Genomic DNA, 144,179 nt, shown 5'->3' on the forward strand with positions numbered 1-144,179 from the left:
GACGAGCTGAATGGCTGCCAGAATGCTCCCGTGCTGCCTTCGGCATGGGATTGGCCGCTGCCACCCAGCAGCAGCAAAAGTGCAGTGTTTTGGAAGCAGCAGCTGCAACCCAGTGCCGTTAAGGCATCTCCCAAGTGATCTCCATGGCCTAATCTCCTGAGTTGCAGTCCAACACTCTAACCACCACACTGGCTTTTCAGTATGATCCATGATAGCTCCTTAGCAAGGTACGCTACAGAGAACAACAAAGGACTTGGTTCACACCCAGAAGTTCTTCTCTGGAGCAAGCAGGTCTTTCACAGAGGTCCTGTTGACATGAACCAGGGAGCACCTCCCCAAAGGGGTTAGGAATACCATACCAGTAGTACCATCAAGACCGTTCACCAGCCATTTCAATGACACAATCTCTAAAAATATATATCTAATTTAATTGTTACAGTAAAAACGGAAGTGGGTTGTAAATGGAATAATTCACAAGGATTACAAATAATAGACTGGTCAAAACAAATTTGGAACACACTCTCTATAGAAAAACTGACACATCTGTTTAGGTTTCGGGAAGGCAGAGAAAGTGCATTCAAACCCAGAAATTTTATGTTAAATTGGAACATAATTTCTGGAGTGAGTTTTTTCTGGAAAATATATAGATTGAAAATAAAATTTGTAATAACTCCAGATTGTTGGGTATGTGCCATTTGTAACTTTTGCTCATATTAACGTATTTTTTTCTTTCAGATATTTTATAGATAAGCAGTTTACAATGGAATACATATATAATGTACATATGGTATACATATACATATTTAACAAAAGGTTTTTTAAAAAATTTAAGTCCACACTCCGGACCCCTCGGCATTGGAATCTCTCTCTCCAGGACAGCAGAACATTTCCGTGTACTTGGTAAATCAAAGTCTCTCTTTGTGTAATCATGGCTCAGTAAGATTTGACCAAGTAAGTAGCAATAATATATTGCAAAATTGATTGAGTCAGTTAAAGTTGAATTTCCGCCCTGAAAGAACAGAAGTCTTTCTTTACAACATTTTTGCAATGACACTTCTGGCCACTAGGTGGAGACCAGTTTCCACATATCAGCTGCAAAACCTCGCCTGCTTAATTCAGCGGCCACAAATGCTGGACTACAAGTCCCATCATTCCCAGCCAGTATGTGTTGTAGCCTGACACTTCTGGAGAGCACCATGTTTCAGCAAGGCTGTTTTAATCCCACCCACTGTTCTGGAAACTCTAATGTTCTCAAATTTTATACCCAAACTTTTTGATATAAAAAAGTTTTCATCAGTGAGGGTCAGAGTAGCCTGTGTGCACCTTATTTCCCTTTCACAGGTTCCCTTCTGCTTTTTTGGTCCTCTCCCCTATCATCACCACCACCACCCTCTGTCCATTATTCCCTTCCTTCGTGTAATTGCTTCCCCTGTGACATTTAATCCACCCTATTTTGTATGCAAGTACAGTGTATTGACCACAGGGCCGGCCCTATCATTAGGCAAAAAGAGGCAGCTGCCTCAGGTGGCAAGGTCTGTGCGTGTGCTGGGGAGGAGCAGGGAGTGATGGCAAAATGTTGGAGGCAGAGCTGTGTATGTAAATAGCATGCCCTGAGCCCCTGAACCTAGCTGGCTGCCCTCACATTCAGTGGGGAATGCAGTCTCGTCACTAGAGCTGAAGTAAGGTTCAGTAAAATAAAGTTTTGTATATCGATTTTTAATATTCAACGTTGTAATCTTTGTAAACCGCCCAGAGAGCTTTGGCTATGGGGCGGAATAATAATAATAATAATAATAATAATAATAATAATAATAATAATAATAATAATAATAATAATAATACTACAAGGATCCCAAGATCCATTAATCAGAGCGAGGTGCAAAAGACATATCCTTAGAAGAACAGAGTGCCTCTGAGCCTAGGAATTTTTTGGTACCAGAACTGAACCGAGTCCTGAGTCCTTTCACTCACAATTCCATTCCTGGTTAACCCAAGCTTCTTTCATTTCAGCAGCCTAATTTTGGTGGGGAAAAGTTAACCCAAAATCGGCAACAACAAAAGCTGGATTAGGTAACATATAAAACTATGACCCTGTTCAGACGACACGCTAAGCCGTGGGGATTAAGCATTTTGACCTAAACATTATGGCTTAGCATGTTGTGTGAACCATTCCTAACGATGGTGGCTATATAACCATGGTTTAAATATGCTCACTAACCAGTAGTGGTGTAACCATGGCTTAGTTTGTTGTCTGAACAGACCCTGTGGAAATGGTGCAGATTTTCAGGATTGCCTGTTTTGCATGTTGTTTATTAATAGCCAGAACAAAATGAACTGAACATGTGAGCGATCCCTGTTGTAATAGAAAGTATTATGGGGCGCCCGGTCTTGAATGGGCAATTATGACCCAATAGCTGTATAAAAGACCAGCTAGAATTAGTTTGTTGTTGATATTGATCAACATAGATGCCTAAATATTTGTCCTTTTGTTGAGGGTGTGTCTATGGGGAACACTTGTACTTCAACATTTCACTATACACCATGCCTTCCCATCTATGTGTGATTTAAACAACCCGGACACCGAATGATGGAAAACTCTCTCACATTCATGTCTAGATTTTCTCTGGGAGTAAAGGGGTGCCTTGCTCTGGCTAGGAAGCTGGCATGGAAGTAAGCAGAGCAACGCATATTCTTTCCTGCCGTTTGTGCTACTCAATGGCACATGATTCAATAACCTGGCTGAAGCTAAGCAGGCCGAGGCCTGTCCAATGCTTGGATAGGAGACCACCTACAAACTCTCCTTGGCTGCTTTTGAGTTCCACAGAAGAAAGGCAGAGTGTAAGCGTAATAAAACAAATAAATAAGACATGTGCAAACACACCACGATTAAGGAGCATTTCCTCTTTTTAGAAAAGACACTGGAAACAGAAGCTGTGTGTGAACGCAACCTCCATTGAGCACTTGCTGCATTAATTGGCAAGGTTGAAAAGCCACCGTCCACTTTGCTAGAGCGGGGTCATATTAAACATTACGACTGCGTACGTGGCATTTGCAGAGCTCTACACTTCATTAAGTAGCAACAATGGCTTAGATGAAGCAGCATCCGGGGGGGGGGGCAGTCTGCCCCAGATCAAGGTTGCCATCAAGCAATAAGACTTTTTGGCTGTCCTTTTTGCTATGCTCTTTTTGGCAGAACTCAATTAGCCAAGCCTTTTGTTCAGAAAACCTTTTAAGAAAACAAAAAAAATCAGAGGAAAACTTTTTTCCTTGTACAGAGGGAAACGTTCCAAAAAGCCCCATAATCCAATCCCTTTTCTTATAGAGACCCATTTGAGAGAATGCTCAGCAGCGATTGGTCAGGTCTTGTATTTGCAGCAGAGAAGCAAAAGGAGCACTGATGGATACGTCCAAGTACCTGTGCTAACCCAGAGGCCTAGATATCACTCACCCGGCCAGCAAGGTCAGTGGCAAGAACTATAGGGCCCGGCCCTGGTCTTCCTTTTGCAGCCTTGCCTGCCTTTAATGGGTCTGGAGAAAAGGGAGATGGAAGAAGAAAGCAAAGCTTTGTTAAGTACATAAACACACACAAACCTATAAACACAAATGCTGGGGATGAAACTATCACAAGGCCTTGGAACTTAGTTCAAAACAGCCGCATGTAAGGCTGTTAGCAGCATTGTGTTTGCGTTGCAGAATGCTCTGTATGAGAAAGGGTCCCGTTATTCCACTTGACGTCTGATAAAAGCCTCTTCAGTTGACTGAAGAACTATGACCGCAAGATGGGGTGGGTTTTTTGCTCATACTTTTCAGCCCTGGATCACAACAAACTCCAGCGCCATCCAAGGGAACCAAAGCATTGAGGGGTTGTGGGGTGTCCTTTGGTCTTTAGTTGTCAAAAGGGAGAACTAGCTCAAGAGCTCTGTGTTAATCTGGCTCAAGTGTTCTGTGTTAAAGATTCTCCAGTGATTTCTCACATTTTAATTTAGATAGTTGACGGTTTTTGCACGCTTTGCTATAAAATAAACTCAACGTGATGTATGATGAAAATGAGTGCAACTGATTATTAAGTAGAAATTGGTGTCTTTCACTCTTTATTTATTGGGGGTTGTTGCTTCAGCTAGAGACTGGGGCTCTCAAACCCCCGAGGATTTGAATGGTGTTGTTTTTAAAGGGACCAAGATTTGGCATTTCACTTTCTGGAAATATCAGCTTTCCATTGTCAGAAGAGCAAGTTGCTATCCAGGCCTACTGCAATAGTCTTGAAAGGTGCCTTGGGACATTCTCAGAGGCAACTGAAGATCGGCAATGTCCGGGGATCAAGGCTTCAGAACAAAATGATATGTGAAGAAAGGAAAACTGTAAAGGGCTGTAATGCCTCGTAGGTACCATCACGACAAATTTCACAACGAAATCCCCCAAATGGCCACATGCGCGAGTGAAACCAGATACCATTGTCTAAGATTGTAAAGCCTGTATTTTATGAGACGTTCACATAAATGCCACTTTAAATCATGAATCATGAAATGTCCTTTCAAGTAAAAAAAAGCTTTCTATAGCCAGAAATGAGGAAGTGACAGCATACACGTTACCATTCCACAGCTAGTGAAACAGGCTCTCCCGATACTTTGCTACTACAGGATGATTCTGGATTACTGACAGATCAAAGTATTAAAATGCCACACATACACACAATCCCTGCCACAGCACAACTGCTGCTACCCAAACACACAGAAAGGACTCCAGGCAAGGGTGATTGTGCAGTGCTACCAGTGTGTTTTCCAACACCATCACATCACCGTGATGAACCAATACGATTTCTCCAATACAAAATATTATAAGAATATTGTACGCGTCACATCTCAACAGGCTGCACTACTACTTTTTCCAGAAAAACACTGTATGCCTCTTTTTAGATCGGAGGCTCAGAATCTCAAGGTCGTACTGCTTTAGTCAACATTATAGAAAATATATATATATATGGAGTCACATTTTGAATTGAGCAAGGGCTTTGGAAACCAGCCACATTGGCTGTGCCTGCTGACTCACTCCTGGGCAAGCCGAGACACCAGTAAAGGACTCTTTAACACCTTTGTCTGCAGTGCCAGTAGCAATAGAGGAGTTGATGGAGGCCTTTGCCTTAGGATGCGTTTCAGGCATTTGCTCACACAGCAGCTTCTCCCTTTATGCCAGGGTTGGGGCCATCCCGAGGGCTGGATGCCCCCCTCCATTTAATCTGCCCCACAGGCTTTTCCAGGGAGTTTTGACCCACTCCCCACCATCCAGGGATGAACCTAATAGGATGCTGCTACTGGAAGATGCTGAGCACCTTTTCCAGTATGGGTGTCCCATCCTTCCTCCCCATCTTTCCTGCTCCAGCAGATGTATTCCCTGATAGAAGGAGCAGGTACGTGTCTTTACCTGCCTCCCTTTCCAAAGATGGTTCTAGCACTTTTTCCTGTTACACGGTGGAATCCAAACTCAGTAGCCAGAGCTTCAGGAGATGTTAATGCTCCAGCGCGATCTTCCTAGGCATTACAATGTTTTTATTTATGTATTTATAGTACAATTAAAACCTTCAATGCAATTAATAAATACTTGTGTGTGCCCCCAATTGCCCCCCCTATGGATCAATGACCTGTACTTTATGCTGCCTTCTTAATCCCTTTCCCTTGGTGCCATGTCTTTTAGATTGCAGGCCCGAGGGAAGGGACCGTCTTTGTTTTTCATCTTTGTAAACAGCTTCGGGAGCCTTTTTGGAGCTGAAGAGCTGGGTAAAAATGCTTAAAATAAATAAATGGGAGCGAGCAGCTGAGGAGCATTAAGTGAGAGCTCTGCTAAAGCCTCTGTTGCTGTTCACACCAGGGAGGAGAGAGGGGTTAAAGAGCCCTTTGCCTGGGGGGTCAGGGATGCATCAGGTGCTTAAGGAATGGTGGAGCACAATGGGAAGCCCCTAGGGGCCAGGTCAACAGTTAGCAACTTGCGTTCACATCCACATGGACTCTGAGCCTTGCCACACACTGAGAGAACAATCACACCATTAGTTACTGAGCAGATTCATTTGCTAGTTTCCTATTTACTGGCTTTAAGTCTTCACTGCCCCCATCTTTCCTGTTCCTGCGCCCCCTCCCCTCCCCTCCCCTCCTCTCCCCCCCCACCCCACACACTTCAAAGTGCATTTACTTTTAAAGTAAGAGTCTTAAAAGAACTTTTGGCTGATATTCCCCTCAGCCTAGCCAAGCTGAGTTTGACCCTGCTTCCCCCCCGCCCCCCGCTCCGTCTTCAAGATGTAGCTGATGCTCTTCTCGATTCCAATGCTGCGGCGAGAGGCTCAGGCAATGGTTTCTAGGGACGAGAGAAGAACCCTGAGGCAAAACAATGGCTTTTTCTCGAGCGAGTCTTAAGAATAACATTCAGCAGCTTATAAGGCTCCTGGGATCTTCTGTGGGGGGAGGCCTTCCTCGATCCAGAGGGAAGGGGACGGGCCGCCGTGCACCATGCGCCGGTGAATGCGCCGCAACCGCAGCAGGTAAAGCAGGATGGAGAGCAGGACGACGAAGAAGCAGGCAAAGAACAAGTAATGGTTGTAAACGAACGAGAAGCTGTGCCAGTGGGCGTGATTGCCTCGGAAGGTCTCCAGCTGGATGTCTCTGTGGAGAGAGAATCACAGAATAATAGAGTTCGAAGGGGCCAGTAAGGCCATGCAGTCCAACCCCTGTGGGTCTCCAAAGTTATGACGAAGCAAGCCCATAGCATCCGACACATGCGGGTCCCTCTGCCCACCTTCTCCTACTCCTCAGCCAAGCGGTAAGAGCTAGCGGAAGAAAGCTGAGAGGGTGACTGGGTTTGGAGAAATAATAATAATAATAATAATAATAATAATAATAATAATAATAATAATAATTTCTTACCCGCCTCTCCATTTGGATCGAGGCGGGGAAGAACAATAAGTATAAATACATAAAATTGATGAAAAACATAGTACACATTATTAAAACATCCTAAAATTCCACTGGGTAGGCCTGCTGGAAGAGATCAGTCTTAATAGCTTTCTTAAAATCCGGAAGACCGTTAAATTGACGAATCTCTCCCAGCAGGTCATTCCACAATCTGGGAGCAACAGAAGAAACGGTCCTCTGGGTAATAGTTGTCAGCCTTGTTTTTGTTGGCTGGAGTAAATTCTTCCCAGAGGACCTGAGTGTGTGGGGCGGATTATATGGGAGAAGGCGATCCCGCAGGTAGCCTGGACCCAAACCATGTAGGGCTTTAAAGGTGATAACCAACACTTTATACTTTGCCCGGAAACTAATTGGCAGCCAGTGAAGAGATTTTAAAACTGGTGTGATGTGGAAACAAACCTCCCCCATATCCCCAAACGTCAGAACCTTTTAAGGCTAATCACGACTTTAGGGAGGCAACAGAGCTTCTTTCTTACTTCCAGAACTGTTAACACCAATCTTCTCGGGCCTGTTTGCATGTGCAGCAACTAAGGGTCAAAGACTGCTGCCCTTAACAGGTCTGGAAGCGGCAGATCAATAATGAGTATGGGCTCTCAGCGATGAGCAACAAGCAGCATTTGCCAACCCACTCACAGCTACAGCTTCCGTTCCCATTGCGTGGTGGGTATCTCGCTAGTTTGATATAATGCCCAGGAAGCAAGACAGATGCAAAGCTTTCTGGGAAAAAATTATCCCCTGAAAGGTAGATGCCATTTGAACTTCACGGCTTTCTTTGAACAGCACGTCACAGTTGATGTGAAGAAAAGCCAAGCCATACCTCAAAGGCAAAAACCGTGTTCGATAGAGGATGGCCCCTAACGTCCACTGCACTTCTTTATCGTAGACCTGCAGTGCAGTTTTTAAGTTGCCATAGTTCACGGGAAAAGAGAAGCCATTGTGAAACACTTCATACATCCAGGCCGACTTAAAGCACTGATACCTACACAGAAGAAACATAAACAATACGTCCAATTTGTGATGTTATTTGCACAGTAGCAGAATTCTAAGACATAAAGAGCACAAAACAAGTTAAGAATAAACTAAATTCCACTGGCCCTTATGCACTTAATTGCAGACTCAAAGTCCCACTGTTTCTATGAGGACTTACGCAGATATTCACTGGATTAGGTCCAAAGGAATTAGCGCTTACTCGGAAAGGTTTATTAAGTTCTGCTGTGACAATGAGCGTCCTGCTTCAGAGGGCTTGAATGTTAAACTAAGAAAGGTGAAAGATGTGGGATGGAAGCATAGTTTCCCCCCCTGCTACAATTGGTTCTCCTCATGTTATTTCTTTGGTAAGTAATACAATAGTATTGGGCATTTCAGGAACAGAAGCACTTCATCAGAATTAGCACGCTGGGTATGAAAGTTCAAGTTCTTATCAGTGCTATGCTGAAAATTTTGATTCTTCTATTTTCAGCATTTGGTGTGGGAAAAATGAAAACTCTGGTGAAAGAGGCTGTAGGCAGGCATTGAGGGGTCTTCTTTCTATTTTGTGTGTGTGTGTGTTTTATAAAACACTCCCAGTACTTTCAGGATCCCAGGAGTTCTTCCTGAATGCCTATTGGAGAGGCTGAGATCACATGGTCTCCAAAAGGCATTCAGGAAGAACTGTCAGGCTCTTCCAAGTGCTGGGGGTGTTTTTTTAAAAAGTAAAAAAAATAGAAGAAGACCAACGATTGGCTACACTTCTAATGGTATGTGGAAACCCTGTCCCCCTCCCCAAGGAGAAAATTCTCCAAAATTCTCCCCCTCCCCGTAAAGGAAACAGAAAAAACAATGCCTCTTTTGCACGGAGAGAAAAAGTTCCCCAAAACAAGGGGCAGGGTCCAGCACAGCACTAGTTCTTATCACTTGCCATAACTACTAAGAGCCAATCACTTTCTGGGACATTAAGACATGAGTTATACACTCATCCTCAGAACACCACTGTCCTCCTGAGATGGAGGGACCTCACTTTCCGTCCCTCCACCAAACTGTTAACTCCTTGCACAAAATGGGAATGGCTATGGTCTCAGTAAGCATATGAACTGAGAAAATTACTTGTGTAATTAGAGTTTGGGCCTTCTCTTACTCTAGCAAGGTTGCCTGAGCAGATTCAACCAGACGGGAACATCAACACTTACTTCAATCGATGGAGGTCCGCATGTGGGGCATAAAGACCTCGATCAAAACGTTCACGTAGAACAGACCACTTTGTTGCACAATAATCCTAAAAAAGAAACACAAAGGATGTTCAATATCAATATCTAAGTATTACCTTATAACATTACTTTACCATACAAACCTTTCAAGCTAAGGAATGCATTAACCAGAGAACCAGACTGGTATGATTTACAGGGCATCCAACTTGCACTGGGGAGACCCAGGTTCAAGTTCCCTCTCAGCCAAGAAGTCACCATGGGCTGGACATCAGGAAAAACCTCCTGCTGCAGCAGTATGACAATGGAACCAATTGCCCAGAGAGGTAGCGGGCTCTGCCACACTAGAGGCATTCAAGAGGCAGGTATACTTTAATGTGGATTCCTGCACTGAGCAGAGGATTGGATTTGGTGGCCTCACCATCACCCAGCCTAGTCTACCTTATAGGGTTGATGAAAGGATAAAATGGAATGGTGGGGAAATACGTATGGAGGGTGAGATAAAAATAAGTATTAACTATAATTATTTAGCAATTTAACATGCAAATTGCTTTGCTATCTATACAGTTCCAATAACCATGCTACACTGCTCACCACTACCTATAGCAGACTTTCACATTTCCTTAAATATGTGGAAGCAAAGTTAGGATAGTAACTGAAGTCATATAGTACTCTCTAGAACCTGGGGTCATCCCATGAAGCTTGATTGGTGGGAGATTCAGGACAGATAAAAGAAAGTACTTTTTCATACAGCGCATAGTTAAACTGTGGATTTTATTATCACAAGATGTAGTGATGGCCACCAACAGGGATGGCTTTAAAAGGGGTTGGATAAATTCCTGGAGGAGAAGGCTATCAATGACTACTAGTCCAGATGGCTAGGTGCTACCTCTCGGATCGGCAGCAGTAAGCCTATATATACCAGTTGTGGAAAACATGAATGGTAGGGTGCTGTTGTCCTGCCTGTGTCCTGCTTGTGGTTCCCTGGTCAACAGCTGGTTGCCCACTGTGTCAACAGAGTGCTGGACTAGATGGACCTTTGGTCTGATCCAGCAGGGCTCTTCTTATGCTCTTAGCATATGTGTGCACAAAGCTCAAGATAATGAATGTGCAGGGAGGAGAAATATTTTAAAAGGGCAATGAATTTTCCACATTCCTATTTTACCAACAGGAAAGTAAGGTTGGCAAACAGTATCATATGCCAGGTCATTTAACTAACCCAGGACCAAACAAGGATTTCAACTGAGGCTACCTAGAATCAAGTCTAAGACTCCTCCCCACCAATCACAATCCAAATTGCTGGATATGTAACTATTTATTCTTTTCATAACATTTTTGTACTGCCTCTCTTCCAAGGAGTTCAGGGCCAAGTACAAGGATCAGTCCTGCCAGTTTTATTTTCGCAACAACCTTTTGAGGTAGGTTACTCAGGGAGAAAGTAACTTGCCCAAGGTCACTAGTATGCGTGGAACTGAGCCTGGGTCTGTTAGACTGATTAATAGAGCAGTACCCCATACAAAAAGCAGAGTGAGCTTTTACCTTTGCAGCTTTAATAAATTTAGCAGCATTGTAGTCTCCTCCCATCCTTAACACATCCTCAGTACAGTAGAAGAACTCAGAGAAGCCGTAGAATTCGCTGTTCTCAAAGTGCACAGGAGGCTGATAAATGCCGTTCAGGGATGTCTGTGTTTCATTTGTTTTATTCATGAAAGACTGAATAACATCACGACACAGGTGAAAATCTCCTGTCCCTCGAAGATACATCTTCTGCCCATTCTGCTGGATTTCATCCTCAACGTCTAAAGGCAGGCAAGGGTCTAAATAGGGGGTATCAGAAGTCATACCAGTCTGTTTGCCTAGAAGCCTGCAAGCAAGATTGAGCAAAGTTATACTTTTAAAAAGCCCTATTAAAAACAATTTGCTAAGTGATGTTGATGGAGCTGTGAGGGGTGTGTGTTTGTGTGTGTGTGTGAGAGAGGAAATTTGCAAAAATATTCACCCACGCTTCTGCCAGTCCTTCTGAGCAGGAATGTTGGTGGGACAATTCTGTTATCCTGAGTAGAAGTTCGATCCCGGATCCAACCCAGAGATTCAAAAGTTACCCCTGTGTTTTTTAATGTGTGAAATAGTCTTGGAAAGGTGTAATAAACTGAATTTTGCGGCATAGATTCATTTAGATATAGTCCTTCCCATCATACTATGATGGAATCTCAACTATTTGTCATTCTAGGAATAAATGGCAATTTGCTGGTCTTCCTCATTTGTCAAGGTGGGACAGAGTGAGGAATTAGATATGTTAAATAAAGCTTTCATTAATTGGTCAGTGAAATTAGCCTTTAGTCAAGGGGACAACTGCTTTCAGTTTTTTTTCCCTTAGGATATTTTGATTTTGGTTTGTTGCTGTAATGTGGAATGAAAAAGAAAGATGTCATAGATTGCTTTTCTTTTTAACAATGACAGGCAGCTTTTGGTTGCTAAAGATGTTTCTTCTTTATCATATCTCCATTAATTGCTCAGTTCAGACAACACGTTTCTCATTGGTAGTTGTAGAACTCCACAGTGGAGTTTTTACGCCACCATTGAGAATGTGTTGTCTGGGAGGAAAACTCCATGAATGGTGGATTTTTTTTTGGGGGGGGGGGAACACGCCACACAGAATATCCACATTGTGTAGAGGAGAATTCCTGCACAACCATTGTGCTGCATGCTGCGTGGAAGGCTCCGTGGAGTTCTCCTTTGCGTTGACTTTGCCCACTGGCTTCAGAGTTCCCTGGCAAGAGCGGCAAAAGGAGCAAGTGCCGCTCTAGGAGAGCAGCTGGAATTTTTTTGTAGCAATGGCTGATGGGATACCATCAGGAGGATCGGGGGAGAAGAGGGAGGAGGAACTGTCAATCAACTCCATGGTAGCCCACAGTCATACAATGGTGGAGTTAGAACATGTGTGGGTACTACCCCCTAAGAACTCATCTGCTGAGTGGAGTTTTCACACTGAGTTGACTAACATGTTGTCTGAACTGAGCTAATACCTAAAAAAAAAATCACTTATATTAAGTAATTTGTTAAAAGGCAGGTGGTTAATCTGTTCAGCCCTAGAAATAGGCATACCACTTACTGAAAAGATACGACTAGCCAGAGGAACAAGACAAGGATGTCCGCTCTCGCCGGTCCTTTTTGTAATGGTTATGGAAGTTTTGGCGAAGGCACTAAGGGAGGATAAAGAATTAGAAGGAATTGGAGAGGTAAGGGAGATAAAGCTAAACATGTTTGCGGATGATACTTTATTGACCATTAAGAATCCATTAAGAAAATTAGAAAGAATTAAATATCAGTTGAGGGAATTTGAGGAAATTACAGGGTTAAAAATAAATTGGTCTAAATCAGAGATGATGTTGTTTAACTATACTAAGAAGGAAGAAAAGGATTGGGAATTTAAGGGGATGGAATTGAAAGTTAAGAATGAGATTAAATACTTGGGAATTAAAATTACAAAAAATCTAGAGAATTTAGAAAGGGAAAATTTAACGAGGTTAAAGAAGGAGGTATTAGAGAAATTGGAGAAATATAAAAGATTAAATTTATCTTGGTTTGGGAGAATAGCTTTGATAAAAATGAAGATACTAGCTAAAATTAATTTCGTATTTAGGATGCTACCTATAAAAATATCAGAAACCGAGATAAAAAGTTGGCAAAATATTATTAATAAATATTGTAATGGAGAAAAGAGAGCAAGAGTGAATAAAAATAATTGGTACCTAAGCCAAAAAAAGGGGGGAATGGGTCTCCCAAACATAAAATTATACTACGTAGCAAATAGATTAAGACATGTTGTAGAAGCAATTATGGGAGTAGGAGATTTATACTGGATGGAAGAAAAAATCATAAGTAAGGTAGAGATGAATCTGGAGAATGTTTTTTTTAAAGATGGAGGAAGAAAATGGGTTGGAAGTATAGATAATCCACTCCTGAGGACTCAATGGGAAATTTGGAGCAAATTTAAAGGGAAGCTGCTTCCGAGCAACTCTCCCTTAGCACCGATAATAATGTTAAAGAATTTCCCAGAGGATCTAAAGGGTAGATTATGTAAAATATTAAAAGAGAAAAATAAAATAAAATTAAAGGATTGGGTAAGAGATATTAAAACAAGAGAAGATATGGAAAATTTGTTAAAGGAGAAGAAGCTATCTTGGCTAGAATATGGTCAATTAGAACAATGGAATAAAAAGTGGATTAAAGATAATAGAATGTGCAGAAAGATGACGAGGTTTGAAGAATTAGTAGTAAGTAAGGAGAAAGGAAAAGGAGGTAGTATAGTTTCAAAAGGATTAATGAGTGAAATATATAAAATATTGTTAGAGAAGGAGTTTAGAGAGAATACAGAGAAAGTGATTTGGGAATCAGATTTGAAGATACAAATAGGGCGACAGAGCTGGGAGGGACTATGGAAACAAAGAGTGTTGAGAAGTTTATCAGTAAGAATAAAGGAGAATTATTTTAAAATTTTATGGAGGTGGTACCTAACCCCGGTTAGATTGAACAAGATAAGTGATCAACATTCAGCAAATTGTTGGAGAGGATGTGGGGAAAAAGGAACGTATTTACATATGTGGTGGCAATGCAAATATGTACAAAGATTATGGAAGATGGTGTTCTCAGAAATTGAAGAAATAGTGGGAATGAAAATAGAACAAACACCAAAAATAGCATTGCTGTCACTATTTGAAGATATAAAGTGTGGAAAAGGAACTATAGAGCTGATATCGAGTTTGTTGGTTGCAGCACGATTGATGATAGCTAGGAACTGGAAGATCCAAGGGGAATATTCTATTGAGGAGTGGTATAAAGTAGTATGGGATATAGCCATTAATGATAAACTGACATGTAATATTAAGTGGAGAAAAGGCGTAACTAAAATAAATGAGTTCGAAGGAATTTGGAAACAGTTCCTAGTGTTCGTGTTTACTAAGGGAAATGGGAAACCACCATCAGAAGAAACGATTAGATTTTGGACTCAAGAATGATCCCGAGGTGGGGGGTGCACTTTTATGTTAAGAATGAAAATGTTGTAGTGTGATAAGGCATATGTAATAGTTTTTGATATTTGTACTCAACAATTATTCAATATGTATGAAGCAGATATTTGATGTATTTCTTTTTCTTATTGTGTTTGTTTCAATTATATTTTGGAAATGTTCATTTATGTTTATATAGTGTTGAAAATGAATAAAAATTATTAAAAAAAAAAAAAAAAGAAATAGGCATACCAGGATTGCAGTTGATTTTTTTTTCTATTTTAGATCCCTTTATGGATAAGAAGGTAACTAAATATGAATAAAATCAGTCTAAAGCAATCTTCACCAAGATGGCGCCCTCCAGATATTTTGGACTACATGTCCCAGCATTCCTGACCACTGGCCACACTAGCTAGGGCTGAGAGGAGTTGAAGTCCAAAACATCTTGAGGGCTCCAGATTGAAGAAGGCTGATCTAAAGGAAAAGTAGGTAAGATAGGGCCACTTTTAGCCCCTTCTCGCATTGGCAGGATTTGAGGTCCGAAATGTATGTTTGATATAGGTTCGCTTTTAACAAATTTCACTGCTCATACAAACACAGATGTCAGGACTCTCCTTGTAATTTAAAAGGAAGTCTCAAAATCTGAACCAGCCCTCTGTGTACATATAAAGGATCCTCTGTACTAACCCCGAGGGAAACCATCTGCATTAAATGAATCTGTGTAAACGTACGCCTCCCACCCCCACAGTTTGAAGCCTGAGAAGTCAACCATGCTTGTAAATTCAGGTATCCCCCAAGTTACCATTAGCCAACTATATCAAAGTGGGATCTTGCAGTTAAAACTGCATTTTAAAGATGGAAACCTAACCATCACCTTTTTAAACTCATGCCTGTTTCGCAGGGCTAGATTTACTCTTGGGTGTCTAAAGAGGGCAAGCATTTGGAACTGCAAGTCAAGTCAATCATAGCACGTTACCTGTTTCTAAATGCTGTGTTGGCAAATATGCTGTCTGCATATCTCTGCCGGGCAGCATTCCCACCAAAGCCAAGAAAAGTTGCCACGTAGACTCGGTACACGTGTTCAGTTTGGTGAGCGTCACATCCCAAATTAAATTCTGCAAGTAGGTTCTTGGCCACCTCCTCCTGCAGGCCGCCAAACCAGAGGAAAAGAGGCATGAATATTTAGCTCTGCCCTATTTTTTTTAAAATCTCTCAAGCTTCTTAATATAGAGGAGTAACTTCAGCTTTGTGGCTCTTAAGCCTTCTTAAAGAATTCTTTGTACTTTATATCTGAGCACTAAAGGAAGTTAACATCAAAGTGTTGCTAATAGACCAGGCCTGGGCAGCTCATGACCCAAAGTGAAATCAGCCCAACATCATGGTGTAACTCTTGCCTCTTCCTTTTCTCTCTTCCCTTAATCAATCAATTATTAATCCACTTATATACCATCTTTTAGGGCAAAGTTTCCCTTCCATGGTGGTGTGCAAAATACAACAATAGTAAAACGTAAGAGTATAAAGATATCCAGTTAAAACACAGGCCATGAAACCCCTTAAAAACTGAACAGTAATAACTAACACATCCACAGCAATTAACAGCAGTTAGTAAAAAGCAACAGTGATTAAGAAAAAGGAAACTACCCCCCCCCCCAAGCTTCTTCTTAAGTTTCCAAATGTGGGAGCACACATATTTGGGGGCAGGGGAGGTCGAGAATAGCAGGAAACCAAAGAGGTCCTGTTCCTGGTTCTGTCAACCTAATATTTCTTATTGCTGGGCCAGTTACCTGGGCTAATGGCTGATCTTAAGAGCCTGGGCCAGCTCTTAATGATGCAGGCAGTGCTTCAGATAATCTGGTCTCAAACTGCTCAGGGTTTTCAAGGTCAAAAGCAGCTCTTTAAAATAGGTCTGTAAATAAACATGTAGCTGGTGTGATCTCTGCAGAATTGGTGGTGTGAACTGAATGCACGCCCACTACCAGTTTCTGAGCCATTGTTAAAGGCACTCTGAGTTTGTAGTGCAATCTCCTGGGGGCAAGGACCCACTTTTTCCATTAACTAGAAGATAATGGTTTCTTTTTTTTGAGAAACTAATAGAAGCATGTCTTACAGAAAGCCGCTGTGAGCAGGGCTTAGCTCAGCAAACTAAACCATGGCTTTGCTGTACGTTTGAGATCTTAACCAGGGTTAGGGAACAAACTATGGTTAGTGCTAATCATGGTCAAGTATCATGTTTGCACTGTGTCTCAAAAGGTACCACAGAGGGAAAGATGATGTGAACAATAAACAAAAGAAAGCTTGGAAGAAGAGGCGCTGGTCATAGGAAACCAAATTGCAAATTGCCAAATTGCATAGGAAAGGGAGAATTCTGAATTCTTTCTGAAAACAAGAAGTAAACATTTGCAGATTCACACACTCATATTCATGTAAAGACGTAGGTCTAGTGAGTCACTGCCTTCCTCTTTGAAACCAGCTTCCTGTTAAATGCAATATGTATTTGAGCTCTGTCATTTACACTGGGCTAGTTTGGACAAGACAACAGTCCTTTTCCCCTTGAGGTCCAACATTATGAATATGGAACACCAAAATAGGCTGCCCTGGCTTCTTGTGACATCCAAACCAAACAGAGGAGGGTTATTTGAGGATCAAATATAAGAATATAATATAAGAACCTAAGAAGAGTCATACTGAGTCAGACCAAGGGTCCATCTAGTCCAGCATTCTGTTCACACAGTGGCCAACCAGCTGCCCGCAGAAAACACACAATCAGGACATGAGTGCAACAGACTATAGGTTAAGTTAAAATTGTTTAATAATCCTCCCCAGCCAAGTTCAGATGGCACAACAAGCCCTAGAACTCCCAGTTGGGGGGTTGCATATTCAGGATTGCAGATGGCACACACCACAGTCCCTTGAGGGCTAATTAACTCAGAATGGGCTGTCATGACGTCCAAACCAGGTCATTGTATCATTTAAAATGCAAACTAGGCAGAGGAAATATCAGTGTGACTTAAGAAATGCAAAGCATCTGCAATGCTAACCATATGGAATTAAAAAACCCTTTTCCTACTTAATGCTATTTTTTATGAGTCAGTCTTGCAAAAGCAAATAATACCCACAATCTATACAAAAGTGCAAATCTTGTGTGTCACAATTTAAATAGCAACATTCTAAATGAGGGTTAAATGGGAAGAGAAACGAAGGCTGTGTACCATAATTAAAGAACAACAACAAACCACACATAATGAAATGCAGAATATACGTGGATTGCTTGGCTGATGGAACACACCCACATTCCACCTCTTCTCTTGCCTTGGGGTGAAGGTATCACGCAATGAAGCACAGGACTCATAACACGCAAAAGAAAAAAAGCATCAATGGATATGGGTTAAAACAGGGAAAACAAAACAAAAGGAAAAGAAGGAAAGTTGTACAGATAATAACCTGCTGTGAAGAGGCAAAGCTTACAGTTTTAGGCACTTCGTACGCTATCTGAGTTGACACACCACCCATGTCAAGTATACCCACAGTCCTCTTTCGAACAATTGACTCCTTGATTTCACTGCCAGGAATATGCACCTCCACTACTGGATCATCCTCTGAAAGACAAATTGTGAAGGCAGCACTGTTGAGAACCACTTGTACCCTCTGAACTTTAAACATCTGTACTACTATAGCAGCCTAGAAAGCACCAATGATACCCCTCCAATGTTGTTCCCTACCTCGATCAGGATGGAGAGGTGGGAAATAATTGTATTATGATGACGATGATGTCAAAAGTTTGCTAGACTGCACAGGTAGAATCTATCCTGGCGTATCAATTTTTAAGTGGGGGACGGGACGCACACACTGGCTGTGTTCAGAAGACACCTTAAACCACAGCTTTAACCATGGTGAATAAAGCTTCTTGCCTTAGTCACTGTGGTTAAAGCCATGGTTTAAGGTGTCTTCTGAACACAGTCACTATAAACAAGCTCTGATCCAGCATAAGAGTGCTGATAAGGTGGCTAAGGGTTGGTTAATAATCCTCCCCAGCCAAGTTCAGATGGCACAACAAGCCCTAGGTGTTGGTTGTTTTATGATGGTTTTAATTTTTGTGAACCGCCCAGAGAGCTTCGGCTATTGGGCGGTATAAAAATGTAATAAATAAATAAATAAATAAGGGGAAAGTCAGACTGTGGAGACAAAAAGTGCTATTTATTTTAGTAATAAAAAATGAACTGGAAATAAAACAGTGTTTTATTCTAAGTAGGCATATTTAGAATACTTTGTACAGGTCTGGTCTGCCTTATCTCAAAAAGGACATCACAGAGCTGGTAGGGTTCCATAAAAAAAAGCAATGAAAAGTGGAATCCTATGCCTGTTTAGACAGAAAGAGAGTTGTACAACTTCCAGCATGCTGGGAGTTGTAGGACATCTTTTCTGCCTAAACATGCATAGGATTGTGCACTAAAATGAATAAGCACTTGGCTTCTTCACTGAACTACTGACGTCTATTCTCTAATACAGACACTTCATACTTATTGACCACAATCCACCAAACAGAAATAACAAGAGAGTTTCGTTTGTTTGAATAAGGCCAGTGCAGGATGGAATTTATACACCAGCCACATCAAGCAGATTACTAGCACTTTTACTAGTAGTTGCTATATGCAGCATTAATTGTGATTAAGATACTTACCATCTTCAGTATGCTCAAATCGTCCAAGGACAAAGTTGATGCCAATCCATGCATATACTCCTAGATAAAATTTAACAAAACATGTGTAAGTATTTTAATATTATTGGGCTACATCTTTTAGAAAACCAAACCGAACAGCATTGCAACATTGTTGTACTAAAAAAAGAAGAAGCCAAACGATATATTTTCTTGAAACTGCTATGTAGGTGAAACTACTCACACATTTTATCAAGCTGTGAGCAGGGCTGTGCCTTGGTGGGTAGAGGGGTGTGTGTGTGTGTGTGACGGTTGCTATGCGATTTGGAAACCAGAGAGATAACTGTGCCAGATTGTGTGGAAGCCTTAATGTGTACAGCTACATGCATGAGGGTGCCCTCTCTGCAGATGTTTAGATGGTGCATGTGTCACTGGAGGTGGGACTCATCAGTGTGTCCTATTTCTTGCTCAGGAGCTGATAGAACGTGTGAACAAGTTCATCTGCAAAGGGCTGAATTGCTATTTTAATCCAGACATGCTGTTACTTAAGTATGTGGTTGAACTAGAGAAACAGTTCCTCTTCGGCCAATAAGATGCATCAGACAAGAAAATACCCTAATGTTGATTTTGCAAAAGTGGTGGTGGGGGAAATCTCTTAAAGTGCTCTATTCAGCAATTCCAAATGCTACCACCAGAGTGTGCTCTTGCAGCTAGAGCCAACTGACTGCTATAAGAGAAGGAAAAAAGTGGAAAGGTAGAAGTAAAGCCGCAAGATTAGGAGGCCTAAAAGAAACAAGGGTTAGAAGCAAGGTAGCAGGTGCAGAGGAGAGCGGGTCACAGAAGGGCAATGAGCCATAGATATGGAAAGCAGAGACAAGAGACAAATAAAGTAAATAAATAAATAAGGTACCACTACTTGGGCTGCATGTATGAGTGCAGAGAATAAAGTGGGACAGACAGACACATGGGGGAAATCAAAATTAAGGATGCTTCAGTAAGAAGCATGGGTGAGTTGCCAGGAGAGCATTTCATGCAATTCAATTATATTTGAGAATAGTTTTAGGTCATGTGAGTGGTTATTGCAAGACTTTTTATAATCTGCATTAAATCAGATAAATCTTTGATGTGATGGAGCACACCTGAGTTTTATAGACAATTCCCTTTTTGAATCCCTACATGGCACTATATTGCAGCTGTTTGCACAAGGACAGCCTCTCCTCCTCAGTTCATTTGCCTTCCCAAAGTGATTCTAATTAAAAACTGAGCAACTGCTGTACCATGCATAAACCTCCTTAATTCCTAGTCTCATCTTCTTTTACATAAGATTCATTTTGCAAACCCACCATCACTACCAAAACCCATTCCCCATAGCATCACTCTATTTCTGGAAATAAAAAAATAACTGAATGTGAAACAAAATTCTTAAAACACTTCTACAACAACTGCCACATATCACAAATCCACTTATCATCCAAAATTCATGCAGGTGTAGACTAATGCTATGTGAGAAGTAGACTTTGATTTTCCGTTTTTCACCTTCCTCTCTGAATATAATCATGTTTTGGGAAATAGATCACAGGCTCCACTTTTCAGATTTCTGAATTAGTTTTGCGGCTCTATTGGGAGGCACATTTTCTGATGTGTAATCTGTTACCATTCCCAAGTTAATAACATCGCCTCTTTATCTTCATTTATAATTAGTTGATTGTACTGGAGCACATCTGAATGTGAAACAAAGGGAATATAGTACTGCAAGGTGCTCCTGTCTGAAGTATTCCCATAAGACAAATTGTCCATTTTTGTTCTTTATAAAATTGGAATGACCTGGAGACTTTTGTTCTAGATATTAAAGAAAACTAGTTGTAAGCCAGGGTGCAAAACACATAGGAACCCTAGAAAGGGACGCATCTCTCGTGTGCTGTGGTCCATATCATCTCCTACAATTCTGTTTATTGTAGTAGCTGGTCGTCTGTCACCAACGAGGGACCTGCTCCCTGGACAAACTTTCCATCAATCTCACTACTGCAGTTCCAAATTGTGTTTTTCAACATCATAACCTTACCTTCTTGTTTTCCTGAAATAACCTCAGCGTGTGAGTCCGAAAACAAAAAATCAAAATGCACGGGGATATCAGTAAGCAGGTCTTCTAGGATGGCCTTTTGCTGGCTGCAACATTCCAAACAGTAGAAGTGTAAGTTAAGACTCCCATTGCAATCAATTCTATCTATCAGGGGTGGGCAACCTTTTGGGAGGAGAGGGGTCACATTCTCTCATGACAAAGGGTTCAGAGGCCACATACTGGTGGTGCAAAACTGGGTCTCTCTACACTTCATTCATTTATTACGCAATCATTTGCTGTTCCATTCTTGTTCTATCATACTCATGCACACATAACCCCTGTCAACTCAAGAGAAATCAAGCACCATCTTCTCCCTCCCTCCCATTCTCTTTTACACCCATACATAGACATGCACACCCATCCGTCTAACCCCATTCCCACACTTCACTTCGATCCAGACCCTCTCATTCATAGCTAAACCCATATTCACAATTCCCTCCCCGTTCACCTGCATTCTCCTATCATCACACTTACCTTCCATTCACGCTTCCTTCCATGCTGGATTGGGATGAAGAGGCGTCTCTTTTTCTCAGCCCAGCAGTGGGGGAAAAGAGATCACCCTGTTTTGCCACTAGCAGCTCGTTTTCCTTGCTTGCTGGGTCAGGAAGCAGCAGCTTCCCCTTCTCCTGGACTGGCAGGCAAGGAAAAGCAGTGGGGAGGGATAGGCGGAGGATTTGGTGAGGGGGATGGCCGAGGCACCTGCTGTAAGCTGCACTGAAGGCCTACAAGGGCCACATGCATCCTGCAGAGTTCCAAATTGTGTGCTATATTAAACAACAATAGAAATAAAGCACAAGTCACCTCTCTGGCAGGATTCTCATCCCTGCTGTACAGAGAATATACAGAGGCGTTTCTTTGTGTTTTGCACGGGGTATATGTTCCGCAGCAAAGCTCAGAAGTGGGAAAATGTAGTCACTGACTTTATCAGGAGAGGTAGCAAATTCTGAAATGCCTGGGGAACAACAGAGAAAGAAATTAGAAACTGCGACAGCTGAAGATAGAAAGGTAATTTTAAAGACACACTGTTTATTTTATAGCAGGGATGAGGAACCCCTGGCCCACAGGCCAAATGTGGACCGCCAGGTCATCGGCCTGTGGGGGCCTTCCACAAAGGCCCTCCCCCTGATATGGAAGAGGGAGTGGGAGAGCAACTGACTGCTCAGTCGCTTCTCACTCAGCCAGTGCTTCAAGGAGCCAGCAAACTGCCAAGGCTGGAGTTCAGCTGGTTCTTGGAAGAGATGGCTGACTGCACTTCTCTCCCCTGTCACCTCCCAAGGACAAGTGGGAGCAAAGCTGTTTGCTCACTAGGCTGGCACTTCCAAGACCTTGGTGAGTTCTGAACACAGGGCTCAGCCAGTTCCTGGAAATGCTGGCCAAGTGCACTTTACTCCACTTCACCAGCTCCCCCCGCATCCCTGAGGTCATCTGTCCCACAGGGTGGGAATATCTGGGGGCAATCCATTCCCCTTCAATCAATCCAGTTCCCCATGCTTGCTCTACAGAGTTAAAAACTGCATAGTACAATTGTTTCCCCCCAAATTTCCTGGGTAACATTCAACATGGCAATCCAATCAAGGAAAAAAAATACAGCCTGAGCAAAATAATCTACTAGCTAGTATAACTCATGCAGCCACAATTTTACTACCAAAGTGAGTATTTGTTGTTGTTGGGTTTTTCCCCCTTTCTTTTTGAAGACAGTGCATTGCCTAAAGAAACACATGACTTAAATTTTATCTACTGAAATAAAGGTGGGGAACCTGGGACATTCCTCATATTTTGGATTACCAAAAATATGCCAGCACAGCCAATGGTCAGAGATGATGGAAGTTGTACAACATCTACATCGGGGTTCTATGAGGGGCTACCCTTGAAGACTATGTGGAAGCTTCAATTGGTGCAAAATGAGGCAGACTGCTAACTGGTGCATAGTAGTGTGAACACATCACTGCGATACAAGATCTGCACTGGTCAGTGATTGTTTTCTGGAGCCACCTGTTTCAGTGTGAACCACATTGGTTATTAATATCAGTAAGGCCAGATCTACACCAAGAGGATATTACACTTTGAAAACGTTTTGAAAACTGTCTACGGAGTGTGTCCTTGGCTCCAACAGTTGTCACTACTGTTATAAACCATTTTAAAGCAGTAGTGTAGATCCTGACTAAGAGATACCTTTTGAAGCAGGGAAGGGTTTTCTCCTGCATTGCTCCCAAACTCTGAAATGCACTCTCTTTGGAGTTACGACTAGTCCCCACTCATTATCCATTCAGGAAGGTAGTTAAGTCACATCTTTTTAAGTTGGCTTTTTAAACTGTTATCTGGCTTTATAAGGTTGGTTTTAGCATTTTACTGTGTTCTTATTTAATTGTTTTATCTTCTGAATTTTGTAAACCACCTTGGTGGCTTCAGAAAGGAAATACAACAACAACAACAACAACAACAACAACAACAACAACAACTTCTGGAGGACCACAGGTTAAACAATTGTGACGTAAGAAATTGAGACAAGGCAAATGTAAATAGTGAACTGTCAATGTTAGTTGAAGTGAATACCAAGTAGGTCCCTGCCCCAAGGAACTTCTATAACTGCTAAATAGGTCCCTGCCCCAAGGAGCCTGTCCAGTCTCTGCACAGGCCAACCAACACAGGATTTCAGGCTACAAGAAAGCTGCTTTCTGTTCTCAAGTAACAGCAGCAAGCAGAGCTATTTCCAAGAATGAGCTGGAAGAAGTTACACTGAAATTACTTATGGTGGCTTCAGCATTTTTTAACTATGAAAATCTTTATTTAAAAACTGGAACAATATCATCTCATGCTTCTGTGAAAGTCAGTTTTATTAACAAAGCTAAATTAGATGCCCAAAGTCTCTCGGCTACCATCCTAAACACACTTAACTCAGGCATCAACAAAATAAAGTGGAACCAACTTGCCATAAATATGGAAGAACTGCCTGCCATCCCAAGTACGAAGGAAGAAACACAGTCAAAATGAACCCACTGCATTTTTATCAATTACCACCACTACCTTTCCTTTTAAGATGGGTTGCCAACTAGCTAAAAAAAACATTCATTGCTTTTCTCCTCAATACCTGGTTTAATCTTCATAACAACTGGATTTCTGGCTTTGTCCCTCATTTGTTTGATGTCCAGCAAATCATGTGGATTGCCCTTGTGTCTTGGCCACCAGTACACAAAGATCCTAGATCCACTGCTACCGCAGTCCACCATAATCCCATAGCTCAGGCTGGGATCGTCGGTATTTGTGGCTTCTGTATCTGTTACTCGAGCGAAATACCTGGAAAACAGGAACAATGTTGCTTGGGAGCAAGTTTCATTGAACTCGGCAGGACAGACTATAGAGTAAACAAGCGTAAAATCAAACTGCAAATCCCATTCAATTTAAAGGAATGCAGAAGCACATTTGAAGCATACATTTAACCCATGATTGTTGTTTTTCAGCCATGAAAAAGCACCATTGGTACATATTATTTTGTTCTACAGGCAGGTTCTTACCTGTGCAGCTTTTTGTCCCCATATTTGAGAGCAGAAATGTACAGCAAGAAAAGTCCAGCAGCAAGTAGCCCAATGACAATTATCTGCCGTAATGTGGTGTTCATGAACCGAGGACACCCCACTGGGGAAATGCTGAAGTGCCAGGAAGCAGGAAACAGGCAAGAGAAGTTGATCCTGAAATTACAGAACAGCCCCATCTGAAATGCTGTCTTGTAAGAATAGATCAACATACCAAGGATGCAGTCGCAAGACCCTGAATGATTAGGAAACCATACATAGGGCTGTGAGGAATGCAAGACCCCTAGATAAGAGAGAGAAACAGGAAGACAGGAGATTGTGGGAACAGAGAAGAAGTGGTGACATGGAAGTGTTTGTAATGTGGACTTAGAAATTTCAGCTTCCTCAGTGTGGACTTTTAAAATACTGCCACATTCAAGAGTTGGTGTTGTGTAATATACAAGAGTGAATGCTGCAAGCCTAGAATCCCGTATTTCAAATGTCATGTCAGCCTCAACTTCCAGGTCTGAAACATGGAGATGATTGCACTGACCGACCTTACAGGGTTTTTAAGGATTACTGAGGTAATTAGGGATGGAATGTTTAGTCAAGGACTTAGATGAAACCAGTTAAACAATCTTAATGGATTAAAAAGTTTTAAATTGATTAAAAACAGACTTTAATTAAAAAAAATACAAGTACTTATGAAAATTGAATATGGGAACTGCTAACTTAGGAGATGCATTCCCTTTATTAGAGCTTTAATCAGCTGACAAATGTAGAGATAGTATATGTGAAGTGATTACAAAAAAGCACTTACATATAGCAGTTACATATTATTCCTCAACACCATTTACCCACTTTTCTGAACTATACTCCAGTATTCTATTAGAATATTTAGACCCCATTTAAGACCCTTTCTTTATGTCACAATCTGTTATGTTTTGAAACACAACCTTCCAGCATAAGCGATGCAAATCAGCACCTTTGGTATTTATACTTTGTTATCTATTCTTGTATAGCTCAGCACTCCGCTATAACAGTTTACAGGTGTAAACTTGTTAAGAATGCAAGATATTTCTCTCCCCAAATCATGCAAGTGTTGATAAAAACAGCAGAGGAAGCATAAAAATTCAGGCTACTGAGACTCAAAACTAAGTAAGGTTTAATGTCTATTTGATGCCCACTAAGTGCTCGGGTTATTATATTTACTAGTCAATATCCAGATACTCACCTACCCATTTTGGGACATTTTGATCCAAGACAGGGAGGCTACAAAAACAGCTAGTCTTCCATGGTCAGCCAGATGTCAAGAGATTCATAAAGCACAAGTACCAGCCCCAGAGCCAACAGTACAAATAGGAACTGAAAAGGAAAGATTGCAATGGCATTAAAAAGGTAGCACCCTCACTCAGACCTGACAACATTTGATGTGCACAAAAAACAAATTATTAGCTGTCACATCTGTATCATCCCCTCTTCTTCCAAGGAGTGCAAGGTGGCGTGCATAGGGTTACCCTATTTTATCCCCCAAAGAATCTTGTGAGGTAGTCTAGGTTGAGAGATATGACTAACCCAAAGCCTCTCACATCCAAGTTCATACAACTCTGTCCACTACACCATACAATTCTCCAGTGTGCCTTCTGAAGGGTGTGCCGATGTGAAACACACATTTCCAAGGTAGTCAAGTTCATACTTGAAGTGCACAGCACCTTCACTCAGAGCCCCAATCATAAATTGCTAGCGCTAACATAAACTACACCTACTGAAGCTGGTGAAGCAATGTTCTCTGTGTTGCTACACACCGAAATTCACCACAAGAGAGAGCTTGGGTAAACCCTCCTACATTTGGCACCAGCTTCTCCTTCCAGCACCTGAACCTGCTGCTCATCAGTTGTTCATCAGGTAGTAAGAGAAGGAAAGAATGGCTTCCACCCCCCACCCAATATTCTTCCATTCGCACAGGTCTGTCTCCTTTGCTCGCATTTGTCTCTTCACTCTCAGCCTCTAGCTTTGCTATTTCTCTCCACCTAACCCCCTTTTGTGGCTATTTCTCTCTTCCCATTCCTAGCCTACTGCTCGCTCGCTGTCCCACTCACCCCTTTATCTTCCTGCTTCTCTCCATTCCCAGTCTCTAGCTTTATGATTTCTCTCCTCTCCCACCTCTTTATCTTAATGTTTCTTCCCCTCCCAACCTCTAGCCTCACTATTTCTCTCCTCCAACAACACCTCCTTTGACTAGCCAGGCCTTCACAGAAGCCACTATGGGTGTAGTCATGTCCTTCACGGGACCACTCTCAGGTGATGCTCACAGCAGTTTTTCAAATTCCCAAATGCACCCACAGGTCCAGAAAGGTTGGGGACCCTGGGACTACTCTGACTGATAGCAGTTGCAAAGGTCCCACATAGAGGTCTTTTCCAGACCTTTTAACTAGTGATGCCAGAGACCTTCTGCATGCATAGCATGTGTTCTGCCACTGAAATATAGCCTCTCCCTATTGCTTTCATGCTGGCAAGCATTTTGCTAGTAATAGAAGTAGTTTACAAATTCTTACATAACATTTCATGAATTTATAAGTATTGATACAGACTCTCTTATCTGCAGACACACTGTTTCTCCTTAATAATGAATGGTTTGAAATGCACTGGGAATTTTGGAATTGCCTCAATAAAACTCTGTGGCTTTTAAAATCTGCATGAAACCACAATATAAAGAAGCTACAATTACTTACCTTTGAAAAATAGTGACCTTTGGGCAGAACATGCCTGCTGTTTAATGCACATTGCACTCTTTAATAGTTCCATGAAGAAAATCTGGAACAGCTAAATCATGTAGGAACTAAATGAAGAATACAGGAAGGAATAAGAGTTTACTTTAAACAGATTTTGATAAAAAATAACATTCACTAAACTTAAAGGCCCTATGTAACCCTGAAAAGGTGATTATTGTTGTTGTGCTAACAATATAATACTCTATTGCCAGACTACGTTACACGAAACAGTATAATGAAACAGAAAGGCTTGATAAGGCTTAGAACGATAAGAAAATATGCATAAATGGTTAATTTATTCTGACCCTGGGTGCAAGAGAAAAGGTATCAGGTCTTTATTTTAGATCTGCATGTTGGGATATACAAGAGCTCCCACATTTTAAGACCATAAGAACTGCCTTGCCTGGATCAGATCAAAGTCTAGATCTAGTCCAAAATAGTTTCCAACAGCCTCTAGAACTTCTGGAAGCCTATATATTGGAATGGGGAGCACATGCCATCATAGGGAACTATATTCTGACTTTTCTTTTTGGGGTGGTGGTAATATTTATTTGCTTTTTTCAGTATTTAAAAATTGCAAACCACCTTGGGTACCTTGGCAGAAAGGTGGTGCAGAAGTGTATTAAGTAAATAACTAGGTAGATGGAAGTTTTTTTTTTTGTACAGAGCAACATTCCACCTACAATCTGAAGTGGTGCAGCCCAGTATAGTCCAGTCAAAGATTACCACCTCAGTGTGAACTAGGCCACAGTACCTGACATTTCCTACTCTATCAACTCAAGATGCTTATAATTAGTCCATTCAGGAATTAAACCCTAATGTATGTCAAAAAAAAGTGTTGCAACTTTCAACAACAACAACAAAACCCACTTGTATTTCAACAACTTACATCATCAACCTCTTTCTTTAGGTAGTTTTAGGAACGCATGGCAATATGTCAAAACTAGTGCCATTAGAAAAGCCTAGGGAAGGGGGACTATTTTAGAGAAATGTTGAAGTCCCATTGAGTATGCCATGCTCTAGTGTGAAAGTTACCAATCTACATACTTATAGGAATGGAACTGGTGGTTTGGACAAGGTGCATAGAACAATTCCTCCTTCCCCTTATGTATTTGAAAGTATGTGTGTGCCTGCAACTGGATATGAGTGCAGAATGCCTCCTACTCATGATTCAAAACAGCTGTGCAAAACAGTTCCTATAGCAAATGGGGGCTAAGTCCAGCATATGGTCATTCCAGCATAAACAAACCTCAAAATTGACTAGGTCTTATCCAGCACTCCCAGAAAAACATTTTAAGTTGTATGAACTTATCCTGTGTGACAGGAAGAGGCGACCCTCACAGAGCCACAGAAAATGGAGCCACATGCTTTAATGAAGTCCCACCAGAAGCATGGGCTGACGTCCAACGTCTATGGTTTATTTTCCCCTTTATTTGATTCCCTTCTCCCATGGTCCACCAATAAGCAGTGAGGCAGGGTGTCGGATGCTTGGAAGCCTCCGAGATCAGGAGTTTCTGTCTAGCAGGCAGCAGTCCCCTGGGATTGTGCCTTAAGAGAATCAAAAGCGCCTTGCAAGGTCACACCATTTCACTTCATTTCTTACACTTCTATACCGCCCAATAGCTGAAGCTGTCTGGGCAGCTTACAAATATTAAAAGCCATTAAAATGCATTATATATAGTGTAAAAACTATTTACATACAAAGATATAAACAGACAATACAGATGTTCAACAATAAGAAAAGGGTGCACCCACTCCAGGATTCTCTGCAAAAAGCCAAGAAACCATAGTGGCAATATACGGAGTTGGACCAATGGGCAGCCAAGTCAGCATTCTCCATTCTGACAGAGAACTCTCCCATCACCTACCCTGGACCCCTTTAACTGGAGATGCCAGGGATCAAACGTGGCATCTTCTTCATGTAAAGGTCCAGGGATTTATTTATGTCCTTTCTAGACCACCCCAATAGCCGAAACTTTCTAGGTGGTGCACAAGAATTAGAAGCATAAAATACATCAAATACATCACAAAATACAACATAAAATGTAAAAGCTTAAAACTACAGTATAAAAGTATAAACCGAAATAAAACCTAGCAGCAATGCAGGGATTTAATAAAATACAAGAACAGATTTAAAACAACAGAACTAAATGTCTTTAAATGCCTGGGGAGGAAAAAAAAATCTTCACCTGGGGCTGGCAAGAGTATTGCATAGGCGCCAGGCAAGCCTCTTAGGGAAGGTCATTCCACAACCAGGGTGCCACAGCAGAAAAGGCCCTCTTCTTGATATGACTCCAAGGGGTTGGCCGGTCTTCCACCCCCACCCCCCAAAGTATTTCCTCACTCCCTCATTTGCTCCCTCAGCCTTTCAGTCACAATATATTCCCTTCTTTACTTCAAGGGCGCAGTTTTGTCATGAACCAACCAGAGAGCTTTGGCTATTGAGCGCTTGAGATATGTAAGAAATAAATAAATAAAATATTATGGCCTTACAGAACATGGATTAAATCCTAGCCTTTGGGACTCCTTCATGCAACCCTTGCCCACTAGTTTTCTTCTGGAGCCACCCGCTATCATGGCTCTGCACCCAAACCAGCAAACTTTGGGGCAGGGTGGATAAAAATCAATGATTTTTAATAATAATAATAATAATAATAAAAAGATTTTTTAAAAAAAATTAATTGATTTTTTAATAAAATGCTTTTTGAGGAAAAATCCATCTAAAGATACTTTTCTATTTAAGATACATTATAGTGCAAAGGTTATTCATCATGAAATAAGGATTAGTTTTTAATTATGTAGCATGAGGCTGTTTAAATATTTTTGGTAAATGAATTCCATTAATCCATTCACAATGTCATGCTCTTCCAGAGGTTTCTGTAAGATTATTTTTCTCCTTCCAATAAAGTACAGCATTAAAGTTGTCCAAATATGAATTATTATTATTATTAATATAGCACCATCAGTGTACATGTGAATGATTAAGCTATTAAACTGGAGATAGTTCACCTCGCAATAATTTCATAATTATCTATCTATGACGATGTGTTTCTAATAGTATAACCAAATCAGTATTTTTTATATATATATAACTGTAAAACTAATCTGAAAAGTTGCTATTCTAAAAATGAAACCTTCATCTGGTTGTAAATATTAAGATTATACCAGCAAGAATGAGTCTTCGGTTACTCTTTGTGTAAAATATAGCGAGGAAGAGTGCACTTCTTTTTGTGGGGGGGGGGGGGGAAGTCACATGATTAAATCGAGTCTTTCTGAGTAGTGATTTAAATCAAATTCACCCTGCTTTGCGGGGGCCACCAGAAATTGGCCAGCAGGGAACCACCACCTACGTTCGGCCCAGAATGTCGCCGGCCGCCTGCCTCACACAAAGCTCTTCGTCCCCCTCTGACAGGGCAGGGGCTGCAGTGACGGGTCCGGCCTTCGAGCACAGCAGAGACGGACACCGCTCTCGCCTCACGAGAGGCCGGGGGATGCCCATTGGGCACCCAGGAAGCCCAGCAGCCGCCCCAGCACGAACCCACCCGCCCTGCCGTTACCTCATCCTTCTTCTTTCCGGCTTCGCCGGGCCGCTCACCGGCCGCCCGGCACAGAGCGACACCTCAGCCATCGTCCACTTCCGGGTCCCGGCCGAGCGCACACCGGAAGTGACGCAAATGAGTGACCCTCCAACGCAGCAGGAGGAGGCGTCGCCCTTGGGGGGGGTAGGAGGAGGCTGACCTTGAAGTATAGAGGTACAAAAAAAGGTTAGAGTCACACACACTCACAGCCATCGCAGTACTTTAGACTACTAACGGTCTAAAAACAGTAAAGAGAAGGCAGGCTCTGGATAAAGATACAACGACATAGAGCACCGCTACAGGGATGTCTAGGCCCTGTGCTGGCTTTACCGGGAGTTCTGCGCGTGCGTAAGAGCGCGCGTGCGCACGCTACTCTACCGGTTTTCTATCTCTATGGGCCTGATTCCGCCGGCTTTAAACACGCTGGCTCCAGGGGCGGGAGAACCAGGGCGTGGGGGAGGATAGAGGGTGAGGTGCGGAGGCAGGCCTTGCTTTATACTACCCAGCCCGTCTTGGGATCAGAATAGTAGTATTTATATGCATTTTGGGAGAGTGGCTAAGCTGAGGTGGAGGAGGGCAGTAAATGCACCTTCTGGCGCAGGGCATCATGGGAGTCTGGCTTGGCACGTGGCGCAGAAGATGATGGGACATTTGGCTTGGCAAGAAAGTCAGCAAGAGGCTGGCCAGAGGACATCTAGCACGTGGCATCATGGAAAGAATAAATGTTGGTGGGGTGGAGGATGCAGGTTGGCCATGATGAGCAGCGGCAGGACAGATCTAGGAGGGGCAGTTGGAGAGGATGGGAGAAGGCCCTGGCCTGACTAGTCTGTTGTGTCATAGTTTGAAGCAAGGTGTAATAATGGGGTAGGACCATCACTACAGATAAATATGATGGGGGATGACAGGCTGACATGTACACCAGTTGCTGGGGAATATGGGTGGGAGGGTGTTATTGCACTTGCTTGGGGGGTACCTGGTCAACAGCTGGTTGGCCACTGTGTGAACAGAATACTGCACTAGATGAACACTTGGACTGATCCAGCAGGGCTCTTCTTATGAGCAGCAGGACATACCTGTGGCAGTTAGGAAATTCAATGAGCATGAAGCCTTGTCTCATGGGAAATTTGTCTTGCTGGGATGAGCTTGAGGTCTTGTCTCATGGGAAGTTTGTCTTGGTGGAAGGAGGTTGTGCAGACTTCTATTGTTACTTTCTACTGTTAGTTTTTCCCTACCCTGTGCCTGCTTACCCTTCCCTGTACCTGTTTGCATTCTCTTCCCCTCCTTATTGTTTTACTATGATTTTATTAGATTGTAAGCCTATGCGGCAGGGTCTTGCTATTTACTGTTTTACTCTGTACAGCACCATGTACATTGATGGTGCTATATAAATAAATAATAATAATAATAATAATAATAACAGGGCATCACTAGGTGGAGTGATTATGGGGTGAGAGGACGAGAGCAGTTGTTGGCCCAGGTGAGCCTCTGCTAGCGTGGGCACATGTCCTCTTTTTACAAAGGACACTCCTGCCAGAGAACTGTCCTCTATTTTTAAGGGGTCCTCTGTTCGATGGATTGTCCAGCTCAAGTCTGCTTTGAAGAGAGAATCAGAGGCAGTCTGCCTATGTACACCAGTTGCTGGGGAACATGGGTGGGACGGTGCTGTTGTGCTCATGTCCTGCTTGTGGGTTTTCCGTCAACAGCTTGTTGGCCACTGTGAGAACAGAATGCTGGACTAGATGGGCCCTTATTCTGATCCATTGTGGCTCTTCTTATGTTCTTAATCATAAGAATGGAGAACAATAGTGACCTTGAAGTTGCCTATCAACGGCATCTGGACTGCAGACTGAGTAAGGCACACAGGTCATGGCGAGATGTACTGTACTTCTGTTTATTATAATTATTTCTAAATTTGTTCTAAAGATCAACACACCATAGGAATCTGGAATGTAAGATCTATGAGCCAGGGCAAATTGGATGTGGTTATTGGTGAGATGTCAAGATTAAATACTTTGGCCACATAATGAGAAGACAGGATACCCTGGAAAAGATGCTGATGCTAGGGAAAGTGGATGGGCAAAAGGAAGAGGGCCGACCAAGGGCAAGATGGAGGGATGATATTCTGGAGGTGACAGACTTGACCTTGGGGAAGCTGGGGGTGGCGACAGCCGACAGAAAGCTCTGGCGTGGGCTGGTCCATGAAGTCACGAAGAGTCAGAAACGACTGAATGAATAAACAAAAATATAAATTAGCATATTCAAATTTTATGCATAAATAGGTGTCCCTTTTTGTTTTTGTTGATGCATGTCCTCTTTTTCTTTTGGTTATTCATAAGTAGTCACCGTGGCAGCAGGACATACCTAGGGCATGGCATCGGTGAAAACTTGAAAGGGCATGTTTTCAACTCCATTTTAAATACCACAACTGTGGGGACCAATTCCACATCCCTTGGGAGGGAGTTCCAGAATGTAGGGGCCACTATTGAAAAGATCCTGTCCCTGGTGCCTACCAAATTAAGGACACAATCGTATGCATGTTTAGACAAATACAAGTTTTACTGGCTGGGGAATTCTGGGAATTATAGAATGTTTTCTCTCTCTCTAAATATGCATATGATTACACTCTAACTGAATTTAAAGGTGGTCCATCTAATATGGCCTCCAATGCTGGTTTCAGTGGGTCTTAAGTGGAGATATGACTTCAGCCTTAAGAACCTATCAGATGCTACAGCTTGTGCAGAGTGTGGTACTTCAACAGGAGCACCTTACATCAGTAATGGTGCCCGCCCCCTCCCCATAGCTTCCCAAAACTGTTCAAAGTGTTGGGCGAGCAAATTCAGTAATAAAAAAGTAGGATATTTCCCTAAAACACGTTGTATACTCTGAACAAAATGAACACACAAAGTGTTGGTATTTCAATTGTGTGCTTTTGACTGGTTTGGTGCAGCCTATGTTTGTTTTGGCTTTTGAGATAGGAAGGAATCAACATGCTAGTTAAATAAGGTGAGATTCCACATATTTTTGAAGAAGGGGGAAAAAAGGGGGCACCTGGACTTGAACCAGGGACCTCTTGATCTGCAGTCAAATGCTCTACCACTGAGCTATACCCCCAGCTTATATGTTAGCTGAAAGTAGAAGAACTAGTTGTAATTGTTGGTTCTTTCATCATTTCCCTTCCAACTTCTTGCGCTAATAATTATATTGGTTGCTGTATCTGTCACATTACTTGCCACGTTGGGAAACTATAATTATATTTAATGCCTCTTAAGCCTTTGACTATGCAGACATCTTAGTATAAGGCAACCTCTCATGTTTGTGAATGTTCTTTGCCTTGAGCTTTTAGGATGGAGTTGCAGAGTGTTTGCTAAGTGTGTTACAAGTCAAGTCCAATAGTGTCACACTAAATAAGCACCACAGTACATATGCCGTCCCACCACATTCAATCCTGTGAGGTGATTTTGCCTCCAGTCTAAGGAGCTGAGCAGCAGAATGAAACTTGCTCTCACCTTATCCACCATGTGTAGGGTGACCGTACGAAAAGGAGGACCGGGCTCCTGTATCTTTAACAGTTGTATTGAAAAGGGGATTTCAGCAGGTGTCGTTTGTATGCACACATGCAGCATTGGGTGGCATTCTCTCTTCACAACAGTTAAAGTTGCAGGAGCCCTGCTTAGAGTGACCAGATACAATAGAGGGCAAGGCCACGGGGAAGAAATAGTCCCCCCCCCCGTTTGTTTTTTAATATAGAAAAAAAATGGAAATTTTAGAAAAATAAGCAATACTTTTTGTTAGTGCTCTTTTCAGAACTGAAGTCATTTTATTGCTTTAAGACAGTGTTTCCCAACCTGGTGCCCTCCAGATATTTTGGATTTCAGCTACCATCAGCCTCAGACAGCACGGTTAATGGGCATGGATGCTGGGCACAGTAGTCCAAAACATCTGGAGGGCACCAGGTTGGGGAGGGATGCTTTAGGAACATAAAGCAACTTTTCTTCCGGGCCATCACATCTCTAGGTAGGATGCCTGAGCAGGAACACCCCTGCCAGGAGGTAAGGGTACCCTGCAACCTTTCCTTCCAGGTCTCCCACTTGTTCTCATTGAATCCAGAAATATGCTCAGAAAGTGGACGCTCAGAAATAATGTTCGGACAGGCTGAGCAACAGGAAATGAGCTTTGTTGACCCAGGTTGACCTGCGTAAGAGAGACTCCCTAAAGTGTTGCAAAGGAGGTTGCAGAAGTACCAGGGTGTCGTATTTTAGAAAGATTGTGGGGGAAACAGGGAGGTCATGGTGTCAAGCTCTTGTCCCGGGAAGGTGAGATGCAGCTGAACACACAAATCCCAGGCAGTCATTTACAAGAGGAAGAGCCAAAGAGTTTGAATGACAGGATCATCGCTATAAGGGCACCCATGACACTTGCAGTGTGTGGGAACTGTCAGCAATGGAGTGTTTTAACAGATGCTTTAGGAGATGTTTAGAGGCGTGTAGGGATGCTTTCCTGTAGCACCTTCTCACTTGTCAGACTTTCTCCATCCCTGCAGCAGAATTACTTTAGAGTTCTGGCTGGTTCTGACTGAAATCCCAGAGTGAGTTCACTGCCCCACTGACACAAGAGCCACCAGCCTCCACTGGCATGCATGGGTTCTATTGAACGGTATACGTAGTTAAAAATACTTGAGCCCCTTACAATGCTCCATATGGAATATTGCTGGCCTTACTAAATGGCTTCTCCCTCTCTGTAGAATGAGCAGCGGTCATGCCATCATGCAAGACGTCCCGAGGCTTTTGAGCCATGCACGTTGCCGCAACAATCGGAAGAATTAGTAATTGATTTTCATCTCATTCTGCCCCATGAGTGCAGAGTGGCCTACAGCAGTCCTCCCCCTCCCCCCCCCAATGTTAATAGTTCTGGATTCACAATCTAAGGAAATCAAACTGTTTGGTGAATAAAGCAGGCCAAATACAATTAACATGACACAAAACAGAAAATTATAAGGCGGAACTGTGGTTCAGTGGTATATCACATGCTTTGCATGTGGAAGGTGTCAGTTTGGATCCCTGGCATTTCCGGGTTGGACTGGAAACATTTCTGCCTGAAAACCTGGTGAGCTGCTGCCAGTCAGTGTCAACAATTCCTGGGCTAGCTGGCCCAATGATGTGACTCAGTTTAAGGCAGCTTCCTATGTTCTTAAGGGCATGACCCTATGCACATTTAGATGGGGGGGGGAAATCCTACAACTCCCAGCATGCCCAGCCAGCTTAAACTGAGTCACATCATTGGGCCATCTAGCCCAGGATTTAATTTTATTTATTTATTTTCATTTATATACCGCCCCATAGCCGAAGCTCTCTGGACGGTTTACAAATTGTTGCGGGACTAGCAGTACCTCACCATTATAGCCTTATCCTGCCTTTTTTAAGCCATCCAAGTTGGTGGCCACATCACTAGACCTTGTGGTAGCAAATTTCGTCATTTACACGGTAAGAACATAAGAGCCACGCTGGATCAAACCAAGGGTCCATCTAGTCCAGCATGTTGTTCACACAGTGGCCAACCAGCTGTCAACCAGGGACCCACAAGCAGGACAAGGGTGCAACAGCACCTTCCCACCCATGTGAGATGCAAAAAGGTAGACTGCTTCGGATACTGGAGGTTGCACTTAGCTATCAGGACTAGTAGCCACTGATACCATTCTCTTCCAGGACATTATCCAACCCCCTTTTAATGCCATCCAAATTGGTCGCCATCACCACATCTGGTAGTGAATTCCATAGTTTAACTATGCGCTATGTGAAGAAATCCTTTTATCTGTACTGAATCTCCCACTAATCAGCTTCGTGGGATGACCCTGGGTTCTAGTATTATGCAAGAGGGAGAAAATTGTCTCCCTATCCACACCATGCATAATTTTGTACACCTCTATCATGTCTCCCCTTAGCCTCTTCCCCCACCCCCCACAAGCTGAACAATCCCAGCTGTTGTAACCTTCCCTCATAGGGGGGATGTGCTGTGCGAATACTTCCCTTTATCAGTCCTGAATCTCTCACCGTTCAGCTTCATCAGATGACCCTGAGTTCTACTAGTAGGAGAGAGAGGGAGAAAACCTTTTCCCTCTCCAATTTTTCCATAGATAATTTTCTACAGCTCTTGTCAGACCCTCCTTCACCACCCTTTTTTCTTCTTAGGGTGCCTTCTCCTGTCAGAGGTCAGCTATCATTAAAGCTTTTTTTTTTGCTTTTGATGCCACTTCTCTTAAAAATTGTATAGAAGTACAGCTATATCATTCCCTGAAGTTCTTTAGCTATGATGTTTGTCTTCTTCCCTTCAATTCTCCCTTGCATAATAAGCTGGAGAATGGTGTATTTTTCTCCTCGAATAATATGACCGAGATACTGCAATTTTTCTTCTTTTGATGGTATTTATTAATTTTGTTGGTTTGTTTACCCTACGTAGTATGGCCTCATTTGTTATTCGGTCAGTGCATGGTATCCACATTTCAAAAGATTTGATTTTGTTCAAATTGTTTTCTCTGCCCTTACTTGCTTTTTTTCTAAGCGAAAAGGCCCCAAATGTTGTAACCTTTCCTCATAGGGGAATTGCTTCATCTCATTGATTATTTTGGTTGCCCTTTTTGATTCTACAATAACCGTTTTGAGGTGCGGCGATCAAAACTGTACACAGTATTCCAAGCATGGTTGCACTATAAATCTGTGAAAATTTGGTAAGTTTATCTTTAGCCCCTGATGGAGAGGATAATAATAAATTTATCATCTCTAAGAAAAAGAAGCTAACCTCTTGTAAACTTTCATGACTTGCATTGGATCATTTCTATTTATTTCAATAGCAGGACCTCCCTATCCCAATTCTTTCTGGCACTCTGTAGTGTCGTGGGTGGTCCTATTCTCAGCAATCCCACGGGGTCTTGTCTGTCTGCCAGAGGCTCGTGTTTCATTCCGACCCCCAGAGATACATTTTGATGAATTAACCTGCTAGCAGGTACTGTGAGTCTGTGAAACAGATATAGGCACAGTCTGGTCATCATCCTTGTAAATGTTTGCTGGAAACAAAGAAGCGCCAAAAAAGTCATTTTTCAAGAACAATTTGATATATTGCTTTGTTTCCTTTTATTCCATTTTGTCTTTCCTTGCACTGTCATGTATCTCCATTTGAAATGATGCGGTGGGCACGAAGCTAATCTTTGCTTTTGCTATTGCGAAGGCAAACCTTAAACCAGAAGGGCTGTGTTTTATGAGGCATGACGGTGGAGAGTTAAATTGGGTTGGGGAGGCAGGAGGAATCAGCTGAGAAATAGGGTTATCAGCTGACCAGAAAGCAGGAGTTGGTGGAAGCCAGCCTGGGCTGCTCTTTAACAACAGCTAGATCTGCAGAAATCAGCCATGGATTCGGCACATGTATGGACGTTGCATGTTCAATATGGTGCAACACCCATACAATTTTTAATTGTGTTTTAAAGTATTTGATTTATGATTGTTTTAAACACATTTTATGCAAGATTGTAAGATTCCTTGAGTGCTATTTTTTCTTGATAGAATGTTGGGGTACAAATAAAATAAATAAATGTGTCGCTTTTCTACGCCTTCAGTTATACTGTAAATTAATTGGGCCGTGTGGTTCTGAAAACACTCAGCCCACAACTGATTTCAGAAACAGGGGAGGTGTAACAAATCCAATCACACCCCTGCCCCCACCTTTTTCTTAACAAAGGGCATAGTCAGCTTAGATACCTAAATTTGCACCCCTTATAGGGTGACCATATGGAAAGGAGGACAGGGCTCCTGTATCTTTAACAGTTGCATAGAAAAGGAAATTTCAGCAGTTGTCATTGGTATGCATGCAGCACCTGGTGAAATTCCCTCTTCATCACACCATTTAAAGCTGCAAGAGCCCTGCCCTCTTTTGTATCTGGTCATGCTAGTATTGAATGCAGTTCTATTGAATGCAGTGATGAAACAAAATCGGCTGTAGGACTTTTTCTCCCTACCAGCGAAAAGCTGTAGGTTTGTGAAGGTCACTTCCTGATCTATAAATCAGGGAGCTTCTCTAAAATGCTACACCCACCTTTCACTTTTAAACTTGTGTACTGTTTTATGTACTAAAGCTTGTATGGCTTCCTGGCTGAAAGCTTAGGAACTGATCCTAACCAAGCCATTATGCAAAAATAATGCAAAAGAATAGTAAACATTTTCTACATCCCTTTCAGTTGTGCAGATGTAATCATTCCAACAACCCTGTAAGGCAGCATTATCTCAACCACCCCATGCCCATGTTGCAGAGGCTGAGAGAAGAAGACTGGCCAAGCGCCTTTGAGCGAGTTCATGGCAGAGGCGAAATGTGAACCAGGGACTTCCTGATTTGTACCTCAGTCTCTTAGGGTGAAAATTTTATGTACGTTGACTCAGAAGTAAACCCCACTGTGTTCAATAGGGCTTACTTCCAGGTAAGCGTGAATGAGATTGTGGCTTTATGTCAGCCTTATTATTATTTATTTATTTAGCACCAACAATGTACTTGGTGCTGTACAAAATATACAAATAAAACAGCAGTACCCTGCCTAGGGGCTTACAACCTAAAATCACATTAAATTCCCCAACCACCTTCCAGATGTGTGTTGGGCTGCAATTCCCAGCATCCCCATCCATCATGCTGGACTGTGGGAAGCTAGGAGCTGTAGTCAAACACAGCCGAAAAGCGCTAGTTGGGAAAGGCTGCCTTAGCTACTATGCTGCATTAGGTGTAAAGCAAAAAGCTGGCATTGACTCATTTTTGCCACTACGGGGCAGTGGAACCCTAAACACAGATGTACTTCTCTTCATGCTGAGTCATGCTCATTGAGCATAAGGACATAAGAGCACTGCTGGATCAGATCAAGGGTCCATCTTGTCCAGCACTCTTCACACAGTGGACAACCAGCTGTCGACCACAAACCCACAAGCAGGACATGGGTGCAATAGCACCCTCCTGCCCATGATCCCCAGCAGCTGGTATATATAGGCTTATTCCCTCTGATATTGAAAGTGGCACATGGTTTTCAGGACTAGTAGCCATTGATAGCCTTCTCCTCCAGGAATGTATCCATTCCAACCCCCCTTTAAAGCCATCCAAATTGGTGGCCATCACTACATCTTGTGGTAGTGAGTTCCATAGTTTAACTATGTGCTGTGTGAAAAAGGACTTCCTTTTATTTGTCCTGGATCTCTCACCAATCAGCTTCATGGGATGACCCTGGGTTCTAGTATTTTGAAAGGGAGAAAAATGTCTTCCTATCCACATTCTCCACACCATGCCTAATTTTGTACAGCTCTATCATGTCTCCCCTTGGCCTCCCTTTTTTCAAGCTGAACAATCCCAGCTCTTGTAACCTTCCCCCATAGTGAGATGCTCCAGCTTATTGACCATCTTAGTTGCCTTTTCCTGCACTTTTTACATCTGTACAATATCCTTTCTTAGGTGGGGTGACCAGAACTGTACACAGCATCCTAAGGGTGGTTGCACCATAGATTTGTATAAAGGCAGTATGACACTGGCAGTTTTATTCTCAATCCCTGTTTGTGAGAGACAGAACACACTCCTCATCTTCATTTGAAAAGTGAATCATGTGCATAACCTCCTTTGCTCACACTCATCCCTTGTTAGCTTTGCTTCTCTTTTTCCTTCCCCTCCCTTCGCCGCCTTCCCCACTGTCAACATTGAGATGACAGGCTCTTTGATGCTTGACGGCCAGCTTTTGACGGCGGTCAGGTGTGCGTTTGCACAGCTGAGGCTCGGGCGCCAACAACGCGCATTCCCAGAGATGACTGACTTGCCAAGGTTAATGGATATCTTACATCTCGTTTGGACTGCTGTAATGCGCTCTACTTGGGGCTGCCTTTGAAACCTGCTGACCTGGGCTGTTTACAGGCAGCACATGACTGCCTTGGTACAACAGCTTCACTGGCTACCGGTTTGTTTCCAGGCATGATTCAAAGTGCTGATTATGAACTATAAGGGCTTGGGACCAGGCTGCCTGAAAGACACATTCTCGCATACGAGATTTTCCAGGGAGGCCATTCTCATTGTCTCACCACCATTGCAGGCACCTTTGGTAGGGCCTTCCCTGTGGTGACTCCCTGCATCTGGAACTTCTTCCTGAGGGAGACTAGGTTGGCCCCTTCTCTGTTTTCCATCCCCTGGTGGGTAAAGACATCTTTGTTTAGACAGGCCTTTGGCAAGCTGATGTGTGGCTGGAAAGATATTTTTTTTATTGGTTGGTGCTGTTTTTTCTTTCTTTCACTCTTGTGTTTGTAATTGTGCTTTGATCTATTTGTTTTTATGTTTTAATCTGGATTTTATTGCTAGTTGGCTTGAGTTGCATTTTTTGGCAGAAAGAAGGGATATAAATAAAATTATATCAATTGTTGTTTGTTTCCTCTTCCCAGTAACCCTTGACAGAGTCTCAGATACAAAGGCTGGCTCTTTGATTTGTAGCATGCAGACCTCCCAGGATTTTTTATTTTTTTTATTTTTAAGACTCTAAAACAATAAAATAAAAATGGAAGTCCTTAGGGAGCCTGGCGGGCACCAACAAAGGTGTGGGATGTGCTTTTGACCGTGGGGTATGTGTGTGTGGTGTGTGTCTTGCCTAGAAAGTATGTGTGCATGTGTGTCAAACAGTATGCGTTGCCTGTTTTGTTTTGTTTTTGCTATTGTGGCAGGCAATGGCCACCATGGCAGCCATTTTGTGTAAGTGTCCACAACACTCAGAATTCCAAATGTGCCCACCAATCCAAAAAGGTTGGAGACCCTTGCTCTGACTAATAGGGATACTACCAAGAGGGGTTGTACAGTGACTTATTTGGGATGAACGTTGCAATTTACTAGCTCTCTTTACACATATTGTACCTAGCACCAGGACAGGCACTTTGCTCCTATGGGCATATACAAAGGGATTGATTCTCAGATCTTGAAAGTGCGGAAAGCAACATCAATGCCTACACGGAGACTCAGCTGCCAATTTGCAATGGAATCTTGTCTTTTGGAATGCGTCAAAAGGTGATTTACGATGCCGTGGGTTAATATCTATTCTCTCTCCTCCCCCTGGAACAAACTTGTTCTGTTGCATCCTGGTTTCTTTGTTTTTCAATCGGAATGTCCAGGAGCGGCATTGGAATATTTAAAGGAGGCTTGAAATAGTTTATCTGATAAGCTCTTTGTTTTATTCTGGCATTGCTGATTTCTGGTTGAGATGCACTTTCTGTCTCATGTGCTTGGAAAGGATCTTTTAATCAGGTGGGCTGAGGATGCTTTGGAATTAACACTACCAGGGCTTGTTGCATGGTCTCTTAAATTCCTGCTTAGCCTTGAACTTCACACATTTGTAAATAGATATATTTATCACAGAACCACCCGTAAATCTCCACTGTTTTCTTTTGCCAAAGGACAGCCCCACAACAAAAGCTACCTTGAACTTCTCGACAATCAGAGAAAGAGGAGGAAAACAGTATTTTTTGTACTAGCATACAGTCCAATCCTATACTCAGGATTAAGTTGTATTGAATTCAGTGGAACTATTCCCCAGTGAGTATGCTTAGGTTGAAACCTGAGGGTGAAGACAGACATAATGTCAGGACCGGCCCAAACATAAGGCGAAGCAAGGCAACTGCTTCAGGTGGCAAATACCAGGGAGGGGGCGTAGAAACAACAGTGCCCTGTGCTGTTCCGCCTCAGCTGCTGTCCACTCCTCTCTGTTGGAGGATAGTGCTGTGTATGCCACATGGGCCTGTTCTAGCCACAGAACAGGCCTGTGTGGCATCCATAGCTCTGTTCTCAGCAGTGGTGTTCAAATAAGATTCAACTGCCAGGCAAGTTGGCTTCTGTACATCAAATACGGAGGGGGCACCATTTTGTCCCTCACCACAGGCAGAAATATGTCTTGGGCTGTCCCTGTATAATGTTTACTGAAGTTGCAGTAGGTTCTTTATCCGTGGTGTAATCCTGGCTCTCTTGCAGGTTTGCAGTTTAGATGACATACATACCAACAAATTGAACACGGGTTCAGGTATTCATTTTCTTCTTCCCATCACCCTTAAGGCAGGCTGGAATGCTGTAATTTTTTGTTTGTTTGTTTAAACGCTAAATGTATTTTTTATCCACTGAAAGCTAGGATTAACAATAAACCATACTACGGTATTTTACTGAACCGTGCCCTTTTCAAACAAAATTAAATCCTCAACACACACACAGAAGTCTTCTCCAATTTTGATGGTGTTCAAAGGGGCACCTGGGCTGGATGTACACTACAGCTTTAAAACGTTTTATAACAATAGTGACAACTGGGGCTCAAGACACAGAGCTCCATCAGATGAGCGTTTTATTGCACGCTCGTAACTGGGCACTCACAGATTTTTGCAGGTCCCTTTCATGACGTCATCTGCCTCTACACCTCCTTCTAGCCTTCTTTACAACACAAAAAAACACCCCAGTAAATAAATATATTTATTACCCGCCTCTCCCTCTGGATTGAGGTGGGGAACAACACTAAATACAATATAATACATAAAATCAGTTAAAAGAGCATATAAAACCAATACCATATTAAAATAAAAATCAGAGCATCTTAAAATTCTTAGGTTTAAAATATATGCTGTATTTTATCTTGTGAATTGTTGTGAACTGCTTAGAAAGCTTAGGCTATTGGGCAGTATAGAAATTAAATTAATAATGATATGAGGATAATCATGATGGACTATTTAAAAACACACAGATGACTTCTACATGAGTCATTTATAATGTGCTCGTCATTTCTCAATCACAGTTGTTTATAGGTTCTTTAGACAATGCTGTGTCCCTCTAGTTTTGTTTCTGTTTGTAAGCAGCACTATCTGGAAGTTTTTTGAGTGGGGAAAATAGGGTATTATTTCTGAAAGTGAAAGAAAACATGGTTTCCACTTGTGTAATTGTGCTATTCTGCTATATCACGGTGCCACCTAGAGGTTATGTAGCAGAAGAGCAGGAAAGGAAACACTTCTCATGTACTGCTCAGATGTCAATTCTATGACACAACTGAAAGTAGATGCAATGGATTAACAGCCCTTTAGAGAAAAGCCCACAATACATTTACCCACCCACCCCCGCAATGCCTTCAAATCATCTGGAATGAGGACATACATGAATCTGACTAAGCAAAATTCATTCCCTTTACATGGAAAGAAAGTGACTATAAACATCATAAAGGAAGAATAAATGTTCATAAAGGAGCAAAAAGCACAGGGCAGTTAAACTAATTGCGAGCAAATGCAGACACATGCATTTAGACATGTCTTGACATAGGGGTGTTGAAATTGTTACACAAGAGATCAAAGCAGATGTTTTTCTAATTGAATATATTCTACAGAATACAATAAAAGGTCATAGCGTTTAAATTACTCCAACATGTGCACGCGCGCGCACACACACACTGTATTCTATAGACCTGATCATTCTTGATTCTCTTCTTTATCTTGGGGACGGAGTAAGTGAGCACCTGCTTTGGGTGCAAAAGCTCCCAGATTCAAGCATCAGCATCTCCAAGTAGAACTGGGAAAGTCACCTTAGAGAAAGACCAAGGTTGGACAGAAGGTACATTGCAGTGGATTGGCATTGGGTCTCTGGCTCCCAGCTGTTTAACAATAATAACAATCTGAATTTATCCCCATCTGAATGAGGCTGCTTAAATGAAGAAAGCTTGTGGGAAGCAGGGGAGCTTCCAAACAGAGGGATTCCAGCACTACCAATCAAGAGATGCTGACTGGGTTCGCACAACACACAAAGCCTCACTCAGTGGTTGTGGGGGGGCTGTTTGTTGAATTGTGGGTTCGTGTGTTGTCTGAACCCAGGACAGTTTTCTCAGGGTGGCTTAATTAACCATGTAGTGTGGGTTATTTTTCTCGAATGAGCCACCTTGAGAACCCATGGTTTGTTCTTGGATTGTTCAGGGTGGCTAACAAGCCACACTGCATGGTTAACAGCCCACCCTGAGGATACTGTCCTGATTTAGAAAACATGGTAACCCACGATTGAACAAACCCATGGTTCAACAACCACCCACATTCATTCACTGAGGCCTAATCTACACCAAGCAGGATATTACACTACGAAAGCGGTATATAAAAGGCAGGAGCCACACAACTGCTTTATAGCAGTATTGAAGTGCACTGACAACTGTTGGGGCCCATTGACACATACTATATACCACTTTCATACCGCTACATCCTGCTTGGTGTGGCTCCTGCCTTTTATATACCGCTTTCATACCACTTTCATAGTGCAATATCCTGCTTGGTGTAGATTAGGCCAGAATGTGAGTTAGTGTGTTGTATGAACAACCCCTCTGTGCAGCATTTCCATCTGAAATTTCCCACCCCACCCATATGATGTTCACATGTTACTTACCTAGGAACAGGTGGGCTCACACAATAAAAGCCTCATCTGGAAACACCCTCTGTTCCTGACCATAAGTTGGCTATTCTCAATCAAAGGAACATGAAGGGAGAATCCAGTGTTAAATTGTTTAATTAACACTTATCAAAAATTCAATTCGATTATCTGTGGCTTGAATCAAGATCACGGTTTTTTTAAATTATCACTTGATAGGCATTAATTAACTTACTAGTGCCAGGATGTTTTAGAATCACTACTTTGTGAATCCTCAGTGTAATTATTTGACATAAGCTTTAATGTAATTATCAGGGTCTAAATGTCTTGCATTTCATTCCCCACTGACTTCACTTCTCTCTGTGTGTGTTGGCGCTCACGCCACAGGACTCTGCTGTTTCAACTGGTACAGACTAACATGGTTACTGTTCTGGAATTCCACGATATCTGCATCCATTGCCACAGTAGAAGTTGCTTCTTCCTGAGTCACTATGATTTGCTAATAGGAAGTCTGTTTTGGAGATCAGGCTAATGATTATGGTTCTTTAGCAGCAGAGAGAGAAAGCTATTGTCTCCACCCACTTCACTAGGTAATATGAGATGCCTATTTCCTAGGAATGAATTGACACAGTGCTCTCTTTCTCAGCAAACACCCCCATATTGTTTTGAGTCCCTCCGCTCCATCCTGTATTTCTCAAGCAGTGAGAAATTCTGGGTAGACTTCACTGGTTCAATTTTCTTTAGAGGCAAGAGCACCGGGCAATTTATGGGGTCTTCATTCTCAGACGTATTGTTAGGGCCACGATTTTTCTTTAACAAAGGTGTGTCTAATTTGGTTAATTGTTGGAGGTATCATACAGTTAATGCTTCTTTGTTTCGGAAATGCGCAATAGTTGCCTCCTTTTAGGAGTAGGGTGACCATATGAAAAGGAGGACAGGGCTCCAGTATCTTTAACAGTTGTATTGAAAAGGGAATTTCAGCAGGTGTCATTTGTATATATGGGATACCTGGTGAAATTTCCTTGTCATCACAACAGTTAAAGTTGCAGGTGCCCTGCCCTCTTTTAAATCTGGTCATTCAAGTATAGCTCCTGCAGCTTTAACAGTTGTGACGAAGAGGGAATTTCACCAGGTTCTCCATATATACAAATGAAACCTGATGAAATTCCCTTTTCTATGCAACTGCTAAAGATACAGGAGCCCTGTCCTCCTTTTCATATGGTCACCCTTTTTAGGAGGAAGTCATCAGACGCATAAACCTTGCATTGGAAAGAGCTTCAGTGTTTTCTGATATACATGCTCCCTTAAATTACGTACCTACCCTTTGGAATGTAACTCATGGTCAGCGTCAATGGATTTTTTGCACCCTCTTGACTGCTAAAAGAAAGATACTACAATATTGGAAAGATAAAAGCAATGGATTGAAGGGCTACATTTGAAAGAGTGGTATATAGGTCCCATTCACAAATGGACTTATATTTGGATATTTGGTCTGCCTTTACTGAAGTTTATGTGTAATTTACTCCTTCCCCCCTTTTTTTTAGAATGTTGTAATATTTGAAACTGAGCCCTATGTAGTTGCATCTTTTTTGTTTTGCTAAAACTTACAACAAAAATTGATTAAAAAGAGAGAGAGAGATGACATATTGGTAGGGCAAGGCTACAGTGCCAAAAGCTTTGAAGTGTTCTAAGGCGTTAAGACAGGATGCAGCCAGCCATGCTGTTTCTCCACCAGCTGCCTTGTCTACTCCAGATCTTAGCAGGCTGAAGGAGGATGAATGGGTGTGAAGAGGAGTTGGAGAATGGGGTTGTAGGCCCAGTGGCTCCACTGTCTAGGAGTATTTTTTTTCCAGTTTAGCATGAAGCGACCTAATTCGTACTTCCTGAACTAATAAACCAATCAGAACACAATGATCTTTTGGCTTTCGCACTTCACAGAAAGTTACAGTGCTATTCTTTGATCAAAAGACATGTGTACAAAAATGCGTACGTTTATGGAAGAATGCGTACAAAACGGCTTGCCCCAAATGCCTCTGTTGGGGAAAACCTCTTGTGAATGCATGCGAAATTTGGTGCAGAGTTACAAATCAATAAATTGCAAACTGAGGCAGAAACATGAGGGAACGAACAAACTTGTGCTTTTAAAAAATGTGATCATTATATTGAAAAAGGAAAAAAGTGAACGTTAAAGAAAGTGAAAAAGGGAGATTGGTCCACTGCTGTTTAAGGAACTGTCATACAGCAACAGGCTCAGCCAAGACAGGTTGCCACCGCCTCCCACCCAATTTGCCTGCTTGCTCGTTCGCACACACGCACCTCCCCAACACGCTGCCTGTAAAGTGTTTCTCCTTCAGGAGCTGCGCAGCATCAGGCAAAGTATCGGGAGAGATCTTAGAATTTTCAGGACCTCTTGCGATACTTTTCCTGATCTAGCGGTGCCACAGGGCTCCGTATGGGCAGCACGCCGGGGCGCACGTGTGCTTGCAAAGAAGCCGGGCAGCCGGGGTCAGCTGGGTTGGGAGGAGCACGTAGCGGAGCAGGAGGCGCAGTGCGATGTGACGCACAAGGGAGCAAGCGAGCAGCTGCTTCTCAGTCCTGCTGGCTGCCTGCTGTGCCCAGTTCCTCTGGCTTCATGGTAAGGCCGGCCCTGTAAAGCAAAATGTGAGAAGCACTTCTGGCTTTTTAAAAGCAAGCTGTTTTTCCTTGCTGCACCAGCGAATTTCAACAGCGTGGTGATGGCAGGAGTGTGGCAACTGGTGGTGGTGGGGCAACAGAGATCACTGACCCTTGATCGTGCCCAACCTCATACTACACCCTCTGCTCTGCAATGCAGGAAGCAACTAGGACAATCGTAACAGCTGAGCCACCAGCCTCTGCTTAAATACTGCCAGTGAAGGAGAACCTACCACCTCCTGAGGCGTCCATTCTAGCACCAAACAGCTTTGCACCACACGTGCAATGGGATCATGTCCTTTCCTTTCAGAGTCAAGTCCTATGAGCTCCTCCTGGCCGAATTTTGGCCACCCCTTTTTGTACATTCGGCCATTGCCAGGATGTTCTCTTCTTTTGCACAGTGTGTTTTGTCTGAACACAGTAGACAATGACAAGTTTTCAACTGCAAGAGCTTTACTCAATATCAATAGGCATCTTCCTGTTGCAATTTAAATAGACAAGTTAAACAGGCAAAAGTGAAAACCAAAACTGGCACCCCAACAACCAACATGCATTAAACCATTTTGTGGCTTTTCAACCAGCTATTTGCCCCTTCCATATAGTGGGTTTGACCTAATGTCTGTGGCTTATTCCAGTACTTATTTAGAAATGGCTTATTTTGAAATAGGGTGATCAATCCAGCAGAAGCATTCAACTCAAACTTCCCTCTGCAGGACAGATCCTGGAACCTGAATTCTGCAAATCAAGAGAATGGCTCCTTCAATGGCTTGGCCTCTTTATCATCAACCAGCCCTGGAGTTTCTTGTTCTATTGCACAGAAGATCTTACAGCCTGGACTGTCACCAACTGCCAGGTGCCAGGAAGACAGACTGTCACACACACACACACACACACACACACACACACACACACACACACGCATGACAAAAGATCCCTAATTATACTATATGTTGATGTGGATTTTTAATTGCAATTGTGTCACGATGAGCCAAACTTGGCTGAAAAATGGGCTGTAAATCTGATATACCGATAATGAACCCATTCTCCGAAAGGCAATCCTTACGTTGTCAAAACGGCGCCACGCATGCAAAACAGGAAGGAACCACAAGGTTAGAGAAAGATGAAGGAGCAGGGAAAAAATATTTAAGCAAAAATATTTCTTCTGTTCATGAAGACCAAGCCTGCTGAGTAAAGGCGGAATGTTGATTACCTGTTTGGGTGGGGCTGGAAAACTCGTGGGGAATGGCGTATCTCGGAAAAGATCATGGCTGGCTGGGACCCCGAGTAGGAGTACTCCACATTGCACCATTTTGTTGCAGGTCCCACTTGTATAACAAATAATTAGACTCCACGAAGCAACACCTCCTCCTCTTTTGGGGTTGAAACGGCGGTGCATGTTTGAAAATGCATTGTTGTGGACGTGGGTCTTCTAAATCAAGAAGCTGATGATCAAGAGATAGAGAGAGAACGTGGCATGCCGAACGGGCAAGCTCCTATCTGTTCAAAACACATCTGCAGCTGCTCCCGTCTCCTCCCAAGTATCTGCTTACAGCATGGAGTGTGTGGAATGAGCAGATACACATTTCATGGTTGAAGACAGGCAGCTGGGTGTGTGTCCCTTACGCTTACTTCACATGTGGCTCAGGCTAACCTTTGGGTGGTATAATCACCATCGTCATCAGAGCCAGCTCCAGGTTTTGGAGGGCACTTGGCTGAGACACCCTCAGTGGGGCCCAGGCTGTATGTAAGTCTACCTTCTTACCTGCATTATCACCAGCTCCTCCTTGTCCTCTGCCTGCTTGCTTACCAGGCAGAGAGCCAATAAGCAAACATGCAGTAGCATCTCCTCCTACCACAGCCGGGCCAGAGCAAGAGGAAGGTGAAGAAGCAGGCTGCAGCGGCGAAGAGCAAGGCAGGTCCGAGAGCGCTTGTCAGTAGGTGGGCCACTCGGCAGGCGCCTGACCGTGCCGACCCTCGACAGATCGTATTTTTACATCATTTAATTCCTGCTCATTTTAAAAAAGTTTCCAGTGCATCCATCCCTTTAATATCTGTTTCATCTTCAGTGGTTAGCAGGTGGTCATGTTTTAGGGTGGCCCGATTTTAAAAAGGGCAAGACTCCTGCATCTTTGGCCGTGGTTCTGCCCTGTTGTGATTATTCCTCTACAGCTGCTAGGTAAAATGACCCAATTTGGCTTCCATTGGAGATATGTTCTCCATTTAACAGCATATGCTGAGTTTTTTTAACTGACCCCAGAATAGTTGTTTTTAAATGGATATTGTCTGTTTTTGTTTGTATTTTATGCTTTTTATGGTTTTAAATTGTGTGTGTGTGTGTGTGTGTGTGTGTGTGTGTGTGTGTGTGTGTATATATATATATATATATATATATATATATATATATATATGTTCACTGTTTTTAACTTCTGTAAACTGCCCAGAGAACTTCGATTATGTGGCGGTATATAAATGTAATAAAAATAAATAAATAAATAAATATTTAATATAAAAACTGCCTGTTTTTTCTGTATGGCCCCATTCACACAATCATGGGGGTGGGGAGGGTAAATTAGTAGAAAAACCATGCTGCGTGTGCCCTTCATATGACTGTTACCCCTGTGGAGCATCCTGCTTTACTTATCCCTCCCCTCTCTATGGGTAACATTGTAGTCTCCCACCAGTGTGCAGGCATATCTCAGTGTATCAGGATGCGGCTGCTGCCCAAAGGACTGCATGGCCATAGAAAAAGTCTGTGGTGGCAAGAAGAGCGTCACATGAAGTGGTGGTTGGTCTTGTTGGCGGACTCTATGGTTGCTGCCATTATTATTATTAGGTTCTTTCTATGGAATGATGGAAAAAATGATAGATGTCACAGGAACCACTGTGGATACCTACTAAGTCTATTGCAGCAGGTGGGTAGCGGGCATGGGGTATTTCAACCATCATGGGGCGGGAGGATACCCACCAAGATTGGGCCTGTTCAGACAACACACTAAACCGTGGTTAGGCCATTAACCCTGTGCAGCAAATAGTTAGTGTGTTTAAACCGTGGTTATGTAGCCACCATGGTTAGAAATTATTCACATGGCATGCTGAGCCATAATGTTTAGCTCAAAATGCTTAACCACCATGGCATAGCGTGTCATCTGAACAGGGTCTTTGTGAGCAATCCACAGTGGATTAACATGATGTCTGAACAAGCCGTACATTCTTTTTTCTACCTACCATGGAACCTGTGTGTTTTGCCTAACGATGGATACAGTTCTGAGTAACTGCTGCATTTTATATTTTCAAAAATGGCGGCGCAACCATTGCTTGTGTCTTCTTCCCAGCAAACCTTGGGAAGGGTCCCAAGTCTGAGTCAAAACCATCTTGGTACCCACTAGAACCTAATTTGGCCTGTTGCAGCTGCCTCCCACTTTCCAGCTTAAGACTGTAACCAAATTCAAGGGCTCATCAGGCAAGCGTTTTATAGCAGGCTTGTTATGGGCCACTCACATTTTTCTGCGGGTCCTTTTGACGCCACCATCTGCCTCTCGCATGTCTCTCAGTCCTTCTGGTCTTTTTCTGTCATAAAATAAGACAGTGAAAATCTGATTTTGGGGACTACAGACAAACTTGCCACCATTTCCTGCTGTGTACAGGAGAAGCAGCGTGATAGAAATGCCCACTGAATGAGCCATGTGGTCGTTGTTTGCTTCCTCTTTCTCCCCCGTGTAAAGAAAGAGGAAACTGTTTGTCCTGTATTGTGGGACAGCAGCAGGAGGCAAAGCAACGGTAGGGAAATGAGATCCCCCCCATCTGATCATGCTCTATTTACTGTCTTGCCTTTTGAAATATTCTAGAGAACTCGAATAGTATTTTCTGACCTTTGAGTTGGTGGAAGCACTGCGCGTGGGTATATGGGGTGGAGTTTTAAACTTTCTCAGCTGCTTTCCTTCCTAAATTCACGCCCACCTTACGCCAGCGAATTACTAAAGAAAGGAGCAAAACCTCCCACGGTGCCAATGGAGTTTTCTTTCTTTAGCGTGTGGGGGTGGGGCAAATTTGGGGTTTGGAAAAGGGGCTGGGAAGATTGAATCCTCTTCCTTATGTGCGGCAGTTCCTTTCCAAACTGGGGACTCTCGTGCTTACACTAAAATTAAAAAAATAAATACATGTTAGGTTCAGAGAAATACTGTGTATTTAACATAGTGTGCAGTTTAGCCCTCACTGTTCCTTCTCCTTTTCGGAGTACAACTCAGGGGACTAAGCTGTACACTCGCCAGCTTCCAACGGTCAACTTTGGAGAGGACCTTTAGGCTGAAATCGCTTGGAATACATTACTCAACAAGTTTCCCCCTGTTGGGTCATTCAACATAGGACCAATAATCAAGTTAATTATGTTGAAGTCATTGTTGTCTGCTGTATTTACCTGTTTATTGTTTATTACAAATAAATAATTATCATCATCATCATCATCATCATCATCATCATCATCATCATCATATATTATAAGTTCAAGTCAAGGGGCTACAAGAACCATATGCAATTCATCGAGGCTATGGCCGGATCTACACTACTGCTTTAAAGCGCTTTATTACACTTTTGACAACTGTATACGGAGTGTGTCCTGGGCCCCAACAGTTGTCAAAACTGTTATAAAGCGCTTTAAAGCAGTAGTGTAGATCCTGCTTCCGTGATACTTCTTCCTCCCTCCCTCTCTTTTCTGTGCCTGCTAACACTCACCACTGAATCACCGAGTTTTAAAAGCTGCTGCAGCTTCTCCTGTGTCACCTGAGGCCTTCCAAACCAGAAAGACAAGTTGCAGAAGAGACTGGGTCAAATACAAAAGGTGGCGTAATTCCTCTGCTAAGTGCAGCCTCTCCCTGCTGCACCAAAGATCCATGCTGAGAGAAGAAGAGAGACCTTCTGAATTAGTTCATTGTTTATGTCCTCTTGGAGCTCCAGGGACGACACCCTCAGGAAGTTCATAAAGTTGGCGTGCAGATATAAAATGGCCCGGGGATGCGACGCAGTACCATATCTCAAGGCCCTTGGTGTGCGAATGGGTTTTTTGGCAGCTAGTTGTGGCTGGGAAATGGTCAGTCTAGAACAGAGGCAAGCCCAGAAGTGTTTCTCAAATAGGGCCGGCCCTATCCTTAGGCAGAACGAGGCTGTTGTCTCAGGCGGCACATGCTGGGAGGTGGCAGGAAGGCGTTGGAGAACAGCGCTGTGGGCCGAGTGATGGATAATGCAATCCTACTGCCAGCCTTGAAGAAAGATTCAACAGCCACTCCAGTCAGCTTTTGTATATGAAATGGGAAAGGGCAACATCTTGTTCTTTGTCTCAGGCAGCAAAATGTTTTGGGCTGACCCTGTTCCCAAACAGCAACAGAACCAGGTTGCCTTGTGTCCGGTGACTGGCTGAAGTTTTACTTCAGAAGCACCGTGCCATCATGATCTTTCTGCAGGTGCTCATCCAATCAACTTCCACAGCCCAGACATTTGAGAAACTCAACAATTAGGGATGTCAGACAAATCCAAAATGGATTGAAATGGATTTTTGAGGATCTGGCCTGCGGATTCTGCATCGGACGGGTATTTGACCATCAGGCGGAATCCGTGGACACACTTTTTTAAAAAACCACAACAACATTGAAATTTATGTAAATACATTCATAGACAAAATTGCATGTGGGGTTCTCACAATGCTCAGAAAATAGAAGACCAATAAAAGGAAAGGGTCTAAAATGTGGAAGTAATCACAATTTAGTAAAATCACATTCTTTGCCCAGTCCCTGTCAGTGAAGATGCAGCCATGGCACACACAAAAAGTGGCTCCAAGAAAAAACCACAAACTACTGTGAAAAATCCATAAATTGTTATGTAAATCCTGTACTTTTGAAACTGGCCACGGAATTTGTGTTCTTCGATATGGATTTATTTCTGTAATTTTCAAGGCGGGAAAAACCCATGCAGGACCATAGTGAGGGGGAGGGGAGAAGCTTAACTCCCCTTCTCACATGCGGTGTGTCTTGATCCTAATTGGGGCCCTCCAATGCCTGTTATTTCTTTTGTTTTAAAGAAATGTGATCACACATTTCTTGCTTGGTCTAGCGTGGCCCAACCACTGTGACAGCAGAGCTGTTATTTCCTCATTTGAGGTGGAATCTTCAGCTGCCACCAGAAGATCTAGCAGAACCAGTGAACAAGTGTTGAAGGAACAGTCTGGAAGGTTCTGGAATCTGGGGGAACAATCTTCAGTCCTTCTCTGAAATGGAAACAGCTGGTCTAGAGCTGCCAAACCAAGGTACAGCACCTTCCTTTTCTTTCGGTTAAGGATTTGTTTCAGTGGTATAGTTTGGTCATTTTTGTCTCTGGATTTCTTCTTCTTCTTCTTCTTCTTCTTCTTCTTCTTCTTCTTCTTCTTCTTCTTCTTCTTATTATTATTATTATTATTATTTACATTTATATACCACCCCATAGCCGAAGTTCTCTGGGCAGTTTACAAAAGTTTACAAAACAGTGAACTATAATATACAAAATTATATAATATACAAAATTATAATATACGAAACAGAAATATACAAAATTTAAAGCCATAAAAAGCATAAAATACAAACAAAAACAGACAATATCCATTTAAAAACAACTATTCTGGGGTCAGTTAAAAAACTCAGCATATGCTATTAAATGCTGTTAAATGCCTGGGATAAGAGAAAAGTCTTGACCTGGCGCCAAAAAGATAACGTTGGCGCCAGGTGAGCCTCATCAGGGAGATCATTCCTAAATTGGGGGCCATCACCGAAAAGGCCCTCTTCCTTGTTGCTGTCCTCCGAGCTTCCTTTGGAGTAGGCACTCGGAGGAGGACCTTAGATGTTGAGCGCAGTGTACGGGTAGGTTCATGTTGGGAGAGGCGTTCCGTCAGGTATTGTGGTCCCAAGCTGTGTAAGGCTTTATAAGTTAAAACCAGCACCTTGAATTGGGCTCGGAAACATACAGGCAGTATGTTCTTTTAGTCCCCAACACAGCAAGTAAGAGTGCCATAACTTCTGCGGGGATCTCCAGCGGTGCCTACAAAGCTCTTCATTCCTGGCTCCCTTCAAAAACATTTTTTTAAAAAACAAGTAAGTAAAATAAAAACCTTGGAAAATATTTGGGTAGTCTTTCTCTCCTTTTCTAACCTCTAGCCTTCCTCTTTCTCTCCCCTCAACTTCTTTGCCTTGCTGTTTTCCCCTCCTTCCCTCCCTCACAAACTCTAGCTTTGATATTTCTCTCTCCTCCTCTGTATCTTGCTCTTTCTCTCCTCTCTCAGCCTTGCTCTCTCTCTCTCTCTCTCTCTCTCTCTCTCTCTCTCTCTCTCTCTCTCTCTCTCTCTCTCTCCTCTCTCACTTTGCCTTGCTATTTCCTCCTACCTCCCAGCCTCTAGCCCCACTTTTGATTAGCTGGCTCCCGGAACAGCCATTATGTGACTAGCCACATCCTCCGTGGGAGCCATTTTGTGGTGGTGCCCACAGCAGTTTCTCAAACTGCCAAATGTGGGGTCCAAAAAAGATTGGAAACCCCTGTTTTAGATGGTAATGTGTATTACTTCACTTGCTTCAAAATGTATTAAGCTGGCCCTACTGTGTTTAGGGTCCCTCCTCAATCTCCTGATTGGGGCCCTTGACCACTGTCTCAAAGTCTTTCCCTGAAGGCACCACTGATTTTTTTTAAGGAAAGAAGAAAACAGGGATGGTGTGTGTATGTGTGAAAAGCAAACATAGAGAAGGATCATGTCCATGATGGGAAGTGCCAGTTTCAGATTTTTGTGGCCCTTTGGGCAAGTCAACCTTAATGGGGGCCCTCCCTCCGTGAGTCTACTTTCTCACCACTATTGCCACTAGCTGCCATGCCCCCTGTTGGAGGAATCCACTTCAGAGGAGGAGCTAGAGCTCCCAGAGACAAAGACCAGCCAGTACAGAAGGCCAGTAGCAGCTTATGCCCTTGGTGGGAGAAGGCTGTGGGACTATCCTTGTAAGAGGCTGAGTGACCACCTAGCTCCTGAGAACATCAGTGTCTCAAGAGACAGACCAGAACAGCCCCTGTGAGAAGGAGTGCTCTTTAACAAAGGCTCCTCTTGAGTAAAATGCTTCTTGTGAGGAGGGCCCTCCTCAAAAGGAGGACTTCTTCCAGAAGCCTTTGATGTGCTGCAGCTGAGTCCTGGGTGGGGCTCTGGAAGCTCTAGTTTATAAGCTTTCAGTTGGGACCTGCTGGAACAATACCTTTTTTTCTGCCGCCGATATTCTAAAATCCTGGTTTTTCTGCTCTCTTGTGTTGCTGATCCCTGGATTCCTGATCAGACCCTGCTTTTAGACTCCCCCTTTCCCCCTGGGACTAGTAATATTGTGCTTTGATGTTTTGCTTGCGTGTGGAATGCGGTCAATGAATTTGCTTCTAATTTGCCACAAGGTTGAACTCAACCCAGTTGGACACTAGCTGCCCTTGCTCCTCCTCCTGTATCTCATCTCATCCTTGTTGTCGCTTGCTTGCTTGACAGGCAGAGAGCCAGCTGGCAGCGGCAGCTCCTCCTCATCAGCACCATTGTCTGGTCAGAGGAAAAGGGAGGTAAACAAGGAGCATGCAGTGGAGATGAGGAGCAGCAGCTCAAGTGGGCTTTTGCTAGCGGGCCCCTGCTGGGGTTTGGACTCTTGACAAATGTACAACCATGCCTACCTTTGGCGTGGGCCCTGATGACCGGTCTGATCTAGTAGAACTCCTACTCTGCCCCCAACTCTGAAAGTTGCGCACGTGCACACACATACACACACAGTGTCTAAAAAAATATGTATAACAGTGGAGGAAACCGCCCCCCCCCCCCGACTATATATCTTATTGGGACATCATATTTTTAAATTATTTTTATTTATTTATATTATTGCATTTATATCCAGCCTTTTTTCCTGCAAGGAACCCAAGGCGGCATACATAATCCTTCTCTCCACTTTTATCCTCACAACAACAGCCCTGTGAGGTAGGTTGGGCTGAGAGTCAGTGACTGGCCCAAAGTCACCCAGTGGGTTTCCATGGCCGAGTGGGGACTAGAACCCGGATCTCCCGACTCCCAGTCCGACACTCTAGCCACTCCACCACACGGGCTCTCTGTGCTTTCCTGGGAGCAAAAGGTTCTAACTTGCGTGTTAGTTGTGTGAATGGATCTCCTTGAGTAGGAAGGGACTGTGCTGCTAGCTCTGCCTCTCTCCCCATCCCTCCCCCCAATGTCATGTGGCTTTCCTGTTCCTGACATCCATGCATTGATATCTTCATAGGAGAAGCCTGCATGAGTAAATAGGGAGGGGTAGGGAGTTCTTAGGGGGCAAAGTGGTTTTGTGAGCACCCTAATCCCCCTTCAAGGAGGCTATCCATTGTGTGGGGACTAGGCATTGCACAGTTAGTGGGCCTGTTCAGATGAAACTTCAGGCTCTGTGGTTAGCGAAACCGTGGTTCTCGGGAGTTAGCACTAACCACAAGCCGTGCTGTCGCACACAACACTTTTAAGCCATGGTTAGAGACACTCACCCTGCTGCAAACGGTCCGACTGTGGTTAGTGAGTGAGCAGGGTTTAGCAAAACGCATCGCACAAGACACCTTGAACCCTCCTGTTTAACCCAAAGCCTTAACCAGCAGGGTTTAAGGTGTCTTCTGAACAGGCCCACTGTCCCTTAACTGGGCTAGTGCTAGTAAACATGGGAAAACACCCTGACCCATGTTTGCACACGCACGCGCGCACACATACACATGAGTACTGTAGTCTGGAAGCACTCTGCTTCAAAATCCTGCAAAACCTGTTTGATTGGAAGTGATAAATGAATGTGTGCTTACCATAGAAAGTGATACTTCTCACAAGTCGACTTGAATTCTCTTTAAAAAAATGCTGTCTGTCTCCACATTTTTTTTTCCTGTATGTTGTTTTTAAAAACAATCTCACAATGAACGCCACCTGTCTATTACAGGTGGGGTTTCAGGACGGTTGCCAGGTTTGAAACCTTGAAAGACTACTGTGTAAGAATTGACTTGTCTCAAATGCAGTGTGCCTTCCATGCTCCCTTTGCCCCATGTGGGGTTATTATGGGATGGCTATTCCCAGTGAGAGGGTGGCGTGTGTGCTGAATAACAACAGCAGGTGAAAATGTAGGAGGGACATGAGTGGTAGAAGCAAAAGAAATGGAACCTGCAACACAACGTTGCAGTGTTGTGGGGCGTTCATGTTCACTGTACAAGTCAAGCAGCCAGGATACACCATTCCATTTCTTGTCCTCATTGGGCTATTTTGTTTTGGGATGATTTTTGTTTTGCCTCCTTAGTATATTTTTCCTAAATGTTTTTTGTGCATTGAGTCTGCAGGTGACACTGTCTGCATGAGTCTGCAGACAGTGTCACCTCCCTCTTGAGCCATTTTGGCTACATAAGCAATGGCCCTCACACCTGAACATCAGAAATAGAAGGAAGAGTAGACCTTGTTCTGTTGAAGAACTAGGTGAGGAATATGGGTGGTAAACCTTTGATTGGGCAGTATCAGTCCGGGTAGCAGTTCACATGACTGAATACTAGTGAAAAAAACATTAAAGTCCCCACTTCCCGACACACACAATGCATAGATGTTATGGTAGCCTTTTCCCTGATAAACTAGACTGGGGATTTTTTTCCATGCAGAAACATTAAATCAATTTGAGCCTGCACTTACAGTTTGATGTGGTATTCCCAGACCCACACAGCACCCAAGCTAAAACTACAGTGAACATCCTATGCCTAATCTACACCAAGCAAGATATTACACTATGAAAGCAGTATGTAAAAGGCAAGAGCCACACCAAGCAGGATATAGCACTATGAAAGCGGTATATGGTCAGGTATGCTTTAGGGCGGATTCCTGCATTGAGCGGGGGGGACGGGACTTGATGGCCTTATAGGCCCCTTCCAACTCTACTATTCTATGATTCTATGTGTCAATGGGCTTCAACAGTTGTCAGTGCGTTCAATACCGCTATAAAGCAGTAGTGTGGCTCCTGCCTTTTGTATACTGCTTTCATACCAAAATATTCTGCTTGGTGTAGATTAGGCCCTAGTGTTCACTGTAGTTACCACTACAATCAATGCTAGGATGTAGTGAACGCTGAGCAGGGCTGACGTCAAGGGTCACCTACCAAGGTGACTCTTGATGTAGAGACTCACCGACAAGCTCCTCCCCATTACAACGTGCTTGTTCACCTGTATTTTGCTCTGCTCCAGACAACAATTATGGTGAGAAGGAGGAGAAGTAGATGCCACTATCTATTTGCCCATTGACTTGATGCCTATTAAAAGAACTGCAGTAGGAGAAGGCTATCAATGGCTACTAGCCCTGATGGCTATGTGCTACTTCCAGTATCAGAGGCAGTAAGCCTGTATACACTAGTTGCTGGGGGACATGGGTGGGGGTGTGCTGTTGCACAGCGTCTTGCTTTGTCGGTCCCTGGCTGACAGCTGGTTGGCCACTGTGTGAACAGAGTGCTGGGCTAGATGGACCCTTGGTCTGATCCAGCATGGCACTCCTTATGTTCAATGTTGAGAAAGAGGATGAGGAGGGAGGGGGGCTCCAAAACCTGGAGTAAGTAAGTTGCAGTTACTTGTTGAAGTGAAAAGAAGGACACACTCTTCAGTTCCATCTGATTATCTCTGGGGAGGTAGTTGCTGCCATCGCTTGGTTTATTGGTAATTATGAAAATGGCCTCCCCACACCCTCCATCTGGGGAGTGTGCATTTTGAGAAGACAAGGGATCCTACTGGATCTGCTAGATAAAAGAGGGCCAGTCTCTCTTCTCCGAAATGTTTCCTCCCATTTGGGTGCTTCGAAGCAGCTGCACCTTTGTTATCGCACCCTTATGCATAGCCCACGCTGAGAAATGGAGACAGCCCGGACCGCACCTCCTCCTGCCGTTAGCTTAGACAGCCACTTCAGATAAACCCCTCTCAGTCTTCCTAATCAGTTGAGAAGGAACAACTGGACATTTGGGGAGGGTGGAGTGCCCCACCCCGCTAGCAGGCTGAATGGGGCCAGAGAGGCCCAGGCATATCCATTGAGTTCAGCAAGAGACTTACTCCCTGGTAAACGTGTTTGGGTTGCAGCTTAAGAAGATCGATAGGGTAGTCAGTTGTGAATCATGCCCAAAAGAGGACCCATTTGCCTGAATGTTGCATATTCTAAGTTATACGTACAGAGGCAAATTTAGAAATAATTAACAGAATTTAATTTGAACTGCAGTACATCTCAACATAGGTGGGGAAGACCGTTGTCAGGTGAGCTGTGTGCCTTGCTCCGTCTGCTGTCCAGGTGCTAACTGTGGATGGACAACTTTAAGGCCTCCTCTGCTTTCCCTTCTTAAGGATCCTTTGGACTTGGACTGGACAGCTCTTTAAACAGAGGACAGCTTCAAATAGAGGGCAGTCCCCTGGCAGCCCTCCGAACAGAAGACTGTCTTTTACACCTGGCCATCTTAAGAGCTGGGCAGGTCCGGCGTCAAGGGTAGGTCTGGTCGGGCACCTGCTCAAGGCCCAGTGATAAGAGCTCCCTGGAGTTGTTCCTCTTCTTCACTATTGCAACTTGCTTGCTCACCTGCCTCTCACTCTGGACTAGACAACGGTGGTGGTAAAGGAGGAGCAGGAGATGCCGCTGGCTACTTGCTCCCTGGCTCTCTGCCAGTCAAGCAACCAAGTGGCAGCAATGATGAGGAAGGAGGAGGAAGAGCAAGAGCATTTGATGACAGTGGCAGTGAGAAGGTGGACTCACTGAAGGAGGAGGGAGGCATTGAGAGTGTCTTCCCCAGGGGCCCTCAAAAACGTACAGCCAGCCAGCACCGGATTTGATTCTATTGGTGTAGATGTGGTGATTTGCAGTAGATCAGAAAGGATTTTTCACTACCAATAGTTTCACAATAGCAGCAAGAAAATGACATCGGCCTGTCGGTATCAGAGGCAGTAAGCCTGTATACACCAGTAGTTGGGGAACATGGGTGGGAGGGTCCTGTTGGATCATGTCCTGCTTGTGGGTTCCTGGTTGACTGCTGTTTGGCCACTGTGTGAACAGTGCTGGACTAGGTAGACCCTTGGTCTGATCCAGCAGGGCTCTTCTTATGTTCTAAATTATACTGCTGGAATGAAAAAAAAAACTTGGGGAGGTAACCAGAAGGCTGAGGTTTTTTTATGTGGAAGGATTGGTAACTCCATTCAGTTGTGCTACTTAAAACAAATTTCTGTCCTTGGGAGTTCTTTAATTTGTTTTCCCCAGGCTCCAAGTGGTGGATTTGGGGGTTCTACTAAAAAAACAATAATCCCGCAAACCTGAAATCTGCCAACTAGAGGCCTGAGAGTCCCAAGAATGTGGGTCAGCAAAGTGCCTTTGCGGAATCTTTCCTGAGAGTTGCTTCACATATGACAATTTTGCTGCACAGGTATCTTTGTGTTGAATGGCTGTGAAACCACATAGGACGGATAATCTTGTTTTCTGCTGAGGGTTGCATTCTGTCACTGTCCTCTGTCTGGGGCTGAAGCCAGCAGCAGGTGGGACCGTAGACCAAAGTAGGTGGGGTCACACCACCGCTGTTGCCAGGTCCAGGGTGAGAGGCAGGTGAACAAGCAGGTTGTGATGGTGAAGAGGAGAAGCAAGGCCAGGGGAATCTTGTCAGTAGTCCCTGCTGGGTGTAGGACCTCAGCAGGGTCCTACACTGGGGTCAAGGATACACCTTAATCCCAGCCCTGAGTAAGAGGGCCATCCCTCAAAGCTAGGGTGACCATATTTGGGAAACCAAAAAAGAGGACACCTAGTGTGTGTGGGGGGGAAGCAGCTTTCTGAGTCCTGCAGAAAGTACGTTATTCCCCCGCCACCTTAAAGAACCCGATTGGAGTGGAGGAGGGGAAAGGATTTCATTCTGTACCACCACCACCCACTCCAATGGGGGCCTTTTCTATAATGTCCACGAATGACCCACTTTCCCCTTTAAGACCTCAATTGGAGCTCGGGGTGGGGGAATGATGTGCCTCAAGAAAGCATGTCATTCCCTCCTGCCATGCTAATGGCAGCATCAAAGAGGAAGGTGTGTCATTCCAGGACATTATTGAAAATGATAGAAAATCCCCCCTGACACCATGGAAAGAACAAAAACCAGGACAAATCCGGGAAAATCCTGACAGTTGGTCACCCTACTCAAAGCTAGACCTTGTCCTGGCAGGAGATGTCACAGATGGAACGTGGGGGCCTTCTGCGTGCAAAGCATGTCTTCTCCCACAGAGCTATGGGCTCTTCCCCATCCAGTTTAAGGCTGTAGTGGAGATAACACCCTTTCTTATCGGTTTGCGTCTCCTTGCTGCTGCTGGGTTTTGTTGGGTGGGGTCCAGTTATTGCCTAATGAGAGAGCGCGAAAATAATAATAAAAAAGAGGCCTGTCCCATTCATTTTCTTATGGACTTCATTATACTGAATAACTTTGCACCATCAGCAAGTTTGGTTAACTTCATTAGATTCTTCCAGGTTTTTAATGAATGTGTTGGACGGTCATAGCACAAATTGGCTTCTTTTGGCAGTGATGCAAGCTCAATATGTGCTTCTAGCTCATAGTATAGTGCATAGATAAACTATGGAATTCACTACCACAACATATAGTGGTGGCCACCAATTTGGATGACTTTAAAAGGGGGAAGATAAATTCCTGGAGGAGAAGGCTATCAAAGGCTACTATTTTATTTATTTATTTAAGCATTTTTATGCCGCCATTCAGCCAAAACAGGCTTTCACAGCGGCTTACAAAAGAATTTCTTGACAGTCCCTGCCCACAGGCTTACAATCTAAAAGACATGACACAAAAGGAAACAGGATTGGGAGGGAGGAGGAGAGGGATGGTCCTGATGGCTGTGCTACCTCCAGTATCAGTGCACTCGTGTCCATGCCTGAGTGCACCCATGTCCTGTTTGTGGATTCCAGGTCAACAGTTGGTTGGCCACTGTTTGCACAGAGTTCAGTAGATAGGCCCTTGGTCTGATCCAGCAGGGCTCTTCTTATATTCTTATCGTATGTGCAACTAAAAATAAAAGGAGGAATTTCTTCCAGTGTCCACAGACACTGCAATTCTATGACAACTGAAGACCAAACTACATGTTACTCTTGGAGATCCATGATGGAACGTCTGACTTAGTTGTAGTCCAAAACATGTGGAGGGCACCAGGTTGGGGAAGGTTGCTATCGGGCAATTTAAAATCTACCTGAAATGAGGACAGCTTGTTGTAATCAGGAGTGGACTTCTTTGTGAAAGGACTGGGACCTTCATTCAGCGTTGGTGTTGAAAACAAATCCCTAGGCTCAGATATGTTCAGAGGAACTATGTTTTTTCATTCTAAGCGTATATTTTTTGCACCTTGCTCTGAGTGATGGATTTTGGGGTTCTAGAAAAAATAAAAATCTGACAACCCTGAAGTCCTTTCATTCCTGATCCATAGGATATATTCCGAAGGCTCTGCTTGTGTCCTGATAGAACAGCCTCTCCCACTAGATGTTTTGGACTACAACTCCCATCATTCCCAGTGGGCATGGCCAATAGTCAGAAATGCTGGGAGTTGTAGTCCAAAACATCTGGAGGGCACCAAGTTGGGGAAGGCTGCTATAGTGCAATTTTAAGTATTTTTATTTATGATGTGTTTCTCCTCTAATAAATATACTTTTGTGTATATAACATAAAATATAATTACATACAATATAAATCTTTTAGCAGAGGGAGGATCCAGTAGGTGCTTGTGGACAACTTGTGCCACCACATTCCACAGGGCAATTGCACTCTGAGAAATTATCACGTTTTCCCGAGCTCCAAAGTTTGGCTCAAGTTCAGCTCTAGTTACACTTCAGTGTAGGTAACTAACTAACCCAGGAAATGTACATCACTGTTAGCCTTAGGCTGGCCCATTAAGTTCAGTGGAGACTTGAGGAGCATCACAGTACATAAACACACCTATAGGCATATCCAGGTCAGCGGATAGAAACACAATATATAGTAAACACGATATATAGTAAAATGTGCATATATGAACATGATTGATGTAATAACGAAGAGTCATGTCACAATTTAGAGTTAGAAATGTGAAGGCCTGGGAGAAGTGGGTGAGTGGGCAGAGAAAACCCTGGTATTCTTCCATTTATTTGCCAGTGATTTGGGGGGGGGGGAATTGACAAAGCATTTCCACCCTCCAAATTTTTCATCTCCCCCACCCCCCCCGGCCGTTTTTTATCCCAAGCCTTCACATCTCTACTTAGATTCTGGCAAATGTATTATCGCATAAGCTTTCATGGGCTAGAGTCCACTTCATCAGATGCATGGAATTTTAACCTCATTTTACAGGTATAATATTCCAACGGTTGTGGAGTATGAGCGGGAACATAAATAGCCTGTGAGTTGTGACTCCTGGTATATAGGTTGTGCAATGCTAATTTTCTGTATGTCTTTTATATACTGACCTTCATGAGTATTCATCCGAGGGCGGCTTGCAATGAGTACCTACTGAATTTATTAGAAGTGCCTGGTGCAAATAAGGCATTGCACATCCTCAGGACTAGTAGTTGAACATGATGAGGCATAATTAGAGCTGAACATGGTGACTGTGATTATTAGTGCAGACAGTGATCACTAGTGGAGACACTTCATTGCTAGAGGAAAATCTGCAGATAACTTCTAACAAGTAAGCCCCCTGAAGAAGGCCTTTGAAAGGACACAGGCCGAAACACGTCGAGCTTTGTACAAATAAATCTTTTTTCATACTGAGGACCTGTTTCTCCCTTCTTTTGATTTGACTGGGGTGCTTTCCTCCTTTGTTTTTTGTATAAACACATGCACACATGATGTCCCTTTCTACACCTAAGGATTATCCCAGGAAAATGGAGGGATTGTCCCTGCCTGCTCCTGGGATCCCCTGTGTGTCATTTGCATGCACAGGGATGATCCTGGGATGATCCCTGGAAAAAAGGCAGGTGTAGAAACGGCCTAAGTCAAAGAACATTTGATCAGTAGCGCCCTCAGGGCAGGACTTTGGGGCAAGTAACTAGGGCCCCACTAAACAGAATGGTCAAATGCTCCATTACCTCATAAAATTACCTAAGCAATACTGGTTTTTTTAAAGGGTGTGTGTGTGTGTGTGTGTGTGTGTGTGTGTGTGTGTGTGTGTATGTGTATATATATATATATATATATATATATATATATATATATATATATATATATATATTACACACACACACATTTAACAAACAAATAATTAAAATAGTCTGCTGAAAAGAAACTAACTTGTAGTCTGGGCAAAGAACTAATAGATTTCAGGCATCTGAGAAGGTGTATTTTTAAAATGTACTGAAATCTCTTGCTGGACAAAAGCTAGTTGTGGACTATAAGTAAGATATGTCTTCATAATTCAGCAAGTCATGCTGAGTTTCCTCTGTGATCCCAGGCAAGGTGGAGCACGAGATGGATGCTAAGAATACTCCTTCCCTAGCTTATGAGGCTGGTTAAATTCCAGGAGAGAGAGAGAGAGAGCACCATAGTGAAAGGTCTTAAGATGGGGAAAAATAGAAAAAGATTATCTCAAACAATTTCTCCTAACTGGAATTTGCTTCCAAAAATATAATGTATTTAATATTCCCTCCTAACATTCCCAATAACAGATGATATTGATGGATTAAGAGTTTTAGGCGCAATCCTATGCATGTTTTGACCAGTGGTGGAACCAGAAACATTTTTGCCACAAAAATGTAGCAAAGTATATTTCTAGGTGGATGAGATGTGTCCTATATAGTAAGATCCAAGAAAGAAAAATAATGGTATATTTCACATTAAAACTTTCATCCTAAGCATATTATTTCTGAAATAAATGTGGAAAAGCTAACTAGGCCTACACCACAGAAAGGGCAATTAATTTTAATTTAGACAAATATTAATTTGTGGTTAGACATTCTTTCTTTCTTTCTGCTGCTGCTGCTATTAGGTACCCCATAAATAAATTAAAAAATTAAATTAATTCACTCTCCTGTGTGTCAGATGTTTTCTTTTTCCCCATAGTAGATTGCCACTAGTCTGTTCACATCTTGGCCCCTGTTTATACGACAACGGGATTGCTCCTCATTAAATATAAACCCTAATTTTCGTTGATTCGAATGTAGGTGAAGAGCGTCACACTGCAGCAGCAACACCGACTTATTTCCTTAATTTTTTTTATAGTGTGTTATAAATGCACACATGCGCATTATCGCATTAACACATAGACGAAGCTATGTAGGAGAGAGGAGTGAAGCTATAACTTCTATATGCGGAGCTCCACAGGTTCATATAACAGACAAACCGGGAAGGGTGGGGGAAGGTACGAGGCAGCAGAGGGAAAGGAATGAGGCAGCAGAACATGTCTCCTTCCTCTGGCTGCCCGTTTTCCCCTCTTTGTTTTTGTGAACCGCCCAGAGAGCTTCTGCTAAAATAATTAATTTTTTGTTTTGTTTTAAGTAGCTTTCTCTGTGGAGCTCCGCAGAATCAGAGAATTCTGTGCTTTTAACTCAAAGGAGTTAAAGTGTGGGGAAAGCAGGCATATGTCCTGTTTAAAGAGATGTGTGTGACATTATTTGTGAGAAGGCTACTCGGGTAAGGTTCTTCTCCCTTGTCATCAAGTCCCTGTGCCCACCACGGAGGAGATAATTCCTTCCTTACTTAAGGGTTGGTGTACAGTCCTTCGTGTTCTCTTGACAAAATGCCTTCACAGAATGCAAAATGCACTTAAACGATTTGCTGTCCCAAGGTATGGCAGCTGTGGTGGATGGCTATCGTCTTAATGAGCTGTTTGTGAGCTTCCACGCAGTGTTGCACTTACGTAATTGTAGACTCTGGACTTAATGATCTTAGGCCTTCCCTTTAAATAGTGTGCATTGCTTCACTTCAAATAGTCTTTCACACCCACCCACCCTTCCCTGTTTAATTGCTATTGTGTAAGAACGTAAGAAGAGCCATGGTGGATCAGACCAGAAGCCTGTTGAGTCCAGCGTTGTGTTTGAACTTTGCAGAGTGGCCAACCAGATGTCCCAATGGGAAGCCCACAAGTACAACACGAGTGCCAAAGCACCTTCCCACTCATATGGTCCAACTACTGGCCTACAGAAGCATACTGCCTCTGATATTGGAGGTTGCACTTAGCCCTCAGCACTAGTAGCCATTTGAAAGCCTTCTCCATGAAATTCTCCAACCCCCTTTTAAAGCCATCCAAGTTGGTGGCCATCACAACATCTTGTGGAAGCGAATTCCATGGTTTAACCATGCACTGTATGAAGAAGGATTTCCTTTTATCTAGCCTGAATTTCCCACCAACCAGTTTCATGGGACGGTCTCACTGGGTTTTAGGGTTATGAGAAAGGGTGAGAGGGAGAAGGTCTACCTAACCTCTTTCTGTTGTATAACTTCATCATTTCCTTTTCTTCTTCTTCTAAGCTAAACTGTCCCAGGTGTTGTAAACTTTTCCCACAAAAGAGGTTGCTCCAGCTCATTTGGTTGCCTCTTTTCTGCTCCTTTTCAAAATCTACAATATATAATTTTTGACCAGGACTGTACAAAGTATTCCAAGTGTGTGTACATGATATTTCTGTAAGGGCAGTATAAATTATGCCCAATATGAAATGTGCCTTTTTCACAGCAGCACAACACTGGGACAACATTTTCATTGAGCTTTCCACCACGCTTCCAAGAACTGTTTCCTGGTTATACTTGAATTTGAGGTGGTTTTTTTTGTCCCAGTATGTATCACTTTACACTTACTTTCATTGAATCGCATTTGCCATTTTTATGCCCGTTTTCCTAGTTCAAAGAATTGGCATTCGAACGGCAAAGAAGGGTCAATCTTAGGCCTGACCTAGTGCCTTCCAGATGTTTCATATTACAACTCCCAGCATTCTTGACTATTAGCCATGCTGGCTGAGGCTGATGGGAGCTGAAGTCCAAAATATCCAGAGGGCACTAAGTTGGGAAAGGCTGTCCTCCTTCCCCCCCCCCCCGGCCCACCTTGCAGGAAGGTTTTTACATGGGGGAGGATTCCAAAATGGTTTCCCCACAACCTACAGGATGCTGTGGAATTGCCTCTTCTCCCCATTCAGGGTTCTGCCACTTCATTCAATTGTGTTTGTAGGTCTGGCCTAAGACCCACCTACAAACACAATTGAATGAAGTGGCACAACCCTGAATGGGGAGAACTAGAGTTCTTTGCAAGAATCCCAGCAGCTAGCAGATAGTCTGATGGAAAGTGGTGTAGCGGATCCAGGCCACACAGGGATGCAGCGTGGCACTTTTTAAAAATTATTATTAGCAGGGAACCTGACATCATCTGCCACCCCTTTCAGACTTCCCTCTTCCCCGAGTTTAGCTGCAACACCTACTGTAGCTGGGGAGAGGGGGGGGGGAATGGATTTCCCAGCAACCATATATTTTCCCTATTGTAAAGCAAAATATTTTCAGGATAGCTTTGAATGAGCAATGAAGATCAAATAAAAGACCTGTTCTTGGTGGAGATGAAATAATAATAATAATAACAACAACAACAACAACAACAACAACAACAACAACAACAACCCGCCTCGATCCAGAGGGACACTAAATAAAATATAACACATAAAATTAGTTAAAAGAGCATATCAAACCAATACAATATTAAATCTGCTGCTGTTTGCAATTTTAGGACTCTCCTTGGGTGTGTGGCTTTGGTGACTGTCACGATGAGCGCCTGCATCGCTGCCAATGGACCACTGTCTCCCTTCTGTCTATTCCTGCATGCACAGTAGATCATGTATAGAGATCTAGCGATGGGCATGCATGTGTGAAAAAGTCTTATGCAGTCTTTCACCACATAGCCAAGCTATTCTCCATCCCTGAGTCTGGATGCCTAGGGAAGAGGGGCAGGGCCTTTTTCAGTGGTGGCACCGAGATGACAGAACTCTCTGCCACTGGATTTTTTGGTTGTTTTTAGCTGATTCCTGTAGAGACCTTGCAGCCCTCCAAGTGTTGGGTTTGAGCATCTGCCATCCCTGACCATTGCCCACGTTGCCTGGGGCTGATGGGAATGGAGTCCAGCAACATTGGGAGGGATGGGAGCACAGGCTGCCCACCCATTTTCAAGTACAGTGGCTGCTGGTTTCGTGTGCTGTCTGCTTTAGCATCTGTAGACTTATCTTCATGCCCTTACTGCTTTCTTTTATTTTTGTTTTCTTTTATTTCTATTATTATTATTATTACTACTACTACTACTACTACTACTACACTAGTGGCTGGTGCACTTGGGGCTGATGGGGCAGAGGACAAGGCAGATATACAATATTGTACTGAGATTGTCAGAGGTGGGCAGAAGATCATGCATGGAAATCGGCAGCCGCATGGCATGCGTTAGAGCAAATGTACATGGTTGCAGGGGAATTTCTCTGCCACAAGTGGGTGGGGGAAAGGCAGAGGGTCACCCCCCCCCCCAAATAGAGCCACCTCTGTATTACTATTTAGCGTTTCTTGATTTGCATCTCATCTTTTATTTTGTACCAGGGCCACACAGAGGAATCTGGGGCAATGGAATGTTCACCCGTGTCACATACAAAATGCTTGTGTGCGCGTTCTGCTGTACGAGGACCCGGGGCAAATTTCCCCGTGCACACACCCGGGGTGGGGTGGGGGAGCAGGCTCATTTCGTGCGCCACTCCGACTTCCCTTGGTAGAAAAAAAGGGGAGGGGCAAAAATAACAAAGTTAACCAAATCCAGCGAATTCACAACATGCCCATGCTTGCGATCCCAAATTCGCCCAATGAAGTCGCGCGCGCGCGCGCGCGTGTGTGAACTTTCCTTCTCTTGCCCTAAACCGTGCAATATAGGCAAGCAAAGACTGCAAATGAGTGCCCTAACTCATCCCTTCTATTAAATTAATTAACACCCCCAGCCCCAGAAGCCTTTCTTTGATTTTTCCTCCGCCAAGCCTCAAGCCCTCTTTCACAAGCCCACAAATGCGCCCGGACAACTGCCCTGCCCCGGGTGACGCGCCCCCATCCCCCGGCAGCGGCTCCTTTCGCGCCCGTCGCTGCTAGGCAAGCGGGGTGGGAGGAAAGTGCCCAGGCCTCTCTCCGCTCCTCCCGCCTCGTGGGCTTCGCGTGCCCTGGGATTTGCTGACAGCCCTGTAAGTCAGCGCGGCGTCTCGTCACGATTTGCGGCCAGCGGCTGCCAGCAGGCCGCGGAACGGGGCGTCTCTTGCCAATGGCTCGCCGGCCGCTGCGCTTTGCCGCCTCGCCATTGGCCTGCGCCGGCCCGACGGGGGGGAGGCGTGCCGAGAGGGCGGAGGGGGTGTTACTTTAAGAAGTGAACTTTCTCCCCCCCCCCACTTTCTCCTCCTCCTCCTCCTCCTCCTCTTTCTCCCCTCCCGCAGCTGCTGCTGCCGCCGCTGTCCTTGTTGGCGCGCGGATGGAGCTGAGCTGCGGCGTCGGGGGAAGAAGTAGTAGCAGCAGCCATACGGCTGCTGCAGCTGCAGCCACGCCGCCGAGCGGCCCCGCATCGCCAGCCGCTCCCGGGCTCCTGATGGACGGCGAGAGTCCCGGCAACAGCGAGGAGGATTACGAGAGCTTGCCCACCAGCGCCTCCCTGGGCACCCACATGACGGCCGGGGCGGTGGCCGGCATCCTGGAGCACTCGGTCATGTACCCCGTGGACTCCGTCAAGGTGAGGAAGGGGGCGCGTGGGGGGCGCCGGCGGGCTTGAGGGTCGGGGGTGGGGGGCCGAGCCGAGCCGTCGCCCAAGAGCCCCAAGGCGCGATCGCCGTCCTCTGCCCCGTGGCGACGTGAATGCCGCCCGCCCCCTCGACTTTCCGGGGCGCACTGCGCGAAGGGATCCCCCTTCTTTATTATTATTTTAGGGAGGGGGGTGCGGATCATTTTAAAAGCGAGGCTGCTCTGCTCACCTTAGCGTGACCGGCTGCATGCGTCGGCTGAAATGCAACCGGTAGGACAGTCGGTTACTATAATACCCCCCCCCCCATCCATCTACGATTCCTATGATTTTATGAATGGAGGGAAACGTTGCTAGAGACTTCCCTCTCCGCCCCAGGCGCCGCAGCTTTGACGGGGCTGCTAGGCTCGCTTCGGCGATTGCAAAACCTCCAGGGCGACTTTCCCTTCCGAGGTGACGCTTTGGAAGTACTGCCTGCCCCTCCGCGATTCAGACGGGAGATGATCTGTTGCTCTGCCTGTCGATCTTTGTGTGTGTTTGTTTATTACATTTCTGTATCGCCAGGAGGCTGGCTTCTTTTCCAGCCTGCTGTTGGCATTTCTGGTTTTTAGTATCCCTAATTTTTTTTTTTTTTAAAAAAAAGCCCAGACACGACCGTCCCCGCATCGTACAGGCTTATTCAGCCGCTTTCCGTTGCGTTTGTATACTTTTTATTTAATTTTTGCAGAAGGGGCGTGCTTCGATGTTGTGGCGTGGTACCATGCTGCTGTTGCGGGTTGTGGGATGGGGTTTGAGACTAAGGAAGCAATCCTGTGTGTGTTTAGACAGAGAAAAAAAAAGTCCTACAACTCCCAGCGTGCCCCAGCCTCTTGGCTAGGGCATGCTGGGAATTGTAGGACTTTTTTCTGTCTAAACATGCATGGGATTTTTTCTTTGTAAACATGCGTAGGATTGCGTCCTAAGGGATAGTGATTGGCCATACAATGAGTTCTTGGCCGAGGAGGGCACCTGTCAATTCATGAATTCCAGCCCCCAGCTCAGTTCATTGGGGGCTTTTATCCCCTTGAACTGTGGCTCTCATGATCAGGGCAGTGAAAATTCTCACTTCTTGTGAGCACTGTTGCTGGTGGGCTTCTTCTTCATATATGAAAGTGGGGACTGTGGTTATAGCGCTTGATTTGCTAGATAGTAAATATGTATTTAAAGTAATCTTCCATTTGGAATAAAAGTGTTTGACAACCTTCAACGTGGTGCCCTCCAGGTGTATTGGACTTCAACTCCCATCTGCCCCAGCCAGCATGGTCAGGAATACTGGGAGTTGCACAATCTTTCTCCACCAGCCAACATGGTGCCCTCCAGATGTGTTGGACTACAACTCCCAACTCCGAGTGGCATGGGTGCTGGGGCTCATGGGAGTTGTAGTCCAACACATCTGGAAAGCCCTGGATTGGGGAGGGCTGTAAATTGAGTTCAGGCCTAGGCAACCTGGTGTCTACCAGAACTTGTGGACTACGGTACCCATCAGCACCAGTTGGTATGGCCTGTGGTCAAGAATAATGGGAGCTGTAGTCTAAAACATCTGGAGGGCACTAGGTTGCCTAGCCCTAATCTAGTTGTATTGCCATTTGTGTTATCATTTCAAGCAGTGGCATTTGTTATCATGTTGAGTTTCTCTCTTCCTAGGGGTCTTCCAAATGGGCTCTTGTGTCCATCTAATTCTAGACCTTATCCTGCATTATTGCTGAAGTGGTAGTATACACCCCTATCAATACTATTGCAGTAAGGCTGTGTTGTCCCGGTTCTTCAAATACACGCTTGCTTATGTTTTAATACAATGTTTAGTGCAACCCAGAATATGTTCACTCAGAATCAAATCCTCCTATGGTCAATGGATCTTATTTCCAGATCAACATGCATAGGATTGCAACCTAACCCCCCCTGCCCTCCAAACTTGATCACACTTGAACGCCGCATCTCATGAGAGCCAGGACACTTAAAAACTCACCTGCTAATAAGAAAATTATTATTATTATTATTATTATTTATTATTATTTATTTATATAGCACCATCAATGTACATGGTGCTGTACAGATAACACAGTAAATAGCAGGACCCTGCCGCGTAGGCTTACAATCTAATAAAGTTGTAGTAAACAATAAAGAGGGAAGGAGAATGCGAACAGGCACAGGGAAGTGTAAATAGGCACCAGGTAGGGTGAAGCTAAACAGTATAGAGTCAGAACAAACTCAATAATTGAAGGCTATAGGGAAAAGAAAAGTTTTTAGCTGAGTAATACCAGCAAAGACACACACACAGCAAATCACATTGGATAAATCTCTGAATTTCTTAGTTTCGGGATTGCTGCCTAGTATATTAATAAACTGGACTCCATGTTGCAGAGAGGTCGCTTTGGATTTAGTCTCATTTGCACATATATTGCATGCTCGAACTTTTCCACCAATATTTAGTGTGAGAAGCTGCTTGCTTTCTGCTGCTTAACTTGATTGCAAAAGCTGCCGGGCAATGGCATTACGTTGAGTCTGGTTACGTCATGGGTGTGTATTTGGCGATACAACTTTTGTTATTAAAAAATGTGGCAGTCGGCTGCCTGCTTGCGTTGGGAGGTGCGTGCTGGTCTGCAGTAGGAACGCACATCCTACTTGGGACATGTGTAGGCACTCGAGAGAGGGAAGAAAGCAAGGTGTGTGTGGCTGGGATTCCAGTTATGTTAGCTCTGATCCTGACTTCCAATGGTCCTTCCGTAGCATTGCTGAACTTGCGAGCTGCTGTCTTCTGCTGCGATCTTGTATAATGTCAGCAGTCCCCAACTTCCTGCCCTCCAGTTGTATTGAACTACAACTTCCAGCATGCCCCAGCCAGGTTTGGGAAGGCTGGTACACGTGGTCAGGGATTATGAGAGAGCTGTAGTCCAAACCGTCTGACGGGCCCTGGGTGGCCTGGCCCTGGAATTTGTTTGATCCTGTACCTAATTGAAAGGGGGGTGGTATTTCTGTGATGGTGGTGGTACTTTGAGCTGCGGGCAGAGCAAGGGCAATAAAAGAAAGAGGAAACATTTAGTGGTGAGACTGTGCTGGTGGTGTAATGAACAGGCGACCTTGGTGGTTCAGAGGTCAAAGTCCATCTTGCATAGTCCCATTGCAGCTTCCCCTGTTACAAGCACGAGGCTGTTTGCCTCTTTAAGCATCAAGTTAATAACCAAGCTTGGGCAACCAGGTAATGAACCTGTCTGGCCCCTTTCCAGGGTGGATTAAACATGTCAAGCGCTCTTGTGGCGAAGAAGCAGTAATGCTGGTTGAGTGGAGGCTGAACCTGTCTCTGTGCAATCCTTTGAGGGTGGCAGGATTAATTTGAGCATGGCCGGGCCTTTTGACAATCGGGGAGGGGGACACATGGAGGTGTAAGTGGAAAAGAGGCTGTTATGTCCTCTGCGTTAATGAGGGCCACCTCTGAGCATGTGCAGAGTGGCTTTCCGTTAACATAGAGCAACTGCAGCCTTGAGTTGAAGTAGCAGAGCACAGACAGTGATGCTCCCATGCAGACCTGAGCACCATGCTGTGGAAAAACAAAGCCTGTTTTCCCCCTTCTCTGGCAGTCAGGAGTTTGAAACTTTTGCGTTTATGGCGGTCTCCTCTCCTCACCCCTAAAACCTATGGCAACAATTTCTGTATCTAGTTGTATGTGTCCTTTCTCTCTTTCAGACACGCACACCGCTGAACGGGATCAACACGGGCGTTTATTTTTTCTCAGCCTGAGGCGGTGTAACTTTTAAATAACCAAAACACATTTGATTACAATGCTTCTAACGGCAAATCAATTTGAGTGATAGAGAACTTCAACAAATATGCATGGTCTGGGTGATGCAGGTATTTTTCTGCAAAGCTTGACGTTAAATGGTTTTGCTAGTTATGGGTTTGCATTGGCTACCAAGGCATGTAGGGCTGTGTCTATATGAGGTTGCATTGGCACCTTGTGATCCGACATCCCGCACTTGCGCTCCTCCCGAGTAATCCCCACAGAAAGGAGCGCAAATGCAGGGTTTAAAACCTCACAGGGCCACTGCCCCCCTAACCCCCTGTTCCCCCCATTGTTTCCCTCCTCCCTGCTGCCAAAGAGAAAGGAGATATGGAGTTGAGAGTCAGCTGCTCGCTCCATTTTCTTTTTCACCTTTTTGTTGTACTGCACAGCTCTGCTGGCCCACGGAGGCACAGAGGTGGCCTGGCAGCCACTTGGCTTGCTGGGTCGCACCCTCCCCCCTGTACCAGCACACCTGCACCTGGCTCCAGTTCTTTTAATAGACATTTTATTTAATTGCGATGCTCTGCTGGACCACGGAGGCAGTCCAGTGGCCTTTGGCTCATTGGATCGCCCCCTCTCCATGTCCAGGCCGACGGCGACCAATCAGGGGCTGTTATTGGCCGGGCCACGCCTCATTTGTAACGCTGGAGTAAGGCGACAGATGGCAAATGTGCTTTGCTCAGAGGAAAAAGCCAGGGTGAGTACCCGACTTCTTAAAAGCGGAGCTTCGGGGGGAATGCCCTGAAATGGTTCTACAATGGCTGCTGCTGTTTTGCTTATTTTCCAGCCCCAGCAAGGAGCTCTTAGATCTGTATAATGACAGGCATCTGCAAACTTTGGCTTGGTTTACTAGCCAGCCATAATCTGTGGTTGCCGTTGATCCTTTCCCAAGCTCTTTATGCATGCCGAAGAACGAGGTGTGTGTGTGTCTCCCATATTGTGCTGGATGCTCATAGTGCCTGGTAAACTATGAGTAAAAAGATCCCTGCGCCAGAGCTCTTGTACAGAGTTAGGTAAGCACAGTGGGTTCTCTTGTGTTACACTTAGTGGGGTTGTTGCTGCCATGTTTGTGGAAGCCTGATAAAGACGGTGGCTGCATTTGGATGTTGTGATAAACTAAAAATGAGCCTCAATACTCTCACCTCTTCTCTTTCGGCACAACTGCAAGGTGGAATTCAGACGTTTCCCCTTCCATTTTTGATTAACCATGGCTTGTAGTGTTGTCCAGACACAACAAATGTTGGCTAATTTTCACTATGGTTTGTTTGAAATAAGCCAACTTCATATCATGACTTATGAATCTGGCTTGTTTAGACCAACCATAGTTAAGTATAATCACAGTTTAGATGGCACATGGAAGTGTGGTTAATCTAAAATGGAAACAGAGACTTGTTATCCCTCCTGATGGCCACTATGTGAGTTAGCTCAGGGATAGGCTAGTCTTCTTACCATCACAGTAAACTATGGTCTTTTGTGATGTCCGAATGCAGCCAATTGTGGTATATCAAAGAAATGTGGGAAGCATTTTAAAAAGGTCCAAGATTTGTATGTAACATCTAGAAGGAAGTGTTGACTTCTAAAGTGCAGTGGTGGGTTTTTCCTCTCCATTTTTTTTAACAAATAATAAACATGGAATTGTTTCCTATTAGACAGAAGCGAGACACTTTGCTTTGAAGAACCACTGCCAAATGGCTTATAAAATAAGACTTGGTCAATCAACATTGGTCAAGTGTTTGTATAGCATTCACTTTATTAGAACGGCTAAGATGATAAATAGCTTAATCATCAGTAGGCCTAAGGTATGTGGTAGTTACAAAAAAAAACCCTGACTGGTTAGCTGTTGTTGTGAAGCAATGAAAATAATGTTTTGATTTTAAGCCTTAAAAAAGATTGTATTGAATCACAGCATGGAACTATGCTTACTTAAAGTTTCTGTAAATGGGAACAAATTGCAGAACAGTACTTCTCTTTGGGTTTTTATACCAGTTAGCTTGGAGTTGCAACACTTAAAGAAAATGAAGTTAAAACAGAAATAAAGTGAAGTAAAAGTGACTATTTTTAAAATGGTCTTTGTGCTAAGCAGGCAGGAGCCCAGTTCTTCAAGCATCATGGCTTAATGCAAGGGTGGGCAATTTGTCACCCTCCGAGGGATTTGGCCTACAATTCCCATCAACCCTAACTAGCATAGTCAATGGTGAGAGATGGTGGGAGATGTGGCCTTCTGGTTGTTTTTGGCCTAGAAGTTGCCCATCTCTGGCTTAAGGGAGCATTTGATCTCCATCTGCTGATTGGCACGCCAACCCTAGATAGTGTGGAGTTTAGTTCTGCTCCATTTGCTAACAGTTTTGTGCTCCCCTTCTCATCTCTCTTTCTCTTCAATTCAACATCTCCTTACATTGGACAATGGCTTCTACCTTTTTATTCATCCCTTATTCTCTCCGCACCTGATCCCTCAAGTCTATGACTGGGTTCACACAATACACTAACCCATGATAGTTTATTTTCAGGAACAACCCAGAATGGATTAGCGGGATGTCTGTGGGATGTCTCCCTCCACCCTTTGGGGCTTATTCCCCCCAAATAAGCCACCATGAGAATCCATAGGTTTGCAGTAAGGGCTACTTTACTTATGGTAGGTTAGTGTCTTTTGCACCAATGTGGGTTACAGAGATCACCCACAGAGTGCCAAAATCACTGCTACTGCTCTGCTCCTCTCAAGCAATCTCTATTCTGTTGCCAAGGAAGCTGAGATACCTGCCTGGCTAGGCAGGAGGACTACAGGACGAGGAGGGCTGGCAAAATAAACTACTCTGTGTACGAGAGCACAGTAAGTTGTTTGCAGAACCACCTACCTACCATAGCTTGTCACCCACAATGGGTTAGGGTGACGTGTGAACCTAGCCTATATATCTCGAAAATGCATTATAACATGGGTCTGTCTTCTATGCTTTCCTTCCCCAAGCTGATGTGTTGGACTACATCCCCATCATCCAGGATGACAAATGGGGTGTGTGGCTGAGGTTGATGGGCTTTGTAGTCTAACACATCTGGTGGGCACCCAGTTGGCGAAGGCTGTTCTACATTGACATGTCTCTCCAAGGCTGCAGACCTCTTGATATCTCAGCCCTGTGACACCTGGTATCCTTTTAACTGGCATGCCAGTGGCTGAACTGCCCTTCTCCCCTTTAACACTCCAATTAGGGGACAATTAGGCTCAATTCTTATTATTTATTTATTTAGAATATTTATATACCGCTCCCCATTAAAAAATTTCGGAGCAGTGTACATGGTAAAATGAAAATAAAAACAGTTAAAACAAAATTTAAAATTTAAAAAATTTAAAAAGAAGCAAAAAACAAACAAACAAACAAAGCAGAAATCCAAGGCTGATGTTAAAGAAAGGCTTGTTGGAATAAAGATGTTTTCAGGAGGCCCCGAAAGGAGTACAAGGTTGGAGCCTGCCTGACCTCCAGAGGCAGGGAATTCCACAGGAGGGGCGCCACCACGCTGAAGGCTGTTCCCCTGGTGGATTCCAATCAGAGGATGGATCTAGGTGGAACCACCAGGAGCAGGCCCTCGGATGACCTCAGTGACCGGGCAGGTTGGTAACTGCTCTCTTACTGTCAATGATGTTACGCTTACTCCGGTCAAGGAAGCTCATAGCCTTGGCTTTATCTTCGACTCCTCGCTCTCCTTTATTCCTCATATTGAGGCAGTAGCTAAATCTTGTCGATTTTTCCTGTATAATATTGCCAGGATTCGATCATTTTTGTCTGTCTCTTCTGCCAAGACGCTTGCTCATGCACTGGTTATTTCACGGTTGGACTACTGCAACCTTCTTCTCTCTGGCCTTCCTTCTTCTCACATCAGTCCGCTGGTTTCTGTTCACCACTCTGCCACAAAGATCATCTTCTTGGCTCGCCGCTCTGACCATGTTACTCCGCTTCTGAAATCTCTTCATTGGCTTCCAATTCACTACAGAATCCAATATAAACTTCTCCTGTTAACCTTCAAAGCTTTTCACGGTCTAGCTCCTTCCTATCTCTCCTCTCTCATCTCACACTATTGCCCCGCTCGTGCTCTTCGCTCCTCTGATGCCATGTTTCTCGCCTGCCCAAGGGCCTCTACTTCCCTTGCTCGGCTTCGTCCATTCTCTTCTGCTGCCCCTTACGCCTGGAACGCTCTTCCAGAACATTTGAGAACTACAAGTTCAACCGCAGCTTTTAAAGCTCAACTAAAAACTTTTCTTTTTCCTAAAGCTTTTAAAACTTGATGTTGTGCAGACTTCTACTGTTACTTTCTACTGTTAGTTTTACCCTACCCTGTGCCTGCTTACCCTACCCTGTACCTGTTTGCATTCTCTTCCCCTCCTTATTGTTTTACTATGATTTTATTAGATTGTAAGCCTATGCGGCAGGGTCTTGCTATTTACTGTTTTACTCTGTACAGCACCATGTACACTGATGGTGCTATATAAATAAATAAATAAATAAATAAATAATAATAATAATAATAATAATAAGGGAGAAGGTGCTCACTCAGGTATCCTGGTCCCAAGTTGTTTAGGGCTTTGTACACAAGTACAAGAACCTTATAATGTAATGTTATATATTTGTAATATATTTGATTATTCTGTTTTATTTGATTATATATATGTTTGTAATGGCTTCGGCTACACAAATAAACTTTCTTTACTTTAGTTTAGTTAGAACCTTAAACCTGGCCTGGTAGCGAATAGGCAGCCAGTGCAGTTCCCTCAGCAGAGGAGTTACATGCTGGAAAGGGGCAGCTCCGGACAACAGCCGAGCTGCAGCATTCTGCACTAGCTCCAGCTTCCGGAGCAGCTTCAAGGGCAGCCCCACATAGAGCGCATTGCAGTAATCCAATCTTGAGGTTACCAATGCCTGTACCACCGTGGTCAAGCTATCCCTGTCCAGGAGAGGCCGTAGTTGGTGAACCAACCGAAGATGGTAAAAGGCACTCCGAGCCGTGGCGGCTACTTGAGCCTCCAACGACAGAAATGGGTCTAAGAGTACCCCCAAACTATGAACCTGTTCTTTCAGAGGCAGTGCAACCCCATCCAGAACAGGCAATGAGCCTGTCTCCCGGACTCGGGAACCACTCACCCACAGGGCTTCCGTCTTGCCAGGATTCAGTCTCAGTTTATTGGCCCTCATCCAGCCCATTACTGAGTCTAGGCACTGGTCCAGGACCCGCACAGCCTCACCTGATTCAGTTGTCACAGGGAGATAGAGCTGTGTGTCATCAGCGTATAGATGGCATTTAGCTCCAAAACCCCTAATGACCGCTCCCAACAGGTTCATATAGATGTTAAATAACATTGGGGACAAGATGGTGCCCTGCCGCACTTCATAGCTCAATTGCCAAGAGGCCGAGGACTGATCACCCAATGCTACTCTCTGAAAACGACCCCGTAGGTAGGATTGGAACCACTGTAACACAGTGCCTCCGATGCCCATCCCACAGAGTCGATCCAGGAGGATACCATGGTCGATGGTATCAAAAGCCGCCGAGAGATCGAGCAGGATTAACAGGGATGCATTCCCCCTGTCCCTCTCTCGATAAAGGTCATCAAGGCTGATTCAGTCCCGTAACCAGATCGGAACCCAGACTGGAATGGATCTAGATAATCAGTATCCTCCAAGAGTGCCTGCAGTTGCTCCGCCACAACCCTCTCAATTCTTCTTCTTGACGTGCTAGTTTTCTATGCAGGAATTTTTCTTAGATGGTGGAGGGAAATGTTTAATATGCATCTCTTTTCACACATCTTCTTCCTGTAGTAGGGGCCAGGAAAATCATGTTTACTCTGTCTGCTATATATGCGTAAACTAGAGGTGTCTGGACCGTGAAATGGGACTCAGACTAACCTGTTGTCATCATTGATAACCTGCCTAAAAGTGGTGGTGGCTCTGTTAAAGTGAAATAGTGTTCAGGCTGTTTGTTTTTTGTTTTTTCTCTGTTTTCATTAGAGTTTTTCCTCTTTGGGCCAATGTGTTCCTCTACGCCTCCATTTCCCCATGTGCCAAATGAGTGCATTTTGATTTTAGGACGTGGGCAAGTGTTGAAAATCTTAAATCTTGACTGGGGCTATTTTGTGCGATGCCTTTCTTGCCTGGATACTGCATTTAAGCAGCATTTTGAAATACATGCAGAGTTCTCCCAAATTTTATCCTCATAGCTGAGAGACAGTGTGACTGACCCAAAGGTCACCCAGTGAGCTTTGGGGGTTGAGCAAGGGTTCCCCAGGTCTTTTTAGAGTGTTTTTTTTTAAAAAAAAATATATATACATAGAGGAATGTGTATATATCCATGGCAATGAATACATATGAAATGTGTATGTATGAAAATACAATTTACAAATGATCTACCTGCTTCTTGGAAAGTAATGAATGATCTACATAAATGGATTCTCTTTGTCCATTTGACAGCCAAAAGACTCTGTGATACACACTCACTTCCTGCAGTGGATTTGAGGACCTTACAACACTTTCAATATTCGAACAGGTGGCATATAGACGCCACATTTAAATGGATGCTTGGTCCCCTTTTGTCGTAGTCTATGTATAATTGCAAGAGGGTGAGGTTTTAGACCAGAGTCTCCTTGATCCTATGCTAGGGATGGTTATCAGATAACTGCAACCTTTACGTAAATACCTTGCTTGTGTGAAATGGCTGTTTCACCCAGTGAGTAGGGTTTTTTTCATGTGGTGCATGCTAGGATAATTTGATCAAGATATGATTTGGTAACTACCGCTTTGTGGGGTTTTTGTTTGGACTGATCCTAAATATGGTGCTGTGTTCTCTGTTTTTTTGCTAGAACCCTGTAGTCTACCAACTGGGGCCAGACGTAGAATAGTCCCTTTGAGGTGTACGTACACTAACAATTAAGGAAGATGATAGGTTTTATTTAGTATTATTATATTATTTATTGCATTTGTATACCACCCTATAGCCAAAGCTTACATAATATTAAGACAATATACAAAAATTAAAAAAACACATACAATATACACATATTTAAAACCACTATAACGACTTTAAAAACTATGAGCCTAAAAAACAGACCCAGGTTTTGCTCTACTCAGCCCAGGAAGTTTAGTTTCAGTGCCAGAACCAGGCCCATGGTCCTTTGGCACAAAAATGCACTCTGAGTTTTTTTCTAAACTTCCTTTGTTTCAATTTTTTTTTAAAAAAACCAAGCATGTTTTTTTATTTTCTCTTGCTTTTAGATCTTTTTATTTGGAGCACAATGGTAACAAACAGAAAAGATAAAAATTCGTATCATAAAACAGATCAATATATAGTAATCATTAACATCTCCCCAGATACTGGAAAATTGTGAACCGCCCAGAGAGCTTCGGCTATTGGGCGGTATAAAAATGTAATAAATAAAAATAAATAATAATAAAAAAATAATAAAAAGCAAAAAAAAAGAAGCAAGGAAGGGTTAAAAAAAAGGATTAACATTCTCCTTTCAAATATATACATTAATATAAGCTGTCCATATACTTAAATAAGCATCCATATGACTTTGACATTTGTTTGAGATATGCTGAAATGTAGTAAGAGCAGTAAGATCTACAGTCCATTAGGTGTTGGGTGTTTTTCCTTCTGAGCTTGGAGTATAAAACTGTTTGCAACTATAAAGGCTCTCAGTATCAACTTTTGTTGTCCGTCTCTTAATTCCCACATCTCAGGGATGTAATTTGGAAGTGCCTGGGCATCCACTGTTATCACAGATTTTTTCAAGAACAACATTTATATGAGCCATGACTTCCAGCCATTACAACGCATGCCCACATCTTATATAATGAGGCATTGTTCTCATTACAACGCCAGCATCTAGCATGCTCTGTTGTTGCTGTTAAACTCTTGGGTGTCACAATCCCTTGCTGATCTACTGCAAAACCACGCAGAGATAGGGATGGACAGATCTGTTGATTTCATTTTCTCTCAGGCCTTAGCTAGATGGGGCTTTATTCCGGGGCAAACATGACGCACAGGGGATCCTGGGATCAGGAAGAGATCATCCCTTCCTTGCCCTGGGATATAGCCCTCCCCTTTGGCCCCGGTTTTTCCGCAGTTCTGGGCTGAGCCAGAGACCTGTGGACAGTGTGGCCAGGTGCCGCAGGTTGGCCCAGCTTCATGCGATTCCTCACGAGGAGCCGGGAGCCGCGCATGGGGCGCAGCGCTCCTCAGGAGCGCTGCGCCCATCGGGGGTAGAGTGGGGGGAGCAGGGAAAATAATTTAAATTTTAAAAAGGACTTACCTTTAGCGCACAAGTGTTCGTGCGCTGCTGTTCTTTTAATTTTTTTTAGAAAATGGCGGACGCTGAGGTCGTCGCATGTCACATGTATACAGAGGAGGGATCTCGTGTTAAACACAATGCGAGATCTTCCCTCCTCCATTGCGGGATAGCAGGTTTGTCTAGCTAAGGCCTCAGTTTCTCATTCCCCCAACTCCCTCACGTTCAGTTTGTCTCAGAGATTGAGAATTATATATTTTTTTGGTTAATGTTTGCATGAAAATTCATCAGAATTTTTGTTCACATTTCTCTGGATGCATCCACTTCTATATGAATGTTTTGCCTAGTATGCATGTTTCTTGCAAGCTGTCTTCCTAATACATTGCATATCTGAACATGATTTTCTTGACTGCTCGCATTTTTGATTGGAGGACTCCATTTCAAAAGTGCAAGTGTCAAAAGGTAACTGAGTTTCGGCTGGCATAGTGGTTAAAAAATGCAGAAATTAGGCAGGCTTGCCTTGAAATATGCACTGAATAAATTTCTCCCCATCCCTCCGCAGAGATCTTACCAGTAAATTCCCAACCTAGCTCTTGTGCATCACTGTCATAAAAAGAAAATCAACCTGTTTGGTGTGTGGCTTCTGTTGAGTCTCCTGTGTGGCAGGCATTATTATTATTATTATTATTATTATTATTATTATTATTATTATTATTTATCATACTTATACCCCGCTCCTCAGCCAAAAAAGGCTCTTGGAGCGGCTTACACTTAGCAAAAAAGACAGTCCCTGCCCTCAGGCTTACAATCTAATAAAGACATGACACACAAGGAAAAGGAGTCAAGGAGGGAGGGAGGGAGGAGAGAGAAAGAAAGAAAGAGAGAGAGAGAGAGAGAGAGAGTCCAGCAGGAGCAGGCCCCGATGTTACTTCTGCCTGCTCCTGTCCCCTCGGTCTTTCTTCTTCCCCACAGGGCCAAGATGGCAGTTTGCCCTGTGGGGGGGGGGGAAGAGTCCAGCAGGAGCAGGCCCCGATGTTACTTCTGCCTGCTCCTGTCCCCTCGGTCCTTCTTCTTCCCCACAGGGCCAAGATGGCAGTTTGCCCTGTGGGGGTGGGGGAAGAGTCCAGCAGGAGCAGGCCCCGATGTTACTTCTGCCTGCTCCTGTCCCCTCAGTCCTTCATTACCTTGCCAGAGACCTGTGGCTTGGCTAGTCATCATGTTGGTAGTGCATTACTGTAGCACTGGAAGGCCTGGTCTGAATGACATTCTGGGCACATGGAATGCTGCCTGGATAGTTCCCCCCCCCTTGTTTGGCCATTTGTTTAAATGGGGGATTAGTTGCTCCTCCAGCCTTATAAAAGTTGCATGAGATCATTGAAAGACTGCAGGGCGAAATGTGTTAAATCTTCCTCTGCCACAGTACATATGCCAGTTTTTTTTTTTTGTTTTTTTTAGTGTGCAGTTGGGGAAAAAATGTGCAGTTGGAAATCTCATAATGCGCAGTTGAAAAAAGTGGTAAAAAAAGACACGTGTTATGTGTTATATATTATGTGTACATGTTTATTAAGAACTTAACAATAGACAAAGTCAGGGATGGCATGTAACACGAATGTATAAGGATGCAGGTGAAAGAGTCCTTGTTGGTGTGACTGATGTTGTTGGGTCCTGCAACAGTGTTGCCTGAATAGATGTGGGGGCGGAGTTGGCACTTGGGTCCATTGCATGGTCTGGTGCTTCTGCCTGTGTTTCTGTCCTGTGTACTATTGCTGGTTAGCATCTGCTTCAGGTTGGGAGGTTGTCTGGAGGCTAGGACTGCTCTGCCTCCCAAGGCTTGTGAGAGCGAAGTCGAAGTGTCTGTGCTGATGATGGGTTGGAGTTCACTGATGATCCGTTGCACCGGTTTCAATTGAGGGCTGTAGGTGACAACCAGTGGTGTACTTCTCTTGGTCTGCCGTCCTTCCTGGGTATCCGTATGGCCCTGTCAATCTGTCTTTAAGTTTAAGGTGCTACTAGTGTTGGTGATAATCTGTCCAGTCGTGAACGAGAAATCATGTGTTTGGCTTGGGCGGGGGCGGGGTGTCTGACAGGGCATTTGTGCAGTTGGAAAATTTGCTTTTAAACAACCCTGACACATGCATGGCCTTCTGTTGTTATGTCATAAGTGGGGGAAGCGTTCTTCTTGCTCTCCTTCCAGTAAGATTGCCTCCTTGCTGACTCGTGAAGGGGAGGAGCCAACCCCAGCCTTCTCTGGCTATGCTGCTTTAATCCAGCATGTCGTTACAGAACGCCTTGGCATTCTTTCCCAGAATGCCTTGCCAGAGCTTGGCAAAACGAAGTCTCCACAGGGTTGCTTCATGTTGTTTGCTAGCATTTCCTGCAGTCTTGGGTGAAATCAGGCATTCTTATCTGGTATGACGCGAAGGAGGCGCGAGCCAGTGGTGTGGATAAAAGTCCATTCTGTTGATTCCTCCTGAAGAATTTTTGGAAACTGAAATGACATTTCCATCCAATGGAGGACAGTGACTTTTTGCTCTGTTTTCTTAGGAATGAAGTTTGGTATAGAACGGAGAGAGGGGTGAATTTGGTTCAATTTGCATGTTGATACAAACTTGCCAGCTGAAACCTGGCTGAGGTGGGGAGAAATAGACCACGAGGTGGTATTGGGGATGGAATAGAGTGTCCTCATGGCAGACAATGTGGCTTGAACAGGAGCACTCTGCATGGCAACGTATTGTCCCAGCTCCCCCTTTTCCCCACAGGCTCATGGTGATGTCCCATCAGACTTTCAAGAACTCTGTATGCGTTCTGGAATCATCTCCAGCATCTGTTGCGGCGTGCAGGTCTTCTGTGGCAGATTGCACGTGTAAAATAGTAGCAAGTTCAGAGACTGTGGGCACGTTGTTTCCTTTAACAGTAAATAAACATGCTGCATTTGGAAGCTAGGAACCTGTTCACTTCAGGGTCTGTAAATCCCTTTGTGATGTCAGATAAGTGGATTACTGTAAGCCTGGGGCATGTTGTTAAAGACACTGTTTAGACAATCTTGGAATCTCCTTGGTGTATATAAGGGGTTTCCCCCCCTGTCTTGGAAAATCCAGGAAGGGATAGCAAGTAACTGAAAGCAGTGTATCTGTTCTCTTCTCTCTGTCTTCCTCCCCTCCTTGGAACTGAATAACTTTGCAACTGTAAGAGCAAAAGTCCTAAATTGCATCAGAGCCTTGTCTTGGCAGTGAGAATTGTAAGAGTGCTTTAAGGTACCTGCAAGGTCATTCCTTCTTTTGAGGCAGCAGTTGACCTTGAAGTTTGTCTTGTTGCATAATCATAACTGGAAAAAGATTGAAAATCTACCATCCTGAATGTTGATCCCGCTTGTATGCATAGGGATGTAGGAATCGGTCTATATGTGATCCATATCTGTTTCACATGAATTCAATCTTAAACCCATTCAGTTCAGTTTTTGCATCATTTTGCAAATTAAAAAAAAACTGCATGAAAAATTGAGTTTACCTTTGTATGGAATGTTGCCTAAAATCCACAGTTTTGTATGCAGATTTCAGTACTGCGTGGATTTTTCTGTTAATTTTTGAGCTGAAAATTGAAGGATAACTGTGTTGCAATCCATATATTAGTCCTGAAAGTGCGAATTAGCTTTATTTGCTTAAAAATCTAGACCGGACAAAAATTTTCAGCATTCTTACCTACAAATTGGAATTATGAAATTTCCCCCATCCAAAAAATCTCCAAGATCTGAGAGTTCTGAGCTTAGTTGTTGCACTTTTCAGTTTACTCGTCTCCCTTACAAGTTGGATGTGCGGAAACATACCCCCGCCAATACAGATTACTGATGTGTACAAATGGAAAGGGATAAGGCGAGAGAAAAAGATGCTGCATCATAAAATCTAAGCTGATTTCCTATCTTCTGTATTTGGTCTTTTATTTTCTCTGTCTTCTCTTCTCACCTCCTTTTTATTTAGAGTGTCAGGAATTCCTGGGCAAAGGATGGGATTTGGGGCGTGCAGAGAGTCTTCTTTGTAGGGGTGAACTTGGAGGATTGGTTTTGCTTGCGATCGGATTGCTGCAGTTTGGGTTTGGGTTTGGGTCAGAACTTGCTCCCGAGTCAGAGTTGGGAGCACGTTCTGGACATATATGTGGCCTTTCCCTGCACTGTGCTGCTTAATGTTTTCAGTTGCCAATCAGTTCAGCCCTAGATGACTCCAAAAAACACTTTCGGGTGTGTGCTTCTCTAAATGGAGGTGAGCAGGATCTCAGCAAGAGAGAGGGTGTCTTTATTTGTGGCTCCCCACTTATAAAATATTCTTCCATGAGGCCCACCGGGTACCAACATTACTTTTTAGGTGCCAGGCATAAAACCATTTATTCATCCAGACCCTTAACATTCTAACAGCTATACCTTCTTAGTACCCTTTTAGCTGTTTTGATCTGCCACTTTTGTCTTGATATATGTTACATTGTAGTGCTCTGCTTTTATGCTGTCGCAAATCAACCTTGCATTTAACCACTCGCCTGGTAGCCAGAGGTATCCCCCCTCTGCCAGTCCACTTGGCTTCTGTGCAAGCTCTGGAGGAAGGGGAGTCCAGCTTGAGCTCCATCACTCTTCCGGACAGATTACTTGGTAGAAGGAAATATATGGCTCAGGTCCAGGTTATCTGAAAGACCTATTCTCCCTTTTGAGACTGACTGTGCTTTGAAATCTTCTGGGGAAGCCCTTCTTTCAGTCCCACCACCATCACAGGTGCGCATGGTGGGAACACGGGAGAGGGCCTTCTTGGTGGCTGCTCTAGTGCTTTGCAACTCTCTTCCCAGGGAAGCTAGACTGGCTCCTCCTTGATGTGCTTTCGGAGGCAGGCAAAAACTTTTTTATTCTGGCAGGCCTTTGTCGATTAATCTGGGCCTCCGTCTGTGCTAATGTCTTTTAAAATTGTCATGTATTTAAAATTTTAATATTGGAAATGTATATGTTTTAAATTTTTTAAGGCCACCTTGAGGCCCAGTATTGGGCAAAAGGCAGGATACTACTACTACTACTACTACTACTAATAATAATAATAATAATAATAATAAAAATTACACTTTACTAGCCTGTGAGAAATGTGTTTTACTTGGCCTACACCACAGCCAGTGTAGAATGCAGGCTACTGCTAGCCCCTTAGCAGGTTACTAACTTTTGAGGGCTAATATACAAGAATGTTGTAGCACCGTGGAATTTAGATAGTCAAGGGCTGCAAAACATTATTATTATTTTTACCAATTTTTATTGTAAGTTTCAACAAAACAAAAACAATAAAACAAAAAATAACAGTGCAAAGGTAACTACATACCATAAAGCCCCAGTTTCAAATATTGCAACATTCTGTTTTTTTTTAAAAAAAGGAGTAAATCACACATAAATCTCAGCAAAGACAGGCCAAATATCCAAACAGAAGCCCATTCATGAATGGCACCTATATGCCATTCTTTCAAAAGTTTCTAATGTTGTTAGATCTTCAAACTGTTGCATTACAGGCGGTGAGCTTTTATCTTTCCAATGTTGTAGTTTCAGTCTTTTAGCAGTCAAGAAAGTATGAAAAGTCCTTTTATTACATTACAAGAAGCAGGTCTATAATGTAAAAGGACATGTACATCAGAAAATATTAAAGAAATGTTACCTTGTTTATTTAAAATGCTTATCGTTGGGTTGAGCAGAAGGCAAGAATGGGGGCAGAGCAGTTTGACCAACTTGGGCCTTCCCAGTGCAACTTTTTTTTTTTTTGGCTAGAAAGCACGTGGCCCTAATGTTTATTGTACCACCACTACGTCCCTTGACTGTGTTGAAGCTCTTACGCTTTTGGCAAAAGAAGAGGGGAGAATTTCATAATTTAAACGTTGATTTATAGAACATCAATTGATACAGGGTAAATCCAAGTGTCAAATGTAAAGTCCCTGCCCTGTGCAGCTTGAGAACTAAATTTCAACAGCCGGCAAGGAGGGCTGTGCGTTGTGTTCATGTTGCTCAAAAGGGAAGTCTTTCAGTTTCTTTCCATGAGCTCACTTAAAGCCAAATGATTTCCTGAATGGGGTTGCCTTAACTTGCGTCTTCTGGCCCAGTCGTTCCTCCCCTCGCCCTTTCAAAGCCCTGTGCAACTCTGCTTCTCTGCTGGAAAGATTTAGGCTGCCTATAATGTGCTGACTAACCTTTACCGGTAGGCCTCTTAACCCTGACTGTGCGCAATTGCCGTCACTGCTTGCTTGGAAAGGGGAAAGCGGAAGATTAGCAATCCTCGGCGTGTGCTTTGCTAAGGTAAACCTCTGCTGGAATTCCCTGGAGTCTGCTTTCAGTTTGCTTTTCCTTCTTGTTGAGCAGCGGCTCTGAGGGGGACCACTCCAAAGATTTTGCTCTTCTGTGTTTCACTTCGGAGAAGCTTTGTTCTGATCCAACTCGATCACTTTTGCAGGGGTGGCTTGGGGCACGGTGCGGTTTCCATTGGGGTTCTTTATAAATAATAATAATAATAATAATAATAATAATAATAATAATAATAATAAAATATTATGCAACCTTTCCCAACCTGGTGCCAGCAGCCTCCAGCCAGCCAGGTTGGGGAAACGTAATGATGCATATTGGGTGTTTTCTCCCCCACTTGTGACAACAGATGAATTTATTTGTATGTTTTTATTTATTTATTTATTACATTTATATCCCGCCTTCTTTCCTCCAAGGAACCCAAGGCAGGATACATAATCCTCCTCCCCTTCATGTTATCCTCACAACAACAACAACCTTGTGAGGTAGGTTGGGCTGAGAGTCTGTGACTGGCCCAAAGTTACCCAGTGGGTTTCCATGGCCAAGTGGGGACTAGAACCCAGATCTCCCGACTCCCAGTCCAACCCACCATCTGAACCCACCTTCATCCGACTCCAATTAAAGTTGATCAAACCTGCATTTGGAAATACACCTTTGGTTTGCTACATTTATTCCCCACCTTTCCTCCAAGGAGCCCAAGGTGACATACAAGATCTTCCACTGCACATTGTCCTCACAACAAGCCTGCGAGGTAGGTTAGCCTGAGAGTCAGTGACTGGCCAAAAGTCACCTAGGGCTACTTTGTTGTTGTTGCATTTATATCCCGCCTTTTTTTTTTCCTCCAATGAACCCAAGGTGGCATACATAATTCTCCTCCTCTCCATTTTATCCTCACAACAACAACCCTGTGAGGTAGGTTGGGCTGAGAGTCTGTGACTGGCCCAAAGTTACCCAGTGGGTTTCCATGGCCAAGTGGGGACTAGAACCCAGATCTCCCGACTCCCAGTCCAACATCTTAGCCACTACACCACACGGGGTCTCTTTTGCTCTTTAAATGTGGAGGATACTGAGATAAGGAAAACATATCACACATCAGTGTCAGTTCCAGGGTTCTTTTGGGGGGTGGGGGTGGGGTATGATGGCGCTTGAGTAAGGTGCCCTGAGTAGGACCACTTCCTTCTTGCCACTGGAGGGTTCCCCATGCTCTTCTAGTGCATAAAAGGGCAACTAAAATGATCAAGGGACTGGAGCATCTTCCCTATGAGGGAAGGTTGCAACAGCTGGGATTGTTTAGCTTGGAAAAAAGGAAGGTAAGTGGAGACATGATAGAGATGTACAAAATTATGGATGGTGTGGAGAATGTGGATAGAGAGACATTTTTCTCCCTCTCCCATAATACTAGAATCTGGGGTCATCCCACGAAGCAGATTGGTGGGAGATTCAGCACAGATAAAAAGAAGTACTTTTTCACACAGCGTGTAGCTAAACTATGGAATTCGCTACCCCAAGGCATAGTGATGGCTACCAATTTGGATGGCTTTAAAAGGGGATTGGAGAAATTTCTGCAGGAGAAAGCTATGTGCTACCTCCAATATCAGGCAGTAAGCCAATAGACAACACTTTCTGGGGAACATGGGTGGGAGGGTGCTGTTGCACAGTGTCCTGCTTGTGAGTAGCTAGTTGGCCATTGTGTGAACAGAGTGCTGGATTAGATGGACTCTCGGTCTGATCCAGCAGGTCTCTTCTTATACTCTACGTATGCCTGTTTTGAAAACAGTTCACTTGATGGGACTTGTGAAATCTGCCTCTGTTTGATGTGGCTTCTTCTGGGAGATGGGAGAAAAGGTGTGACTCTTTTTCCCAGGGATGCTTTAGCTATGTGTTGCAGTCTGGCCGGCTACTGCACAGGTGTGCCTTTAATGTGCTCGGCACAACCCACTTCCAAATCTTGCATCCTCCATAAATTCCCACCCCTTTCTGTTTGGAGGCTAGAAGCCCTTAGTCATCCTGTGTCAACCTAGGGGGATTTTCTCTCCATCTGTATTTGTGCCAAATGTTAGCTGGCCAACCTCTTTGGACCAAACAGTGCTTTTTGGGTGGAGGGGGCCAAAATGCCCCCTGAACTTCCCTGTTCATCCCTCCTCTGTTTTTTGTTTTTTGTTTAAAGTGCAGATCACTCAGTGATTGGCATCTGTTCCTACACCGTTTTGGGTGGTGGTGGTCTTTAGAACAGTCAAGTCACTGCTGTATAACCAAATCTGATTGGCTAGACGGTTGCCATTTCAGAGGGAGGGCAGTGCTTCCTGCTTCTCATTGCCCTCGCTCTGAATGCGCAAATGCTTCTGTGCCCATTAAAAGCACTCCCCAGTCCCACCCAACCCCTTTTGTCTCCAGCCCAGATGTGCATCCCGTCTGTATATTTGCTTGGCTTTGCAGAACACCCTTCTTGTTGCAAAGCTGTCCTCTTGTGTTTGGTTTTTCCACACCTTTCCCCCCCGAGAGTGTTGCAGGTAACTAGGTGTTCCTTCTGTGGCACGAGTGGCAGTGTGTGCTTCCCAGCAAGAATAAGGAGCGTTCTAACAGAATGTTATCTTCAGGATAATTTAAGAAGCCGGTGCTAACGAACAATGGACACACTTTTCTGAGCTAACAGGACACTGATGCCTCTCTTGAGTGTCCTGCAACTTGGTCTTATTTGGAACTTGCGTTTTCCTTCTTGAATCAGATATCGGAACAGATCCGAGTGGTATACTGGTTACAGTGTTGGACTGAGGAGACCCGGGTTCTAGTTCCCACTCTGCCATGAAGTTCACTAGATGACTTTGGGCCTGTCAACGACTCTCAGCCTGACCTACCTGACAGGATTGTTGTTCTGAGGATAAAATGCAGAGGAGGCGGATCAGGTACGCTGCCTTGGGCTCCTCAGAGGAAAGGCAAGATACAAATGTATTAAACAAATGCATTATTTAATTTGTAAAGGACAGATGGCACCAGGTACAGGACCCACAGACTGTCTCTGTGTAAGGCTGCAGAGTGTTTACAAGGACTGGATGGGATGGTGGCCTTGGCTATGATGTCACACTGTGCTGTGGCGCCTCTGAGGCCCCACATGACTGTAGAAATGAGGTCTGCAAGTGAGCTCATAGCTGGCAAATGTGTTTTTAATTTCCCCCCTAAATTCTGGTGCAATCTGACTCCCTCCTCTCGAGAGGCAGAATCTCAGTGTGAGGTCCGAGACGTCTTCTGCCCTTTGTGTACAACCGCATTTGTAAACCCTTGGCTCAGGTGCAACTTCCGAGAAGTCACCTGTTCGTGCCCCTGTGGCACACAGCTGACGCATAAATGGTTTAAGTGGGCGTTCTGCAGGCAGGGTAGATCTTAACGAGAAACACAGAGATGCCTTGGAAAATGGCAGCCCTGTGAGCAATTCTCTGCCTCTGCGCTGCCTCTCACGCAATGTGTTTCCCCGTTCCCCAAAGCAGTGGAGGGGGGCAGTGAGGCACCTACCCCAGTATGCGGCACTACAAATTTCATTGCACCTTGTGGAAGGGGGGAAACATGACACCAGGTTGAAGGCAACACTGGGCTCATCTCAACACATAGTTCTTCCTTCGGAATACCATCTGAAGGGGGAAAACCCTCTCAGGTTGCTGCTTTCAGGACAAGTCCAGCAACGCTGGATTGCTGCACCATAATATTTGCAAGTGCATGTTTCTGTTTTTTGTTTGTTTTTTCCTTCCAAGATTTTCTTTAATGACGATGTCTTGGAGCTTTTGCTAAAGGATTTATGATTTATGTCAAACTAATTGACATCTTATGATGCTGGTGGTGATGAAAAGGGATTTCATAAGGATAGCGCATGATATATTACCAATGCTGTGTGGGTATTTTCTTGCTTCTAGCTGAATTTACAGGAAATGGCTTGGTTTCTCGTTGTGGTGACTAGGGCCTTTGGTTGAAAGCCTGGTTCTCTCTTCTCATCCCCCACCCCCTGCTCTCTGCATAAAAATTCTTTGTTTCAGTTAGGCAGGGATAGGGTCAGGTTGCTGTATGGCAGTGGAGTATAATTAAACTAACTAACAATGCAATCCTACTCATGTTTAGACAGAAAAATGTTCTTCAACTCCCAGCATTCCCCAACCAGCATGTTTGCTGGGCCTAAAAGGAATTGAAGTCCAACACATTGGGAGAATACCTGGTTAGGGAAGGCAGGCCTAGAGAGGGGTCTAATTTAGCATGTTTATTTTACTAGCATTTAGTAAAAAAATCCCTTATTAGTGGAGACTGGTTGCTCCCGATGTCAGTGAGGTGGTGGATCCACTCCAGGTTTCAGTCAGAACTAGAGTTCTGACTGAAACCTGGAGTGGATTCACTGCTTCACTGACATCAGAGCCAACAGCTCCCATTCCGCCATTTTTGTTGTTGTTGTTGGTCCCAATACTTTTATCTAAAGATTGACCCAGGCAGTTTGAAGAGGGTGAGGCCCTGTATTATTTTCAATGGGAGTGACATCTTCTACCATGTAATTGTGGGAATTATAAAGTCAGCCCAATTAAGTCTCCAGGGAGCATACAGCAGCCCGCATTGGCCACTGATGAAGACCTTGTGTTGAAACACGTTTGGCCTTTTTACTTCATGTTGTACCTGATAGATATTTGTTCTTGTGCAATATGAGGTTGCACTTTTAAAGCAATACTATTGTTAACCTTTATTTTATTTTTGTACATTAAACATTATTGTTCTCTTGTATATATATTCTTAACTTTTTGTTTGGTATTATATTAGTTGGTCCCAATACGCCACAACTATTTGACCAGAAATATTTGAGGGGGGGAAATTAAAGCGGCCTAAATGCGATGTAACTCTTCTGAAAGGTAGGGCCTGTTCAGACAACACGCTAAACCATGGTTAGTTTGGTAACCTTTTTGCAGCAAATGGTTAGGGAGCGTGATTAAACTGTGGTAATGTAGCCACCATGGTTAGGAATGGTTCACACGACACGCTAAGTCACAGTTCACGCGACACGCTAAACCATCATGTTTAGCTCAAAATACTTAATCACTGTGGCTTAGTGTGTCGTCTGAACAGGGCCATAGAATTTTTTTATTGGAATACTTGATTTTTATTTTATTTTTAAAGACACCAGCATGTCTTACATTGTTTGAAGGGAAAAAAGCGAATGTGCTGAAAACTGTTGATATTCACTAATACATTTTAGCAACCCCATGAACTGTGCTTGATATGCTGACAACCACTCATCTGTGTTAACAGAGTTCATCTCTCTTCCTCTGAGGTTGCTACTGCACCTTCAGTTTCACTGACACTTATCTAGTAGTTCTCTTTCACACAGACATAAATGACATAGATGTATTCTCCCCCATATTTGACAGGGATGATTACCTGAAAGACATTAATTATAAACTTTGAAACTGCCAGCCTGCCTAATACTGTATTTCCAATTAACGCCCATTCACTGTTACTCGTGAAATGGAAAATTTTCTGCTTCCCGCCCCCCTAAATTTGCTGCCACCTGCACACGGGGGACAAAGAAAGAGAAGAAAAGAAAAACCTACCTCCATTGGTGCCGGTGTGTGGGTGGATAATTTACTGAGAGAGATAGCGACAGGGAGGGAAGGTTTAGCGCACTCTGCCCATGCGTGGTGGCCCTGATCTGGATTGGGGCCATGCCGCTGAAACTAAAGTAAAAAAGCAAGTTGGGATCTGCTGTACTCTATGCATTCAGTGTAGTGTTTAGCTTAAGAAAATAAGAACATAACAGCCATACTAGATCAGTCCAAGGGTCCATTTAGCCAATCATTCTGTTCACACAGTTGCCAACCAGCTGACCAGGGAACCACAAGCAGGAGGCAGTGCAACAGAACCCCCCACCCATGTTCCCCAGCAACTGGTATCTCTAGGCTTACTGCCTCTGCTACTTGGAAGTAGCACATAGCCATCAAGACTAGTAGCCATTGATAATCTTTTCCTCCAAGAATTTAAACAACAAGTTTTTAAAGCCATCCAAATTGGTGGCCATCACTACGTCTTGTAATTTAGCCCCGAGATTTCAAAGAAAGGGTAAGTTGCTTCAGCTTGGAGCATTAACAATTGGCTTAACTTGAGGAATGGAACGTCTCCTTGTATTTCTAGGTGCCTGGATATATAGGAGTCTGCTTCAAAGATTTTGGGTGCCATCCCTACAGAGGGCTTATTAAATGTTTACAATGTGTAGTCAACTTGAAAAGGGGAATTATTTTTTATTTTTTGCTAGCCATGGCTTGCCTCGCCTGCTTTGAACCTTTTAATAGTTGGCTGCAGGAAGAAACCTGGCAGGCGTGCTTCTCCTTCCAAGGTGGTGCGATGATGGGAGCAGCTTCCTACCTGCAACGTCGCTGTGGATATCTGAAGGACCATCCTATAGAAGAGGACAAGTTGACTTATCTTCTACTGCCTACGGGAGTAGATCTAATGGGCATTGCAGGAGGGTTGATTGCAGTTGAACGTTAGGAGAAACTTCTTAACGGTAAGAGCGATTTGATAGTGGAACCAAATTCCTAGAGCACAGGCTCCCAAACTTTTTGGACCTGTGGGCACATTTGAGAATTTGTGAAGCTGCTGTGGGTACCGCCACAAAATGTCTAATCAGTGGGTCACCACCTTGGCGTCTACCTGCCGCATCTTATTCAGCAAAACCTTTTGTTTCATGACTGTTGGACACCGCGATGCCTCTTTAAAAAGGGATTGTCTAATTCGGCTAATTATGGGTGATTCAATACAGCTAATGCTTCTTCTAAAAGTATGTTTTGGCAGTGTGCACTAGTTGCTTTTTTTTGGCAGGAGGTTATTACATGGATAAATTTTGTACTGGAACAGCCTTTATTGTTTTCAGAGGAACATGCCCTTTTAAATTGAGCATAAATTGTTTCTCCATGCCATTTTGACAGCGAAAAGATAGATGTTGCAACATGAGAAGGATAAACGCTATAGTGCAATGGACTGAGGACCTTGCAGCGCTTTCAATATTTGAAAGGGTGGCATATAGACACGACCTTCAATGATATTTGGATTGCTGTTGTTGACGCCTATGTATAATTGCTAGAAAGCTGTATGCATTTCACATGTATTCGTTGCTACGGATCTCCACGCCGTGTTGGGGAACCCCAGCCTGGAATGTTATAGGGCCTTGTTGGCGGCTCTTCTAGCAGAAGGTGGACAGCATCTGTTCAGGGTGTTCTAGCTCTACGTTTCCTGCATCGATTGCCTCTGATTCTCATTGATATAAACCCGGGGCCCCCAAAGTGGTGTCTTTGGGTACTTCTGTGCCCATGGACATTTCTCTTGGGGCACACCAGGCTCCCCAACCCCTTTTGATTTTGATTTTATTTCTTAAGATTTTTTTAAAATTACCACCAACAAAAAAATTAACTGGCAGGCTGGCTTTCTGCAAACACATTTTCATTTTGTGTTTGGGAGCTCAGACCCCACCTCTGCTTTGTACTTGGATTCTTGGGCAAGTTACTTTTCTTTTAGTCTCACTGGTTCGCCTTCTAAGAAATGAGTGTTTGTGTTCAGCCGTGCTCATTGTGGCAGCCGTTTTATGAATGGGCAAGCATCTGCCATGGCAGACATTTTGTGAGAGCATCCATGGCACACTATCAAATTTCCAAATGTGGTCATCACCGACCCCAAATTGTTGTGGACCTGCTGGGGTAACTAGGCTGTTAGTAAAGAGTATTTCAGGCAAGGCACTTTACAGAGGGGTGGATTTGCTTGTTGGCAGGATCTTCTGGTTGGTTGCAAAGTGAAGCAAAATGCTTTTGGTAAATTCCCCCCCTTAAAACAAACAAACATGCCTATGCCCACTTATGGATGCTTGCGCTTCGTTTAGATGGCGATGTCCGCCTTCCATGTGCCTCCCGCTCCTTCTGCTTGTTTTTCCATTGCAAAATAGACCCCTTTTAATCCATCTTTTTTTGTTTTAGGCAAAATCTGCTGCCATTTCCTGCTGTGTGCAGGAAAAGCGGTGCAATATAAATGGCCCCCGAATGGGCCATGTGGTCATTGCCGCTTCCTCTTTCTCTCCCCTGTCGCTATTGTGGGACAGCAGCAGGAGGCCATAGCGACAGTAGGGAAATGCGAAAATCCATCTAAAGCTCCCTGTTTCAAATGGCATTGGCTTGTAGTTAGGGCTGAGTGCATTTGACTTGAAGACGGGGCAGGCCAGTCCCAGCTTTCGTGCATAATCTTGGTTATATGTGCTTTGCTTATGCAATGTGAATTGTTGATTTTGTTACTGTTAAGTAACTTCAGCGTCGGCCTCAAAGGCACACCAGCATTTTCTGAAGTGGAAGGAATGTTTTGGGAAGCGTCAAATGTCTTGTGCTAATTTCTGCGCCTCTGCTGGTAAATCTGGTGTTGAGTGTACAAATCTCTTCATAACACAAATAGTTCTTGGCTGCTCGAACTTGCAGCGATGGCACTTGTAACTTAAGCAAAGGCATAAAATTGTGAAGCTTCTGCAGAGAAATATACTGCAGTGATGACTAAGGATGCATCCAGAGCAGGGGAAGCAACCCGCCTCTAGGTGTTTTGGACTACAACTCTCATAATTCAAGATCATTAGCCCTTCTGGCTAGGGCTGATGGGAGTTGTACTTCAGAACATCTGCAGGGTAGCTGGTTATCACCACTGGCCCAGAAGGTAATTTCCTACATAGTAGGTTTGCAGTTGATGTGCTAAAACTAGAAGAAGATTGGATGATGTCTTGGAGGGACATTAAGAAGGTATCTTGACTTGGGCCACCGTGGTGTCGTGTCAGATGACTCTAGAGTGTTGGAGTAAGAGCAGGGAGATGCAGGTTCACGTCCAACCTTCGGGCCATCACTACCTCTGTTGACATGGCAGTTGTAAGGATAAAGCTCGTTTAGAGTTTTGACTGGTTCTGACTAAAACTTGGCGTGGATTTACTGTCCCACTGACATCGGAGTTGCCAGCCTCCACTGCAGTGGTAGGATCTTGCATTCTGTTTCACAACTCCAAGGGAGAGTGCCTGCGCTTAGGTAGCCAAAATGGCTACTGCTATGCCCAGAGCAGGGTGGCGTATAGTGAGGTTCGCAGAAGCACAGACGTTTAGGACCCCCCTCCTCCTGCCAGCCCACTGAGGGCTCAGCAGGCTCAGTAGCCATGGAATGATGACAGATTTGGCCAGGGGGAAGGAAAACGAGCGGGGAGGAATGGAATGGCATTTCCTGGAAGAGGGCATGGCTGGCTGGCTGGTATCCTAAGCAGGAGCACTCCATGCTCAGTGTTGTAGCGGAACCCAGGTACACTGGGTCGAAGTGCTGGGATGTTTTGACTAGCAGGGCCGATGACGTCCTCAGGTTCCCTGTTAACTTCTGAATTTAGCTGTGGTGCTCACAGCAGCAGGGAAAGTTGGATGGATTTCCCCCAGCAATGGTATATAATTGTGAGCTATCCCTGTTGTAATGCAATGTATTTTAGGGCGGCTTGGTCTTGAATGGGCAATTCAGAACCATTCGCTCTTGTAAAAGACCTCCTCCTGGTGGAGATGAAAGTGGCTGGATAGTGTTTGTTAATATGGATCCACCTAGATGCCTGAAATTTTTGGCCTATCCTTGGCTATGGGGATTGTCATGCTGAGCACTTGCACTTCAATGTTTAGCCCGACACCAAACCACAGTGCATAACTTATAATAAATGGGAAGAAATTGTTGGGCTACATAGACCATTTTGGACCTGTGGGCATATTTGGAAAGTTGAGAAACTGCGATGGGCACCAGTACAAAATGGCTCCCATGGAGGATGTGGCTAGTCTCAGAATGGATGCCATGGGAACCTGGCTAGTCAAAAGAGGTGTGGGAAGAGAATGCAGATAGGGAGACATTTTTCTCCCTCTCCCATTATGCTAGAACCTGGGTCATCCAAGGAAGCAATGGGTGGGAGATTCAGGACAGAGAAAAGGAAGGACTTCTGCTCACAACGCAGAGTTCAAACTATGGAATTTGCTACCCCAAGATGTAGCGATGGCCACCAATTTGCATGGCTTTAAAAGGGGGTCGGATAAATTCCTGGAGGAGAAGGCTATCAATGGCTACTAGTCCTGATGGCTATGTGCTACCGCCAGTATCAGAAACAGTAAGCCTATATACTGGGGAACATGGGTGGGAGTGCGGTGTTTCACCATGACCTGCTTGTGGGTCCCTGGTCAACAGCTGGTTGTCCAACAGAGTGCTGGACTAGATGGACCCTTGGTCTAATCCAGCATGGCTCGTCTTATGTTCTTAAATAGTGAGGCTCTTGCCTGGGAGGGAGGAACGGGAAAAAGCTTGGGCAAAGGAGGTAGAAGGATGAGGAAGATCTAGGCTAGAAAGTACGAGGTGGTGGAATAAACAGCCAAGTGAAGAGGTGGGAGAGAGAAACAGCGAGGCTAGAGGCAGGAAGAGGTGAGAAAGAGCAAGGTAGAGGGTGAGTAGGAGAGAAAGAGCAAGGCTAGGGGAAAGGAAGAGGCAGAAAGAAGAAGGCTAGGGATAGGGAAAAGAGAGAAATAGCAAGGAAGGCGAAGTAGAATTGCTAGAAAGTTGTACTTTCACATATTGGCATTTCATGTGTATTCATTGTTATGGATGTATACAAATCCATGTACATATATTTTAAAAAGAGGGGATTTTTTGCTTTCAAAATGGGTTCTGTTGGAGAGCCTGCGGGCGCCGTGTTGGAGATCCCAGAGATAGACTTTAGCCTGTTCTATCAAGGCAGTTGTATTTGTGATGACACAGATACACACACACACACACACACACACACACACACACACACACACGGAGAAGTCGCATACCAAAGAAGACAGGCCCTCTGTCCTCTCTCTTGATGCTGTTAGCTTGAACCCGTCTTGCAGACAGGATAATTTTTCCTAATAGCATAAACAAGCTGAAGGACTCACTTTACGCAAACCCCCTTGTGACTAAACTGGGCGTGGTGCTCAAATATTTCAAAAACATCCCCACACCATTTCCCCCTTTGCATTCATCCCTGTAATCCATCTATCCCGGCTAACTGAGCTGTCTTTGTGTTGCTGGCTTAGCTCACGGATTGTCTTTGTTTTGAGTAAAATCAGAATAATAAGACACAACACCGGAGACTCCTGGAAATAATCTACTTGAACCTGATTCTCCAATGTGGGGAGGGGGGCAAATAAAACCGAACCGCCTTACATAATGCACTTTTGTTGTTGTTGTTGGTAGTGGTTTTGCATCTGTCTGATCATGATAGCCTAGCAATCGTTGCTCTGCTGTCGCTTATCTAAAACTGGAGTCCCCAGATGGTCATTTTGGAACTTTTCACAAGATGAGTTGACAGCATGTGACCTCTGCAAAATCGCCATTTCCTGGTGGACTTTTTTTTTTTTTTTAAGAAGTGTGTACTTTTTTGAAGAAGTGTGTACTTCATCTGGGCCCTTGGCAAAATTACCTCTGATGGACCCCTTTCTAGACACTCTTAACAGGTGACAGTGTCTGGCTTCGCACAACATGCTAACCCACACTCAGCCATTGAGTTGTTTGTCGAACTGTGGGTTAGTGTGTTGTCTGAACCCAGCGCATTTTCCACAGGATGGCTTGTTAACCATGCAGGGTGGCTTATTTTCCCCAAACTTGCCACCTTGAGAACCATGGTTTGGTGTTGGTTTGTTCAGGATGGTTCAGAAGCCGTGCTGCCTGGTTAACAAGCCACTCTGTGGAAAATATCCTGGGTTCAGACAACACGCTAATTCATGGTTCAACAAATAACCCACACTCAGCCACTGACTGTGGATTAGCTTGTTGTTTGAACGGTGTCCTGGCTGTCACAGAGAGGAAACTGATTGTCGGCCTGAGTGCTGACAGCCGGGAGCCACAGCATCAGCAGGCTACTGAGTGGAGTGAATTGCTCCTAGCCACCATTGCTGCTTACTTGCCTAGGTGGGTGAGGCATTGGTGACAGTGGAAGGAATAGCAGTGGCTGTTACCACCTGCATTCTGTCTGTGCAGCAGATGGGGCAAGAGGGGGGCAGCCGTTGGTGGCGTTGGGAGGCACCCGATCCGCTAGGTTGGGCAGGGCAGGCACATGACAACAGAACCACCTCTAGGAAGCTGCCTGACAATGATGTCCCATGATGCCATCCCTGGCACTTCTGAACACGTAGCATCCCATCAACCAAAATGAGCAAGATATTGTTTTTGTGTTTGTGTGTGTACATGCATATATAAAGTGTGTGTGTGTGTGTGTGTGTGTGTTTATATGCTAAATGTAGACAAATTTCAAGATTGGTTTATCTGCTTCCTAACTACTTTGGCTTATCAGCTCTGGAGACTTTTAATGACATCTAGGTTTGCTTTGAGTCAGGTGTGGGTAACCTCAGGCCCAGAGACCAAATCTGGCCACCTTAGAGACCCCCAAATAGCCACCCCTCTTTTTCTTATACAGATCCCCTGTTCCCTGACCTTCACACCCCTAGAATGCAGCCCTCGAGAGCTGCTATGCAGCTGAATCCGGCCTTCAGGTTGAATGAGGTTCGTCACTCCTGCTTTAAGTATTAGGGAGTTTCAGGAAATCCCTCATGGTTAAGAGCAAGCTGGGGGTTTTTAACCTTAAATATTGCAGAGGGGTTTTGGTCAGGCAATGTCTAACGGCCAGGCAGAGAAAGATGGAGTTTATTTATTTATTTATTTATTACATTTCTATACCGCCCAATAGCCGAAGCTCTCTGGGCGGTTCACAAAAATTAAAACAATCAACATGTTAAAAGCACAATTACGAAATACAGTATAAAAAGCACAACCAGGATAAAACCTGCTGCCCTTAGGTTTTTGAGTTCTGCTTCTCCTCTTTCTGTGTCACTTCTGGGAGAGGAATGCAAGTGTCAGTTTTCTTCCTGTTTCTTTTAAACTTGGCGTCGGAAAACTTTCCCTGCCCACCTCTGCTTTGGCTTTCATCCAGAGATTTGTCAGCTTTTCCTCAGCCTTCCTCAGCCTCGTGGCCCTCGGGATCTTTTGGATGACAACTCCCAGGATTCCTGACCATTCGCCCTGTTGGCTGGGGCTGATGGGAGTTGGTCCAAGACATCTGGAAGGGTACCACATTGGGAGAAGCTGTTTTCCCTTGTTGTGTCTTGTAATTAACACCCCGTTACCTTGTTCACCCCAGGGACAACACACAAGTAAGTATTGCAGACCGAAGGGTAATTCTTGCTTTAGGTTGTTTTTTTTAAAGACCATAGGAGAAAGTTCACACTGGTTTTCAATGAGGTGGTTGGGCTCTGCACATGCGTCATGACCTGTACAAAGGTGGGCTGAACGAGTGGCACCATTTTCTTTCCTCTTTTTTAGTTGGTTTTTCTTCTTTTATAACTGAGAAAACAGCTGCTAGCTGGTTGCTGGTAGAAAGAAGACAATGGGCTACACCAATCTTTCCCAGCCTTGTGTCTTCCAGAGATGTTGGACTACAGCTCCCAGAATTGCCCAGCTGGCGTAGACTTACTCTGAGCCAACTGGGCAATTGGCTGGATTGTCTCCTTCCATATACACCTGCCTGGAAACTTAAGATCATCCTCACACATCCTTCTCTTGGTACCATTATTATTATTATTATTTATTTATATAGCACCATCAATGTACATGGTGCTGTACAGAGTAAAACAGTAAATAGCAAGACTCTGCCGCATAGGCAAATAAGGTGAGGAGGGTAGATACAAGGAGAGAGACTTTTCAGTGTTGGAACTCCGATGTAGAATGGCCTCCCCAGGGTGCTCTCCTGGCCACCTACGTTGCGGTCTTTTGTGAACCAGGTGAAAATCTTTTTATTCTTCCAAGCTTTTTAGCCCTTCCATTGTGAAAGATTGCATTAGCTCGTATTAAAATATTTGCCCTGCTGCTGGCTTTTCTCTTGGTTTTACTTTGATTTTATTCTATTTTAAATTTAGGTTTTTTATGTTTTACTGTGTTATTGTATTTTATGGTTTTAAGGGTTGTTTTTTGTGAACTACCCGGAAAGATATAGGCCCTTTCTACACCTAAGGATTATCCCAGGAAAATGGAGGGGTCGTCCCTGCCTGCTCCCAGGATCCCTTGTGTGTAATTTGGATGCACAGTGATGATCCTGGGATGATCCCCGGAAAAAAGGCAGGTGTAGAAATGGCCATAGAAAGACAATAAATAGATATTAGGAGAGACTAGGAGGGGAACCCCCCCCCCCAGTTTAGTTCATTCATTACATTTCTATACCACCCAATAGCTTTTGGGCGGAATAGCTCAAACCTTTTAACATACACAAATTTTAAATACTTTTGAACAGTTAAACCAATAAATGACTGGACTTGGAGTGGGAGATATGGGGAGAACATGTAAAAATAGATTTCGGGTTACATGTAGGACTTAAAGGGACTGGTTATTATAGGGTGACCATATGAAAAGGAGGACAGGTGTCCTGTATCTTTAACAGTTGTATTGAAAAGGGAATTTCAGCAGGTATCATTTGTATATATGGAGAGCCTGGTGAAATTTCCTCTTCATCACACCAGTTAAAGCTGCAGTTGCCCTGCCCTCTTTTAAATCTGATCACTCTAGTATAGCTCCTGCACTTTAACTGTTGTGATGTAGAGGGAATTTCACCAGGTTCTCCATACATACAAATGACACATGCTGATATTCCCGTTTCTATGCAACTGTTAAAGATACAGGAGCCCAGTCCTCCTTTTCATATGGTCACCCTAGTTATTATGTTCTTCTGTTCTCATTGAAAAAGCTGAAGACTGCTGGTGTAGAAGCTGGGAGATCTTGGGTTCAAATGTTAGCTTGTTGTTGCTGGGTTTGAGCAATACGTAGCCTCCGTTTATTCCCAGATTAGTGGAGAAGGGAGAAAAGTTGAGGCTTTCTATGTAGGGAAGTTGAGAGGAGCAAACACTGTACAGGTTCTAAAGAACTTTCTGTGTTAAACATTGTACGTTAGAGACAGCAAAACAACAAAAGTGCACCAGTTAATACTTAACAATGGTCTGCTTGGAAACACAGGAGCCTTACTCCCACTGGGTTCATGGCCAGGCAGTGCTTATGAAATACTGGTGCCAGATCCTATTGAGCATTTTCTATACACGGCCTCTGTGTGTTCGAACTCCCCCCCCCCCCGCCCCCACTGCCATAAAAACTAGGAACTTTAGCAAGGGAGTGTGATTATTTCTTTATTTGTCTCCATCCTGAAGTCTGCAGGGCTGGTGAGCGCCGACTTGATGATCTTTCTGATATAGAAAATGGCCAGCCATTTTTTTTTTTAAAAAAAAGGATATACTGGTGTAGGGTGACCATATGAAAAGGAGGACAGGGCTCCTGTATCTTTAACAGTTGCATAGAAAAGAGAATTTCGGCAGGTGTCATTTGTATATATAGAGAACGTGGTGAAATTCCCTCTTCATCACAACAGTTGATGAAGTGCAGGAGCTACGTTAGAGTGACCAGATTTAAAAGAGGGCAGGGCACCTGCAGCTTTAACTGTTGTGATGAAGAGGGAATTTCACCAGGTTCCCAATATATACAAACGACACCTGCTGAAATTCCGTTTTCTGTACAACTGTTAAAGATACAGGAGCCCTGTCCTCCTTTTCATATGGTCACCCTATACTGGTGCAAGTTGCTCTTTGCTGTGCTTTTCAGCAGAGGTGAGCAACTTGTGACTCTTTAGCTGTTTTGGCCTGCACCTCCCATGATCCCTCACCATTGGCTAAGATGGCTAGGACTGTTGGGAATTATAGGCCAAAACAAGTTGCCCTCCTCTGCTGTACAGATACGGTTTGGAAACAACACCTGCACACTGTTTTTGAATTGTTTTTGATGGGACCAGCCAATCACAAGAGGGTTGGTTTTTTTTTGGCATCTGGCAAATTGGCGTTTATCCGCCATAATGCTTCCGTTGCGTTTTCTGAGGATTTGCAGCAAATGAGGCAATCTTCTGGGATTAGATTTGCATGCCTTTTCATCATTTAAAATAGGTGGTTATGTTGGAAGTGGGATTTGCTGTTCTTGAGTTGGTAAGTACCCCGGGATTTGCACTTTGCTGTTCTCACTTAGCAAAGCATTAAGAGTGATGGGAACAGGGAGGTGAGGCGGGAAGCGCTCCCCTTGTTTAGGCCAGGCTCTGAGATCGCACGGGGAGATGCTTGGCTCCGAAGTCATTTTGCACTACGAATTGGAATGTAGGTCTTCAAAGGAGAAGAGTCAGTAGCTTCCTTTTTGGCTTGAGTCGACTTGCCGGGCCAATACTTGGATTTCATGGCAGGTTAAACAGCCGGAGCCTGAACCGCTAGAAACGATCCGGATGGCTCTTCTGCATCGGCTTAAGGAAGCATCACCTGCTGACCGGAGCAGAAAGTGGACGTTTGGGGAACTTCGTTCTCAACAGTGATGGCGGGGTGCCTTGGCTGCTCCTTGCAGCCCAAGAACAACACTGGATCTTTATTAAGGCTCGTAAGACTTGGGAGTGGAAATTTCCAAAGGTGTGCATTTTGAGACATGTATAATGAGTAAGGAAGCGGCAGTTAACGAGCATTTGAGCAGAATTACAGTCCTCTGCATCGCTCAGGTTGACATTAGGCTGTTGGGACACGTCCTGTCCCACCGGGCAGAGTTTTCCGGTTTGAATTTGGATCCCAGAGACTCCTCCCAAGGTGTTCCACACAACTCCTAACAGCCCCAGCTAGCATGGCCATCGGCTGTGCTGGCTTAGATGATAGGAATTGTAGTCCAAAGCATACCTGGAGGGCGCCAGCTCAGGGAAGGCAGTTCAATGCTGTAGTTGTGACTGATACTGCGTTTTTTTAAAAGGTCTCAAACACATGTATGTTGGTCGCATTTTGAAGCCTCAAAGTTCATAGAATAGTAGAGTTGGAAGGGGTCCATAAGGCCATCGAGTCCAACCCCCTGCTCAGTGCAGGAATGAGGGGCTTGTTAGGTCATCTAGTCCAGCCACCATTCAGTGCAGGAAATCTGAGTGTTCCCAACAAAACACTGCCTGTGCTTGAAAGGTCCCCAGCAAGGGAGGTTCCATCTCTTCCCCCCCCCAATAATTGGTTCCATTGTCAAACTGTTCTTAACTAGTTTGCCTTCCCCAGTTTGATAACAGCTAAAGCAGGAATGCTGAACCTGTTTCAGCCTGAGGGCCGAATTCAAGTCTGGAAGAGCTTTTGGGAGCTGCATTCCAGTGGTGGGTGGAGCCAAAGGCAAAGGGGCAGGGCCAAAGGTATAAAAGGGCTGGTGTGAAAATGCAAGAAATGCCAGCAAATTGTAGCTTCAGGCTCTTACTGCCAGTAAATAAGCCTTTGGAGAAGCATTTCAACTGTTGTAGATTGGTGAGAAAATTGCATAGAATGGGAAAGCAGCAAATGATCAGTACTTGGGGAATGGGAGCATAACCAGGGCCAGGGGTCTGGCCGTTCTGGGAATCCCAGAGGACAGGGTTTGGCCTGCTGGCCTGAGGTTCCCTATCCTTGAGCTAAAGAATAAAATTGCACTACAGTCCATTCAACGGCAGTAAAATGGGAAACTGCTGTACTAATGAGTGACGATATTGATGCTCAGTGTTACGCCTCTTCCGTGTAGTCTGTGCAGTCCCACGTGTAAATGGATATGGATTGAGAAGCAATCGTGTTTTTTATTCTGCCTTTAAGTGGCTCTGGGGGCTGTCTTTACAGTGGCAGGTTGCCGCTGCGATGATCCCCAACTCCGCGCTTTCGCTGCTGCAGGGTGGCGGCTAATCTTGACGCTGCAGGGAAAGCGCGGGGTTTCTGGTGCCAGTCACGTCCTTTGCCTGGGTGGATGGCGACCAATCAGGGGTCGCCATCCGCCCGGCCACGCCTATGTTGCGACTCCGGAGTGAGGTTTAGGGGCTTTCTTGATTTTGCACGACTTGCTTCAGAGAAAAAAGTTCAGGTAAGCCCTGACTTTTTTTCTCCACTGCTTCAGCAGAAAGCCCTGGGATGGGTGTGCGATTGCTGCTGTGTCTTATAATCGACACCACGCCACCACGCACCGACTCCGGGGCTTTCTGAGCCTTTAGACAGCCCCATGGAAATGCTGATGGGCACTGAAAGTGTGGGTTGTATATTTTAGAAGTCAATGGCATTGTTCTCTACACAGATTTGTCGGTTTATTTTGCTACTGGGGGACCGACCCCTCTTACTTACTTAAATGTTAAGTCTAGAAATCTGTAGGATCCGATGGCTGCTGTGAAATGAATTCTGGCTTCCTCGAAAAACAAACAAGCGTCTACTTCTGGTAGTTTTGGAGGAAGTTTTACAATAAAGAAGTGGCTTGTAATGAGGGGGAAATGAGGAGATTTCCAGTGAACCTGACTATATCAGTGGAACACAGCAAGTTTATCTATCTTTGCTGGGGGTGGGGGGGAGGAGTTGGGCAATAAATATAAATCTTGTTAGATAAACTTCAGGTCCATCTAACCTTGCTTCCTGTGTCATAAAAGAGGGAGAAAAATGTCCCATCAGCTCTCTCCACTCCAGGTATAACTTTTAAACCTCTGCATTTATTCTATTTGGAAGTTTTAGGGGGCAATCCTATGCACCTTTAGACATAAAAATAATAATCCTATGCATCTTTAGACATGAAATCCTACAACTCCCAGCATTGGGAGTGCTGGAGTTGTAGGACTTTTTTATGTCTAAAGATGCATGGGATTGAACCCTTCACTTATTATTGCCAGCCCACAACATTCCTCAAGATTGAATTAACAAATCAAAGGATAGGATTTTATATTATGATTTCTACTGACTGGCAATTGCGTTCTGTATGTATGTCGGTTAATAGCTTGTAGACTGTTTGTACACAGTGCAAGTTAGTACACTGTGATGGCATGCACAGTCTGTTACTATCCATTTTTTTTGTTTCATTTATATACCTTTTTAGAAAATACCAATCTTTCTCATGTACTGCCCTTTTAATTGTCTCTTTAATCTAAACTAAAGAAGGCCCAGATCAGCCTCCCCCAGCTTGCATCACTCCAAATACTATGGATTACAACTCCCACCATCCCTGACCATTGGCCATTCTGGCTGGGGTGGAAAGGAGTTGGTAGTCCAAAATATCAGGAATGGCCCAGGGACATAGTACCTGTCCCAAGCACTCTTCTATTTTCACTCCATTATGAAAACTGTCTTGTCCGTCCCTATCCTCTGCTCTTTGCTCTTTAGCAAGTTACTAATGCATGATAACCCACCCCTTTTTATTTCATGACTGCTATATTTCTGCAGGAGCCTTTATTGAGGGATTCTGTTAAAAGCTGTTTGCTTTTCTCAATGTATGTATAAGTGTATCTGTTGACATCCTCAAAGTATGCTTAGCAGTTGCTGAAATAGAGCTTCTGTTTGCAGAGTCCATGCTGATTCGTCATCGTCAAGACTTGTTCTTCATTTCAATAATTCTAACTTCAATAACATGTTCAATCTATTTACCTGGGATGGAAGTGAGGTCAACTTCTTGGTTTCCCTCAATTCCCATTTTTAAAAATGGCGTTAAATTGGTTAGCTTCCATTTTTCTGTAAGGAGGCTGGTTTGAGTGAAAGTTAACACATTTTTTGTTGTTAGAAGAGCAACAATTCATATTCAGCTCTGCAAAACCCTTGGGCGAATGCTACTTGGACCCAGTGACTTGTTAACATTTAGTTTGTCATTTAGCCCCAGGATTCCGTATCTTCTTGCTTTTCGGAGACACAGCTCCTCAGATGCCCTCCCACCCAAAACTGGTTCAGGTATCTGAAAGAAATTTAAAAGTGGGCCTCACACGGCCGGCTCAGGTTAAAGGTGGCTCTCAATACATTGATGGCCATTGCTGTGTCATACTCAATGCAGTTCTGTGCTTCCTTAAAGTGAGCGCCCATTGCTAAGACATGCCAGGCAGGTGTGCACGGTTCTCCTTGGTGGCTTCTATTGAATTGGGAGCATAATGCCTACAAAGTGCTCAGGAACTGTTTTTCAGTGTTATACCTGTTATATCTGGCTGAGTTGTTGCACTCTCTGCTGGCATGCTCTTGGAAGTATCTACCCAAAGCTTGGCTATTTTTATTGCTAAATTTGTCCATGCTTTCCGTGTGTGTGTGTGTGTGTGCGCGCGCGCGCTTGCGTGCACAGGGGAGTGTAGAAGGAGGGAGGGGCTTTATGGCACCATGAACATACAAAGCCAGGCCACTGATCCATCTACTTTGAATGCCAGGGGTTCTCTGGGACCTTAGTCTAGGGACAGGAACCTTTTGCAGCCTCCGAATCAAATTCCATTTCGGAGAAGCTCTCGGCGGATGCATTCCATTGGTGGGTGGTGCCGAGGGGCTGGGCCCCAAATACCCCAAATACCTGGCTATTTTAGCTTAAAGCTCTTTCTGCCAAGAGCTCAGCCTTAAGGGAGACATTTCAACCTTTTAGAGTGGGGAGGAAAAGTTGCACAAAGGCCAGGAAGCCACCAAATGGTTGGTGGTTTTGGGGAAGGGGGTGAGGCCAGGGGAAGGGGGGCTGGCCATCCCTGTCCCGAGATGCCCGTAATGAAATGAAGAACAAGTCTTGAAGATGAAGCGTCTGCATGGACTCTGCAAACAGAAGTTTTACCTCAGTGACTGTTTAGCATACTGTGAAGATGTCAACATATACACTGTTACGTCCCATCCCTTCCCTCAGCCCAACTCAAGGTGAATAGTAGTCAAGGCCAGCCGAGATATTTTGGCACCTGTGGCAGCCCCCCACACCACCACCACAAGTACCTCTTCCCTTTGTCAGCAGTAAAAAATACAACAATGATAAATGAAATAGCTAACAGTTTGTTGCCTTTTGATGGCATCCCAAATCTGCTGTCTGAGGGGCTGTCTTGCTCCACCAATGCGGTGGTGGGGAAGCTCAGGCTTGCTGGCCAGATCCAGCCTTCTTGGGGTCACAGCCCCCCCTTTTCCTGTCCACATCTTCTGCCCTTAACTGTTGATCATTAGGTGATTTTCCAGTCGTTGCACAAGTTTTCCTCAAAATGCCTTTCTTAAGGCATAGTTACTAGTAGTAAGAGCTTTCAGCTAAAACACTTATTTATTACATTTATATCCTGCCTTTTCCCCCTCTTGCAAGGAACACAAGGTGGCTTACATAGTCCCCCACCTCTCCATTTTATCCTTACAACACCCCTGTGAGGTAAGAGTCAGTGACTGGCCCAAAGTCACCCAGTGAACCTCTATTATTATTATTATTATTATTATTATTATTATTATTATTATTATTATTATTTTGCATTTGCATACCACCTCATAGCCAAAGCTCTCTGGGCAATTTACATAATATTAAGACACTTAAAAACAATATACAAAAATCAAACACACACCAAAATATAGAATATACACATACATTTAAAACCACTTCACTAACTTTAAAAAGATGAGTTTTAAAAACAGTCTCAGGCTTATTTCATATTGCTAAATGCCTAGAGAAAAGTCTTGACCTGGCGCTGAAAAGATAACAATGTTGGCGCCAGGTGGGCCTCGTCAGGGAGATTGTTCCACAATTGGGGGGCCACCACTGAGAAGGCCCTCTCTCTTGTCATGCTCCAAGGTTCTTTCAGCGTAGGCACCTGGAAGAGGACCTTAGATGTTGAATGTAGGGTTCAGGTAGGTTCATGTTGGGAAAGGCGTTCCATCAGGTATTGACCGAATAGAGGCTAGAACCCGGATCTCCCAAGTCCCACTTTAACACTATAACCAGTACACCACCTTGGCTGCCATTTTTGGTATTTTAGCCTTACCCCCTTCGCCCTCACTCACCGCTGGCCTGTGGTCCCCAAGACTGTCTCTCCAATTGAAGTTGGCCCAGTTTGGGGGCCGAAAGAGATGACTTAACGGTAGGGCCGGCCCTGAGAATGGGGGTTTGTTAGAGCCCTCCTCCTCCTCACGCTTCCTTGCTTCTTTTGTTACAGACCCGGATGCAGAGTCTGCAGCCCGATCCCAAAGCCCAGTACAGGGGCGTGTTTCAGGCCTTGACGACGATTGTCCGCACCGAAGGCTTTTGGCGGCCTTTACGAGGGATCAATGTGACTGTGATTGGTGCCGGCCCAGCCCACGCGCTGTACTTTGCCTGCTACGAAAAAATGAAACGCACTTTAAGTGACATTATCCACCCCGGAGGGAACAGCCACCTGGCCAACGGTATATTGAAATAACCTCCAGGGTACCTTCCCGGCTCTCTTGGCTCGAGTCTTGTACTTTTTCTCTCTCTGTGTGTTACTGGTCTGGCATCTTCCATCCGCATTTCTACTCCTGGAGAGGAAGACCCTGGGAAGACGGCACCCATGGCAACCTAGCTTCTCTTGGCTACACTCAACCTGTTGTCTCTTTCCCACAGGCACCTGCAGTGTTAGAAGCGCATGTATGAAGAATGCAGAAGATCTGTAGTTTCCCAGAACCTCTCAGAAGTTCCATGTTGCAAAGCACTTGACTAGAAGTGCCGCTAGTGGCGGAGGGTGGGGGGGTGCACTGGGGCACAGATGTTTTGAAACTGCTCGACAGCCCACCGCGATCAAAATTGGGTACTTAGAGTTAGGGTTTTCCTTCCCCAAATCTGTGGGTTTTCCTAGTGCTAAATCTGATCAAATTTGGCTGTTAACTTACGATTGTTAGGTACGAACTGGCTGGATCATTCCACGGTCCATCTCACCCAGCACTTTTGTTTCCCTGAATAGTCTTGAATGGCTTGAGTTGCAAAATGTAATTCATCTGCAAGTGGGGGCTGGTGGCTCTGATGTCAGTGGGCAGTGAATTTGCTCTGCCTTTCAGTTAGAACCAGTCCCAACTCTAAACGTTGGATAGCTCCTTTAGAGTTCTGACTCAAACCTGAAGCAGATTCACCATTGGAAAATGATAAAGAAAGTTTTATTTGTGTTCCAGGTTTTTTTATATAATATGCTAACTCTCTCTGCTTTGTGAACTCTGTTAACAGTTTTACTTATTCTTAAAGAGAAGAAGCCCTTTTAATTTGGCCTATCGTTCACAGTAACAAGATGATTAGACCGCTAACCCTTTTGCAGCAAATGGTTAGTGTGCATGTTTAAACCATGGTTATGTAGCCACCATGGTTAGGAATGGTTCGCACAACGCACTAATGTTTAACTCAGTATGCTTAACCACCGTGGCTTAGCATGTTGTCTGAACAGGGTCAATGTCTTCAGTGAGTCAGGCCGTTGGTCTGCATAGCTTGGTGTTGGGCCTGTTCAGACGACACTTCAGGCTCTGTGGTTAGCAAAACTCTGGTTCTTTGGGGTTAGCACTAACCGCAAGCTGTGCTGTCGCACACAACACTTTAAGCCACGGTTAGAGACGCTCACCCCGTTGCAGATGGTCAGATTGTGGTTAGTAAGTGCGCAGAGTTTAGCAAAACACATCGCGCAGGACACCTTAAATCCTGCTGCTTAACCAAAAGCCTTAACCAGCAGGGTTTAAGTTGTTTTCTGAACAGGCGCCATTGTCTTCCGTGTCTAGCAGAGGCTCTTCAAGGCCCCAGGCTGAGGTCTTTCTCAGCGCTGCTACCTTAATAGCTTGAGATACCTGCAGGGGTGGCTGGAGGCTCTGAAATCAGTGGGGTGGTGACTGCGCTTTGGGTTTCATTCAGAACCAGCCAGAACTCTAAAGGAGATATCCAAGGTGCTTCTAACAGTCAAATTTCGTTTTGGAGCAGGTGGTCTGCAATCCAATGGTGGGCAAAAGGGAGTGGGGCCGGAATCCCAGCATATTTTATCTTAAAGCCGTTACTGCCAGTCTAACTAATCCTCATGAGAGGAATTTCAACCCTTTAGACTGGGGGCGGGGGGGGGGGGAACTGGCACAAAAGGCGAGAATCCACCCAATGATGGTCTTGCAAAAGGGGGCGGGGCCAACAGAAGAGGTGTGGCCATCTGGGGGAAACCTGGAGGGCTGGATTTCGCCCCTGTGCCTGAAGTTCTGCAGTAGAAATTTTGGACTACAGCACCCATCGGCCGCAGCCAGCATGGCTAATGGTCAGGGATGATGGGAGTTGGAGTGCAAAATACCTGGCGGGTGCCATGTTGGGGCAGGCTGATGTAGTAGGGCTGCTTTAAGCAATTTGTGCAAAGTCTTTGTCCGCCCCCATGTGGCCACCCATGTCTGCGCAGCTTGAGTTACTCTGGCCATTGAAGCTGCTGGAAGGTAAGTTTGGCCTTCTGCAAGAATGGAGCTGCCCTTTTGCCGGGCCCAGGAGAGTACCACCTTCAAAAAATCGGTTAGGGGTTGCAAACCTTTGGGTTCTTTCAGGCCAATTGATACCTTCCCCTTTGCGTGTTGTCCCTCCTGGAGTTGGTGCACTGTTTTATGCGACATGTACTTTCAGATTTTTTTTTCTGGCTGGGTTGGGGCATTTCAATCCGGTAATTCTCCCAGTTAATTGAGACATCAATAGTTTTTTTGTATAATAAAGCAGCGGATGATTTGAATCGTACTGAATGCAGTTTTCATAGTGGAGATTTACCTTGTTTTGGGGTTGGATTTATTCTCTGATCAACGAGATTTACAGGTGCAGAGATGAGATTTTATTGAAACTTGGCTTGGTGGTGTTTTGATTCTTTGTTCACTCAGTTTTTCCATGTATGCACCTTTGAGGAGTTGGGTGACTCGTGCTGTGTAGCCTTGGAATGCAGGAAAATTGATATCCTGGGTTAAATTGTTTTAAAGGCTTTAATCCCTTTTGTAAAATGCCTTGAGTCTCTTTCTGAGAAAGGTGTTCAGTGACTAGTAATGATGGTTGGCAACACTTGTATGCTTTCAGCTGCAATCTGCCACTAGGGGGAATGGAATTCCCAGGTTCTGCTCTGTGAGGAGTTCCCCTTTCACACATTACATTTTTGTTTACCAGTCAAGGCTGGTGGCTGTGATTTCGGTGGGGCTGTGAATCCATTCTCGGTTTCAGTCAAAACCAGCCATAATTCTAAATTAGCTAAACCCCTGTCCCTCAAAATAGGTTCAGCACCTTGGATGGCTCCTTTGGGGGTTCTGGCTGGTTCTGACTCAAACCCGGAATGGATTTACAGCCCCACTGAAATCGGAGTCACCAGCCTCCAATGTTGTTTTGTGTATCCTTAACGGTAGAACTTCTATGAATGAAATGGAGCCAGGATTGGTTACTTCTCCTTGATGATAGGGATGATGGAGGAGAAATTCATTTAGTTTTCATTTTAATGTGAACTCACATTGAAAGTGCAAATCTGTGAACTGAATTTGGTTATCTTTCTAAATTCACTTTTCTCTGTATTTTGTAATGAAATTCTGCAATTATTTATTTATTACATTTCTATACTGCCCCATAGCCGAAGCTCTCTGGGCGGTTTACAAATTAAATAATGAGTAGAGAAACAGGTATATTTGGGGAACATCCACGCAAAAATGGATAGATTAGTGCAAATAATATTCAAAATGTATATTAATATGCACATTTGTTTGCTTGCAAGCAAACGTGCATATTAGGCAAAAATGTGTACAAAATGCATGGACACAGAACACATGCAACTTTTCGTGCATAGTTTTTTTAAAAATTGCCAAATTCGGGGTGAAACAAATTTATGATTGGGAAAATAAGAGCAACCAACCAATTTGTCTATTCCAACTTTGTTGAAGTGGGCACTTCTTGGCAAAACTGGCTTGTGCTTTCCTTGTACTATACAGCCATTTGTAATCAGTGTCAAAACTTATGAAGTTGCCTTATTCAGGTCTGGAAAATTAATTCCCTTTATAAATTTGTCCCTCATAGTAGCTGCGCTCCCAGGGGATTTGGATAGGGACATTCCCCAACTCTGAATCCTTGAATCTGTAAGTGCAGTTGTTGGAGGGAGTTTGTGGCAGAGCCTGAGAACTTTGGCACGCAAACCATCTTCTATGATGCTGAGTTGTAGGCCTCTGCCCTAACGTAGTTATAGGTTTCTATTGCCCAATTCGATCATTTGAGATTTCTTAGCCATGTTGGTTATATCCTGGTTTATTAACCAACGTTAACCCAGAATTTCTCAGTTCAGATGTGGCGGGGAAATCTGGGTTAAGACAAGCCCAGATCTTCATGCTGAACCACATGTACTGCGGGCGGAGAGGAGGGGCGTCACCCTCGACGCTGGTTCTTGACTTCATAAGCCATGTTTATGAAGCCACAAATGGTCATCTGAGTCTGAAGGGTTGTTCTGTGCTACGTAAAACTTCTGTGAACTTGTTCCAGCAGAAGATTTTATTGTGTTAGAAAAGGAAAGGAAAAAAGGTTAGGTTCATTTACTGAAGCAGGAGCTTTAAGGGAAAGCTTGCATGTTTCTTCTTTGTTTACAAAGTAAAGTAAGAGGCTTCAGCAGCGGTGAGCAACACTATCTTGGATGAATCGCATGGGGCTGAAGTCCCTGGGAAGGGGAAAAGGAGGATGAAGAGCCGTCCCCACCCCCCAGCCACAGATGGCCCTTGCACGGGACACTGCACTTCCCTTTGCAAAGAAAAATGCAGCGAACGTGTTCATGCTTCTAGCAGATCTGCTTATCAAGGACAGTGGCCGTTGGCTCTTATGGCTTGAACCCTGATGATGTAGCATCAATAAGGAGGGGGCTATATTTGGTCCATCAAGAGCTCAACTTTTTGAGCGCATGCTTTAAGGAAGGTCTCAGAATTGCTTTGTGAAAGGGGACTCTTGTTTCATTTCTTTTCAGGAATGGCTGGGAGCCTGGCTACGCTACTTCATGATGGTGTCATGAATCCCGCTGAAGGTAATGCTCTTTCAGTGTGAATGGTCAAAGGGGTCTACAACCCCTTTAGGGGGGCTGGTGGGCACATTTAGAAGGTTGAGAGTGTTGCTGGTGCTCTCACAAAATGGCTGCCATGGTGGGCATGGCCAGTCACCAAAAAAGAAGAAAAGAAAAGAAATTCTTTTCCACAAAAGCAAACTGGTGAGAATATAAGAAAAGTAAAGTGCCCAAGGGCCTCTACTTCCCTTGCTCGGCTCCGTCCATTTTCTTCTGCTGCTCCTTACGCCTGGAACGCTCTTCCAGAACATTTGAGAACTACAAGTTCAATCGCAGCTTTTAAAGCTCAACTAAAAACTTTTCTTTTTCCTAAAGCTTTTAAAACTTGATGTTGTGCAGACTTTATACTGTTAGTTTTATTAGATTGTAAGCCTATGCGGCAGAGTCTTGCTATTTACTGTTTTACTCTGTACAGCACCATGTACATTGATGGTGCTATATAAATAAATAATAATAATAATAATAATAATAATAATAATAATAACAACAGAATATACAAATAAAATAGCAATACCCTGCCTAGAGGCTTACAATCTAAAATCACATTAAAACATATGAAGGGGGGAAGAAAACAGAAATAAGGGAATAATCATAGCAATGAGAACAGTAAATCAGGATAAAATACCAAAAGCTATGGAAAACAGATGAGTTTTCAAACGCCTTTTAAAATCCAAGATGGAACTTGTAGTTCGTAGATGCTCTGGAAGAGCATTCTAAGCAAACGGGGCAGCCAAAGAGAACGGGCGAAGCCAGGCAAGAGATATTTATTTATTTATTTATTATTACATTTCTATACCACCCAATAGCCAGAGCTCTCTGGGCAGTTCACAAAATAGAAAGAGAGAATCAGGAGAGAATAACGGCTTGCAGAATTCTGCCTGCCTATGCAGACTTTATGGGTGTTCCTATGTACCAAATGAAGTTTTGCCTTGTTTAAAATGGCGTCAGTCCTGTTCTGTGGCATACAGAATGCTATATTAACAGGGCTACTACATTCTGTTAGATCAATTCATTCAAATGGCCTCAACAATTGGAAAACAGGCTTATATATAAAAACACCGAAAGCAAGTACCATTGTAAAATATATTCTGTCTCCCCTCACGTAAAATAGGGAATGACTCTTCTATGGTGTTTGCCAGGACACATGTGCATTATCTGAAAATACATTTTTTTGTGTCAGAAATACCGTTTACCTTTATGCGAATTTAATGGACTGATCTGTTTAACTGTCTGAAAAAAAAAGTCACGGAAGTTTGCTTAAAACATTTTTAATCACATTTCAGCCCCTATAAATGAGCAATGCAGTTTGCCACGTGCCTGGAAGAATCTCAAATGCTCCCACGTGAGCAGGCAAGCGAACCAGCATGGTGTAGTGGCTAAAGTGTTGGACTGGGAGTTGGGAGATCCAGGTTCTAGTCTCCGCTCGGCCATGGAAACCCACTGGGTGACTTTGGGCCAGTCACAGACTCTCAGCCCAACCTACCTCACAGGGTTATTTTATTATTTTTATTTATTTATTATTTTATTTATTACATTTTTATACCGCCCAATAGCTGAAGCTCTCTGGGCAGTTCACAAAAATTAAAACCATGAGGAACATGATAAAACAACCAATAATCTAAAAAACCAAATAAAGGGTTGTTGTTGTGAGGATAAAAAAGAATAAAAAAGGAGAAGAGGAGGAGGATTATGTACGCTGCCTTGGGTTCCTTGGAGGAAAAAAGGCAGGGTATAAATGCAACAAATAAAATAAATAAATAAATAAATAAATAAATTGCCCTGATCCTCCTTCCCTTGGAGCAGTCTACCTGATTGTTTCCCCCTCAGCCCACTTCTGGTTGCCATTGTGGAACGGGTGCACTTGACCAAAATGTGTGACTTGGATCTTAATTTGGCTTTTCTTTTTGTTGTCGTTCCGTTTCTCTGCTCTGCCTACCACCGCGGCTCTGTACGTGCCCGACATCGGTGACTCTCTGCCCCTCCCACGCCGGAACCCAGTGGTGAAACAGCGCATGCAGATGTACAACTCTCCATACAAGACTGTTCTGGAGTGCATCCGGACGGTGCGGCAGACTGAAGGCTTGGGAGCCTTCTACCGGAGCTATACCACCCAACTCACCATGAACATCCCTTTTCAGGCCATTCACTTCATCACCTACGAAATCATGCAGGAACAGATCAACCCGTGCCGGCAATACAACCCTCGCACGCACATCATCTCGGGCGCTGTGGCTGGGGCTGTGGCGGCGGCCGCCACGACTCCTCTGGACGTCTGCAAGACCCTCCTCAACACTCAGGAGAACATGGTCCTGAGTTCTGTGAACATCAGCGGGCACCTCTCGGGAATGGCCAACGCCTTTAGGACGGTGTACCAACTCGGGGGCGTGGCCGGGTATTTCAAGGGGGTCCAGGCGCGCGTGTTATACCAGATGCCTTCGACTGCCATCGCCTGGTCTGTGTATGAATTCTTCAAGTACGTACTTACAAAACGGGAGTTGGAGAAAGGATCTCCATGCTGACGGATCCGGCAGTGCTGCAGTGTCTGACAAACGCCAAGACGCCTGTGTCTCTGTCTCTCCCCATCTCTCTCTCTCTCTCTCTCTAAATTTTCTGGTGGATTCACAACAGGGTTCCGTGTGTGTGTGTGTGTGTGTTGGGGGTGTGCGTGTGTGTTGGGGGTGTGCGTGTGTGTTTTGAGATGCTGGTGAAATTCTTTGCCATCCCTCCTTTTGCCCAACCAAATTGTTTAAGGACCGTTGCTTTAAACAAGTATTTATAGTTGTTTGTTTGTTCGTTTTCCCTATGGAGTTGATAACTGTGATAGGAATATTTTAGACAAGGTTGAACTTGTTTTCTCACTGGATCTGCAGGGTGAACTTACCTGGTTGGGTTTATTTTTTTGCATGGGGTGATGGAGAGAGAACAGAATTCTTGTGGATTGGATGCCCCTCAACCTTGGAAATATAAAGGTGCGATGCCATTTTTTAGCTGAACAAAGTTTTATAGAGAGAAATCCTGTGACATAAATAGATGGATAATGTTTATCCTTTATTTTTCTATGTCGGTGAATCAGGTGTTTTTTAAAAGAGTGACAGCTGGGTGGGTGTGTTTTAAAGGGCTTAACTTAAAAAAAAAAAACTCGTGAAAAACACCATTATTCTTCCTAAACCAGAATGACTCTAATCATAGCTTCTTGTCCAGTATCATAGCGGGCTTCCAAATAAGGTAGGATGATGGCCTTCCAACCCTCACCTGGAAGCGCCGTATAGGCAGAGAAGCTGTTGGTGTGTGTGTTTCTTTCCTTCCCCCAAAGCGCTTACTAGCTCTTTGAATATCCAGCTTGAAGACAACTTGAAGGGACATAAGACTCTGAAATACTGAGAATCTGCCTTATGTGAGTCTTTTCCTCCCTTTCAATATGTCAATATCAGTGGCCACTTCTGGTAAAACTAACCAGTTTTTCACTGCTACCAAATACGTTACTCTGAGCGTCTTTCAGCAAACACTTAAAACTTCTAAAGGTACTTAGAAAACAGCGACACGCAGGCAGACAAACTAGCATCTCAGTTTCTGTATAGGTTTTGTGGCTTTTTCTTAACTTATTCCTACATATCACTAAGCCCCAAATCTTGCTTTCTCTTCCCCGTCCCCTCCCCACTTGCCCTCTGCCTGACTTGCAGGTGCGTGCAGGTCCGTTACACGAATGTGTGCCAATTAACGTGCGCAGGAATGGGGGCATCAAGTTTACATTTCCATAAAAGAAACTGCTTTGAATCACTTCTAGTAAAAAAAATAAATAAAAAAAAAATAAAAATGACAAGGGAAGGCAGCTGTTCGTTGCGGTGCAGCGATGAAGCCTTGGAACCAAAAAGCCTTATCGGAGGAGAATGTAAAATCAAAACTCTCTCCAAAGCCATATATATATATATAATGTATGTGTGTGTGTGTGTGTGTATATATATATATATATATATATATATGTGTGTGTGTCTTTGTGTCTGTGTGTGAGAGTGTGTGTGCACGCTTAGTTACGTATCTGGCCCGTACCAATGAAGGTATGTAGACTAGTTTCAGCACTTGTCATAGATTTGTGTGCGTGCCCCTGCGAAATCCTGCGAGTTTTGTGGTGTCTGCAGAGGTGTTTTGTCCATCCAAAGAGTTCAGTTTGCAAATTGGGATTGCTGCTGGAGGTGCCCATAGTCGTCTTTTGCTTGCTACAAGCCATTTTTTGGGGGGGAAACTTAACATTCTGGAGCATGAGACTTCTTTTTTCTTATTATTATTTTTAAAAAGCGCCTGGGGACTAAGCTGAATAATGTATGGTGGAAAATTGGAAATGGGCCATCTCTTTAACAGTGTCTGTTTGGACTCATAGACTTCATAAACTTCATGTTCAGTGTTGCCTAATTCCCCCCCTCCCTCGTCCCACCCCGATACATATGGTCTATTACAAGGGATGTTGGAGAAATCAGCAACTGATTCAAATGGTCTTGGATTTCTGTGACTCCAATTTGCGGATTCCGCAGCAGACAGGCTTTTTCTGAGTCGCGTGGATTCCACAGACTTGTGGTCTGCTTTCACTTAGGGTGGGTGGTGGTGGTGGCACAAACATGCACTTGCACTCACGCACATCGCACTCACACGCATATGCGCAAGTGGTATGAAATTCTTGTACGTCCCTACTAAAATTCTCATTTTTTCAATGAGCTGGCAACACCACGAAAAACATCCGACGATCCGCGAAACACAGACGGAACAAATTTAACAAAATCTCTACACCCCCATCTCTTCTTGCATGTTGTAATGTCATGGTGTGCCCTTTCCCCGCTCCACATATCATTGGCTGCTGCTGACAGGGGAATGCATGCAACACGGTGGCAGCACGACATGGGGGAAGTGATCCTCCATGTTATGGGCGATCAGGGGATAATTAACACTAGGGGGCAGTCTTAGGGATCTGCCATAACTCAAGAGTTCTGTCCTTGGACTTACAAAAGTGCTAATGTTTCTGCGGGGGAAGTCCATGTCTGGAATTGGCCTTTCCCTTATGGCTGTACATTGGTCTGGGTAGCTGATGCTTCAGCATCCGTTTAAGAGTTCTCATTTTTTTAAAAAAATGTCATATTGAGGGATAATCCGTCTGAAAAACGGCATTCTGACTTGAAAACTGCTTGCCATTTAATATGTCCGCTTCTACAAAGGACTTCCTGTGGCTTACATTTTTCGTTAGGAAACTGGTGTAGCTTTCTCCCACTTCAGGTGCATGTGCGTGTGAGTGTGTATTTATCTGGAGCCATCTTCATCAAGTTGGGGCCCTCAAGATGTGTTGATCGCATCTCCAACGAGTGATGGAAGTCATTCTGGAGAGCATCAGCTTGGGAAAGGCTGATCTGGAGTATACCCTAGCAAAGAGCGGATTCTGTTCCTGACAGTCTGATGGGATTGCGGAGGCACCCACTTGAATTCGCAAGAGGCCCCTTGAATCTCCACTTCAGCATATTTGATGATGCGTCTTTTGGTTCCTGGCTTTCTCAGATGTGCCAAGCTTGCACTAAATTTGAAACCTGTCCGATAGTACTTCTCAGTGGACGATTTGTGTGAAACTGAAGGACCAAAGGTACTGTTTGAGACCCGCAGTCGGTGGAGTTTGGCTGCAATTTCTTATCTGCTGGCTTTCATGTTACGTTGCCTTCCTAACCTCAGGTGCTGATCACATGGCTATAAATGGAGGGCACTGGACAAAGGCAAATGATTCAAATATTCCCCCGTTCTCCTCGCCTTGAAATGTACTGTTGAATAGCTTCATGCCACTGGGGAATAATCCTTTTGAAACGTACGAGAGACAACAGCGTGTGGGCCAAAAGCAGGGTTGGCAAATGGCGCCCCAACTTAAAATGGGATTATTTGGCTGGGGGAAACAAAATGATTGCAGTGCAAGTGAATATGTATGTACCATGGCTAGCTGCCTGTTCTACTCAAAATAGACATGGGACTACAAAGCCAGTAGGAAAGGTAGGGGGAAACAGTGCTTGTGCTTCAGCGTCATATGGAAAAGACACATGGTTTGCCAAATCTACCTTGGTCTTAAAGACTGAATTCCAGACAGTTTCTATACAAAAGAGAGATGATTTGTCAAATGTGCAAAAATGTCCCCGCACATAGAAGAACCAGCATGTCAAAGAGAAGGCTAGGTTCCCTGACAATCTAGCTTTCTTTGTGCAGGGAAGCTTTTGAATGGATTAATGTTTGATCAGTAAAGCCCTACCTGCAGTCTGAAGTGGGTAGAGTCCAGATGTGGGTGCAATACCTTGGTGAGAAATAGATGATGGATGCCAGATTATTCAGGAGCAAGGCAGGGGTGCATTCAGGATTCATGCCTAGCTGATTTTTTGTTTTGTTTTCCCCTTTGAGCAGTAGAACAACCAGCCGGACTACTTTTATTACAAATTGCTTATGAAACCTGTTTTCAAAAGCAGTTTGCTGGAAAGAGGGTGTTCAGACAGAGATAGTAGAAGTCCAAATCTGCCTTGGGTGCACTACGCATGGAACTAGTTCCTTGGATCAAAGCCCAAGTTCCTTTATTCAGCTCAGAGTTGCTTCAGCCAAGATATTGGCAGAGACCTATTAGTCTTCCACTACAGCTACATGCTGCAAGGGTCTGCAGCCAATCTGTAGCTTGTTAGCTATGCCAAATCACTCCACGTTTTCAATATCTTTAACTTCTATAAAAAACCTCCAACACAGCAATGTATGGAGCAGCCCTCCAATCTGTGAAGGAAAAAAATCTGTTTGAAGTTGGCTTGGGGCCCGTGTTGCATTGGCAAGAGGAATGGTGAGAGCAAAAAGGAAAAAAGAGCATAAGCTGGCCAGTCAGGGAGCCAACCGCAGTAGGATCCCTGATTGATAGTTCTCCAGAATGTATGCATGATATGCAGAAGTTGCTCTGGGATGGAGAACTGTGGGCTCATGCTTCATGTTGTTTGTACCAATGACTGTGAGTGCAATCAGCAACCAAAACAACCAACATGACCAACCCAGCCCAAAGCTTTGCTGGCTAGTATTTCTTAGGTCAAACGATGAATGGCTATGGGCAGACCTGTATGTTTACACAGTTGGGGAAGAGCTATGTGTAAAATTGGGTGTGTGATTTTAAAATGCAAAAGGGGTTGCAGGCGGGTGGGAATAATGCACCGCATTCCCACCTGCTGCTTTCTACCTTTATATACCTCCTCTCCCCCAGCTGTCTGTTAAGATCACTTTTCCTAGCTGAGGAAGGGGGAGGGTGTGAGACTGGGTAACGGATAGGGTGTGGAAACGGCAGAAAATGTGCCTCCTTTTTGTGCTTTAAATCTCACTCGCCATGTCAGTACATGGTTAAATCTCACCCACCACTTCATGTAGGACGTTCATTTAAAAACTGATATAAGATCATAAGTAGAGTGCTGCTGTGTCAGACCAAAGGCCTATCTAGTCCAGCATTCTGTTCCCACAGTAGCCAACTGGGTGCCTATAGGAAGCCCACAAGCTGGGCGTGAGTGCAACAGCACCCTCCTGCTCAGGTTCCCCAATAACTGTTGCTGAGCGGCAAGCTGCCTCTGATACTGAAGGTAATCTATAGCCATCATGACTAGGATCCCTTGATAGCCTTACCCTCGACAAGGAGGCCATGCCAGGTCATGCGCAGTTTGGACCCAAGAATGGAAGTGTCAATACATTTCTCGCTTAGAATTGAAGTTTCCCTCCAGGCGTTTGGGTTTCCCTTGTACGTGTTTGAAAGTGTTCATTTGCTTATAACCTAGGTGTGAATCTGGGATGTCACCATAAAAAATAGGTTGGCTTCTGTACATGAGATATCGGAAAGTGAGTCTGACAGTCCTAGGTGGCCAATCCTGGGTGATTCCGACAAATGTGGTGCTCATTTTTTAAAATGAAAATATACCCTACTGAATACACATTTAACACTTAAAACAGCTGGATGGCCAATCTCAAGCACATCGTTTAGAGCAGCCTTCCCCGACCTGGTGCCCTCCAGTTGTTTTGGACTTCAACTCTCATCAACGTCAGTCAACATGGCCAATGGTCAGGAATGCTAGGAATTGTACAAAACATCTGGAGGGCACCAGGTTGGAAAGGCTGCTACAGGCAGGGATGGGCAACTTGTGGCCCTCCAGATGTTTTGTCCTACAGCTCTCATCACCTCTCACTTTTGGTTATGCTGGCTCGAGCTTATGGGAGTTGTATGCTGAAATATCTGGAAGATCACAAGTTGACCACTCCTGCTGTAAAGCCATGTTCAGTTGCGTTGCGCGTTGGCCTAGAATTCTCCACTGAGAAATGAAAATATCTAGCAGCTAAAATATTATGTTGAAAGGTGGTTAAAAGTAAAATAAAAAACAAAACTTTGTATATGTGGAAGTGCACATGTTGCTGCTTTGTATGCTACAAACGCACATTTTTTTTAAAAAAGAGTGAATTTTTAAGTTTATATATGCTGTCCTAAGATTGCCTTTTTATGAATTTACTTATGTTGACTTTTAAAAAGAATGTCTGTACATATATATAAATATAAATATATGTATATTTAACAGGGCAGAGAATTGTATTTCAGAAATGCTGCTACAGTTAAAACACTGGAGCTCAAGAAATAAAAGTATTTGTTTGCCAGATTATTTATGAGGGTGTTCACTTGTTGTTATTGTTATTATTATTATTATATTTGAGTGGTAAAATGATGGCTGGGAAGATGCATTTAAGTTGGCTGTGGGGTAGAGTATTGTATTTCATCATCTATTTTATTATATTTTATCCCACCCTTCCTCCAAAAAAGCTCAAGGCAGTATCTGTCTCCGTTTTATCTCAGTCTGTATGGGGAGGAGCCGCCATCTTGTCCTTTGCCTCAGGCAGCAAAATGTCTCGAGTTGGCACTGAAGGCCTGTGTCTTTGAAAAGGCCAAAAGGCACTCAGAGTTGGGGTTGAGGTGGGATATTTTAAAATCCCTTAAATACTTTGAAAGCCCAATGGAAGAAAAAAGGGGTTTATCAAGAGGAAGCAACATTGGCACCAGGTGAACCTCCCTTGATAGGGTGCTCTACAGATGGGGAGTCAGTCACCACCAAAAATGCCCTCTGTATTTGACACCTGCTTCGCCTTTAATAAGGCTGGAACAAAGAAAAGATGGTGTGAAACTAATGAGGCACAGAATTTGGTATTGGGTACAAAATTCCGCTTCCATTATTTTTCAAAAGCAAGTTTCCAGCCCCTAAGACTGTGAAGTAGATTTGAAAGTGCAATCCTGGAAATTTGGAGTCTGCAGGCAGGATTTCTGGTTACAAGGGGCTGTGGAAAGGGCAGCTGCAGTGCTGTGCGTAGCTCTTTCCCTAGATTCAAACACGCACACGGCTGGCGTGGGCCTTGAATGTTCTTTCTTGCATTCTGCCAAAAGGTGGCAGAGTGCAATCATTCTGTAGTTCCTTATGCTCTGAAGCCAAGGATTTTGCCTTAATCAGAATACAAAGTCAATGGCAACATATATCGTGTTTTTGTGTGTGTGTGTGTGTGTATATTAAAAAGGCTGTCTGCATTTTGCAGGTTTTACCTTTGCCTCTTAAAAAGTAGCATCTTTAACTAGGGAGCAGCTTTATTTGTTTAATTTATTAAATTTATATACTGCCCCAGAGCCGAAGCTCTCTGGGCGGTTTACAAAAGTTAAAAACAGTGAACATTAAAAAGTACACAAAATTTAAAACCATCAAAAATATAAAAACAACAGTATAAAACAACAGTATCCATTTAAACAACAACAGTTCTGGGGTCCATTAAAAAAAAAAACTTAGCATATGTTGTTAAATGCTGTTAAATGCCTGGGAGAAGAGAAAAGCCTTGACCTGGCGCCGAAATATTAGCACTTTTTACAGATTGGAAAAAATGCAACATTAGCAGTTTTTACAATTTACATGATGTTCTTCCTCACCATTTTATCCTCACAACCACCCTGTCAGGTCAGTTAGGCTGAGGCCCTCATCCCACATACCTGTTTCCCTTGAATTATCCCCTGTAGCATAAAGCTGTTGTCGTTGTTGTTCGCTAAATCACACCCCGGGCGGTGGTGCTCCTAAGATCCTTTGCATACTAGGAAAAGGGTTAAAGGGGGGTGAATGTAAAAAATCATAAAAAATCAATGAATGACCCAATCCGATTCAAATTTGGTATGCTTAAAGCCCTCCTTAATATCTATTACTGTGCCAATTTTGATGTCTTTTTCTTTAAAACTAACGCAGATGTAAGCATTTCTTTAATTTGTCCTTTAAACATATCAAATCCTCCTGCTCGGAAAACAACAAATGATTCGCTCCTAAACAGGTAGCAAAATAGGTTGGTTCTTTTGGCTTTAAAGCACAATTAAAGCAGGATGCATGGGAGTACTTCACAGTCAAAGCAGATTATAAGCTGGGAAACTTCGGAGTCCTTTGCACGCAATTCGCAGTGATTGCACAGTATAACCCTGGTGTGATGAAGCTCTGAGAGTCTGTGACTGGCTCAAAGTCACCCAGTGAGCTTCCATGGCTGAGTGGATCTCCCCAGTCCTAGTCCAATTTTAACCACACAGCTAAAGTCTAAAAAATTATAATGGGTCTACTCTAAGCATGACTATGGATCCAAGCCTGTATGTTTTAGTATTTGAGGTGCAAGATGTGATATGGGGAATTATTCCTGGACTGTACTTTTTCAGACTACAGGTAGGGGTATGGACTACAAAAGCACCTTAGAAATCTAACACATCAAGGAGAAGGATTCAGGGCCAGATCTACACCAAGCAGGATATAACACTATGGAAGTGGTTTGAAAACGTTACATGGCATGTGTCATGGGCCCCAACAGTTGTCAGTGCACTTCAATACTGTTATAAAGCAGTAGTGTAGAATCATAGAATCATAGAATAGCAGAGTTGGAAGGGGCCTACAAGGCCATCGAGTCCAACCCCCTGCTCAATGCAGGAATCCACCCTAAAGCATCCCTGACAGATGGTTGTCCAGCTGCCTCTTGAAGGCCTCTAGTGTGGGAGAGCCCACAACCTCCCTAGGTAACTGATTCCACCGTCGCACTGCTCTAACAGTCAGGAAGTTTTTCCTGATTTCCAGCTGGAATCTGGCTTTCTTTAACTTGAGCCCGTTATTCCGTGTCCTGCACTCTGGGAGGATCGAGAAGAGATCCTGGCCCTCCTCTGTGTGACAACCTTTTAAGTATTTGAAGAGTGCTATCATGTCTCCCCGCAATCTTCTCTTCTCCAGGCTAAACATGCCCAGTTCTTTCAGTCTCTCTTCATAGGGCTTTGTTTCTAGAGCCCTGATCATCCTGGTTGCCCTCTTCTGAACACGCTCCAGCTTGTCTGCATCCTTCTTGAATTGTGGAGCCCAGAACTGGACACAATACTCTAGATGAGGCCTAACCAGGGCCGAATAGAGAGGAACCAGTACCTCACGTGATTTGGAAGCTATACTTCTCTTAATGCAGCCCAAAATAGCATTTGCCTTTCTTGCAGCCATATCGCACTGTTGGCTCATATTCAGCTTGCGATCTACAACAATTCCAAGATCTTTCTCGTTTGTAGTATTGCTGAGCCAAGTGTCCCCCATCTTGTAACTGTGCATTTGGTTTCTATTCCCTAAATGTAGAACTTGGCATTTATCCCTATTAAATTTCATTCTGTTGTTTTCAGCCCAGCACTCCAGCCTATCAAGATCACTTTGAAGTTTGTTTCTGTCTTCCAGGGTATTAGCTATCCCACCCAATTTGGTGTCATCTGCAAATTTGATCAGCGTTCCCTGCACCACCTTCGAAGCCAGTCGTTCATCCGGAGTATTTTTCTTTCCCTTTCTAATCCTCTTCCAAGAACCGGGAGGATGGATGAGAAAACTACCTGGGCCCCAAAGTTCTTCAGTTTCCTTCCCAGTACTTCAAGGTCTGAAATGATTTCTTCGTAGCTCTGCTTGGCGACATCATTTGTTCCCACATGGATGAGAAGAAAGGGATATGTGTCCGTGGGCTTTATGAGCTTCGGTAACCCTTCAGTCACATCTCTAATCTGTGCTCCAGGGAGACAGCACACCTGGCGAGTCCATGGGTCTTCACGACATACTTGGGTTTCAATCCCATGCAGCAGGGAGTCTCCCACAACGACTACTCTTCTCTTCTTCTTGGTTGACCTACCTTCTGCCTCTTGGTCACTGTTGCATGGTGTCTCCTGTACTTCCTCCTCTGCAAACTGTCCTTCAGTCTCATTCTCCAGAAGCTGAAAGCGGTTGCTTAACTCCAATGGCTCCACTGGTGCAGAATGCCTTCTAATTCTTCTGCTCCTAGCTGTCCTACCTTGGTAGATCCTACCTTGGTCTTCTCCCTGACATGCTGATTCAGATCTATGTGGCCATGTGACTAGTATGTGACTAGTCCTTTCTAATTGCCCCTTTTCCTAGCCCCCTGTATTATCTAGTTCATACAATCAACAGAATCATGCAGCAAACTTTTCATGGACTGTATCATTTCTAGCTGCAGGGATAAGGGAGTGGTGCATGTTTGAAATCTTCCCCTACTAAGGGAGAATATATCCCCACACTTCAAATGCAAACCTGTTGGGAAAATGGAGGGTGGGGTAGTTTTTCCTGGCCTGCTAGTTTTCTATGAGCAGGGAAAGGATTTTTCTTTTGGGTGAGGGTGTATTCAAGCACCCAGCTCCCTTACCCTCACCTGCAGGGGTACAGCAGGAAAGGCTTTACCACTGACTGTAAAAGAAAAGAAAGATTACAGTAGATCAGATGAGTAATTGTTCTAAGTGCTCTAAGGAGACATTACTTTTGCTAGCCAATTTCTGCCTTAATTCTTAAGTAGGCTTTTGAATTTGGCTGACCTCTTTGCAATGTGATTATAGTGATTCCAAGAGTACACACTGAGGATGCTACATGTGCAAATCTCCTGTTGATACGGATTTGTATGTATAAAGATTACGGGTAAGATGTAACAAAGAAAATATAAATGAGCACACCACGTTAACACTCCCGGCGTGTACAAATGCAGTAGCATTGCCTTTTTCTAACTATGTTGTACTTCAAAAGAGAAGCTGCGTGAGAGTGGAATGAAGCCATTTTTCTTACCAGATTGAATAAATGGTTCACAAAAACACTCTTTAGAATAGATGAACCCCTCATGCACGAAATAGGGTGTGGTGCTGCACTGACTAGCCCCACCCCTGAGATGGTGCACGCTGGTTGGTCCCCTGCCCTGGTGTCTGCATGGATCTGAACCCCCTAATGTATGCGCTGTAATAGGGGTGAGGCCAAACTGCCGTGTGTGATATGGGAGGAGCTAGTTGGCACAGCCCTACCCCGGCATTGTTATATGGTCACTAATAGGGTCACCATATAAAAAGGAGGACAGGGCTCCTGTATCTTTAACAGTTGCATAGAAAAGGGCATTTCAGCAGCTCTCATTTGTATATATGGAGAACCTGGTGAAATTTCCTCTTCATCACAACAGTTAAAGCTGCAGGTGCCCTGCCCTCTTTTAAATCTGGTCACTCTAGTATAGCTCCTGCACTTTAAATATTGTGATGAAGAGGGAATTTCACCAGGTTCCCCATATGTACAAAGACACCTGCTGAAATTCCCTTTTCCATGCAACTGTTAAAGATACAGGAGCCCTGTCCCCTTTTCATATGGTCACCCTACGCACTAAGCCACGGTGGTTAAGTGTTTTGAGCTAAACATTATGGCTTAGCACATTGTGTGAACCATGACTTAGGCCTCGTCTACATCTAGAGGCCTTTTGGGAGGGGAGACAGATGATCAGGAAGTAGGGGTGTGCACGGACCCCCCGCTCCGCTTCACTTTCAGATCCGCGATTTGCGGATCGGGCCGCTCCGCCCCGCCCCTGCTCTGCCTATGTCCACTCCGCTCCGCTCGGAGCTCCGGATCCGGATCGGAGCTCCGTTCCCCCCCCATAGGCTTGCATTAAGCTAAAAAAGTATACAACTTTTTTTCTGTGAAAGTTAGAAACCTCAAGTTTGGCACCATGACACCTCATGGGAGTATACACACACACGCCAAGTTTCAAGCCAATCCCATCATCCCCTGACTTTTGGGGAATTTATGAAAACAGGGCACCCCATTCACACCCCTTTCCATAGCTCCGTCAATTTGCACGTTAAAAATCTCAAACTCACCACCATGAAAGCTTATCCAGGGGTGCACACGCATGCCAAGACTCAAGGCAGTCCCATCATCCCCTGATTTTTGGGGAATTTATGAAAATCGGGCACCCCATTCACACCCCTTTCCATAGCTCTGTCAATTTGCACGTTAAAAATCTCAAACTCACCACCATGATAGCTTGTCCAGGGATACATAAGCACGCCGAGACTCAAGGCAGTCCCATCATCCCCTGATTTTTGGGGAATTTATGAAAACCGGGCACCCCATTCACACCCCTTTCCATAGCTCCGTCAATTTGCACGTTAAAAATCTCAAACTCACCACCATGATAGCTTGTCCAGGGATACATACGCACGCCAAGACTCAAGGCAGTCCCAGCAGCAGAGCCCGGTATAGGACCAAGGGAGAGGGGGACCTTACTTGCCTCCGTCCGTGGTCCGTCGCCCGTCGGCGTCTTCAATTGAGCCCGCGGTTCCACCAGGAAGTCTGGGCCAAGCGGCCCAGGCTTCCTGGTGGAACCGCGGGCTCAATTGAAGACGCCGACGGACTGCGGACGGAGGCAGGTAAGGGAGAGGAGGGCGGGGAGGGGGGTTACCGGGCCCTGCCACTGTCGCCGCATGGGCGACAGCGACAGCGGTAGGGCCCGGTAAACCCCACTTACCTTTCCGGTGGAGCTCCGGATCGAGGCGAAGGATCCGCCTTCACCTCGATCCTCTTCGCCACGCTCCGCCGGCCCCCCAATCCTCTTCGCCTCCGCCTTAAGGGCAGGCGAAGCCCCTCGCTCCACTCCTGCTTCTCCGGTCCGATTAGAAGCGGAGCACATCCCTATCAGGAAGTATTGCACTTCCAGGATCGTCCCTTGGGGCCAGACACCAGCGAGTTTTCCTGGAAGCAAAGAGGGCCGCTCTGGGGCAAAGGTTTTCTTTTTTGAAGTGGAGACGATTATGGAACAGTGATCCTGCATGAAGGTACAATTTCTTTAAACAAAATACAAACAACTTGGTGCTGGAAGATGCTGTGGCTTTACACCCTACAAGTCAGTTCCCTAATGTACGTCCGCCGTTGGTAAGTCTGTGGTGCTTAGAATGTTGGTCTGAGTGGGCAGAGTTCGAATGTCTGAGGAGGGGGAGGAGTGATATATAAGGGAAGGAGTGTTAGGCCCTCTGAAGAGTTGTTGGGGATGGACTCAGAGGAGGAGGAAGCAGGACCTTTACAGGCAGAGGCTAGTGTCACGGCTGCTGAACAGGTGCCAGCCGGGAATGGGGCCAACTCAGAGAATGAAGTGGAAGCAGAGCCAAGTACCAGCGTGCCGGTGATTAAACCAGCAGGGAGCTTGGCCAATTCAGAAGACACAGAGGGAGAAGCAACAAACTTACCTGCACAATTGTTTAGACAGCATAGGGCAGAAAAGGAAGCCCGGCGCAGGTCTCTGCGTATTTATACTAGACACCAACTCAATAGGGAACACCTGTAGCTGCCAGGGAGGGGTATTTAGAGAGCTGGGAAGCAACAGGAACTTTGCCAGAGATTAACTGAGCATCCTGGCGAAAGCTCTTGATTCCTGCTTCGGATCGTGGTGACCTTGTATCCTGGTTGAACTTTGGACTGGCTTGGAATTCGTGACCTGCTCCTATCCCTGGACTTCTGGACTGTTTCTTAGACTCTCTCTACCTCTCGTAAGCCCTTGACTTTTGGAACGGAACTGGACTCTGTCTTATATTTAAAACGTCTTGTACATTAAAGAGTTAACTGTGTTATTTCATAGCACAGATAAAGACAAACTCCACCATTTTTTGCTGAGTTTGTGGCTGAATTCTTGGGGTTTGTCTGGGCACGCTGCCCACGTCTGTATCTCCGTCTAATTACCTGGTCTACTGGCAGCTTTCCCAGACAAGGACTGAGGCGATTTTGAGAGACTTTTAGGTACGCTTAGAGTCTTTAGCCTTTAGTGCTTGAGCTCTCTCTACTCTTGGGGCCTTCCTAGACGAGGCCTTAGCGCGCATTCTGACCCGGCTTCCCTGCTGTGCGTCCAGATGATGCAATGGGGAATCCGGAGACAGGCCGCGCTGAGGCCTGGTCTTACGCGCCATAAGCGAAGTCGCTTATGGTGCGCCTTTCCCCCAGCTCCGGCCTCAGGCTGGGGCTGGGGGAAGTGTGGAGAGTTCCGCAGCTTTTCGCGGCTCCTCGCTTACTCGCGAGGAGCCGCGAAAAGCCGCGGACCGGGCACAGCGTGGACCGGGCACATCGGCGGGGGGGGGGGCGAAGGATCACAGGGTGGGTGTCAGGGTGGGTGGCACGGGGGGAGGCCAGGTGCGATCGCGCCGCGCGCCGCCCGGGCAATGCCGCCCCATGCCAGGCATTGCCCGGGCTCAGGTGGCGCGCCGCGCGATCGCACCCGGCCTCCCCCCGTGCCACCCACCCTGACACCCACCCTGTGATCCTTCGCCCCCCCCATAAAAAAACCAAAAAAAACCACTTACCTTGTCCGCCGTCTTCGGGCCGCACCCGGCCCCTTTAAAATAATAAAAAAATGGCGGACGCCGGCAGGGACGCGACGTCGCTACGCGTCCGCCGTCTGGTAGCCTGGGGGAGGCGTGCCAACGTAAGCGCGCCTTGGCCCTGCCTCCCTGCCGGCGTAAGCCGGCAGTTCTAGCAAAGCCCTTGGTGTGTAGAGTACTTGGGTTCTGGAGAATTTGAGGTTCAGTGTAGTAGAGAGTGGTGTCTTTTGAGGGTGGTGTGCTGATAATCAGTTGGTGATCGTCAGTTGGTGTATATTAATACTGATAATCAAGAAAGTTCAAGAGTGAATGTGTGAGAGAAAGGAAAGTGTGTATGAGAAGAGTGAAAGGATTGGATGAGAGGTTTAAAAAGGGGTGGGTTTTTTTAACTGTTTTATTATGAAACAAAGCTTGTGAACTTTTAAAATAAAATTTCAGTCAGTTTGTTTTGACTGCCACAAAAATCCCACATGTCTGTTTGGCAGTTATCATCTGAAGTTTATTCATTTAACACCCACTCTGACAATAATTCACCTCAGCACATATAATTTACAGCGCATTATTTTATTATTGAAATCCTTCTTCCAATTTAACCCCTTTCTCCACATAATTTGGAGAAAGGCAGTGTTTGTCCCTCGCCTCAGGCGTATCAAGCAGTGGTGCTTGGCTTGAGCAGGGAGTGTCAGCAGCCCGGCCTGTTGTTCAGAGACTGTGTCATGGCAGATGCCGAGAGCCATCCAGGGGGTGGTAAAAATGGTCTCCCCCTCACCCCCATACCCATGGGCTGAACCCACCCATGGGGACAGTGAGGGGGACCACACTGCCTGTGGACCTCAGGATTTCCCCAAGAGATGGGGAAAAATCATGGTAACTGCAGCGCCCGATATCCCGGGAGAAGGGAGTGGTCGTCCCCTGTTCACCCTGGGATCAGCTGTGTTTCACATGGACCCGTAGGGATGACCTTGATATTTTCCAGGGATAAAAAGCAGGTGTAGATTAGGCCTTAGTGTGTCGGGTGAACTATTCTTAACCATGGTGGCTACATAACTATGGTTTTAAAATGCTCACTAACCATTTGCTGCAAAAGGATTAGTGGCATAACCATGGCTTAGCATGTTTTCGGAACAGGCCCAATGTGTGTGTGGGGAATATGTGGCCTTGCAGATATGGTTGGACTGCAATGCCCATAATCCCTTACTATTTCCTCTGCTGTCTAGGACTGATGGAAGGTGCTGTCCAAAGATGTTTTGGAGGGCCAAGCATTCCCCATCCCTGGCTTACACACCAAAACATCTGGAGCCGCTTTAGCTTTATGCCACTGAGGCCATCTGGGAGCCTTTCCCAGGTTGTGGGGGACCTGTCCTCTTCCCCCTCCCCACCGGCTAAGGGGCGGCACTGTGCACTGAATTTGGCTGGGGGCCTTAGACCTCTCCTCTCCTATCCATGTCCTCTAAGCAAGATCTGATCAGTCATTCAGCATGCAAATAGATTTTGACAGGGTCACTTGAGTTTCGATTGGAAAGGATGGTTTTCTCATCACTGAGAGAGTACGCTTCTCTTCTCAGTGCTGGAAAAACTCCCAATGCAGGACCGGGCTGCTCTCTCTGTCACCTGCACATTTAATTCCCCTTAGTGCCTGCACAGTGTGTCCCTGCAGCTAACCAATCCCATTGCACGTTGCCTCTTGGGCTCCTCCTCCATCACAGCTAATTGGCTCATTGCGCCTCTATTCTTCTCCTGCCTTCCCCAGCTACTTTACAGGGGATAAGTGGCAGGTCTCCTGACTCCCTATCCCTGAAGCCTCCTCTGGCAGCCCAGATCAGAGCAGCTGGACTACTGCCAAAGCAAACAAGAAGGCAAAGCTAGAGAGTTCCTGCAAAGAGAGAGGGAGAGATAGTGATTGGCCTTCCCTCAAGCCTTTCAGGGAAGAAGAGGGGGTTGGATAAATTCCTGCCATGTGCTACTACCTCCAGTATCAGAGGCAGGATGCCTATTTACACAAGTTGCTGGGGAACATGGGTGGTAGGGCGCTGTTGCACTGTGTCCTGCTTGTGGGCCCCAGGTTGACTGGTTGTTGGCCAATTTGTGAACAGAGTGCTGGACTAAATAGACCCTTGGTCTAATCCAGCACTGCCACAGATTCATAGAATAGCAGAGTTGGAAGGAGTTGCTATGATTCTTGTTAGCGAGAGCTATCTATTTAAACATCGCACTCTTCTCCCAACCTTCCTTGACTTTCTGGAACTTTTTGCTCTGGATTAATTAATACATAAGAGCTCCCAGCTCCCTTGGACCCATCACTCAAAAGCCCCAATGAGTTTTGAGTTGTGGTCATGGGAAACCAGAGCCAGACTCTTTGTCTTCTAATGCTATTTTAGGATTGCAGCAGGAAAGTAGAAAATCTTTATAGGCACTTCATTCCCACACACATTTCTTACTCTATCGCTCTGAGGGCCCCCAAAGCAAGGGTCCTTCTGAACAACAGATGTCTGATGAACACCCTAAAAGGAAGCCTACGAAGAAAGTGTCTTGGCAGGATGCATCATTTGTTCCTACAGACCTGGGGGGAATCCGCACGTTGTTCCGAGATCGCTTCTAAGCGACCCCAGTGCGGCGTGAAAGCGAGTATGTAACTTGCCTTTTGAAGAGCCGACGAAGAGACGTCCTTCCCGCCACCACCGCTACCACCCAACTCCCTCCTCGCCGGCTGGGACGGAGAGCTCGGGGGAAGAAGGCAGGGTGGAGAGCTTCTTCCGCTCTCAACCCCGCCTTCTTCAGCCGAGCTCTCCTTGCCAGTCGGCGAGGAGGTCTGCGGGTGGTGGTGGCGGCGGGAAGGACGTCTCTTTGTCAGCTCTTCAAAAGGCAAGTTACACGCTCGCTTTCACGCCGCACTGGGGTCGCTTAGAAGCGATCTCGGAACGACGTGCGGATTCCCCCCTGGATACAACGTAATGTAGTATGGATACAACGGAAGAATCCACTGGGGCCTCCGGTGATGAAGGTTCAAATAGAACCTCCTGGGACAGATCTTTACGCCCCAGAAGGGAGCATTTTTCCACCCATCGTCCACGTTGCAGAGGTCGCAACAAGATTTGATTGTGAACCTATCTTCCCAAACACTATCCAATGAAGAGAAGGATATTGTTTCTACACCGCGATACAAGACTTTTCATACAAGGCTTGATTTATTTTGTTTGGTTCGTCAAATAAAATTGAGAGAATTTTTCGGTGATAGTGCACCTGACACTTCTATCTTCTGCCCACGCTCTATGTTTAATCCTAATTCCTACAATCCGCATATACAAGTATTTGAACATCTTGTGTTAAAAGATTTACATCAACTGGAACTACACGTTCCATCAACATGGCACAATTTATCAAATAAAGATTGGGAAACTGTAAAGAACCTGGCTAATGATCTGTCTATAATCATCAAGGAAGCAGATAAAGGGTGTGTGATTGTCCTACTGATCAATGTAAAGCACCTGCTTCAAACATGGAGTGCACCAGCTTCTCTACTGGCATTCGCCAAAGGAGCTGTATCGGCTTCGGCCAAGCGGTCTCGCTTTCATCCAGGGGCCTCGGCAAGGAGGCCTCCACCACCTTTGGCAGTCTGGTCGGCACTTTTCTTGGCTGAGGAATGGGCAGTTGCTTCACAGGAGCTAGATGAGTTCTGGGGAGTGACCACGGATCAGGACGTGGCCTTGGCAGAGGTCTTTCGCCCGTGTTGTACATTCCTCTCTCCTGAGGGATACGGGGCAGTTGAAAATCCTCTCTGGATTCTGCTGGGAAGAAGACACATCAGTTTATGCAAGCGTTCTGTGTGTAATTCATCCTACACTATACATACAATCTATTCTACATAATTGTTTTTACATGTTTATGTTTTTAGGGTTTGTGTTCGCTGCTTTGAAATCTGCGGATGTAAAACATCCATAAATCCTAATAAATCAACATCTTGTGTTAAAAGATTTACATCAACTGGGACTACACATCCCATCAACATGGCACAATTTATCAAATAAAGATTGGGAAACTGTAAAGAACCTGGCTAATGATCCAACTATAATCATCAAGGAAGCAGATAAAGGAGGTGCGATTGTCCTACTGATCAAACAGGATTATCTGAAAGAGGTGTTTAGACAACTACAGGACTCATCTTGCTACAAACCCTGCAGATCAGACCCTACCAAGCATATCTCTTTTTTTATAAGAACTGTGAGCAATGAAGCCATGCTTTTGGGATATATACATGAACAAACGGCAAATTTTCTACAAAAATCACACCCTCACATACTGGTTTTCTACATCTTACCTAAAATCCATAAATCAGGTTTCCCACCACAAGGACACAAAATAATCTCGGTGTCCATTTTAGAGCCCTTATCCCAATACGTTGACCATTTTTTGCACCCCTTTGTGGCTCAAATGCCTTCATATTTAAAGGATACCTCTGATTTCATCAATAAAATAGAGGGTAAATATATTCCACCCGATGCCATTATGGCAACGTTGGACGTCAATTCCCTTTATACTAGTATCCCCCATGATGAGGCATACAATACTGTTGAATGGTATCTCAATAAACGGGATAATCTTTCTCCACCTTCCTATGTCATATTAGAACTTACTGAGACCATTTTAGAAAAAAACTATTTTAGGTTTGACGAAAAAAAATTCTTGCAGATTTGAGGCGCTGCCATGGGAAGCCCTTTTGCCCCTAGTGTGGCCAATTTATTCATGGCATGGCTGGAAGAGAATTTTATCTGTCATCCGGCTCAAAACCTGTTCTATAAGGAAATAGTTTTCTATAAACGATACATAGACAATATTTTTTTAATTTTTGCAAATCCACATAGTTTCATTGAATTTGTAACCTGGATCAATACTATAGCAACATCAAATTTTCCTCTCATCAAGATAGAAATGAGATTGCCTTTTTGGATACGTGGGTTTACTGCCATTCTGATCACTTAGGTCTAAAAACTTTTATAAAACCAACAGACAGAAATTCTTTATTATATTATTCCTCGTTCCATCCTCCACATCTAAGAAAAAATTTACCTGTTGGCCAACTTTTTCGATTCAAGAGGAACTGTACAACGTATGCCCACTTCTCACAACAAAAAATTAGATTTCATCAATCATTACTGGATAGGGTACATCCATTGCCCATAATCAAGAGGGCTGAGAGAAGGGCAGACGCTACTCCCAGAGCCACACTGCTATCAAGAACTAACCATCCCACAAGAAACAAGATCACTTGTACCTTTGATTACTCTTCATTATCACATGCAATTATAAAATCCATTAAAAAACATTGGCATATAGTAAGTCATCTGCCTGGCTGCACCAACCCACCACAAATAGGTCTTTAAAAAAGTAGAAACTTACGTGATCAACTAATAAATTCGGATATCAGAACACCCAAAAAACTTTTAAACAACATCCAAGGTCATTTTAAATGCGGGGGATGCACTGTCAATAAATAAAATCTAAAATGCTGATAAGAACTAGAAAATAATATGATAAGAACTAGAAAATAATAAACGTAACTTCCTATTATAAATATATGTCTAAAAAGGTACAATACTGATGCCATTACCAGCACTGTATTGTGTCCAAAAACTGTGATTGTGGTTTATGTATATTATACATTGGAAATTATTATTGAAAAAGAATGATTGTATCAGGAGTGCTTTTCACGCAGAGTTTTGTTCGGCAACCATTTGCCATTGATGGCCATGCAGGTGTTATGCATCAGTTTTTTATATATTTGTAAATAAATGGAGTTGATTATTACTGTCTATCACTGCATGTATGTTGTGTAGTTGTGTGCTTTGAGCACTCTATATACATTAGGTCATTCACACTACTGCCTTCTTTAGTTTGAACAATTTCCTACCTGCCATGATGCCAGAAAAGGCCACAACTCCGGAAATCTTCCCATACACTGGAGAGACAAGCACTAGCAGTCCTTACGGTCCAAATGTCCGGTAAGGAATAGGCCACGCAATTGCAATGATGTAAAACTGTTTATTGCTGTTCCCATAGTAACCTGGGGTTTGTGAGGTGGGCTCAAGGAGAATATTCAAAGTGGGATATGATGATGAAAGATGGTGTCATGGCAGAAGGTAGGGTGACCATATGGAAAGGAGGTCAGGGCTCCTGTATCTTCAACAGTTTCAGAGAAAAGGGAATTTCCCTTTTTATCCTAACAGTTAAAGCTGCAGGAGCTATACTGGAGTGATCAGATACAAAAGAGGGCAGGGTTCCTGCAGGTTTAACTGTTTGATAACAAGGGAATTCCACCAGGTGCTCCATGCATACAAATGACACCTGCTGAAATTCCCTTTCCTCTACAATTGTTACAGAAGCCCTGTCCTTCCTTTTCATATAGTCACCCTACAGAAGGCAGAAGAGCAGACCAAGGGCTAAGAATTCAGCTAGGCAGGGAAGAGAGTTAGTGGTTCACAGACTCCCTATATCTGTCTGTCGAAGAGTCAGTGATTGAGTCAAACCTTCTGGTTCCCGAAATCAATCTGGCCGCTGCATTTTGCACGAGCTGCAGCTTCCGAACCATCTTCAAAGGCAGCCCTACGTAGAGCGCATTGCAGTAATCTAACTTGGAGGTTACCAGAGCATGGACAACTGAAGCCAGGTTATCCCTGTCTAGATAGGGGCGTAGCTGGGCCACCAACCGGAGTTTGTAGAAGGCACTCCGTGCCACTGAGGTCACCTGAGCCTCAAGTGACAATGATGGGTCTAAAAGAATCCCCAAGCTACTACTTCAGTATGCTTCATCGCAAGATCTGTCAGTGCTCCTCTGGACACCCTTGAGTAGGGCTGCAGGGGCGGAGTGAACAGTTTACGGTGGTGCCAGCCAGTTGCGCAATACTCTGGCATTCTTATGTGCAGTGAGAGATTGTGTGTGTGTGAGTGCTAACAATCTGGATCATTTGTTTTCTTGAAGAAAGCAGGCAGGTCATAAACGGGGGAGGGCGGTGGATTCAGAGAATTGATCTCAGAATGGCCAGTGCTTGGATGGGAGACTCCCTGGCAGCCAGGATTATGGATGCTTCCAAATTTCTAATCAGAGCAATGGTCGAGGCTCATCTGTTCGTAAGGCTCACCATTTTGGCAAGCCTGGATTGATTTATTACAAATTTGCAGTGGAAGCCCTGATGTTAGTGGGGCTGTAAGTCAAAACTCCATATGTACCTTGGATAGCTCCTTTAGAGTTCTGACTGGTTTGGGGTTGATTCGCTTTCCCACTGACATTGGAGCCTCCACCGCGAATTTGCTAGTCAGTTTGGAATGGATTGCAAACCTTGGCACATGCGCAGTCTGCATGGGAACAACACCATTTCTGTGCATGCACTGAGTGGGTCGGTTTAACATTTGAATGATCCAGCGGATCCCCTGCAGCTTCCCCCATGGTCGCTGCTGCGTCTCCGCACCACAAAGAGGAGGACTATACAGGTCTATTTCTCTCTCTCCTCCATATACCTGCGATTGGCAAGTAAGCATCACATGACACAGGCAGGCCATGCTGAAACAACTAACCAGGGGTGGGGTACGTAATGTGGTGATGCTTAGTCATGCTGCACTAAAGGATTCCGAACTACAGCTCCCAAGATGCACTTCGATACTGCGCATGCACAAAAACTCATATGCGCAGAACAAGCTCTTGTATTAAAGGAGAACTTCTGATCTGAGCTCATATGGAAGTAGGCGTTACTTTCTTTTTCTTTGAAAATGGATCTTTTTTATTATGTATTTTTTTTATTAAATTTTTATTTTCTACAATACTTAAACATACACCATTACAAAAAGAAAACAACATACTACATAAATGTTGATTAACATTAATATCATATCTATATAACATAATCAAACTTAACATATAAGTGCACCCCCCACCTCGGGATCTCATTCCTGATTCCAAAATCTCATACTTTCTTCTGCTGGTGGTTTCCCACTTCCCTTAGAAAACACGAATATTAGGAACTGTTTCCAGATTCCTTCAAAATCATTTGTTTTAGCTATACCTCTTCTCAATTTAATATTACAAGTCAGTTTATCATTAATAGCTATATCCCATACCTCTTTGTACCATTCTTCAATGCAGTAATCTCCTTGATTCTTCCAGATCCTAGCTATAATCAATCTTGCTGCAGTCAGCAGATTCATTATCAATTTCTTAATTTCTTTTTTACATTTTAAATCTTCAAATAGTGACAGTAATGCAACCTTTGGCGTTCGTTCTATCTTCATTCCCACAATTTCTTCAATCTCCAAAAACACCATCTTCCACAATTTTTGTACATATTTGCATTCCCACTACATATGTAAATACGTTCCTTTTCCCCCACATCCTCTCCTACAATTTGCTGAATGCTGATTATTTATCTTATTTAATCTAACCGGGGTTAGGTACCACCTCCATATGATTTTAAAATAATTCTTTTATTCTCACTGACATATTTCTCAACGCTCTTTGATTCCATAGTCCCTCTCAGCTCTGTTGTCCTATTTGTACATTCAAATCTGTTTCCCAAACCATTTTTCCTGAACTATCCATCAACCTTTTCTCCAACAATATTCTATATATTTCACTCATTAACCCTTTTGATGCTGTTCTTTTCCCATTTTCTTTTTTAACTATTAATTCCTCAAACTTTGTCAACTCTCTACAATCTCCATTTTCTCTTACCCACTTTTTGGTCCACTGTTCTAATTGCCAATAGTTTAACCAAGTTAATTTTTTATCTTTTAAAACCTCTTCCAGATCCTCTCTTGTATTCATTTCTCTTAACCAATCCCTTAATTTCATTTTGTTTTTTTCTATTAGAACTTTACTTAATCCACTCTTTAATTCCTCCCGGAAATTCTTTAGCATTATCACCGGTGATAAAGGGGAGCCGCTCAAAAGCAACTCCCCTTTATATTTACTCCAAATTTCCCAGTGAAACCTCAAGAGTGGATTACCTATACTTTCAGCCCATTTTTTTCCTCCTTCCCTAAAGAATGCATTTTCCAACTTCATCTCAATATTACTTGTGGTTTTATCCTCCATCCAATCTAAATCTCCTACTCCTATAATTGCTTCCACAATATGTCTTAACCTATTGGCTACATAATATAGGTTAATATTTGGGAGACCCAATCCTCCCTTTTTTTGACTTTAATACCATTTATTCTTATTTACCCTCGCTTTCTTATCCCCATTACAATAATTGTTTATGATATTTTGCCAACTTTTTATCTCTAGTTCTGAAATTTTTATTGGTAACATCCTAAACACAAAGTTAATCTTTGCTAAAATCTTCATTTTTATTAATGCTATTCTTCCAAACCAGGATAAATGTAATCTTCTATATTTTTCCAATTTTACTAAAATCTCTTTTTTAAAGCTATTTAAATTCTCCTTCTCTAAACTCTCTAAATTTTTTGTAATTTTAATTCCCAAATATCTAATCTGTTCTTTGACTCTCATTTCTATTCCCTTTCCTTCCCATTCCTTCTCTTCCTTTTTAGTATAATTAAATAACATCATCTCTGATTTGGACCAATTTATTCTTAACCCAGTAATTTCTTCAAATTCTCTCAATTGCTGTTTAATTCTCTCCATCTTTCTTATTGGATTTTTAATAGTTAGCAAAGTATCGTCCGCAAACATATTCAATTTTATTTTTTTAATACCACCTATTCCTTCTATCTCCCCAACATCTCTTATTGCATTCGCCAACAATTCCATAACTATTACAAACAGGACAGGCGAGAGTGGACATCCTTGTCTTGTCCCTCTGGCTAGTCGTATCTTATCTGTAACTCCGTCGTTCACTACCACTACGGCTGTATTTTGAGAATATAACTGTTCTATTATAGCTTTAAATTTATTTCCAAATCCCATTTTATTTAAAACTATCTTTAGAGCCTGCCAGCTCACACAATCGAAAGCTTTAAAGATATCCAATGCCAAAATTCCTGCTTTAGTCTTAGAGTTTTTTATCACCTGTGTTACATTTAAAACTCTTCCCACTAAATTGTGCATTTGTCTACCTGCTACAAATCCACATTGGTCTTCCCCTATATATTCAGCTATAAATTTATTTAACCGTTTTGCTAAAATGGTTGAAAAAATTTTTGCATCTTGATTTATTAGTGAAATAGGTCTATATGAATCAGAAACAGTCAAATCCTTATCTGGTTTTGGAATTAAAATTATCAATGAATGTTCCAATGATTCTGGTGTCCTCTCTCCTTCCAATATGGTGTTATACAGCTTCAATAATTTCGGTACTAAAAAAGTTTTTAAAACTTTATAATATTCCGGTCCTAAACCGTCTACCCCAGGTGATTTACCCACTTTCAAATTCTCAATTACCTATTCAATTTCTCTTTGCGTTATTACCTTCTCCATTAACTCTTTATGTTCTATTTTTACTCCCTTCTTTATATACTTTTCTATATAAACTTCCAACTTCTTTTTTTGAGTATCCTTTTCCTTATATAATTCTTGATAAAATTCTTGAAAGATTTTAATTTTACCCTTCATTATATGACAATAATTCCCTTGCTTATCTTTCAATATTCCTATCCCATTCCTAGTTTTTTCCTTTTGTGTGAGTCTGGCTAGCAATCTAGAATTTTTATTACTATTTTCAAAATACTCTCTTTTCATATAAATCAATTTTTCTGAACTTGCTCTAAATTTATGTTCTCTAATTCTTTTTTCTTTGCTTGTATTTCTATTAGTTTATGTTTATTTTTAAATTGCCAATAATCTTTCTCCAAATTCTTAATCTCTTCCTCCAACTTTTCCTGCGTTGCAAGCTGTTGCCTCTTTAAATTACACATTTCTCTAATACAAATCCCTCTTGCTACTGCCTTCATGGTATCCCAAACAACTGCCCTTGCCGTTCCTCCCTTTTCATTAATTTCCCAAGTCTCTGACAGTTCCCTCTGCATTTTTTCTACCACTTTGTTATACTTCAATATTTTTGTATTCATTTTCCACCTAAACGCCTCTTTATAGTTCTTCCTAACTGTAAACTCTAAACTTAGCAATGTGTGATCTGTTACCTTAATTACCCCCGTTTCCATTTTACAAACCTTAGTTGCAAACTCTTTTGAAACAAAAATATAGTCTATCCTAGAATATGTATGATGAACTGGAGAGTAATAAGAAAACCCAGGATTCGCCCCACTAAGTAAACGCCAACAATCCACAAAATCTTTTTCTTTTACTAATTTGTTCAATATAGTAATATTGTTTCTCTTTTCAGCACTAGTGGGGTTTGACCTGTCCAATCTATTATCCATAACCATATTAAAATCCCCAGGTAAAATAACATACCCCTCCTTAAACTCTTCTATTTCTTTAAATAACTCTATATAAAACTCTCTTTGTCTCTCATTAGGGGCATAAACATTAACTAATGTATATGCTTTGCCTTCAATTTGACCCTTTATCATAAGATATCTGCCACTATCATCCTTTTTTATAGTATCTAATATAAATCCACTTCTTTTTGAAATCAATATAGCCACTCTATTTTTTTTGAAGTCCCCAGTGATTTTTCATAATAAACTGACCATTTTGTGCGTATTTCATTTACCCCATCCATTCCCTGGTGTGT

General features: G+C 44.0%; 2 protein-coding genes, 1 long non-coding RNA gene and 1 other non-coding gene across 10 annotated transcripts; 1 reads left to right on the forward strand and 3 right to left on the reverse strand.

The window, feature by feature from the left end:
- Positions 1 to 410: 410 nt before the first annotated feature.
- On the reverse strand, positions 411 to 6,122 carry LOC134407686 (uncharacterized). The gene is made up of 2 exons (XR_010026050.1): positions 3,449 to 6,122; positions 411 to 1,009 (listed from the first exon to the last, which is right to left on the reverse strand). It is a non-coding gene; the product is annotated as an uncharacterized LOC134407686 (long non-coding RNA).
- A 29-nt stretch (positions 6,123 to 6,151) lies between these two features.
- Positions 6,152 to 30,842, reverse strand: ENTPD4 (ectonucleoside triphosphate diphosphohydrolase 4). 6 transcript variants are annotated; one of them, XM_063139607.1, is made up of 14 exons: positions 30,756 to 30,842; positions 27,160 to 27,266; positions 25,666 to 25,792; positions 24,431 to 24,604; positions 24,007 to 24,212; positions 21,720 to 21,870; positions 20,862 to 20,965; positions 18,824 to 18,883; positions 17,611 to 17,741; positions 15,122 to 15,288; positions 10,676 to 11,000; positions 9,122 to 9,207; positions 7,774 to 7,935; positions 6,152 to 6,647 (listed from the first exon to the last, which is right to left on the reverse strand). In XM_063139607.1, the coding sequence occupies exons 3-14, from the start codon at positions 25,677 to 25,679 to the stop codon at positions 6,419 to 6,421; spliced, it is 1,809 nt and encodes a 602-aa protein (XP_062995677.1). In that variant the 5' UTR covers positions 25,680 to 25,792; positions 27,160 to 27,266; positions 30,756 to 30,842; the 3' UTR covers positions 6,152 to 6,418. The 6 variants fall into 6 exon arrangements, with proteins under 6 accessions (XP_062995677.1, XP_062995671.1, XP_062995676.1 ...); XM_063139601.1 differs by having other exon boundaries at positions 17,587 to 17,741; XM_063139606.1 differs by having other exon boundaries at positions 17,587 to 17,741; positions 25,662 to 25,792.
- A 2,973-nt stretch (positions 30,843 to 33,815) lies between these two features.
- Positions 33,816 to 33,887, reverse strand: TRNAC-GCA (transfer RNA cysteine (anticodon GCA)). The gene has a single exon. It is a non-coding gene; the product is annotated as a tRNA-Cys (tRNA).
- A 36,411-nt stretch (positions 33,888 to 70,298) lies between these two features.
- On the forward strand, positions 70,299 to 118,448 carry SLC25A37 (solute carrier family 25 member 37). 2 transcript variants are annotated; one of them, XM_063139393.1, is made up of 4 exons: positions 70,299 to 70,598; positions 110,979 to 111,207; positions 115,743 to 115,799; positions 117,834 to 118,448. In XM_063139393.1, exons 1-4 carry the CDS (start codon positions 70,344 to 70,346, stop codon positions 118,352 to 118,354), a joined length of 1,062 nt encoding a protein of 353 aa, XP_062995463.1. In that variant the 5' UTR covers positions 70,299 to 70,343; the 3' UTR covers positions 118,355 to 118,448. The 2 variants fall into 2 exon arrangements, with proteins under 2 accessions (XP_062995463.1, XP_062995464.1); XM_063139394.1 differs by lacking the exon at positions 110,979 to 111,207 and having other exon boundaries at positions 70,523 to 70,598.
- The last annotated feature ends 25,731 nt before the right edge of the window (positions 118,449 to 144,179 follow it).

Source organism: Elgaria multicarinata, chromosome 12, assembly GCF_023053635.1.
Source record: "Elgaria multicarinata webbii isolate HBS135686 ecotype San Diego chromosome 12, rElgMul1.1.pri, whole genome shotgun sequence".
NCBI classification, from domain to species: domain Eukaryota; kingdom Metazoa; phylum Chordata; class Lepidosauria; order Squamata; family Anguidae; genus Elgaria; species Elgaria multicarinata.

What these genes read in the sequence shown, in the direction of transcription:
- ENTPD4 (XM_063139601.1), bottom strand. An exon ending in ATTTGAGCATACTGAAGATG is followed by an intron (nt 17,742 to 18,823) that starts GTAAGTATCTTA and finishes TTTGTCTTTCAG; the next exon opens with AGGATGATCCAGTAGTGGAG. An exon ending in AACACAGCATTTAGAAACAG is followed by an intron (nt 11,001 to 15,121) that starts GTAACGTGCTAT and finishes TCTTGCTTGCAG; the next exon opens with GCTTCTAGGCAAACAGACTG.
- SLC25A37 (XM_063139393.1), top strand. Translation starts at nt 70,344, where the DNA reads ATGGAGCTGAGCTGCGGCGTCGGGGGAAGAAGTAGTAGCAGCAGCCAT. An exon ending in ACCCCGTGGACTCCGTCAAG is followed by an intron (nt 70,599 to 110,978) that starts GTGAGGAAGGGG and finishes CTTTTGTTACAG; the next exon opens with ACCCGGATGCAGAGTCTGCA. An exon ending in GAACAGCCACCTGGCCAACG is followed by an intron (nt 111,208 to 115,742) that starts GTATATTGAAAT and finishes ATTTCTTTTCAG; the next exon opens with GAATGGCTGGGAGCCTGGCT.